The 144,179-nt window shown below is 39.4% G+C and overlaps 7 protein-coding genes and 1 long non-coding RNA gene across 19 annotated transcripts in view; 4 read left to right on the forward strand and 4 right to left on the reverse strand.

Annotated features, from left to right (window-relative positions):
* SDC4 (syndecan 4) overlaps positions 1-2,117 on the reverse strand; it is a 23,386-nt gene extending 21,269 nt beyond the window's left edge. Inside the window, exon 1 of the mRNA XM_039351322.1 lies at positions 1,964-2,117. Coding sequence (XP_039207256.1) covers positions 1,964-2,032 — 69 coding nt within the window. The 5' untranslated portion in view covers positions 2,033-2,117. The remainder of the gene's footprint in view (positions 1-1,963) is intronic.
* A 15,251-nt stretch (positions 2,118-17,368) lies between these two features.
* On the reverse strand, positions 17,369-34,662 carry LOC120311628. Its single transcript, XR_005557680.1, has 3 exons — positions 34,039-34,662; positions 33,071-33,269; positions 17,369-17,639 (listed from the first exon to the last, which is right to left on the reverse strand). It is a non-coding gene; the product is annotated as an uncharacterized LOC120311628 (long non-coding RNA).
* Positions 34,663-35,145: 483 nt separating this feature from the next.
* Positions 35,146-68,120, forward strand: SYS1 (SYS1 golgi trafficking protein). 7 transcript variants are annotated; one of them, XR_005557679.1, is made up of 6 exons: positions 35,146-35,427; positions 37,392-37,667; positions 38,000-38,067; positions 39,266-39,358; positions 65,786-65,884; positions 68,015-68,120. XR_005557679.1 is itself a non-coding variant. In XM_039351331.1 (4 exons), coding segments are annotated over exons 2-4 (231 nt in total). In that variant the 5' UTR covers positions 35,146-35,427; positions 37,392-37,505; the 3' UTR covers positions 39,267-39,372. The 7 variants fall into 7 exon arrangements, 5 of the variants coding, with proteins under 5 accessions (XP_039207265.1, XP_039207263.1, XP_039207261.1 ...); XR_005557678.1 differs by lacking the exon at positions 68,015-68,120 and having other exon boundaries at positions 65,786-66,861; XM_039351331.1 differs by lacking the exons at positions 65,786-65,884; positions 68,015-68,120 and having other exon boundaries at positions 39,266-39,372.
* LOC120311627 (neuritin-like) lies at positions 48,160-56,918 on the reverse strand. Its single transcript, XM_039351332.1, has 3 exons — positions 56,116-56,918; positions 55,068-55,233; positions 48,160-48,919 (listed from the first exon to the last, which is right to left on the reverse strand). The coding sequence occupies exons 1-3, from the start codon at positions 56,156-56,158 to the stop codon at positions 48,694-48,696; spliced, it is 435 nt and encodes a 144-aa protein (XP_039207266.1). The 5' UTR covers positions 56,159-56,918; the 3' UTR covers positions 48,160-48,693.
* TP53TG5 (TP53 target 5) lies at positions 57,028-68,120 on the reverse strand. 2 transcript variants are annotated; one of them, XM_039351326.1, is made up of 5 exons: positions 67,986-68,120; positions 65,014-65,082; positions 63,214-63,350; positions 62,161-62,482; positions 57,028-61,020 (listed from the first exon to the last, which is right to left on the reverse strand). In XM_039351326.1, exons 1-5 carry the CDS (start codon positions 68,019-68,021, stop codon positions 61,009-61,011), a joined length of 576 nt encoding a protein of 191 aa, XP_039207260.1. In that variant the 5' UTR covers positions 68,022-68,120; the 3' UTR covers positions 57,028-61,008. The 2 variants fall into 2 exon arrangements, with proteins under 2 accessions (XP_039207260.1, XP_039207259.1); XM_039351325.1 differs by lacking the exon at positions 57,028-61,020 and having other exon boundaries at positions 61,584-62,482.
* An 8,378-nt stretch (positions 68,121-76,498) lies between these two features.
* On the forward strand, positions 76,499-114,450 carry DBNDD2 (dysbindin domain containing 2). Its single transcript, XM_039351334.1, has 4 exons — positions 76,499-76,784; positions 96,015-96,170; positions 96,763-96,909; positions 110,124-114,450. The coding sequence occupies exons 1-4, from the start codon at positions 76,739-76,741 to the stop codon at positions 110,324-110,326; spliced, it is 552 nt and encodes a 183-aa protein (XP_039207268.1). The 5' UTR covers positions 76,499-76,738; the 3' UTR covers positions 110,327-114,450.
* Positions 114,451-125,381: 10,931 nt separating this feature from the next.
* On the forward strand, positions 125,382-138,124 carry PIGT (phosphatidylinositol glycan anchor biosynthesis class T). Of its 5 annotated transcripts, none has more exons than XR_005557681.1 (13): positions 125,382-125,602; positions 126,460-126,637; positions 128,287-128,414; positions 129,273-129,373; positions 129,623-129,709; positions 129,926-130,013; positions 130,095-130,192; positions 131,349-131,514; positions 132,022-132,222; positions 133,769-133,934; positions 134,054-134,137; positions 135,588-135,709; positions 136,660-136,791. XR_005557681.1 is itself a non-coding variant. In XM_039351336.1 (13 exons), exons 1-13 carry the CDS (start codon positions 125,540-125,542, stop codon positions 136,910-136,912), a joined length of 1,608 nt encoding a protein of 535 aa, XP_039207270.1. In that variant the 5' UTR covers positions 125,407-125,539; the 3' UTR covers positions 136,913-138,124. The 5 variants fall into 5 exon arrangements, 4 of the variants coding, with proteins under 4 accessions (XP_039207269.1, XP_039207272.1, XP_039207270.1 ...); XM_039351336.1 differs by lacking the exon at positions 135,588-135,709 and adding an exon at positions 126,036-126,116 and having other exon boundaries at positions 125,407-125,602; positions 126,546-126,637; positions 136,660-138,124; XM_039351335.1 differs by lacking the exon at positions 135,588-135,709 and having other exon boundaries at positions 136,660-138,124.
* A 2,476-nt stretch (positions 138,125-140,600) lies between these two features.
* Positions 140,601-144,179, forward strand: part of LOC120311631 (BLCAP apoptosis inducing factor) — a 6,807-nt gene continuing 3,228 nt past the window's right edge. The window contains exons 1-2 of the mRNA XM_039351339.1: positions 140,601-140,908; positions 143,244-143,327. The gene's annotated coding sequence lies outside the window, so the exon portion shown is untranslated. The remainder of the gene's footprint in view (positions 140,909-143,243; positions 143,328-144,179) is intronic.

Consider the following 144,179-nt stretch of genomic DNA (forward strand, 5'->3'; position numbering starts at 1 on the left):
TAAAGCCTGAAGAAAACATCAACAGAACCTTTGACTGAGAAATTGCAGGAATGTTTAAAAGAAGTGATTAATTTCAGAAATGCTTTGTTATCTTGAAATTCTCTCAGACTCACTTATCCCTTTTGAGTCCGAGACTTTTTGCATTTTTAAGCTAAATGAATATTGCCTCTGATAATAAGTCCATAAATTACTACTGCTTATAAATAAAATAAGCTATGCAGATCCATTACTAAGAAATAGAAGTTTATGTTCCACTAACTAAATGCAGAATTTTTAGGAACAATCAGGCAAAGGATAGTAAGCAGCAAGTACAAGAGGGTTAAAATATTTACGCCTTTGAAGTCTATAGATTACTGCAATCCATACCCAAATCCAGCAAAAAACAAAACCATTTGCATGAGAAGATCACAGAACATCGTACAATTACAGGCAAAGGCTCAAATGACAGACAAGAAAGCAGGACAAAAACTAAACTGGGAAAGGAGTAATACAGCTAGATCTGAAATAAGATAAAGGGGAGAGAACCCTAACCCTAACCCTCACTCAATTTGCTAAAAACATAAGCAACATTTCCTAAGTATAGGCTTTGGAGAGGTAATTTAGCCTGAATTATTTCTCTATGCTGCTGTTCAAGTGGTCTGATCTTCTCCCAGCATAACCATATAAAGCAAGTTGCAACTAATCTCCCACCATAGCCTCTGAGGAGACACAAAGCTTTAATGAATTTTATTAATTTTATTAGATTTTTATCCCACCTTTATTACTTTATAGTAACTCAAGAGGAATGATACTTAATATTTTCCCCACAACTCCGTGAGGTGGGTTGGGCTGAGGGAGGGTGACTGCCCCAGTCATCCAGCTGCCTTTCTTGGCTAAGGTGTTAATAGAACTCAATCTCCTGATTTCTAGACCAGTAACTTAACCACTCCACCAAACTGAGATCAGCAACAGGCAGACCAGTGTCTGGCAAGGTCAAAGGTTGACGTGTGTTTGCAAGAGGATAAGAGTCTGGCCAAATAACTGAAGAGAGAAGCAAAATAGAGGCTTTCTTTTCTGAAAAAGCAGAAGGTGGTGAATGCACCAGGAGCAAAGCAATCACATTCAGATTTACAGGAAAACCCCAGATCTGTAATGTGTCAGAGTCCTGGGAATTTCACTTAATGGGTTCTGTGTGACGATGGAGAATTGCAACAGAGCCAGGCTTTGGGTCAGCGGTTACTCATTCCACAGCTATGAGCTGGAGGAAGTGCTAAATAAGGCAACAACACGGCATGCTGTTTGCCAAACTGCGCTGGTACTTCGGAGACTCTGAGAACATTTGGGGCGGGGAAAAGGGACCAGGAATCCACCAGGCAGTCAATGAGATGATGAAAATCATCCCGCTGGTCGTAAAGGACGGAGGAGGAGATTGCCAGCGGGGGGGGGGCCAAGCTTCTCCCCCTTCCCCAATTGCAGTATGTTCAAAAAGACCGAAAAGATAGATGCGGGTTAAGCAAACGCTGCGCTGAAAGTAATACAAGATCGAGTAAGAATAAACTACTAAGCGGTGCCAAAGGGATTGCACGCGTCTCTCTCTCTCTCCTAACTTCCTGTGGAAAAGGAAGGACGACTCGCTCCGGCTTTAGCCCAGCGTTCCTCTCTAGTCGGGCGTTTGGAGAGAGAGTTACTTGAGAAAGGGATGAGTTTCTCTTCAGAAGAGGGGGACGGGGATCCGTCTCTCCGGCGTGGCACCGGGAGTATAGGGCAATCTCCTTTTTCCCTTTACTTGACCCGCAAAGCCATCAAGGGCGAAGAAGACCGAATCCCGGTACCCAACTTCGTCCTAACTCCGCCAGCGAGAATGGCTTACGAATCAACGCCGGGCAATTTCCCTCCCCCCCCATCCCCAAACCCACCGCCAGTCCTTTGCTGTTCCCCCCCCTCCTCTTCCTTCTCCACGCAAATCCCCGACAACGCCACTCACCGACTCCGCAGCCACGCTGACCGCGAGCAGGAGAGCGGCGCACAGGCCGGCGAGGCAAGCGAGCTGCATGGCGTTCTGCTGGAGACGAAGAGCACAGAGCGAAATCAGCCGCGATGCGTCCTATGTAACCCCCCCTCGCGTCGGCGCTCAGCTGTCTTATAGGCGGCCCGTGACGGCCCGCCTCTTTTGAGGAGGAGCCGAAGAAGGGGCCTCTTTCTGCAAGGACGGACGGCGGGAAGTTTCCCTGCTTTCGCGATTTCTTTCGTACCGCTCGCGCCTCCCTTTTCGCTCCCTTTAGGCATGCACCGTATACTGCGTGTTGTTCCCCGGCCCTTCACAACAGCCGGTTTGGGTCGTCCGCCTATTTCAGTCTGACATGGAGACTGGCCGCCAGCGGCCGATACTGAAATGTGTTGCTTCCACACTATGAAGTAATGGAAGATGCTTGATTTTTACTTGCCCCGCTCTTGGACATTTAAGTAGTCATCGACTTATGACCATAATGGAACCCAACTTTTCTGTTGTTAAGTGAGACATTGTTAAGTGACTTTGTTTTGCGCCATTTTACGATCTTTCTTGCCACAGTTGTTAAGTGAATCACTGCAATTGTTAAATTAGTAAAAGTTGTTAAGTGAATCTGGCTTTCCCATTGATGTGCTTGTCAGAAGGTTGCCAAAGGTGGTCACATGACTCCAAGACACAGCAATGGCCATAAATATGAGTCAGTTGCCAAGAGTCTGAATTTTGGTTGCATGCCCATGGGGATGCTGCAATGGCCATAAGTGTGAAAAACGGTCATAAGTCACTTTTTTCATTGCAGTTGTAATATCAAATGGTCACTAAACAAACTGTTGTAAGTCGAAGATTACCTGTACTCTGTGTAAAATCAGTTAGAAAACGAGGGGCAACTCAGTCAAAGCCTTGTAGTTTACACAATGAACTACTGTTTTCAAGTTGTCTGGGAGAATAGGGGGAGTAATTAGGTATGGACTTCTTTCAAAACACTTGGGAAATAAGGGGCAATGCCAAAGCCTGGTCTCCCTCTTAATCAGGGGTTCCTAAACTTTTTGCCATCACATCTCCCTTTAATGTAACTCTAATGTATATACCTCCCATAAAAATAAAAACACCAACATGAACACAAGTGAATAGAATAGAATAGAATAGAATAGAATAGAATAGAATAGAATAGAAGGGACATTGGAGGTCTTCTAGTCCAACCTCCTGCTCAAGTGACTGTCTAGTCTTTTCTTAAAAATCTCCAGTGATGGAGTGCCCACGATTGAGGCAAGCTGTTCCACTGGTTAATTGTCCTCACTGTCAGGAAGTTTCTCCTTAATTCCAGATTGCTTCTCTCTTTGGTCAGTTTCCAATCATTGTTTCTCATCCTTCCCTCTGGTGCTTTGGTGGCAGCCCCTCAAATACTGGAATACTGCTATCATGTTTCCCCTATTTCTTCTTTTCTTTAGACTTTAAACCCAGGTCCTGCAGCCGTTCTTCGTATATTTTAGTCTCCAGGCCTTTGATCATCTTAGTTGCTCTTCTCTGATTTTTTTCCAAACATGCTTTTTCTAACATCTTTCTTGTGATATGGTGAATGAAAACAATACAATGAAACTTCAGGAAAAGTAGATTTATTGTAGCAATATAAGCTCTTCTCCAGAATCTTTCTGCACTCCCCAAAGGTGGTACACCTTTCCAGTTTAGGAAATCCTGCTCTAGATGCATTGCAGATGCTGCTCCCTGAGTACCCAGCTAACCTACTTTTTGGCATCTTGGCTGGAAACATCCATTCTAACTCATCTAAAAAATGCCAGGTTGTGGGAGTTATTGTAATTGGACTTGGAAGATGCTTTTGTCGAGATTGCTTTCAAAGATTCAAACTAGGCCTGGAGGAGGGAATGGGGGATTTCCATGGGGCCATATGAAGAAGCAGTGGCAGAAATAGAAAATATTTCTATACTGTAGTCTGAAAGCCAGTCCAGCATCTTAGAGATAGGGAATATGGTTTGTTGGATCATTCTGAACTATAGTTTCAGGCATTCCTCACATCTGGAAGTTATAAATCACTATGATCTGGAGGGTGAACGGTTTCACATACTTAACATCACTTGCCTCTTCATCTTCCACATTACTTGCAACAAATAGTTTTACAAAGCTGATCATCCAATGCTATTTCTCTAGCCACAGAGAACTGAAACTTATCTTATTCCTGGCTATTTGTTTAACTATCTCTGCTGTATGTGAGTCAACATGGTATAATCTCTCTCTCTGTGTAAATAGGGAACGTGTGAAATGTGGGTGCTTACGGATGCAGACTAACAAATAGTCCTCAACTTAGAACTATTTGTTTAGTGAGCGTTCAAGTTACAACAGCACTTAAAAAAAAATAACGACCAGTCCTCATGCTCACAACAATTTCATCATCCTCACAGTTATGTTATCAAAATTCAAGTGCTTGACAAGCAGCATGTATTTACAACCCTTGCAGGGTCCTGGGGTCATGTGATCATCATTGTGATCTACCCAGTTGGCTACCAACAAGGAAATAAAGAAAGTTCATTAGCTTAATGACTGCATGATTCACTTAACTGCAATGATTAGCCTAATGACCATGGCAAAAAAGGTCATAAAATCAGGCACAACTTACTTAACAACCACCTTGCTTAGCAATGGAAAAGCTGGCCCCAAACGTGGTTGTAAGATGAGGACCACCTGTAGTGTACTGGTACCCCATTCCAATTGGGTATAGAAGGGACAAAAATTAAATGTAGTCTTGTAAAGCCATGTGGCTTTTTTCAAAAGGATGCCTTGCCTTGTTGAAGGCTTGAGCAAAACTATCCTACAAAGTAAAACTTCAGAGCAATATGACCTGCTTTTAAACTGTGGAGGACTGCATTGCTTTATTGGCTAATGGCTGCTCTGTATGTGCGACACATCTACATAGGGTCAAAGCAGAATGCCTTGACAAGACAAACTGGCCATGCCTTGATTTCTGTTTGGACACAACGAATGTTTCTACAGGACCTGTACTTCATCAAGGCAAATCTGGCTAGTCTGCCTGTAGTTAATATAATTCTTCTTTAGGCTGTGTCTAATGGCCCACTAATGTGCTTTCCTCACATTCTTGAGTTGGAATTTTAGTACAAGAGGTCCTCAACTTATGATCATTTGTTTAAATAACTGTTCAAAGTTATGATAGCACTGGAAAAAGTGATTTACCACCAGTCCTCTCACTTACCACTGTTGCCACATCCCAGAGCTACATGATCATCATTTGTGACCTTTCCAGGGGCTTCCAACAAGCAATGTGGGAAGCTGGACTTGCTTAGCAATCACATGATTCACTTAACAACTGAAAAGAAAAAAGGTAGTAAAATTGGGCATAACTCACTTAAGAACCGTGATGGAAGTTGCAGTCCAATTATGGTTGTAAGTTGAGAACTATCTGTATAACTATATAAATTATCTTGCCCCCGCAGGATTTCCTTCCAATGTCTTAGCAACTAGCTTAGGCAGTATTGCTATCCTGGCATATATAATACATTGCGATGCAGTTTTGGGCAGCAGTTAGTGGCTTCCCTACAGTTCTTTCTCCTCCACACAGCATCATCTGCCAGCAGGAAAACCAGCTAAATTCTGCCAGCGTCTCTTTCTCTGCCCACAGAGACCTGGCCTTTCTAGCAAGAGGCCTTGCTTTATCCTGGCCCAAAAAGCTGCACTATAAGCAACTCTAGCAAGAAAAGGAAGAGAAGAGCAAAACTTTAAGGGAGCTTGGAAAAATGTTTAGATTCGGAATGCCTTTTTTATTCACACATACATGTGTGCTGGGGTCCCTCGTGAAAGAAATGTGCCAAGAGCAACTTTTACAAGTAGAGTGGGGGAAAGAAGCAAAAACTCTGGGCAAGGACCCAGCTCTGTTTCTGGATGTGAAATGAGTTGGCAAAAGTGCTGGATTTTATTGCAGATATGTGAAGAAAAGCAAAGTAAGGTTGGTCTTTGGCACAGAAGAAAGTGTCTTCCCTGCTGTTTCATCACAAATACTTCCACAGCTAGGAGTTCTTGAGGGCCAAATTTCTCTCAAAGAGGTTGGAAATCATCTTTTGATCAAAAGCAAGCTTCGATTGCCAATTAAATAGTCCTGAATTGCATTGAAATCTGTGCATTGCCACTGATCATGGATTTACAGTAGCTGAAGAAACGCTGATCCACCTTTCTGCCAAATGCAGTGTCTTCCAATTGCTCCCAAGGAGCCTCACTTTTCCCAGCTATCTTGCTCCTTCCAAAGCTCTTAAGGGCCACATGTCTCAACAGAAATACAGTAAATAGTTATTGCACAGAATATTGGAGAAATGTCATAGCCTTCATTCTTACTTTTCCTCTTTATTTCTGTGAGCCATCCTTTTTTTTTTATTGCTTCTAACCCAGTAAATTGTAGGAAGAAATTAGGTAAAGATGCTTGAGACTTTATCTTTGGGGAGGATAACTTTCTGAAACTTGAACAAAATTTGGTGTAGTAGAAGAAACCAGACAAAGAAACTTTAAGTTCAAAAATGGTCTGAATCTGGTAGAAGGCTGGGGAGAAAAATAGTCCAGGAAAAAAACCACCCAATGCATCCCTATGGGACTGACAATTGGGTACTTTGTGGGAATGCTATCAGTTGTTCCATGCTTAGCCTTTGCCTTCTGATTAGGCGACTCAAACTGGAGCTGTTACAGGTTGTCCTCAACTTAACAACCACAATGGAGTCCAAAATGTCTGTTGCTCAGCAGGATGGTTGTTAAATGAATTTTGTCCCATTTTACGACTCTTCTTGCCAAAGTTGTTAAGTGAATCACTGCAGTTATTAAGTGCAACATAATTGTTAAGTGAATCTGGCTTTCCCATTGACTTTGCTTGTCAGAAGGTGGCAAAAAGTGATCACATGACCCCAAGATACTGCAACGGTCATAAATGTGAGTCAATTGCCAAGCATCTGAATTTTGATCAAATGACCAACAGTAGTAAGGCTGAATAATGGTCATAAGTCACTTTTTTCAGTGCCATTGTAACTTTGAAAGGTCACTAAATAAAATGTTGATTATTTGTATTAAAACTGTAAAATATTAATTCAGAAGTCATGCTCTCCGTGGTTTTTCTTATCTTGTTATTCTTTCCAACTCAATGGAATGTTGAAAAGAAATTGTCAAAGAGATTCAGGACTGTCCTTTTATCTGTCTCATCAGCAGAATAACTTCAAAACTGAGCAGAAGAGAACCAAATGCAGTGTGCGTGGAGAGCCCAGCAAAAGAAAGATCACGTTCAAAAATGGACTGGATCTGATTGGAAGTTGCAGTGTAGATAAATCCAGGGGGAAAAAATCCCTAAGGTATTTTTGTAGAAGAGACATTTGGGCAGCAACTAGTAATGTTATCAGAGCCTTCATTCTAAGAAGCCACTCTGTGGATATTTTCTGTAACTTATTGTCTTCCTCCATTCTGTGAACGTTTCCATTTAGGACACAGACACACACTTTAATCATTTGTCTCCGAAACAATCTATTTGAATGTTTTGCTTTACACCTGGAAAAGCCAGTCTGACATTCTGGATTAGTTACATTTCAAGAACCAGAGATAGTTGCAAATAGAGGACTGGACTATGTATGAGTCATCCCATTTCTAATTCCAACTATACATTTCTGGAAAGGCAAAGCCACCTCAGAACGTCAGTATCATTCCAATTTTAATATATGTGCTGCCGAAGAGAGCACAAAGAACTTCAAATCTACTATAGGGAAATGGGGTGGGATGTTGCAGAAACCACCATTTTGTTTTTCACAAAACTTTTCCTTGATGTTCCTCAAGCTCCTACTCTAAATTTTTAAAGAGTATTTTTTTATTTAGAAAAATGAATGAAAAGCTGGCATGGCACCAGCCTAAAGTGTACTTTGTATCTTGTGCACTGTTTTTGGACCCCACATAGATTTCAGGTTTGATTTTTACATTTTTTTTAAAAAAAAAGCATAATTAGGATGGCTGCAAATGCTTTGTTTGCCTTCTAGAACATTGCTTCTCAGCTTTAGTAACTTTAAGATGTGTAGATTTCAACTCCCAGCCAGCATCTATGCCCCTGCATCCCAGCATCCATTCTGGGAGTTGAAGTCCACATATCATAAAGTTGCCAAGATTGAGAAACACTGTTCTAGATTATGAATGCTTTTTATGATTGGTGGTGTCTACAATCACAACTTTGTGACTGTCTCCATCCTATGCTCTTAAAAGTCCAGTGTTTCCACTGGGCCAAAAATATTAGGGATACTTGTAGCTCAACAACTTCCAATAAATTATTGGAGCTAATGTTGATCATTGATAATGAGAAAAAATCATGTCAAATAAGGAATACAAGATATTAAACACAAAAATGATGGTGTAGCTGTTTCAAAAACCAGTGTTTTATCTAACTTCAATTTTATGTTTTTCTCCTGTGGTTCTGTTTTTTTTAAGCCATTTGACTGTTTTAATTATTCATATCACTTGTAATCTGCCGAACAAACTTCAGTGTGGGCTTACTGAATAAATAATATATCAATTATGCATAGTCCCACTTTTGAGGCACAACTTAATGCTCATTTTGTTTCTTGTATTAGGTCAGATGATTTTAAAATTCTAAAGAGATGATGATGATGATGATGATGATGATGATGATAGAAGAAGAAGAAGAAGAAGAAGAAGAAGAAGAAGAAGAAGAAGAAGAAGAAGAAGAAGAAGAAGAAGAAGAAGAGGAGGAGGAGGAGGAGGAGGAGGAGGAGGAAGGAGGAGGAGAAGGAGAAGGAGAAGAAGAAGAAGAAGAAGAAGAAGAAGAAGAAGAAGAAGAAGAAGAAGAAGAAGAAGAAGAAGAAGGAGAAGAAGAAGAAGAAGAAGAAGAAGAAGAAGAAAAAGAAAAAGATGATGATGATGATGATGGAAAGGACCTTAGAGGTCATTGAATCCAACCCCCTGCTCAGGCAAGAAACCCTATACCATTTCAAACAAATGGTGGTCCAGTCTCTTCTTAAAAACTTCCAGTGTTGGAGCATTCACTGCTTCTGGAGGCAGGTTGTTCCACTGATTAATTGTTCTAATTGTCAGGAAATTTCTCCTTAGTTCTAGGTTGCTTCTCTCTTTGGTTAGTTTCCATCCGTTGTTTCTTGTCCTGCCTTCAGGTTCAGATTATGTGAGAGGCTCATTTCCAGTGCATAAGAACAAAATCATTTTTAAGCCTCAACGGAAAATACTTTTTTTTTCTTTTGTAGAAAAAGCAGATTCAGAATACCATCCTGTATTTAAAAGTAACTGCCACTGAAATCCAGAATAAAAATTACTCTCAAGAAGATTTGTATGGGATAAATTAAAACTCATTTGAAAAATGAGTACAAATTTATGCCCATTTATTGGAATTAAATATAGTAAGAATTACTCGTAGATAAGCACACTTAGGATTAAGTTATAAAAAGTTTCTTACTGAGCACCTTGTATCCTTATGTCCTTCATGTTTCAAAAATAATTAATTCCATTAAATTATTTTCTGTTAGTTGTTTTAAGTATGCAATATATACAGTTGCTTTTGATAAAAGTTCAAAGATGAATTGCAAATTAGTTAATGCTAACAAGTTTAGTAAAAAGTGCAAATTTTCTCAGGACAGAATCAAAACACTATTATAACAGATATTAACTTCTGACTTGTTTGTATGGGAAAGAATGTTTTCAAAGACATATGTTGCTTACTTCTAAAGTACACTGCAATGGCACAAAGATTTTATTTATTAACGATACAACCTTTGTCAGTGTACTATTCTGGTTCTGAAAAATTCCTGAAGATGTTAACTACTCTGATTTTTGCATCTAAATTGCTATAAGCTGAACCCTGAGGAAATGTGTCTTAAAGCCTGTTAAAGGAGCAGTTGATCGCTTTTATGCCAAAGAAAGCATACAGATAGTGGGCAGTGATGATTTATCTTGATTTCCTTCACATGGAAGGACAAGCCACTCATGTGGGTGGCTTGTCATTTGAATAGCTTGTGCCGGAACTGTATAGGAGTTCTAGGGAATTCATGAAGCTACAGGATTTCAGAGACAAAGCCAAACTATCTGGGCTGCCAAAATCCTGACAGTCATTAAATAGCAACAAAGTTATTTTATGTATGTGTTTTGTAATTGTCCTAATTATGTGGAAGCCTTTCTTTTAAATAACTAAAACCTGGGCAAAAGCTCATAGTTCCACATATGTGTGCAATAAACAACATTATCAGGATGACAGTGTGCACCAATGACATCATAACACAAGCAGTGGTATTTGTGTTGTGATTCACATTCTATTGCGTTCATATCACATTCCTTTCCTAAAGAAACCTATGAATGCAGCAACATGTCTGCTAAAAAATGGAGTCTACACATGTACATTGGTTTCTTTACCTGACCGCTACACAAGCATGCACCAAAATGATATGCCTGGAATACAGTGGAATGGAATGGAATAGAATAGGAGTTGGAAGGGACCTTGGAGGTCTTCTAGTCCAACCCCCTGCTCAGGAAGGAAACTCTATACCATTTCAGACAAATGGTTGTCCAATCTCTTCTTAAAATCTTCCAGTGTTAAGAGAATTCACAACTTCTGGAGGCAAGTTTTTCCACTGATTAATTGTTCTACTGTCAAGAAATTTATCCTTAGCTCCAGGTTGCTTCTCTCCTTGATTAGTTTCCATCCATTGCTTCTTGTTCTGCCTTCAGGCACTTTGGAGAATAGCTTGACTCCCTCTTCTTTGTGGCAACACTTGAGATATTGGAACACTGCTATCATGTCACCCCTAGTCCTTCTTTTAATTAAACTAAACATACCCAATTCCAGCAACTGTTCTATATTTTAGCCTCCAATCCCCTAATTAACATAATGATGATAATAATAATAATAATAATAATAATAATAATAATAATAATAATAATAATAATAAGTTGGAAGGGACCTTGGAGTTCATCTAGTCCAACCCCCTGCTCAGGCAGGAAACCCTATATCAGGGGTAGGCAACCTCGGCTCTTTTATGGCTTGTGGACTTCAACTCCCAGAATTCCTGAATCAGGAATTCTGGGAGTTGAAGTCCACGAGTCATAAAAGAGCCGAGGTTGCCTACCCCTGCCCTATACCATTTCAGACTTTGTTGCTCTTCTCCGCACACTTTCTAGAATCTTAATATTTTTGGTGGCCAAAAGCAGATGTGGTCTTACCAGGGCATTATAAAGTGGTATTAACACTTCACGTGATCTTGATTCTATCCCTCTGTTAATGCCGCCTAGAACTATCTTGGCTTTTTTGGCAACTGTAACACAGTGCTGGCTTATATTTAAGTGATTGTCCATTAGGACTCCAAGATCCCTCTCACAGTTACTACTATTGAGCTAGATATCACCTATACTATACCTGTGCATTTGGTTTTTCTCGCCTAAATCTAGAACCTTACTTTTTTTTACCATTGAATTTCATTTTGTTAGATAGCACCCAATGTTCAGGTCTGACAAGATCCTTTTATATCTTAAACCTATCTTCTGGAATGTTGGCTATATAGAGAGTGTAACTTTTATATTTAGAATTTATTTTTAGTAAAATACTAACTATATAAATCCCTGCTATTAGTAGTGATTAACTTTTCAGTTAATGGCTTTTGTGAAAAAAATTCCTAAGCTTTTCTACCAGTAAGAATCAAGGGAGAAACTTTAAATTTATTCCACTCCATTGCCAAATTTTCATCTATATTTTCTTTACAGATAAAAAATGTATATATTTTATTTACCAAAGATACTGAACAAACGTTTGTATGATATGAAGGGACATTTTCCACAATAAAAACATTTTCATTTTGAGATATAGTTTTGTAGTAAATGGATAATGCTTCCTTTCCTTTGTAAATCGATTTAAATCTAAATTTTTGGTAGCTTATCTCTGGGGAATTTATTTTCAACAATATGAAGTAATCCCTATGAGTTAAGAGATTTGTTAATTAAAATAATGCTTTTGTATTTACAGGCTACTGAAAGTTACTGTAAGTCCTCTTGAGGGAAACAGTTATTTGAGAATAAACTGATGGACATAACAGAGTCTTAGCAATCAGAATTACAGTTCAGTAGTGTTTACAGTATACTTAGCATATTTGTTGCAAGGACACCAACTGCCAAGAGAGCCTGCTACAAAAACATCATGCAAATTAGAAGTACAAAGATCACTCAAATAACATGCTTCAGTTTAGAGAAGTGAAAAGAAAAAGAAAAAAGTGGAATAACCATAAAACACAGGTTCTTAACCCTTTTGTGCCATGGACCCTCTGAGAGTCTAATAAAACCTACAAAGCCCTTCTCAGAAAATTGTAAGTGCCTAAAATAAAGTTCATAGGTCTAGACTGTATCACAAGATATGCTTAAATATAGTGACAAAATACTTTAAACATAACAAATATATAGCAATATGATTTTTTTATTTTTATTAATGCAGTAATAAAAAACAAGAAAAGCTAAATTTCATTTAGGGATTAGTGACAATATCAGTAGTCCTTGTTTAACATCCACTTGTTCTAAGTTATGATGACACCAAATGAGGGCATTTATGATGGGTCCTCATAGTTGCAACCATCACAGTATCCCCAGAATCACATAATCACGATTTGGGTGCTCAACATCCAGCCTGCAATTACATCACAGTATCCTACCACCTTCACTGCTGGCTTCCAACAAGCAAAATCAATGGGGAAACTGGCAGGAAGTTGAAAATGGCAATTATGTGATTGTGGGATGTTGCAATCACTTGGGATTTGCCTAATGATAAAAACTGGGACTGCCAGAATTGTGGGTGTATGGTGGTACAGTCATGTGACATTGTGCCTTTACAACTGCATTGTTTAGCAATAGAATTCAAGGTCTTAATTATCATATATATGTTTTCTGAGGTTTTCGCGGGTATTTGTATGTAGATCTTTGGTTGTTCGGGTTTTCTCCCGCGTAAAATTGGAAGTGTCTTGGCGACGTTTCGACGAAGTCCCATTCGTCATCTTCAGGCTGGTGTTTTCAGCTTCGTGCTTTGAGCAGCAAGACCACACATTGCTGCTCAAACAAGAAGCTGAAACCACCAGCCTGAAATGACGAATGGGACTTTCGTCTAACGTCGCCAAGACACTCCAATTTTACGCGGGGAAACCCGACCAACCAAAGATCTACATAGATATATATATATATATGTATATTAGCTATATATATATATAATTCGTATTTCTGAGGTTTTCGCGGGTATTGTATTTAGGTCTTTGTGTTCGGGTTTTCTCCACGGTAAAATTGGGAAGTGTCTTGGCGGAAAAAAAAACCTTCGACGAAGTCGAATTGATTAGAAAATCAATGAGTTATATGGAAATCCCATGCACCACTTGTCCACCACATACATTGGACAAACCAACAGAAGAATAAGTGCACGCATTGAAGAACATAAGAACTCAGTCAAAAAAGAGGAACCAACATCTTCCCTGGTCCAACACCTCAAAGCCACAGGACATGAACTTGACTTTAAAAATACCAGAACCATTGCCAAAAGTGAACATTTTAATAACAGAATAATCAGAGAAGCCATCGAGATAGAAAAACGCCCACACAGCATGAACAAGCGAGATGATACCTCCCGCCTACCAGCCATTTGGAACCCGCCCTTATTGACAAACGACTCCCTAACACAAAAAATGATACCAGACCCACACTCACCAAAACCAGACAGGATGTCACCACCACACATCCACGCAAAAAACAACCCAAAGCCACCCGATGATGAGGCAACGACCACAAACCAGAAGCCAGACCACAGTTGCATCATTAGCACTTTAAACCCCTCCAATCCATACATGAAGCAAACTGACACCCTCCATGAAGAGGAGACACGACCACGAACGCGAAGCCAGAAAATAGCAAGGCAGCCCAAAATCTTAAACCCCTCTGCAACTCAGACTAACCTGAGCACAACCAAACAGAACACTCCCCCAGCCAATCAGAGCACAGCCAAGCCCCTAACAATTCAGAACACACCTCCACCCAATCAGAACACAGCCAAGCTCCCACCCAATCAGTTCATACCCCCACTGGCAGTTAAAAGGAAGAAACAGCTAAGACCACACATTGCTGCTCAAAGCAAGAAGCTAAAAACACCAGCCTGAAGATGACGAATGTGACTTCGTCGAAACGTCGCCAAGACACTTCCAATTTTACGCGGGAGAAAACCCGAACAACCAAAGACCTATATATATATATATATATATATATATATATATATATATATATATATATATCCGATTTGTAATGTTTCGCAGTTGCGACTTGAGCCTGCTTAATGCCCCTAGTTGGGGGCTGCAAGGCAAAAGAGATTGTAAAAAAAAAAAAAGTAAAACTGCAGTATAGCAGTTAAAAAATGTCAAGGTGTAATCAATTAGACATCTGTCTAAAAAACTTCCTGCATATATATAAAAATACCCTAAAATTGGAAGTATCTTGGCAACGTTTCGACAAAGTCCCATTCGTCATCTTCAGGCTGGTGTTTTCAGCTTCGTGCTTTGAGCAGCAATGTGACAAGATATATATATATATATATATATATATATATATATATATATATATATATATATATATATATATATCTTTCACATTTGCAGACTCAATGGGTACCCAGCCAGGTTTATCAAGTGACATGGTATACTCTATAGACCCCCTCATGGTCAACAGATGGGGGCATCAGCATCCCCGATGACACGTGTTACTCTCCCATATGTCAGCAGTGTCTCAGAGGCTACAGCCAGAATGCTGGCACCCCATAACGTGAAGGTGGCACATAAACCTGGCCGCACGCTACATTCATGTATTATGAGGCCAAAAGACCCACTCCCCATGGCAGAGAAATCAGGGGTTGTTTACAAAATCAGCTGTAAGGACTGCACCTTTAACTACGTGGGTGAAACCTCTAAGAGCATAAAAACAAGGGTCCAGGAGCACAAGTTGGCCGTAAGAAGAGGAGAACAGTATTCCCAGATCCTCACGCATATAATGGACTTTGGGCCTAAATTCGATTTTGAGGGTGTGACTGTGGTTTGAGCGATGTTACAAAGAGCGGCAGGTTGCTCAAAGAAGCGTGGCTTTCACAAGAGGAGTCGATTAATCGGCATATAGACTTGCGCCCCGCACACCTAACATTAAGAGCGTGGGAAGCCCGCACCCATTCACTCCATCATCGGCAGCTCAGTAAAGACAACTTCACTCTGTTGCCTAAAAGGATTGGTATCCAGTCAAACAACAGCCGACACCCTGAGACCCCCCAGAGCACCGCAACAGGAATACGATCACCACGCCAAGAAACACCTGCCAGGGCCAAGGATTTAATTCCCGACACATTAGGCATCCCCTCCACCTCCTCAGAAACCCCCGTGATGACTAACCCGTATATCGGCGGATTGGAGAGGCAACGAGAGCTTGGATTGACGGTTTGACCACACCTCCTACAGACACACAAGGAGAGGGCTGCCGTAAACCCCCTGCCGAGGGGATAATCATGCGATCTCAGAGGGCAGCATTGCTAGCCGAGGTGAATGGTAGCGTGTGTATTCCACCAGGATCCGCATCGCGCTTTACATCACACCCCTTCCGGGGGAGAAGCGAGGACAGCCGACCCGCCGGAGTTTGCAAGCAACCACCTTTGGGGATTTTGATGGCCTCGATGATCGATCCACATGATTTGCAGTCCAACCCCCACAATGGATTCACAGTTGTTCGAAAAAAGGGGAGAACAACTGTTATGGAACTTAGCGAGGCTGGGAAAGCTGGGAAAATGGGGCGTGGGGGAGAACCATGTAGTGAGGGCACAAGTACATCACCCAGAGTGAGGCTTTGTTGTAAAAAACATCAGGATGTTAAGGGCAGACGTCGGAATGGTGGAGAAGGGGAGGGCCCTAAACTCACGGAGAGTTCAAAGGAAGAGAGACGAGGGAGACGACTTGGTGGTGAGGATGACGCCTTGAGTTGGAGTAGGATCGAGGATCCTCCTAAACCACGGATACGGATGAGTATTTATTTATTTATTTATTTTCAGTATTTGTATGCCGCCCAATCCCAAAGGACTCAGGGCGGCGTACAAAGTTAAAACAATGATAAAACAATAAAATAAAGCAGTCATACCGCGAGTATGACTGAGAATCGGAGGCTTGTTTAAACTCTGATGAGGGACGCGTGATACAAGTAGATGAGTCACTCAATCATACAGCAATTGCAACGAATGCTATGATTGGCCGACCTGGACCTATTACACTATCCAGGAGTCGAGCGCAGGCGTTAACTTACATATAAATGTTTACTCCCATTGATTTGGGTACGCCCTGATGAAGTTGGCAGTAGTCAACGAAAGCTAGGTTGCTAATTTTTTTAAAACTTTTAATGTTTTTATTTAAAACTTCTGTTTTATATTAAAACTTTTAATGTTTTAACTTTTCCTGGTGATCATATTTTATTCTCACCATGTATGTATGTATGTATGTATGTGTGTATGTATTTGTTTTCATAGATTTTCACGGGTGTAGGTATGCAGGTCTTGGTGTATTCGGATCTTTTCCCGTGCAAGGTTGAGAGTATATTGGCGACGTTTCGATGAGGTCCCACTCATCATCTTCAGGCTGGGGTCTTCGGCTTCGTGCTTGTGCGAGCAAAGTGTGATCGGAGCTGCCATCTCTCTATATATATTGGTGGGGGTGTGTGGAGTGCTGGCTTAGTTGCTGTAGGTGGATTGGTTGGCTGTGTTGGAGTTATTATTTGTGGATTGTTTGGCTGTTTCATAACATCCTGAGTAGTTGAGATGCTGGCTGTGTGCCCATTAGTCTTTTGTGTTGTAACGACCTGGGTAATGGGTTGTGTGATGACATCCTGAGATCTAGTGTGGTGATATCCTGAGTTCTGTGTTGCACCATCCTGGGTGGTTGGCTATGTTGTAACATCTTGAGCTTTAGCGTTGTAGCCTCCTGAGTTCTGTGATGTGATGTCCAGGGCTGAAGGCTGTGAAGTAACATACTGGGCTTTGGTTTGGCTCCGAGTTTGCGGTCTAGCTCTGTGTTCAAACAATCCACAAACAATAACTCCAACTCAGCCAACCAATCCACCTACAGCATCTAAGCCTGCACTCCACACACCCCCACCAATATATAAGATGACGAGTGGGACCTCGTCGAAACGTCGCCAAGATACTCTCAATCTTACACAGGAAAAGACCCGAATACACCAAGACCTGCATATATATATATATATATATATATATATATATATATATATATATATATATATATATATATATGGTCAAAAGTCTTTTCCCACTCCTGAATGGAAGTGTTCTCTATTCATCCTTGATTCAGAAAAACTAGACCAGCACAAAATTGCTGTTCCCATTGCTATCTTGCCATTGCCTTGATTTCAAGTCCCTGCCATTCACCTGGCTTCCCTCCAAGATAAGGATGACCAAGTCCACCAGATTTTGTACACTTGAGCCTGTCCTTGGACAGTGTCAAAATAAGAAGAAAAGAACAAAAATGTGGGTTAGACAGCATCATCACCAGATGGATTCATAACTGGCTGACCAACTGCATCCAATGTGTAGTCCTCAATGGAACTGCATCTATATGGAGAGAAAATATAGAACTGTGTACCACTTTAAAGAAGGAACATGGGATATAAATGCAGTGAATAACTAACATCAATACATCAGGAGAAAAGATATTTTGATTACTTAAGAAACTGAGGAACACATTCTTCAAAAACATTAGTATGTATTTTTATACAGCTTTGAGACTCAGAGCACTACACAACATTAAATCTAATTCAGATCTATGAATTCAAATAGCAACAAGTGCCATATTTCACAATAAGAAAAGTAGGTAATATGAATTCCATCATTCCAAGAGTCATTTCTTCCTGTGGCAGGATATAAATGTAATAAATTATCACAAAAAAGAGAGTAACAGTTGTTGACATGAGACATTGTTATTGAAAAAAAAAATAGATACCAGGAACCAAAATAGCTAAGATGACAGCCACAATTAATGCAATAGAAATTTCATCCATTTTGACATCATGGTGCATGTAAGAAATGGTGAGGCTTCAGTTACTCACTTGTGGGGGCCATTTTGATTTTTTTCAATGCACCTTCCCTCACCCAGATGCCCTGCGTGGACATTAATATTTATTTTATTTTCAAAAGTCGTGACCTTCCTTTGCCAAAGGGTAAAACCACAAGACAGTTACGCTCTTCACAGAAACCAAATTATTCAAAGTATCTCTTTTACAAGAATTGTTTACAGAAAAAAAATCCCCTTTGAATTATCTCAAAACAGATGCAGCTTATTTTCATTTCATTATACTGATTATTTAAATCCCATTCCTTTATTAAAATAATAATTAAATCAACATTAAAAATACATAATTGAGAAAAAAAACAAAAGCAGATATAAATAAAAATGGCAGTAAAATATCAAGAGGACAGCAATATTAAATATTCTAATAGAGCAGATTAATGTTTAAAAGCTATTTTAAATACAAAGTCATTATCAAATAAACATTATATTATCTTTTCATACTTTCTATATTCTCTATGTTTGTATCACTTCAATTCATGTTTATATTTCACCTTGAACATGTATCAGTACTGGATAATTTACAATGCTTTAGTGGCATATTTTTGTGTAACACGTAGTATTTCTAGTAAATTTGCATTTTTTTCTGGACCAAGAAAAATATCTCAGCAGCCACATTCCAAAACAAAATGAGACAATGTAAAAAGAATTTAGAGATGACCTTAGGATGGTATGAAAAAGCTACTAAGGAGGGACCTGAAGAAGTGGTTAGAGTCCCAGGGGTAGTCAACCTTGGCTCTTTTATGACTCTTGGACTTCAACTCCCAGAATTCCTGAGCCAGCTAAGCCAGCTAAGCTGGCTCAGGATTTCTGGGAATTGAAGTCCACGAGTCATAAAAGAGCCAAGGTTGACTACCTCTGGGTTAGACGTAGGGAGACTGATAGAAACAGGAGAAAAGTGCTCACTGTCACCAGCCCCCAGCTTGTTTTTATTTAGTATGAGATGGGACAGAGAAAAGTTTAGACTTTCATATTCTATTATAATACCCAGAATAATAAAGTACTATTCCTCAAATCCCTGTGGGTCTATCCTTGATTTGGCTGACCTTGGACAACTGACAATAAGACTAGTACAAAACCTAAATTTGATATACAGGTAATCCTTGACTTACAATCACAATTGGGACCACAATTTCCATTGCTAAACAAGGCAGTTATTAAATGATTTGCACGCGATTTTACAACCTTTTTGTCACAGTTGTTAAGCAAATTGCTGCAATTGTTAAGTAAATCACAGGTATGTTAAGTGAATCCAGCTTCCTCCATTGACTTTGCTTGTCAGAAGGTTTAGAATTGTCAGAATTGGGAAGGTTACAAATGACAATCACATGATCCTGGGATATTGCCACCATGGGGATGCCATGGCAGTCCTTAGTGCAAGGACCGGTTATAAATCACTTTTTTTCAATGCCATTGTAACTTTGAATGAGGACTACCTGAAATTTATATTTAATTAACATTAAATATTACACTCAATCCTCATTGTGTATGGGAATTATGTTCTTGAAAACCTAGTCTATAGAAACAGAAACTATGGTTATTGAAGCATTCATCCTAGTGAGAACATGTGGTCTGTATCAGTACTGACATGGAGACTTGTTAACAAAAATGGTGAGAACAAGACAAGAATGTGGTTTTCTGTGTGTAGCTCATGTTGATACTATGCAGTAAGGTTCTCAGACATTTTCCCTACTCTGCATGGCTGCATAGAACCATGTTGACACTGTGTTTCATAATAAATGGATTATACTTTTATAGACACATATAAGCAAATCTGCAGAAGCAGAATGCGCACAGATAATGAGGATTGCTATCTTTAGTCATCTGTTGAATAATTTTCTCTCCCCAGCACATTAAACATTGTAATATAATAATAGTTTTCGGAGATCTATTGGGAATATATCCAAGGATCTTGGAGACTGCCTTAATACAGTATATTTAAGCCAAAAGAATTTCTGGCTGAAATCTTGAAGAGCTGATGCTAGGCAGCATAGACAAGACAAAATCCCATGGTCAACTCTTTGCCTTCATTCAGATGCCATAATAAGAACATATTTATCCTTAGTATTAGCTTTCCCTCCACCCCAAGAAATTGCAACTTACTGCATCATCTAAACTGACAACCATAGTTAATTTTATTAACCATAGTTTATTCTAACCAAGTATCATTACATTTCATTCCAAGCTTGGCTGTTAATCAAATGGAGAAGCAAATGTTCCCAGCCTCTTCTTTGTGAAGAGTAGGGAAGAGAAAGTAAGAGTCCACAGGAGCCTAGATTTGTTCTCATAAGAACAAACCGTCCATTATTTTTATCATATCTGAATACTCTCAGTTTAATTAATCTTAATACATGGTTATTTTCCTCTTGAGATGACCTGGAGTTTTATGAAGATAATGTCAGTGGCTACATACTTGGAAAAAAAGTATAGGTAGTCCTCAAGTTATGACCACAAATGTGCCCAAAATTTCCATTGCCAAGCAAGACTGTTTTTAAGTGAGCTTTGTCCCACTTTATGACCTTTCTTGCCACACTTGTTAAGTGAATCACTGAAGTTCCTAGGTTAGTAACATGATTGTTGAGTGAATCTGATTTTCCCATTGACTTTTATCAGAGGTTCACAAAAGGTGATCATGTGATCCCAGGACACTGCAACAATCAAAAAGACATGCCAGTCTCCAAGTGTCCAAATTTTGATCCCATGACCATGGGGATGCTGCGACAGTCATAAGTGTGGAAAAAAGACCATAAGTCACTTTTTTCCATTGCCGTTGTAAGTTTGAACAGTCACTAAATGAATGGTTGTAAGCTGAGAACTATCTGTAGTAAAAAAATAGGATAGTCTCATATAGTTCATATATGACAATGAAGAAGTCCATAAACTTAGAAGATTGTTTTTACTATCTTTGCTGGACTTTCTCTGTACTGTTGGATTGCAGGAGCTTAATTGCTATTTATTATCAGTCATAGCCAGGGCATTTTGAATTTTGGTACTTACTTTGAAATTTCAGATTGAAAAATGTAAAGATTTTGGTTTCTCACATCTAAGCAAAGTGATAAAAAAATGAAAAAGATCACTGACTTGAGGCCAATGAGTAATACATGAAGTGGGAAATCAACTTAAGTGCTAATGTGTTTTCCAGCCTTAAGAGATTTGCATCAATTCAGTAACATTTCCTGAACAAACACTGAAAGTTTTCTTCTTCATTTTTAAGTTGAAACTTTTAAGTTTACACTGATTCTTGTCATGTGGCATATGGTTTTCAAATTAAGAATATGAATATCATTTTCCAATCAGACAAAAACAATCCTTCAAAATATTAATAACTTTGATTTTCCATACAATATTGACGTAACTTTGGCTATATCTATAAGCATAGTCAAGGTCTGTTAGGTATTGTTGCTGTAAATAGCATGCAGTTAGGAGTGTGAAAACTGTTTTTTTCAAGGCTATCTGCTGTTAAATCACATTTAAAAACCACCGTTCATACCTGGGATTCCATTAGAGCAATATATAATAGGAATTCTTCTGTTCAAACCACCTATAATTAATATTTGAAAGGTAAAACAAAGGAAAATAACTTTGGTTCACCTGCCTTTTTTCAAAACAAGTATTAGGAGTTAAGAACTTACGTAAATTCTGCCAAACTTGTTACAATAAACATTTTAAAGTGTGTTTAACTTGCCCAACTTACTACAGTTTTGAAGAACGGACCCTATATATTTTTTCTTGCATATGTCGACCCCAACTACTCCAATTTCTGCTGAACATTCCGTTCTTAATTACTGATACCTAAGAAACCATGAAGAGATTGTTAATAGTAAAGTACACATACATGGACAAATGGCAGTCCAAAGGAGAAAGTGTGAGCCTACAATTTGGATTGGGAGTAAATTTTGGATCAGAACCCAAGGCTACTTCTTCTTCAAAACAGTAGCATATGCTTTTTAATAAGTATTTCCCCCAACATATAGTTTTAACCTTTGGCACCATTCAAATACAGTTGCACATTCACCATTGAAAAATTTGCCCTCCCCAGAAAGACAATGACCTTCACCTATCTATCCTGTAAGAGCTTTGCTGGAGTAAGTCAAAAACCAACCTAACACAATGTTTGGTTCCTCTAAAAGTCAAGTGCTATTATTTGCAAAACACCGGTGTTAGACAAAAAAATCTTCAATACTTTGGATTTAAAATATGTGAATGAGCATCAAGTGTTATCTTTTATTATTTCCAAAACAACAGTATGTTAAAAAGAATCTATGCAAAGGGGCTCAGAATGCTATCCAACTAACTAGCAGTGAGATGACTCTCCCCAAATGGAAAAAAATGAGATTATGGGGTAAATGTGGAATGATGAGAAAACCTGGCAAAAGAAATATGGGTTATAAGTGCTTTGAGATTGTGGGAAAAACATTCCAGAAAAAGAATCCTAAATTCCTATTAGGAAAGGCTGCCAAATGCCCCACCATAAGCCTTCTTCCTGGTCATGTGATCCAGAGCAAAGCACATCCAGCTTGCTCTATGCTTCCCAGTGCACACATAATACCCAAGCACAGAGAGATGTAGCACAAGGGGAAAACAAAAATGCAGACACAATACACTACTTCATTGCACGGTGAAAAAAGGTCTGTTATGACAACTGCTGGTAAAGGGATTGGAAAGAATTTAAAAACCGGTGCTCTTCATTTTCTTTAACATTTTTTTAATAAAAATAATAATAAACCCACAGGAATTACAAAAGGATCTGGCCTTCTGTTCAGAAGATGGAAATAAAAAAATATCCACTGCTTTGTCCAACAAAAATCAAAACACATGACAATGAGCAATAGGTTTCTGCAGTTCAACTACATGCTAGGAGTATGCAGTATCTTCATCCCATAGAACTGTTGGCATCATGTAATCAATTCCCCAAATCTGAGAGATGAAAATGTAGATTTGGAGTGGAGGATCAGATACCAGGGTAAGGAAACAGAACCAGTTCTTGATCTCACCAGCCTTAGGAAGTGGCATTTCTGTACCACTACAAAGCTACAAATTGAAATAATATCTTATATTGAATTCTCCCATTCCTATTGCAAAGAGGAAAGGTGAAATCCATTGCTTATATATCAGGAATAAATCATATTTCCTGGCCATCAATCAAAAATCATTTTGGGGAAGAGGATTAGGCACAGGCCTAATGGGAATGGAGCACACAAGGATTAAGTGGAGAGATGATGCAAAGGAAATGGATTGCACAGAAAAGATTCCGGGGGTAAGTGGAGAATATGGGAAAAGAGTTTCTTGCTTGTGAAAACATATTAAAACTGTTCTGTTTTAGCACAAAGTGGGGATTGTTGTCAACCTAACAATGAATAACTGCACAATTAATGTTTGGCAACTGTGCAACTGAAATCTGGGTGCTCAAATCAGAGGTAGGTCTAGAAATTGTACAACTGGATTTAAATGACTCCACATAGCTTTGGAGCCCTGCATTACCCATTTCTTGTACATCATCGGATGCCATCATGTGAACATCCACTTGTCTAAAGGCAGATGCACTCCAGAGACAGATTCTCAGAATTTCAGCTCTCTGATAAAGTGCTCAGAAATAGCTAGAAAATGGAAACTAATTGCTTAAAAATTGTGCTATAAGGGGAAATTCTGTGGTTTTGTGGTTCTTTGCAGAACAGGCTGAACAGCTAAGCTGGGACTTTCCCAAACATAATGGTTCATTACATCACAATCAAATTATCTGAAAAGGCCTCTGCCAGGCCTTGTTGCCTGGAAAAGCCAGCAGCCACACAGGTGGGATTTTCCTTCTTTCTAGCTAAAGAACTTATATTTAGAAAGCTGCCCACAGATATCACAGTTCACAGTTGTGTCATATTCAAACTGACAAAAGGGAAAGGGAAGTTGTAGTATGTGACATAAGCCAAGTGGAAAAATTCCTAATATAACAAATTAATCTTGCAAACAATGGTATCAAGTTCTTCTTACGCACAGAGAACCAGGATTTTTTTTTTATTATTCACTTTCCTGAAAGCTGGGAAATTGCTGAAAAAGCATTATTGCTGGACTTTCCTTTTCCCTTCCACAGAGGAATACTACTCAATTTCCTTTTCCCACATTGCCTTGGAGATATTCCTGTTCATAAAGCTTGGCATCAGAATTATTTTCCCAAATAATTAAATAATAAATAAAATCATAAAGATTTGAAACAGAAACTTAAATAACCCACAGTTAGTACATGTGCACCAATTCAATCCGCCCCATGTCTTATACACAGTATGTGTTCTATATAATAAAGAAATAAAAGAAATACAACTAATGTAAGGAAGGCTTCCCCAACCTGATGCCCTCCAGATGTTTCCAAAGAAAAGTAATGTCCTCTATATAGTGTATGTTAGGCACAGTCACTAGTCCACTTTTCATTCCCTCAAATACTCTTTGAAAACAACTCACAGTCTACTTCACTGATGATGGACCTTTCAGTAACAAGAACCCAAAAACTTTGCTCATCCTGTGTTGTTGCAGGTGTTCTTCTGCAGCAACATCTTGCAGAACAAATGGGTGAAACTGAAAATATTATTAATTTCATTTCTGTTCCAAAAATCACTACTAGAAGTTCTAGGAGGAAGATGTGAAGCTGTCAAAATAGCCTTCCTTTAGAGCAGAGCTGGGGAACGATGGCCCTTTTATGACTTGTGGACTTCAACTCCCAGAATTCCCGAGCCAGCCATGGTGACTCAGGAATTCTGGGAATTGAAGTCCAAAGGTCATAAAAGGGCCATCGTTCCCCACCTCTGGTTTAGAGCTAGGTGGCCAAAGTTTTAGGACATGGGGACCAAATTTAGCTTTCTCACTTTCCAGAGAACTGCAGGAAGCCATCAGTGGCATCACTGGAAGACACGAGTCTGAACTATTTTTGCACAGTTCCTCATTTTTGTGGGAATAGAAATACGAGGACTCTGAGCTAAATAATTTCCATTCCCTCCCCCCTTAATTGTTCCAACCCACTGAAAAATTACATAACATGGCTGCACTTGGGGAGAGTTGTGAGATGGGAATTGTTTCCTTTTCAGAATCTTCTTGCTCCTTTCCCAACTTTGAAACTCTCAGAGAATATGAAAAACTGGCTGAAATCAAGATCTTGAAAAAAACTTTGGATGATTTTCTGGTGTACCGAAGAATGGGGATGGAAGAGAGACAGATCTCCCATTCCCAAACCCACCTTTAATTCATAAAACAATAACAACAAAGCAACACTGCAATTTCAGCAACTTGCTGTCACAGAGCTGAAAGGTCATGGCCACCTGTGTCTTGTAGGAAATTACTTGCCTCTAAACTACAGTGTGACAACATTTCCATGTGAAACCCAGCTTCAGAGGTAGAAGTAAACCAGTTCATCTGCTAAGGCATGGTTTAAGAGCAGGGGTCTTCAAACGTGGCCCTTTTATGACTTGTGGGCTTCAACTCCCAGAATTCCTCAGCCAGGCAAACTGGGAGTAGAAGTCCACAAATCATAAAAGGGCCAAGTTTGAAGACCCCTGTTTAAGAGCAGTGCAAAGCCAATTCAGGGGGAACATAAGCATCTGGTATGGAATTGTCCTTAGATGACATTCCTCATCACTTCCGTCCCTAAAGGTAACTGAATAGAGAAATCTGACATAAATAGGAAATTTAAGGCATGTGGACATTTAAAGGAATATTCAGTCCCAGTAAGCCAGAAGAGTGACATGAATTACATTAATCTCCCTCATACATTGAAAAGACTGCTTTTTCAAAATATTATAATACAGGTATTCCTAGACTTACAAGTTTGGTGACCATTTGAAGTTGCAACCGCTTATGGCCATTTTTTACTCTAACAACCATTTCAGCGTCCCCATGGTCACATGATAAAAATTTGGACACTTGGCAACTGACTCATATTTATGACGGTTGCAGTATCTTGGGGGTCATGTGATCCCCTTTTGTGATCTTCTTTTAAGCAAAATCAATGGGGAAGCCAGATTCACTTAACAATCATGTTACTAAGAACTGCAGTGATTCACTTAACAACTGTGGCAAGAAGGGTTCTAAAATGGGGCAAAATTCACTTAACAAATCTTTCACTTAGCAATCGAAATTTTGGGCTCAGTTGTAATCGTATATTGAGGACTAGCTGTAGTTTATCTAATAGACCACATTGACTGATAGATCACATAATAATTGTTTCCATCCACATGGAATAGCCATGTTGAAGTCTTGCTCAGGAAGGACTAATACAGGAATGGATACTCTTCAAGCTACCTCAGACATAAGCACTATCAACAGTCTTTACCAATCTGATGCTGTGCTAATTTGGAAGCGATGAATGTTGTAATCCAATTCAATCTGGGAAGCATGAGGTTGGGAAAGAAAAGGAGCAAACCTATTTAAAATGTATGCTGAAATAAATGAATTTCACCCTACCGGTATGTACAAGTTGACATATATATAAGTTGTGTTCCATCTTCATGGAAGCCACCATAGCTACAGTTTCACTATTCCCACTCAGTTATTCTAATAACTAGACAGGCATTCTAGTAAGTTTCTAGAGGCTGCCTTAGAGCTCCTCATGTCAGGATCACTTATGTGAAATACACAGGTTTTGTTCTACTTAAGTGAAACCAAGCCATTGGAAGAATCACATCTTGTTTCGATTATGCACAGCTGAAGTTGTTGTTCTAGCTTTCATGCTGCCAGATGGCATTCTCCTTATGTACTTGTAAGGACCATATTAAAGCCTATTGTATTAAAGGGAATTAGCCTAGCATGTAGACCAGGGGTGTCAAACTTGCAATGTCACGTGACATGTCGTGATATATTGTCTTTTCCATTGCCGGCAATGGGGTGGGTGCAGTTTCACCATGACGCATCCAGCCCATGGGCTGGCAGTTTGACACCCCTGATGTAGAATGAGCCAGCTTTTTCCTGCTTAGGGACACAATGCTTCTAGAGAAAAGTGAAGCAAGCACTGAGTGTTCTCTGATTCCTTCCTTTTTTTCCTCTCTTATCACCCTTTTCTCTCTCTTCCAAGTCAAGTTTAGCATACCTCTGATTAGATCTTCTGCAGAGGGTCTCTGAGCTTATATCAAGAGCCACAAAGGATTGCATTATTGAGTCTATTAGACTTGATTAATTTTCTTTTCTATAAATCATTTGCCAAAGAAAATGAACAAAAGTGGTTGCTTGTTGGGCAAATAAGTCATATTTGGCATGGCTTGTTGCAAATGAGAAGTCTTTCATTTACACAATCAGGTAAAATTAACCAGAAATGGATATTCGTTATATTTGAACCTGATTTGGCTGTCTCATGTAGTAGCGAAGAAACAGGATTCCATGTTCAGACATCACAATAAGTTACCTTTTCCTAGTTTATTTGCTTGCATTTCACTGTATACATTAAGAATTCTGGTTATATATGATTATGCACATATCTAAGGTTGTTTAATGTATTAGAACCATGGTGGCGAACCTGTGGCACACGTACCACAGGTGGCATGCAAAGCCTTCTCTGTGGGCACGCGCGCCATCGCCCCAGTCCTAGGCCTTCAGCTGGGTTTTATAAAACCTTTTCGCTTTAGGCCTCTGCCACCGTGTGCAAAAAAAAAAAAGGTTCAATGAATCAGCCAATTTCAACTTCTTGCGAGGAAAAAAAGTTGGAATTGATTGATTGAGCTTTTTAGTCCCACCCAGTCTGCCATTACCACCACAGCCACGCCCACCCAATTGGTCACACCCACCCAATGGGCCACACTCACCCAATGAGCCATGCCCACCCGGCACCCGACGATACATAAGTGGGTTTTGGGTTGCAGTTTAGGCACTCAGTCTCAAAAAGTTCACCATCACTGTATTGGAATCATCTCAGGAAGAAAGAATGTCGAAAGCAATTATGGGCTTTATTTAATGATCTTCCGAGGTTTAGACAACCTGGTACCCAGTACTTATTTTAAGCCCCATCATCCCGTCACTATAGATATTGGGAAATGATTGTTGGGATTGCCTCAAATACCTAGAAAATATCAGATTATTTGCTAGATCAAACCAGGCAACTTGGAAATGTTTGATATGTTCAAAGAGTAGTTCCCCATATGAAATAACAATGGGCTTTTGCAAATAAGAGGAATTTCAAAAGTAATTTGTGAAAATTCAGCCAAAATTTCACAAACCCATATAAGGTTAGCATCATTAGAGCACTAATGTTATAAAACATTGGGATAGCATGATGATTATTACCTCAAACAAAACAGAGGATAAAATGAAAAAAAGAATGTATTAATCTGAAAAAAGTAGGGCACAAACCTATAGAGAAGTAACCTAGACAAAAGTCCTTTCGTCATATTAATCAGCCCCACCTGCCCAGGGATTTCCAGTCTCTTTGACTGGGGAAAGCACCTTGCTGTGTGTAATAGATCTGCATATTATTTCTGCTTTGAATATGATAATGAGAGAAGTAGGTGGGGCTCAACAGGTTTTTTAATACAAAATGGCATTCAAAGGTTAAAAGTATATGAAAAGGATCACATTTATAGTACACATTTCAAGAAGTGAAACTATTTCACAGTTATATAATACTTATTTTCCTCTTAGCTTTGTTTTCACGTGCCTTATTAAGCTTATTGTGGTATGCACTATTATTTTTTACTTTGTTAATTTGTATTTCATGTACTTGGGCTATGCTTAATATTTTAGTTTTACTCTAGATCATTTTCCTCTTCTACATTTTGCATCATCTTCCAGAATTCCACCCTATATTTTCTTATTTCATTCCTTCAGGATTTGATTTATTTATACATAGTCTTCACTATTTCACACTGATTAATGTATAGTTCACATATGTGTTATTTGTACTTATTCCACCAATGACTAAACTGAGATGATGCTGGGAGTTAAAATAAACAATATGTGGAATGCCACAGGCTGTCCATTCCTCTGCTAAGTCATTTCTAAAGAAATCTCATTGTAAATAACATTACCCATGTAATTCTTCTGAATTTGTTTGGCTTATCTAGGCTTCAAGACAATTGGAAATGCAGACAGAAGATTCTGCAATGTAGACAAGAAGTAGGTGGGGACAAGTAAGTTGTGCCAAACCGTCACAATGATCTAGTTGTTAACTCTTTGTACCCCCATCCTGTTGTCAGCTTTTCCTCATAAATGTAAGTGATACCATAGTACATGGCACATTGCCATGGCAGTCTCAGCAAGGCTCTAAAATGGATCATCCAGAAGACCTGATTCAGTCAACCAGAAAAATGAAATAATCTGTTCAGGAGTTAGAAGAGTCATATTTTCTCCCCCCTTCATCAATAGCATGAGAACAAATTATTTCCTCATTTTTAAGAATCAAGATCACGTGAAGTATTAATACCACTTTACAATGCTTGGTAAGGCCACACTTGGAATACTGCATCCAGTTTTGGTCACCACAATGTAAAAAAGATATTGAGACTCTAGAAAGAATACAGAGAAGAGCAACAAAGATGATTAGGGGACTGGAGGCTAAAGCATATAACAAAAGGCTTCTGGAATTGGGTATGTCTAGTTTAATGAAGAGAAGGACGAGGGGGGACATGATAGCAATATTCCAATATCTCAAGGGCTGCCACAAAGAAGAGGGAGTCAAGCTATTTTCCAAGGCGCCTGAAGGCAGCACAAGAAGCAACGGATGGAAACTAATCAAGGAGAGAAGCAACTTAGAACTAAGGAGAAACTTCCTGACAGAACAATTAACCAGTGGAACAACTTGCCTCCAGAAGTGGTGGGTGCGCCAACACTGGAAGTTTTTAAGAAGAGACTGGATAGCCATTTGTCTGAAATGGTATAGGGTTTCCTGCCTGAGCAGGGGGTTGGACTAGATAACCTTCCAACTATTATTATTATTATTATTATTATTATTATTATTATTATTATTATTATTATCATCATCATCATCATCATCATCATCATCATCATCATCACCAATGATAGGCATATTACTACAAGCTGTTGAAAGCAGCTATACAAAATAAAACACCCCTGAAAATAAGATGTCCCAAATAATTAAAGAGAATTCTGAGACAAATTAGATTTGATTAATATTAGTTATGCAATTCTTAAAAATAATTGTTCCAACCAAATTTAGATTATTTACTGTATTAAGAGAATTTGCCACCTAGTGACAGCAAAGCAACATGACACCAAGATAATTACAAATATTTCAGGGCAGGATTTGCCCATCATAGAGATCATGAGTGTATCTAAACAACTGTGGTTTTAATGTGCTTTCATATACTTTTTGAGATGGTAAGTTTGCTGGCACAATGTTCCACCTACATTGTCGGTCTCTTCTCTGCTCAATAACAACGCCAGCAAGTCCTGCTCAAGAGCTTTCTCTAGCAATTATTGTTCTAGCAGACAGACTAGGATCTTTCTAAAACAACCTGGTTGTCAGGCCCATGTAGCAAGAGAGTCTCTAATAGGCAACAAGATTGCTAGAGAAAGTGAAAATCTAAGACATCTCTGAAGTGATCTGATAAGTGTCAATCCAGCATCACCAACCATAATGCTCAAGAAGGAAAACTGGCAATAACTGAAGAGGGAAACGGTTGCAGAAACCAACAGGAACTAATTGAACTTGTTTTGGAAGAGAAAATGGGTAACACTGTTTCCATATCAGAATACCCTGATGTTAACTAGACTTGAGTGTAGATTGTGGATGAGAAAGAAGATTGTCATGCAGTCATGTCCCTAAAGAAGCTTAGTGAGGCATTTTCAAGTTGAAGGTAGAAGAATGTGGATGTGCCATTTGATACCTTAAAGTTGGTTGAAGAGAAGGATGGAAAAAGACAGAGCTAGTGTATGATGGAGAGTGTTTCCAACCAAGAAATTTGTCCTTGTTCCCTTCCAAGCTCACAAAGATTCCAGAATTCCTTGCAAAATATTTTTTAGGATGATACTTATTTATATTCTCCACTTATGAGTTCGGAGTGGCACTGAAATTAGTTTCACAATCCTTATTTTAAGATCACAACAATCCTGTAAAATAATCATGCCTGGGAAACAATGACTTCTTTTAAATTTCCTTCTTGTAAGTTTCAATGCATAAACATAAAGCACAGAGTGGTGAGAAAATAAAAGAGTAAAGGCTGTTCTGCAATCAAAATAAAAAAGCAATTCACAGCAGCAAATGCAATATATGACTTCATTATTTCCTTTAAACTCAGACATAACCATTCTCAGACAAGACTTTGCATATATCAATCAGCCTTCCTTATGGATGTCCCCTATTTACTTATATCATTTTTGTTTCTCAATAGAATTTGAGCTTCATTCAGTAAGACTGACCACGGTTTAATCCCAGAATCTATGATTACTCCATGGGTTTAGTCTTGACTTTGTGCCTTGACCAGAAAAAAATGAGGTCCTCCTAACTTGCCATCTCCAGTGCAAGAGGGTTACTTTGCTTTTATCTCTTTACTAAAATTGCCCATGAAAGAGTTGCCTTGGCTCATGCAAGAACTACTGAATGCCACTGACTGTACTATAGAATGTCCTCAACGGGTTACTTCCATTAAAGCTTTGATAAACATGCTTTTTCAAAAGGTTTGCATAGCCATCACCTCTATTCAAAAAAAAATATGGATCTAAAAATTATTGCCCCATGGCACTTTTTTCTGGCTAAGCCTTCAGAACAAGGCTGGCAGCGTCTCTGTCCTCCAATAAGGATAGTGATTGCTGCTGCTGCTGCTGACATGGGTAGCAAGAATTGCTCTAAACAGGTTGTAGCCAGGCTGTAAACATCTCTTAAAGGTAGAGACTGCCGGCCCTTGCTGCTACAGATACCAGAAAGAAAGGGAAGTAAATAGTGTGGGATCTGTCCCACCAGTGAAGACTTGTCAGTATGTAGGGGCAGACACTGTAGCTCATTGATAGCTGGTCCAAGAAAGTTGACAGAGTAGACTATGGGCAGCAGTTCCAGAGTCTCAGGTGAATGCAAGTCCCATCATGTATGTACAGCTGAACTGGGAGAGCCATTGCCAGTGCAGCCCCTCCCTGCAGGAGCTACTGATGTGAGTTTACAAGCTCAGACAGCTGCTGATGTGGGCCAGAACCTCATATTTGTTCTGCTTTTGTGCAGAAATGGGAATATTGTCTTTTGTGAAGTTAACATTTCCCTGACACATATATTGAAAACTAATTAGCCTTGTGACTCAGAATGTTCATATAAGAGGTTTTCTTCCATTTTCCAATCTGAACAACCTTGATCTAGTTTTAGTTCACCTCAGCAGCCAGCTGGCTCCAAGATGGAAGTCTTGATGTTAGGACACATCATAAACAGTAATTGAAGGCAAGGTAAAGAGGTATATGAATGGGCCCAGTGTCCAGATAAACTACCTGTTTGTTTAGCCTTAGGGTTTATTTTACTTATTCAATTCACTTTATGTCCCATTTTCATGAGCTGAGAGCATGTAGGAAAGTCTTAACTGTTGAAGGACAACTTCAAAGCTTTCCTTTCTTGTAGCTCTTTATTTTTAAATCAGACAGCACTTTAAGTAGAGGATATTTTCAAACAAAGAAGTGTCCTTCATAAAGGAGGGCATATTTCACAAGACCACAGTAACAACTGTTTACTTTTCTTAAGAATTTTCAAAGAAAGATTAGAAAAACCACCAATCTGGCAGCCCAGTTTCTCGTATTTTCATAGATAAATGCCACTGTTGCTTCCAAGAAAACACACCCAGGTTTGCAGATTCAGAAATTGTCTTTTTAGTTAATTCTTTGGAAGGAACTGAACCCATTTCATGATGCTCAGCAAAAACAAGCTTGTTTTCTGATAACACATTTCATCAGTCAGCGCACATGGTTGTTTTTGGTCTGTCTCATGGAGGTTGATTCATCTGTCTTATGATTGAGATAATTTTACCTTAATAAGATTTCTAGTATTCTTGATTTTGAAACTTCTTCCTCCTTCCTTCTTTTCTTCATTTCCTTTGTTTCATCATAGAGCCTGGCTAGGAATGGGTGAGCGTAGACCTTTTTAAACTCACAATGTTTTCCAAAACTTCCTTGCTTCTCTTAATAATGGAAAAATGACATGAGGTTAACTGGAATGGGGAAACAACCTAGGAAACAAACATATGAAGAACTAATGAAAAGGAAAGGGGTGTTGTTTTCATATTTGTTTTCACAAATATAATGAGGGTAGCATAGGCTAGCCTTTTCCAATCGGATTTCTTCCAGATATATTCCTGCCTCCAGGCGGCTGGAGGATAGCAAGCAAGGGAAAGCAGCCATAGATATTTAGAAGTACTATAGTTCTGTGTTCCAGTCAACATGTTATTTTTTATCTCTGCACAGCACAACACTTGTTGTAAAATATTGGGGGTGGTACTCTAGACAATCCTAAAAGAAGAATCAAAGAATTTGTATAGATTCTTGTAGCTGAATAAATGCCCGATTATTTTCTGAACAGTGTCATTTGATTAGCAATACAAGCCCATGTATTCCTGCATTAAAACAGCTCTTTTTTAAAGCAGACTGATAAGTAAGAATATGGTGTTATTTCTCGTGACGGTACATACAGATCTTCATTGTTTATTTGCAACAACTAAGTTATTTGGCACTGCTTTTATTCTGGGAAGTTTTTTGGGATATCCCATTTTAGGTACAACTCAAGATTTCCTGATATTCACCCATCCAACGACCCAAAAAATCCTATCCTGCTTAGATTTTCTAGATTAGCATATTTCTAAAGTGCTATACTTGGCATTACTGTACGCTACAGCTCAGTGATGGCGAACCTTTTAGAGACAGTGCCCCAAAACTGGCCCTGCCCCCCCCCGCTCCACCCCCTGCCCCGCCCCCACCCTACCTGCCTGCAGGGCCACTTACCACCTCCAGGGCCTGCAGCAGATCGCCCAGGCAGTCCAGCAGCCCCATGGCAGCCACGCCTTCTTCCCGCGCCCTGCAGCATCAACTATGCACGATGGGGCATGAGGGCAGAGTCTTGTCTAAGCTGCTTGGCTGCCATGTCCTTGGCTGCGCTGCTCCTTGTCCTTAGTCATTTTGAATTTCACAGCAGCTCATGGGAGTGAGGTTAGGTATTCTAATACAAAATTTAAGAGAGGTTACATTAATTGAACTCTCCTATCGAGTATGAAGAAGAGGTTTAAGTTTTCTCTCTTTACATCTTTGGCTTGGAAAACGACGGTTCAAAGAAATAAGTAATTTATTGCACGATGCGAACGTGAAGGACGGACGAAACGAGTAAGGCTGATTCAGCGCTGGGTAATCCCGACCACTTCAGATTTCCCTAGGAAGTGATGCTTCCGGAGTTAAGATTCAGGCAACGCCTTAGACATGTTTGAAATGAAGAGTGAAACACTGCCTGTACTTTTGGAAAAACATTTAAACGTTTTATTAGCGCCTCTCAGCACTGTTTCGATGAACTCACTAGAAATTAAATCCAGTCCACTTTTCTTTTTAATGAGCATCTCTTTCTCTTTTTGAAAAATATCAAAGGCTGTTTTATAGAAAGTTAAGGTTTCAGCATATTATGAAAGTTAGTAAATATTCAGCCATATTAAATGAATTAGATCAGGGGTTCCCAACCGCGGGTGCTCACACCCCCTGGGGGTGCAAGACGATATTCCAAGGGATGCGAAAACTTGGATTTAGACGTTTCAAAACTATAGTGTATATGCATAACCAGGTACTAATTTTGTAAAGGGTGCGAGAATATATCAGAAGCCCTCTAGGGCTGCGGGGCATAGAAAAGGTTGGGAACCGCTGAATTAGAGCAAAGTGTGTTCCTTTCGTTCTAAAAGCATTTCTAGAAAATATACAATGATTTAGATTTTTTTTTTAAGTATTCTCTAACTTTTATCTCTACAGCTCAGGGATAACATAGACGCCACAGGCCGCGCGTTTCCTGTGTTTAATGTCACTTCCTTTTACTGGCTACCTTTCTAGGCGCGCGGGGTTGTTTCCATGGCTCCTTAGAGGGACGAGGTTGTCTCAATGTTCCTTCTAGGCGATTGGAGGCCGCGTGACTCGGTGGTTCGACGAAAGGAGTCAGCTGCGGAGACAGGCCTGGCGGTGGACGAGAGGGGCCTGTATTGTCGTGGCTTCTCGGTCTGGTAGAAGAGACCGAGTGAGTTAGCGGGGGACCGGCGAGGAAATGCGAAGGGTAAATCGGAAGGATTTGGGGGAATTACGGATTTGCCTCTCGATTGGGAGCAGTGATCGTGAGAAAGGGGTCGGATGGTCCTCTTTAGGATGGTGCGTCTTTCTTTCGTTTCCTTCCCTTGACAGAAAACCAGCAGGGATGCTTTCTCCCGTCATGATCTACAACAGTGGAGTATTTTTCTTTTTTCTTTTGTAAAGACACCGGAAACTACTGGCTTGTGTGTGTGTGTGTATGTGTGTGTGTTTTAAAGGTCTACTTTAAACCCACGAACCCTCAATGCGATTTGTTGTGTGTGAACTCAGCCAATTATGGTTTAGGGTGACTTGTGAGTCCAGTCATTTGTGGTTTGTTGCATAAACAATGGGTAAATCATTCATGACTTACAATTATACATCGAGCCAATTCATGGAGCAAGCCCTTCACCTAGCATCTATCAAGCTTAGTATATGTTGATGGTGAAAAGGTTGCCATGACTGTAGAATTGAAGTTTATCAGTCTTTTGATTCTCTCCTTAACATATATAATGGTGACTGGTTTCTACATCAGTTAGTTAGACTATTATGTGATTGTTTTGGGCTTTAAATAATGTAGGAATCCAGTCACTGTGATTAGCAGTCTATATTTTTTGCCTTATGAACTCATTATTGTAACTTGTACTAATCCAAATACCTAAATGTATTTTTCACTTAAAATAATATGTGAGATACCACCAACTGATGCAGCATTCAAAGTGCATGTTCAGTCTCAAAATTTGGACCTAACAAATGCTGATCTCTGAAAGGGTATATAATGTTATTTGGTTTAATTCACTAGTGGAGCAGCTTGCCTTCAGAAGTTGTAGGTGCTTCATCATTGGTAGAGACTGGACAGTCACTTATCTGAAATGGTACTACAGGATATCCCGCTTGAGCAGTGGGCTGGACTAGAAGATCTCCAAGATCCCCTCCAGCTCTATTCTGATTGATTGGTTTTCTGACAAAAATGCAAATTGCAATCATGTGACCAAAGGGTTTTGCAAACAATCTGTAAATGCAGGCCAAGCACCTGAAGTGTAGTCACATGACTGGGGGGGGGCATAAATAGCTTTTCCAGGTCTGTTGTAACTTGGAATGGTCACCAAGTGACCTGTTGTAAGGTGGCAACTAGCTTTGTAACAGTGAGACCTTCTTCATAGGAAATCTATGATAGTTGGGAGAATGAGCATGGCGAAGTCAGTTAAACACTTCACAAAGGATGTACTTTTGAGTACATAGAAAAATGTTTGCAATGTAATGCACTTATCTACACGTCTCATTAAGTGCATCTGAACTTATTTCTGAATAAATATTCAGTTATTTTACAAAATTAAATAGCCCAATAGCAGAAGGATGCAATGAAGTCCTTTACCAGTCAATGCAGAAATGGAAATAAACCTACTTACATTGCACTGGGTTGCAAATTAAATCCTAAATTATGATGTTTTTAGGATGTTTGTTTCATATATATAAATTTCTGAGGAGGAATAAGACTATTAACTGATATTAGTCGTGAAGGAGCCATGACTAATATGCGCTCAGTCTTTGATTTTTTGCAGTGGAATGTCAGTAATAGAAGCAGAATGTTGTATTTGCTGGATCTTTTTCATGGTCAAGAAAGCCAATTTTTCCATTATTTGAAGAACAGCATTCATTTGAAATCATTTTTCTTCTGAATTTTCTATTGATGTTTTATTCATGTTGAATATATTTCATCTCAAATCTTAGAGTTAGATTGAATAATATATACAAATATAATTCTGCAGTGCTTCCTCTGAAAGAATCAGAGTGCATACTATTTCCATTTTATTTATCACCTTTAACCAGATCTGAGAAATTTCATTTATTGCAACCTGTCTAATAACTTTCCTGTGCCATGCTTGGGTCAGTGACCTCACTTTAGGAAGCTGTTAGTAACACTGGTAGTTTTGTAATTGGAAAAAAAATGCAATACAATTCTTGGATTTTGGAGAAGAGGTACATTAGAAGGCCTTCTTTTTGTAGAATTTAGTTGGAATGACACAAATCATTTTTTCTTTCAGGTACTGATGGAATCACTCTGCATTCTCTAGACAGTGACCTGAGGAATTTATGTTTTAAGACATCCGTGGATTATTTATATATGCCTATGCAGCCTCTGGGCTGTTGCTTCAGGAATGGCTCCCCAGTTCCGCAGTTATGTTTGGGATCCTGCTCTTATCATTTCTCAGATCATGCTCATGCAAGCAATTTATTACAGCAGTCTGGGGCTTTGGTTGGCTCTCGTAGACAGTCTGGTACAGAGCAACCCTTCACTGGACCAGATTTTCAGTTATGAGGTAGGTAATTATGTTTTCAGTATGTCAGAAACAAATTTTGACAAATCAAAGAAGGCAGTAGAAGATTTTTAGGAGGAATACTGAAAGCTAATATTTAACTTCATGGATTACCTCTCATATAATTTACATTTAAATTTAATGTACAGTATGTCAAAAGTTAATTTGCACTGTTTCAAATTACTGCCTTTATTATATCAGTATTAAAATGAGTTTGATTAGTTGTCCAGATGTTGCCTCTTGAACTATAGAGCTGATGTAACATCACTGAAGCCAATAGATCTTAGCTGATTTACAGTTTATTGCAATGGCTATGTTTCTTTGTACCTGTACAGGTTTTGGGATTTGCCACCTCTCCAGGGAGACTTTCCACAATGGCATTTATCCTGAATGCACTCACCTGGTAAGTCAGATTGTTATTCTTCTGACACCCTCAAACCAAGCACCTTTAGAGTGGCGAGCTGCCTCTTGATAAAAACAGAAGCGTTCTGATTATCAGTGCTATAAAACTGAAGGCCAAACTAAAGAAGGCTGGGACTAGGCATTTAATATGATTAGCTAAGTAGCCCAAAATATCTGACTGCCAGGTGACAGAATGAGTTACTGAAGGAATGGCTGAAAGACCAGGCTGGGAACACAGTGTCCAGGAGAAAATTACCTATGTAATTCCTAATAATGGACACTGAGTTGATAATACGTAATGAAATCAGGTTGGTTGAACTGCTCAAATCCTATGGAGAGATCATGAAGAGGAGTCTAGAGAAAAAGTATTGAAGTAGAGCCATTCAGAAAGATGAAGCTGAAGCTGATAAATTATAAGCCAAATAATGGTGATATCTAATGCAAAAAAAAAAAAAATGAAACTAGAATTGTTTAACATGCAATGAAGAAAAGGAAAGAATTTCAAGAGGGAGAATATCCAAGAAAAATGTGCTTAAAAGTTACAATTTTAGAAAGGAAAAACACATAGTTTTAATTACCCAAATTTTCCTTGACTTACAATCATCTCATTTAGTGACATTTGAAATTACAATGCCAATGAAAAAAAGTGACTTAGGACCATTTTTCACATAACCACTGCAGCAACCCCGTGGTCAGCTGATCAGAATTTGGGCACTTGGCAACTGACATATATTTATGATAGTTGCATTGTTCCATTGTCATAGGATCACTATTTGTAACTTTCCCAACTGACTTCTCATAAACAAAGTCAAGGGGGTGAAGCCAGATTTGTTTAATGATAGCATGATTCACTTAAAACTGCAATGATTTGCTTAACAACTGTGGCAAAAAAGATCATAAAATGGGGGGGGAACTCACTTAACAACTGCCTTGCTTAGCAATGGAAATGTTCGGCTTAGTTGTGGTTGTAAGTCAAGGACTACCAGTATATAATTACCCTTCTAGACTTTGGAGGCTGATTAAAAAAAAAGCATACGTATAAAATAGAACAGTTAGGAATTTTTTATATATGAAAATTTCACTTTATTTTGAGCGAACAATTTTTTAAAGGGCCAAAAATTGCTGAAATATAAAAAGAATATAAAATGTTTATCTTTGGAGTCTAAAGTTTCCTTTAATTTCTTTGCTTTCTCACATAGATTGGATAAAGATTTAAATGAAAAGTGCTTCCACGAGATATGTCTTACATAGCTTATATGGAAAATAGAATGATGAAGATGGTGTATCTTAAGGTTTGACATAATTCTTTTCTTTTCTTCTGCAGTGCCATTGGTTTATTGTATTTCATTCGACGAGGAAAGCAATGCTTGGATTTCACAGCCACTGTTCATTTTTTTCACCTGTTGGGCTGCTGGATTTACAATGGATACTTTCCGACAGCTTTGACCTGGTGGCTTGTACATACTGTGTGCACAGCACTCATGGCTGTGATTGGGGAATACCTCTGTATGAGGACAGAACTGAAAGAAATCCCATTAAATTCAGCCCCCAAATCCAGTGTATAGGCCATCAGAGGCACTGTGTTTCTCCATCAGTATCAGCATCTTGGTGCTAGTTTGTGAAATGTGGAAATGCAACTGAAGAAATCCAGAGGGCCTTAAATATATTAGCTGGGAGACTGACATACTTTGATAGGCCAAGATGAATATAGTTTTTACATAACTCATTTTTATTACTATGCAGACATGCCCAATTTGCCAAAGTGACATAGATCAGACTCGAGTGATGGATAAAATGCATAAAAGACATAGGAAGTGGACTAAATTTGAGAAGCAAGCAGTAAGTTGTGATGATTACAGTTTCCCTTCTCTATAGTGTGAACATCAGCTGACTAGTGAACTCCAACAATTGCACAATAGACACTTTGTTCCCTTTTATCCCTCATATATCTGATACTTGTTTTACTTCCACTTTTTGAATTAAAAGATCAAAGAGATCAAACAATGCAGAAAGGCACAGTTCTATTATTCCCTTGGCTGCTCAGATTCCAGAAAGCGTATTAACAGCAAAAGGTGACTGTATTTATTTGACTGAAGAAATTACTATTTTATTTAATAAAGACTTCAACTTTCCATTGAAGCTTTACAGTGTATTGATCAGGCTAGTTTATATTACTAATATGGCAGTAGAAATGAAAACGTTATCAGTCTGGAATACAATTCAGGAAACTGTGGCTTAGACACTTTTAAACTATTGGCTTCAAAAAGGTGAACAAGGATTTAAGCCACTTTTATTTACAATGTGTGGCATAGAGAGGTAACTGCCCCTGATCACATACTCTCAAGACTGGAGATGGTTCAAATGAGCCCTTTTTTTTACTACAATGAATGTTTTATCTTGAAGATTCACTGTTCATAATCAAGGAAACTTGCAAGGTGTTGTGCAGGGCACTACTACTGTCAAGATATGCTTATTTTGCATATAATTTTAATTGTCTTCTTAGAATGGAACTTGAATAAACTCTGTCCTCCAGAGCAAATATTGACTTCCTGTGAAAAGAAAGTGTGTGAAGGGAAGGTTCATTTATAATGCACCAAAAGGTAGCTGTAGTTTTTATTATTTTTTAAAAAATAATAATTACTTTTTTGGATATATCCCAGAGTTTTCCCTTTGTACGTAAATATTTTGGAATGCTAATAATTTGTATCAGTTACAGTTGGGAAGCTAATGTTTGTAATGATTAAGGTGAATAATTTTGGAAAATGAACTTTATAAACCTTCTTTCAAAGCGCTCTTATGGGACCCATTGATAACATATAAAGAAACCCAAAGGTTCTGCCAAAATAGCATGCTCTGTTCCAGATACTTAAGTATAGATTTGGGCAGAGGGAATATCTTTCCTTGCACGATTGTTGTAGTTGGAAAATATAAGTGAATCACCCCGTCTTCATCCAATGTTAACATATTGTACTATATAGTATGCATTGTTGAATTATAGTTGCATTAACATCACTTCTTGCAGAAGGTGGCACTGCAGTGAAAGCCACTGCAATTCCTGTTGCAAACTGTGTATTATGCAATCTTCTCTGCAGTACTTATTTGTATGTTCACATGTGCACTCAAGGCATTTGTTTTCCTTTGGGAGTATCATAATAGCACACCTAATGCAGCAAAGGAGATTTGAAGCCGTTTCAATGAATCTCTGTAGACTTAACAGTGACTAAAGACTGGAATCTAATTAGGCACACAGTGGCAATCTGAGTACTGAGAGTTTTTCTGTTCCCATTATTTGAGATCTATTTAGCAGATGTTAACAGGGATTAGGGTGCGCATTTATTTATGATCAAAGCCTGTGTGTGAAATTAAGGGCTATGTTTAAGGCAAAGCGAAAAAGTAGTTTGGAACTTATTTGACCTTGCCTACTTTTCCATAAATTGACAGCAGTCATAAGCATAATATGGTGCTTGTGATTGGAGATTGGAATGCCAGAGTTGGAAATAATGAGACTGAATTGAATCATAAGGCCAAGGAAACCTAGAAAATTAAGCAAAATGGTGACTTTCTGCTAATAATGATGATAATTAGTTTCTGCTAATCAAATTATTTCTTGATTGCTAACACAAGTCTTCAGATCACCAAAATAATGCCTATGTGTATGGACATCGCCTGATGGACTAAGCAGAAATCAAATCAGTTGTATTATTAATGCAAGGAGGTAGAAGTCTTAGTTATATCAAGAAAGAATGAAGTCAGAGACTGATTGAAGACCACGGACTGCTCATGTACAAGATGTAAGTCAATTTCCATGTGATCTTGAGCATGTATCCATCATTTTCAAGAAGAATATCAAGCATTTCTTCACAATCCTGGCCCTTATTGACAGGCAACCAGAGGAACAATAGAACAAAGTCAAAGAGGCTATTAAAGATGTGAAAAGTTCTTGAACTCAGAAGGAAATTCCATCCTTAAATTACTATAGCAAGGGACACTAATGTACAGATAGCAAAAGTTGTCCTCAAGTTACAACCCTAACTGGAACTGGAGTGTGGTTGTAAATTGTGGTTATAAATTGAGGCATCGACATGACAGGACCCAATTTTTTAATGGTTTTTAAGGTGGTCATTAAATAGATCATGTGTTCATAAGTCTGAATCATGCAGTTATTAAGCAAATCCATTCTCCTGAATGAATGGGTTTGGGGTTGTTTTTTGCTGGAAACTGGCAAAAAAAAATGCCAGAAACAAGTAAAAAAAGTTGCAAATTGTGGTCACATGACTGGGATGCTACAGCTGGTTACAAATGCAAGCTGGTTGCCAAGCACCTAAAACATGGTCATGTGACCATGGGATTTGCAACGTTTTAAGATAGACAGACACCCTTTCTGAAGCCACAGTGACTTTGAACAGTCATTAAACAATTGGTCATAAATCAAAGACTACCTGTAATGATTCAAAGAAGATCAAACAAAAATGGAAGGAGTATATTGAAATTCTGAACAGTATGAATGTTAATATCCAAAATACCTTAGAAGATTTCACCTATTTACATGAATGTCAAATACTAGAAAATCAAGTTAGATCAACACACCAGTAACTATCAAGTCAGAAGGCTACAAGAATTGATGAAATAGCTATGGAAATATAGCAAGCAACAGAAGGAGGATCGGTAGAAGTTCTAATCAACCACGTCATCAAAAAATCTGGAGAACAGCACAGTGACCAATAGATTGGAAGAAATCAGTCTAAATGCCAATACTAAACAAAGCAACTTAACATTAATTGTGACAATCTAAGGTTGCTTTGTATATTCAGTACAAATTAGAAAAGTGGAATTGGAAAGAGAGAGATTATGAGAATATGTTAAAAATAGCTGCAACACATGGCATATCCTACTTCATGTACAGAGTAGAGTTATACAAGAATTCATATGGATTTTAGAAGGTAAGGAATGTACAAGAATGTACTTCAAAAGTTGAATTGAAGTTCCCACGAGCCTCAACCAGAATAGGCAGTTACAAGGAATAGTCAGAGAAGCAATGAACAAGAAGTTCCATTTCTCCACTGCTATTTTACAGCAATAGCCATACTTCATTCAAGTGATCCCCTGAACATCCACCCATCCTGCAATACAGAGATTTTCCTTAGAAAATTGCAAGGATTTTTACTTGTAACTAAATATTTCTTTCCATCTCAGAAATATTTACATGTATACTATACATGCATTTTGCAAATTTCATTGGAAAATCAGGGAGGAGGAAAAATTAGTCAGGAAGGGAGAAAAAGAGGTATCACAGCATTATTCCTTGCATGGGTTTCAGATGTTCTGTCTTAAACTACCTCAGGATTTTGGTCTTTCTTTAGTTCTGAAGTCATATACCAACATAATGTAAATCTCTTGCATAACTAATCATTCTTTCAAATACCTCTATAACAAGTCAATCATCAATCTGTAATCTTGCTTTGGACATTTTGGGGAGCTCATTTCAGGTAGGTAATGAAACCAGCATGTTCTACTGAGAGAATACAGTTATTTTAAAACTTCATGCTACCCTCTTGAGTTCCCCAACATTTTCTTTCATAAAACTGCAAATATAATAATAATAATAATAATAATAATAATAATAAAAAGAATTGAAACAAAGAATAACTGAGCATCTAGAACAGCACAAAAACAACAGAATAAGGCTGCCTGCATTGAAGCTTGTTTCAAAGAAACAGCTAGCACAAGCATTAAAAGATGCAAATACTGCAATAGCAAGTATAAGCACCAATTCACTGCAAGAAACAAACCAACTAATGTACAGCACAGCTGCAGTTATAACTGAATACCTGGGATGCAAAATCAACAAAGAAGAAAAACAAACAAACAGTGCACCACAAAAATGGAAGGTTAGACTAGAAAATAAGATCAGCAAGTTAAGATCACATGCAAGCAAGCTAGAACAGATGAAAGAAAAGAAGCTGAAGAACAAGAAGACCAAAGAATACCTAATCAAGAAATACCACTTAGAAACAAGGAAGATCAAGGAAGCATTGGAAATAATAAAGCAACAAATAACAGCTATAGCCAGGAAAATCAGTAGATATGAAGCTCGAATTGCAAACTATAGGCAAAACCTCCAATTTCAATCCAATCAGAAACGTTTCTACCAATCCATCAATGGAGAAACTGCAAGGAATCAGTCAGTACCTGACAAGGAAGAAACAGTGCAATTCTGGAAGCAGATATGGGATAACCCAAAGAAATACAACAAGGATGCGCTTGGTTAAAAGAGGTGGATGCAAATAAAACAGAAGTTGAAATGAAAGAACTAGTAATAACAACAAAAATGGTAGAAAAAAGAGCAAGAAAAATCAAAAATTGGTCAGCACCAGGTGAAGATGAACTGCATGGGTTTTGGTTGAAACATCTAACTGTTATACACCCACTCATTGCCAAGCAGTTCAACAATATACTACAAGGAGGAGAAATTGAAAAGTGGCTAACAACTGGGAAAACCTACCTAATAATGAAAAACCCAGCAAAAGGGGCAACACCAGGTAACTACAGGCCAATTACCTGCTTACCAACAACTTTCAAATTACTAACTGGTGTGGTAGCTGATGCAGTACAACAGCATCTAGTTGAAAACAATCTCTTTCCACCTGAGCAGAAAGGAAACCGCCCCAATAGCAGAGGAACAAAAGATCAACTCCTAATAGACAAAATGATCTTGGAAAACTGCAAGAGAAGGAAGACCAACCTGAATGTGGCATGGATTGACTACAAAAAGGCATTTGACTCTCTGCCACATGATTGGATAATAAAGTGCCTAGAAATAACAGGAGTCAGTAGAAACATCAGAAAATTTGTGCAAAGATCGATGGCACAATGGAAGACACAGTTGCAGATCAATGGTGAGAAGCTGGGAGAGGTTAATATCAAGAGAGGGATATTTCAAGGAGATTCATTATCACCATTACTATTTGTTATTGCACTGTTTCCTCTGTCAACAATACTGAATAACTCAGGACATGGCTATCAAACATCAAAAACATCTGCTAGACTATCCCACCTCCTCTACATGGATGATCTGAAGCTGTATGGAAAAACATCATCTGAAATAGAATCGCTGCTCAACACTGTCCGTATATATAGCCAAGATATTGTAATGGAGTTTGGCTTGGACAAATGTGCCACACTTACTATCAAACAAGGAAAAATAGTGAAAACTGAAGGAATCAAGATGCCCCACGAAAATAACATTAAGAGTCTGGATGAGGAAGAGTACTACAAATACTTGGGTATCCTTCAAGCTGACAACATCAATCACACTGAAGTCAAGAAAAAGATTAGAGGTGAATACATCAAGAGAGTGAAGAAGATCTTAAAGTCCAAACTCAATGGAGGAAATACCATAAGGGCAATCAACACCTGGGCAATCCCAGTCATTAGGTACACAGCTGGAATAGTGGACTGGACTCAAGCAGAACTAAAAGCAATGGATAGGCAGACCAGAAAAATAATGACAATGAATCATGCCCTTCATCCACGCAGTGACATTGATAGACTTTATCTACCAAGGCAAATAGGTGGGCGTGGAATGCTACAAGTACATCAGATGGTTGAAGAAGAAAAAATGGCTTTGGAAGAATATCTGAAGAACAATGATGAAGATGCACTGAAATTAGTATATCAGGAAGGCTTACTAACTACTGGAGAGACCAAACTGGCCTACAAGAAAGACCAAATGAAGAACAGAATAGAGGCATGGGAAGACAAAGCACTACATGGCCAATACATGAAAAAAATAGCTGGGAAAGCAGATAATAATAAAACCTGGCAATGGCTAAGAGCAGGAAAATTGAAGAAAGAGACCGAGGGACTAATTCTGGCTGCACAAGACCAAGCCTTAAGGACAAATGCATACAAGTCAAAATTGAGAAGACAGCAACAGACAGTAAGTGCCGCCTATGCAAAGAAGCTGAAGAAACAGTGGACCACTGGTAAGCTGTTGCAAGAAGATTGCACAGACTGATACAAGCAGCGGCATGACAAAGTAGCAACAATGGTGCATTGGAAGATCTGCAAAAAATATCATTTGCCTGTAAGCAAAAACTGGTGGGATCATAAAATAGAGAAAGTCATAGAAAATGATAAAATTAAACTGCTCTGGGACTTCAGAATTCAAACAGACAAGCACCTGCAACATAACACCCCAGACTTAACAATTGTCGATAAGAAAGACAAAAAGTCTGGATAGTGGACGTGGCAGTGCCTGGAGATAGCAGAATAGAAGAGAAAGAACTGGAGAAGATAACAAAATACAAAGACCTACAAATAGAAATAGAAAGACTGTGGCAAAAGCAAGCAAGGGTAGTACCAATAGTCAATAGGCTCCTTGGGTGCAATCCCAAAACAACTGGAGCACCACTTGAACACCATTGGCATAGACAAATTCGCTATTAGTCAATTGCAAAAGGCGGCCTTACTAGGAACTGCTTCCATCTTGCGACGATATCTGTAATACCATCAAACATCCACATCTGCCTATCCCAGGTCCTGGGTAAGGACTCGATAGGTAGACAAAATGCCAAATCCAGTCTGAACATCTGGCTGACTGTGCGATGATCCATAATAATAAAAATTTGGAAGGGACCTTGGAGGTCATCGAGTCCAACCCTCTGTTCAGGCAGGAACCCTACACCATTTCAGACAAATGGCTGTCCAGTCTCTTCTTTAAAACTTCCAGTGTTGGAGCATTCACTGTTTCTGGAGGCAGGTTGTTCCATTGGTTAATTGTTCTCACTGTCAGGAAATTTCTCCTTAGTTTTAAGTTGCTTCTTTCCTTGATTAGTTTCCATCCGTTGCTTCTCGTCCTGCCTTCAGGCGCCTTGGAGAATAGCTTGACTCCCTCTTCTTTGTGGCAGCCCCTGAGATATTGGAACACTGCTATCATGTCCCCCCTCGTCCTTCTCTTCGTTAAACTAGACAGACCCAATTCTAGCAACCATTCCTTATAGGTTTTAGCCTCCAGTCCCCTAATCATCTTTGTTGCTCTTCTCTGTATTCTATCTAGAGTCTCAGCATCTTTTTTACATTGCAGTGACCAAAACTGGATGCAGTATTCCAAGTGTGGCCTTACTAAGGCATTGTAAAGTGGTATTAATACTTCACGTGATCTTGATTCTATCCCTCTGTTAATGCAGCCCAGCACTGTGTTGGCTTTTTTGGCAGCTGCAGAACACTGCTGGCTTATATTTAAGTGATTGTCTACTAGGACTCCGAGATCCCTCTCACAGTTACTACTATTGAGCAAGGTACCCCCTATACTATACCTGTACATTTGTTTTTTCTTGCCTAAATGTAGAACCTTAGTTTTTTCACCATTGAATTTCATTTTGTTAGATAGCGCCCAGTGTTCAAGTCTGTCCAGGTCCTCCTGTATCTTAAACCTGTCCTCTGGAGTGTTGGCTATTCCTGCCAGCTTGGTGTCGTCCGCAAATTTGATGAGTTCTCTATCTATCTATCCCCTCGTCCAAATCATTGATGAAGATGTTGAAGAGCACTGGGCCTAGAACAGAGCCCTGGGGCACCCCACTATACACTTCCCTTCATGTAGATGCAGTTCCATTGAGTACCACATGCTGAGTACAGCCGGTCAGCCAGCTATGAATCCATCTGGTGGTGATGTTGTCTAACCCACATTTTTCTATCTTATCGAGTAGTAGGTTGTGATCTACTTTATCAAATGCCTTACTGAAGTCCAAGTAAATTATATCCACAGTATTCCTCTGATCCACTAATTTTGTCACTTTGTCAAAGAATGCAATAAGATTTGTCTGGCATGATCTGTTTTTGACAAACCCATGTTGGCTTTTAGTAATGATTTTGTTTGCCTCTAGGTGTTCGCTGATTTGTTGTTTGATTATCTTTTCCAGGATCTTCCCAGGTATTGAGGTCAGGCTAATAGGTCTGTAGCTTCCTAGATCTATTTTTTTTTCCTTTTTTGAAGATGGGAACTACATCAGTTCTTTTCCAGTCCTCTGGTAGTTCCCCAGTGCTCCAAGATCTTTAAAAAATATAGTTCAGTGGTTCTGAGATCACATCTGCCAGTTCCTTGAGAACCTTGCAGTGTAATCCATCTGGTCCTGGTGATTTGAACTCATCTAGGCTGGACAGGTGTTCATTTATCATTTTCTTGCCTATCTTAACTTGTGTTTCTGTACTGGTTTTTATTAATTACTGTAGTTAAGCCTATATACAAAAAGAAAGTTGCTAAAAAGTTCTTTAGATATAGAAATCAGAACAACAGTTGGAATGAAAGGCTTACCAAAGCAAATCTTGATTAGCAGTCCAAGATACAAAATCTAGTGACACCATTCCATTCGTGCCACAGTTTCATATGCAAGCTGTATTTTAGTAATTTAATTTTGAGATCCTTAAGGCATGCACAACTTTTGATAGTCAAAATTCAGTTGGAACACTTGCCACATTTACAATTGATTTCACTGGAAAAATTAAATATTAGGAAATTCTGTTATCACAATCAAAAATTCACTAAAAAAGAAAAAAAACCAAAATATTTTCTAAATATTAAGGGAAAGAAGCATATGTTCATTTGTACAAAATCACAGAGCTGTTGCCTTCATAAATTGAGCCAAATGAGCATCAGAGCGATGCCTACTAAACAAAGGGTTGGGATCTGGAATGAGTGTAAGTTCTGGTAATTACTGGAGATGCAGAGGTCAAAAAGATTGCCTTCAAATTTGAGTTTTCTAGATTCCTTTTTCAACTTTTGCCAGACAGTCACCATCTCCTTCTGGCACACCCGAAGTGTAGCCATCGCACAATTATGAAATTCATTCCAATATCTGCAAAAGGAAGAGTAAACCATAAATTATTTGCCATCAACAGAAGAGAATATTGTAGCTCGGGGTTGAACTGTGGGGTCCTTGGTGTTCTCTGAGATCCCACGAAGTGGAGAGAGCACTGAGGACTCCGCAGTTCTTTGCCACAAAAGTCACAGATAGACATGGGCCATCTATGAAGAACATAACCTGTCTATCCATCTGCCCATTCACCATCCATCATAATATCTAGTTAATTGGTCCATGCAATTGTGATCTACTTTAGTTCTTTTTTTTAATTAAATGATCTGCTTTAATTCTATCCATTCTGGAAAGCCAACTCTGGGAAGCAAAGAAACCTCATATAATGACTATAATTAATATATACTTCCTCTGTACAGAATCTTTTCCAGTACACAGGAGGATACTGTTCCAAGTATGCAGCAGGATCTCTACAATAATCCTAATGGAGTGAAATGTTAGTGCCTGCCATACAAGACCATACACTCCAGAAAGGTTTATCTAGTCAAGAATGGGAAATTTTCTGATGGGTGGGGGCATTACAGGGAAGTCAAAACAGGCAACTAAATAAATAGAATCCCACAGGTTGATGAAATTGCTATTTTCTGAGGGTTTTTCATTTTTTTAGGTTGAGCATGTTTCCATACCTGTTCAACTAAAGCCTATTTTAGGGCTTCAGTAACTTCAGTAAGATGAAGAGGTAACCCTTCATCTAGGTGTTTTTTAACTTTGGGTGAGTCGACTTAAACTCCCAATCCATCCATCTTAAAGTTGCCAAGTTTAAAAAACTCTGATCTATGTGGATGCAGACCTTCAAAGCCTATTTCTTTTCTCCTCTTGTTTATTTACCAAGATTAGAACTCATGGTCTCCTGGTTTCTAGCCTAGTGCCTTAACCACTACACCAAACTGATATATTTACAATTGTATATTGTGCTTTCATATATTGTGCTTTTATAATGTGCTAAAGCAGCCTTAGTGAAACTGGTATTTTCCAAAAGTATTGTTAAAACTTGCGCACTGAGAGCAAGAAATCGTGTTGGTACCACTTTAAACCACGAATATGGATATTTTTAGACTTTAAGAGAAATTTTTATTTAAACAACCCATCACTATACATTCTTACTATATTCTACATCAATGTAATAGTTTTCTCCATTTATTTTTATTTTATACATTGAAATCCATAATAATAAACCATTATAAAATTGACAAGATAGCTTTTGCCAACTTGCATGAAAAATATTAAGCCATTGAATGATTTCAAATATTAAATTATCCTTTGGAGGGAGCCTCCACCATGTGGTGGTGCCCAGGGCAATTTCTTTTCCCTTAAAAAGTCTCTGTAATCACTCTAAAGAGCCTCTAATTGACTGCCAACTGTCAAGAACTCATTAAATAGAAGAAATGTGGTAGAAGAAATCTTCTGAGACAATAATGAGAGAGATTGGTATAAAACAAGGTAAACTCTGTTTTGATTTTCTATGGTTGTTTCCTCCAAATCCTGCAGCAATGTAGTAGGGGTGGGTAGAGTAAGGGAGAAGCAATCCAGTATGAAAGCAGTTGGATGTTACTTGGTTCCATATTAAAAAAACAAAAAGGAAGGAGGAGTAACTAGTAAGGACTGAAGTGGCAATTTGTCAGAGGACACCAATTCAGAATTCTCTCTTTTCATTCTTTCCCTTTCAACTGGATAATTTCAATTTCCCAATGCCTGGTTTTACAGACTTTATTTGTTTGGAAATCAAACTATGTCACATGTCCTGTCAGTTCTAGATTTTGGGGGTTGTTGCACAATTTAACCCCCCAAAGGCAAATAAACCAAAACAAAACAACCCTAATTTCATTATACATCATTTTACAAAAAAAAATAATTCTAATCATATCTGTCACTTTTTCTTCTTGTAGACAGAGAAATACAGAAGCTTCCTCAGAAAAGGTGCTAGTTTTAGTTGCACAGCAGTACTGTAGAAGGAAGACTAAGATTTTTGTCTTTGTCTGATTCAAGCCTTGTATTATAATAATAGGGATTTCGCTTATCTTGTGCTAAAACCCTTCAGGAACCCTAATTGTTCCTGATGCAGAGGTACTAGGAAGACTTAGAGGTTCAAACAACAGAGTGTTTTTTTCATAAAGAGGAAAAAGAGTTAGAAAAATATAATACGGGAGCAGGAAAATGCCAAAAAGTCTCCCTACCAACCAGCAAATGTGCTGTCTGCTAGGAATCTATGGGACCAGTATAACATGGGTATGGAGGGACAAATTTTTCAGTAAAGTATCCATATATTATTTAATGATTTGCTTATTTCTTTGCCTTAAACCCCATCCTCTAATACTGGCAAATACTCAAAGTGGCTAACCAAATTTATGAAAAACAAGCACAGAACATAAAAAAGTTTTAAACAAATTAAAATTATCCAGGTCATTAATTGTTCATCATTGAACAATTAAGAACCTCGCAAAAAGATCAACATTTTTTTTCTAAATATTGAGAGGTTGGGGCAAATATAACTCCTGAGCAACAGCATCCTATCCACTGGGAGCTACACAAGAGCAGGACTTTTCAGTCAAGAACCAGAAAAATAACCCAATAGGGCATTTTCAAAAGGACTTTTCCTGCACACCAGGTTTCGATAATTGTACCCTAAGTTATATAGGGCTTTAAAAGCCAAGACCAACATCTTAAATCGTGCTTGGCACGTAGTTGGCAATACTGCAGATCTTTCAAACTGGGAACTATGATTCCTCTATCTTGCATCAGCCTAACTATACATTTTACATCAAGCTGTACTCCGCAATAGCTCCATTCTTTTTTTCCGCCTGTGGGAAAAAAAAATATTACATTCCTCATCTTTGCTTTTTCTCAAGGTTGCACATTGTCATATTGTTCATTGTTCATGAGTGTAAATGTGTTCCTTCAGCACTGAATCAAGAACCTCTTTCATTTTCCAATGGTTCTTTAGACAAACTTCATTATCAGTCTATTGGTTTATTTCCTGTTATATTCTGTACCATTGTTTTGCATTTCTTTACATCTTGAATATGCAAACAGGCCTTATATGCCAGCACATATTTAAGTTTGAAGGTTCTTCTGGTAACTGATTTTTCTTTCTTTTCAAAAAAATTGAACTGAAATTTAGAAAACCTTGCTCTATTCTGTGATAGATGAGGGGAAAAACCAAAATCCAAATAGCTTTGGCATTTTTTTTTTTTTTTTTGAATCTGTCAGCCCCTAAAGGTAGAGCAAATTAAGAAATGTATATACATCCGGTCTATTTTTATTTTAAAACTTTAATACTGTAATAGAATCTTGCAAGTCTGAATGTACTTCCCCCTCCCTCACTTTATCTTTGTGTGAGGAGGGGCTTTTCTGAGACATTTTTCTCAAGTTAGTGGCTCTTCCTCCTGTCCTTCTCTATTCCCAATACACAATCTGAAGTAAGTGTATCTAGCTTTCAACATCCCACTTTAGCTGCAGTGGTGGACTCATAAGCATCTTCACTGCCATTGTCTTGTATAAATGACTTTGTATAAATCTCTCCCTATTGTCCTTAACTCCACCTTCCCTATTGAAAAAAAGTACTGGGGATAATAATATTGAATGATGTGGCAGGATTGTTGGGAGAAATAAAATAATACTTTGAAAGTGCTTGTAATATTTGAAAGCACTGTGCAATCTTAACTTCTGTTCCTCTTGGTCACAGAGTCGGCTTCTTTTGCATTATGCTAGCTTAGTTCACACGGCAAAGCTAGCAACGCATGATGCTACAAGAGGTTTTGTTTCCCTGCCAGCTTGTTGCAAAGCCTAATACTGAGTAGGGCTGAGAGGGAGTGACTGGCCCCTGGTCACTCAGCTGGCTTCCACGTCTAAGAAAGGACATGAATCTCTCCAGTCCTAATCCAACATCTTAACCATTACATCAGGCTGGCTCTCTTGAAAGCACTATACGGATAGTCCTCAACTTACAACAGTTCATTTAGTGACCACTTGAAGTTAAAATGGCTTTTAAAAAAGTGACTTATGGTCATTTTTCACACTTTTAACATTTGCAGCATCCCTATGGTCACGTGATCCGAATTGGGATCCTTGGCAACTGATTCGTATTTATGAGGCTTGCAGAGTCCTGGGGTCATGTGATTAGCTTTGGCAACCTTCTGACAAGCAAAGTCAATGGGGAACTCAGATTCACTTAACAACCTTGTTACTAATTTAACAACCGCAGTGATTCCCTTAACAACCGTGGCAAGAAAAGTCATAAAATGGGACAAAATTCACTTAACAAATGTCTCACTTAGCAACAGAAATGTTGGGTTCAAGTCGAGGACAACCTTGCACAGTAATCTGTACCATCATCATCACCACTATCTAGTAGTAGGATTCTTTACATCAGATTCCCTTCTTCTGTCCTCTACCAAATGCTTATTTTTCCTTTATTAATCCCTTCACTTTATTACATGAAAAATGTCTTTGCCTCTTCTATCTGGTCGTTTTGTCAGCTTCTAATCTAGTTTATTGTGGCTTCTGCATTCCCCATCTCAATAGTTCTTCTCACACAGTTTTGGCAGGATGATGCTTCTCCAGAACTTCTGCCTCTTTCCTTGATTGTTTTGTACACTTCCTGGTTTGTCTATAGGTTTGCTCAGTCCAGCGTTTCACCCTTGGAACTTTCAATGATCTGCATCTATCTCTACAATTCCTTTCTTCCTTCCCATTCCCTTGTCTGCTTACAATCAGTTCTCTACTCAGACTTGCTGCGAGCTAAATTTCAAACATCTTGATGCTTTTGCTATTTTACTGCCTTCTTCTTGCACTTGATTAGATTAAAGATAAACAAACAGCTGTGTCTGTATTCTCCTCATTCCTCTGGCTGTGAAGCTGCCCAAGGTGACAAACCAAGCCTGGCAAAGAACAGTGGGCATAACAAAAGACTACCATTATGGTTAATATTGGTAGTTAGAAAGTGCGTAGTTTAGAGTCAAAGAGGATTGCAGACCCAGGAAATACAAGAAGCATCACAAAACAAATGATAAAGCTATATTAATTGAAACTTTGAAGGTTATGGTATTAAAGTGAGTGGAGAAATTATGCAAGCTAAAGAATGAATTCCATCCTAGGACTATAGCCCTAACTCCATACCATTCTCTCCTCATAGTTGTCTTAAATCAAAGAAATGGATACCGGAAAATCTAATCATGTTATATCCAGGATTGAAGGGCACTGATAGGCTGAAAGCTACCACATGAGTTGGTAGCCAATCAAAACTGCTCAGGCTCAAATTGTGTTCATAGAAGCAGGTTTCTTAAAATTCTAGTATGGTACCCCATTCTTTCCTTGAAAGCAAATGCATGTTTCATAGGAGGCAGCAGAACTGGCTTTGACTTTGCTATCTACAAAATGACATTTCAAATTGTGATTAGAATCTAGTTTTGTAACATGTCAGTAACGGACAGCAAGCCCTTCTCAACAGTGAAGGATTCGTTCTCTTGTATTGGTACTAACTTCAAGTAGTCTTTTGCTTTCAATTGATGGTTGTCTTTGATGAAGTGCTTATGATAGCACTTCCTATGATAAAACATGGTAGATCCAAGCCAGTTTCAAAAGAAAGTTCCCTTCCATTTTTGTGGTTCCTATGGCTAAGCAGAAAGATGGAACCATTTTCTGTGGGTAATACAATTTGCTAGCCAACTGATAGACATGAGACCAACAACAGTGCTATGCGAGTGGAAACCTTCACTTTTTCTACTAGTATTTGGAGAATATTCAATGGAAACATTCACAGAGGAGAAAGGGGAAGGGGATATCAGTCAGGTAGGCAGGACAAGAAGCAATGGATGGAAGCTAATCAGTGACAGAACCAATCTTGAATTAAGGAGAAATTTCCTGACAGTTAGAACAATTAATCAGTGGAACAGCCTGCCTCCAGACATTGTGGGTCCTCCAACAATGGAAGTTTTTAAGAAGAGATGGGGTAGCCATTTGTCTGAAATTGTATAGGGTTTCCTGCTTGAGCAGGGGGTTGGACTAGAAGACCTCCAAGGTCCCTTCCAATTTTGTTATTCATTATTCTAAATGGACTAAAGAGACAATTGTATTCAAGATACACATCACGATAGCATATTCCCACAGTACATTTCAGAGGTTTACTGCTCACCCACAAACAACCTGCAATCCTTGCAGCAGACTCTGGTTCACTTCATCTTCTTCAGCTTCTTCTTCATATTTAGCCATGTTTTCTCCTAATTTTAAGATACATCCAGAGAAATCTTGATAAATATTTTCACACTGAGTTTCTGCTGTCAGTAACTTGAGCAAGTATCCTGCAAATGGAAAGGGGATTAGTGTAACATCTAATAGCACACATGTTTTTCCAGGCACATCATCTAAAGACCAAAAGCAATTTCCCTTAAATAAGAAACATAAAATAGATGTGTGCAACACACACACACACACACACACACACAATGGTCATCATATACAAGAGGCAGAACCAAAATTAAGTACTAGATAGAATTCTGCTTCAAACATTTCATTAAGCCATAATGTCATTATCATATCATTTGAAAGTCACAGTGTATGGTTTATTCAAACAAACTATAGCATGGCATAGTAAGAGACAATTTGGTTGACAAGATCAGTGTTAAGGATTTTGACCTGGAATATATGATTTCCAAAGGAGGGACTAAACAATGAGCTGAGCCAGTATTATCTCTTGTAAACTGCCCTTGTTTTTACAAGGCTATTTAAAACGTAAAATGGGGGGGGGGAGATGAGTTTGGTATTTAAAAAAAAAAAACCAGCCATAAAGAATAGGATGAATCAGTACATGAACTGAAAAGTAAACTTGCTTCATTTTGAATTTGGTGCCCCCGCTTTTGAAAAGTCTCACCAATTTACCTGAATTCTTAAAGTGTTCCTTGGAAAGTTTTCCTTGGAAATGAGGCAATGAATTTAAACAAGTTTGCAGTTAGAAGTTGTCCATCACTAACACTATCCTGGGCTCTTCTATCATCTTATCAATTTCGGGAAGTTAGCAGAGGAACGTTTCCCGTAATCTTCTAGCGATGCAGAGAAAGATGAATAACCTCAATTCTTGCTAGAAAAAAAGTTCCCTTTATCCTTTCGCCCCAACCATGCCCCCACCCAGAGGATGCCGTTCCCGCTGGACCGGCGTCCGCGATCGGGACAAGATTTGGGCTTACCCAGCGTGATGAGTAGCAGCGCCGTGCCCGGTCGGAGTGCCATTATCGCCGCTGTGGCTGCCTTGTTTAGGGGCTCCGAGTAAAGTGGGTCGCCGCCACCGGCAGCCCGCCCATTCCTCTTCCCCGGGGAGGAGACGAGGGGCTTCTCGACCTCCCGACGAGAAAGACAAGGCGGGAATTGACCCTGGCCAAGCTCCGCCGGCGCTTCCACCCCGCGGGGAAAGATACCGCGATTCCCCCCTCGGTGCGCGCTTGCTCTGCTTCTGCTCTCGCTCCGGAGGGCCGGGCTCTCTGGCGCTGAGGGCAGGGCAGACCTTGCCCAGGTGCTTTGCGGAACGGCCAGGCGAGAGAGGCACGGAGGAGGAGGAGGAGGAGGTCGCTGGACGAGGGAGGCAGGGAGGCAAGAAGAGGGACAGGGCAGCACAAGCCCCCTTCCGAGCAAATGGAACCGAATCCATTCCGATCAGCTCCAGCCATGTGATCTTAGCCCCAAGTCCCGGCGCAGGTTCCAAAAAAAGGATTGGGATCTGGAGTAGTCACATCAACTACTGCGACATCCATTAGATCCAGCCGATCCTCAGGGGTGATGGGAATTGCAGGCAGTCTTCCACTTAGGACCACAAGCGAGCCCAACATTTCTCTTGCTAAGTGAAACGTTTGTTAAGTGAATTTTGCCCCATTTTTCAACCATCTTTTGCCAACGTTGTTAAGTTGAATCACTGCAGTCGTTTAAGTTAGTATCATGATCGTTAAGTGAATCTGACTCTCCCACTGACTTTGCCTATCGATCGCATGATCACGAGACACTGCAACCGTCATAAATAGGAACCACTTGGCAGGCATCTGAATTTTGATCATGTGATCATGGAGATGCTGCAACAGTTGTAAGTGTGAAAAACGGCCATAAGTCACTTTTTTCAGTGCTGTTGTATCCTTGAACAGTCACTAAATGAACTGTTGAAGACTACCTGTACAATCCCAAACACCCAAAGAATACCATTTTAGACTTAATTCTACATGGTATGCTTATCAGATACTTTATCAGTTTTGAAAACCACCACTCAGCTTTCCCTACTGCTGTTTTTCTGGAGGATATCAAATTGGAGAAGGTTACTGTACAAGTGGCCATAGTCACTGTAGTGAGGATCTCTGGTTCCTTCCCAGTGTACTCCATCTTCTCTTATTAACCTGGTTCTATTGAAATGGGTAAGCCATTGTGCAGAGTTTCTGAGTTGCCTTGTGTTACCTTTGGAACTGAATTCAACCCCAATAGTCCACAAATTAGTAGCTTCCCTGAATTAATATTAGCAATATTGTAACACTTTTTTTTCCTCTCTATTTTTCTTTTATTCAAAAGAGAATAAAGAGAAGAGGAGTTATTATCTTTGAAATGCATTTATCAGCATTCAACCAAGGGGGACAATTTAGGTATATGTTGGTTTTGTTTTGTCAATGGACGTTTTTGTAGTATTGTTTAGTTTGTTTTATTTTTGTATTGTTTTTTATATTTTAATAATACTATAACATTTTTGACTAGCATTCCAAGCCATAATTCTAAATTTCCTAATTCTGTTTAACTAGTTCATCCTAAAGTTCAATAGCTTGGCAAAGAAGTCAGAGGCAGTTGCACATGTTCAGGATGTACCCGATCAGAATCTACCCATTCAGAATATGTGAAATTAATTTTGAGTAGGTTTATGAATCAGAATAGATAATATAGAAGATATGCCTCTAGCCAAATTGTAGGAACATCTCTAATTACTAAAATGTCTTAACTCAGTCTTAACTCCTATTAATCCTCCTTTTGAAGTCCTCAGTAGCCCTATTTCAGATGCTGGTGCAGTTAAAGCAAAAGATTAAGGCTGATTTTAGTCTTCTGCTTCTGATCCTCACGAAACATGTTGGTATTGATTGAACTGGCTCTCCTACAGAGCATCCTTTGCATGCATCCTGTTGAGCTGTAAGATGGCCCACAGCTCTGGGAGAGATTTGCTGGCTCTGGTACCTGCCTCTAATAGCAGCTCAATTTGTAGGAGGTGGTGACAAGATGCCAACTAACTTGCAGCCTTCTCAATTCTTTTAAACTGCTATTAAAAAGACAGGCACTCTTAGATCATTGGCTGGAAGAGCACAATATCCTAGATCAGTGGTTCTCATCCTTTTTTTCCGTGGACCACTGATTGAGAACCACTGTCCTAGATATTTCTAGCATTAGTGACCTGGGGAGCCAGTGTGCCTGCAGACAATTTCTTTAGTTTCCTGCTTTATCTGACTTTTTTTTAAAATTTTTGAAATAATTTTTGAAATAAGGTTCCCAACTGCCAATCTTCAGCATCAAGTTTCTTTGTAAGAGGTTTCTAGATGTATGGCTCCAGTTGAATCCTTTGGCTAGAAATGTATACACTTGTCTAGGAAAACAGCAAAGGTAAACAGGTGGGAAGCATGGATGGGGGGAGTCAAAATTTAGACAGAAGTCTAGTAAATCAGTGTTTTGTAGGTGCTTATGTTTCTCATGGCCAGCATGTTATGCATAGAAGTTCTTAAATTATCATTTCCAAATGTGCCATTATATATTCTGTTGGATCTATGTCTTCAAGTCAATGTTGATTCCTGGCAAGATTAGTCCTTGTAGTTTTCTTGGCAAGATTTCAGAAGCGTTTTGCCAGTGCCTACTTCCTAGGGCTGAGAGAGGGTGGTTGACCCAAAGTCACGCAGCTAGCTTTAATGCCTAAGACAGGACTGGAATTCACAGTCTCCAGGTTTCCAGCCTTTAACCACAATACCAAACTTGTCCTCATAATTAATCCTATAAAAGCTTAGAGATTCCTGCACAATGGTAAAATATGATTGGCTCACTGTGTTGCACAAATAGAGGCAATTGGGATTAATCAATAAATCCCAATCCAGTTAAGGCTGCTGTATTAGAGTAATGCTCTTTCCTGGCTAAGTGACAACCCTGTTCTGGGCATATTTTTTGAGGGAGGTGCTGCTGTAAAAGCTCACTTTAGCCTCTCCAGTATAATTTCTGTTACATGTAAATGATGCTGATGCAAGAGAGAAGTCATTTCCACATTCCAGCTGGTGCCCATGATTACATTGCACAAGGCAGCCATACAAAAACACTAAATATCCTAAATATTTAGGATATCCTGTAAATATCCTAAAATGTTGGCCCATTGAGGAACCTGAGGTCATTTATTGATGAGAAAACCCTAGAGAGCAGACAGTTTTATTCTGCATACACACCGATGAGTACTAAGTTTATTTAATAAGCAAACCATATCACTTTTTCAGATCAAGGAAGTTATCTTGCAAAATCAGAATACTAAGAGAAATGTGTTTTCATAGAATTAGAGAGTTGGAAGAGACCTTAGAATCTAGCCCATCCCTCTGTTAAGTGCGGGAGCCATGCGGGCAGATGACTATTCAACCTTAATTTGAAGGAGAGATCACCCCCTCTCTTGAAGGCATTCCACTGGGTAATAGTCAGAATTTCTTCCTTACATATAGTTTTCCTTGTGTTTTAATCCAATGGTTCTGGACCTTGCCCTCTTGGGCATTAAGGAATCACTTCCTTCTGTGTCACAGTCCATCAAGTATTTGAACATTATCATGTGCTTCTCTTCAGTCATCTCTTCTGTAGACCAAATATATAAGAGCCGTGGTGGCGGAGTTAGAATGCAGTATTTCAAGCTAACTTTGCCCACTGCCAGGAGTTCAATCCTGACCGATTCAAGGTTGATTCACCCTTCCATCCATCTGAGGTCGGTAAAATGAGGACCCAGATTGTTGCGGCAAAATGCTGACTGTAAACCACCTAGAGAAGGCTGTAAAGAACTATGAAGAGGTATATAAGTCTAAGTGCTATTGCTATATCATAATTTTTTAACTGTCACACATAGAGCTTAGTTTTCAGACATCTTATCTTCTAAGTAGCCCTTCTCCTAACTTACTCCAATTTGTCACTGTCTCTTTTAAATTGTGGTGTCCAGGACTGACCGTTTTTTAAATGGGGCTGCAGCTTTGCCCCACCAGCTGACATACTTTTTCTCCATATTTCCTACATAAATTATGTTGCTTAATATGGTCATGAAACATTTGTAATCCTAATACCGAGTTCAGACAATACATAGCCATATACTGCAATCTGTTCTTCAGAAAGAACAGGAACATTTATAACAATTTGGACACTGGGAGAAAGTATAGTTAAATCAGTCCTGAGCAAGGACTTGGCTCCCACACTTTTAATCTTCCAAAAGGCACTCAAGACCCAACCTCTATTTTGAGGAGCCCTGGTGGGGCAGTGGTTAGAGCGCAGTATTTCAGGCAAACGCTGCCCACAACCTGGAGTTCAATCCTGACGGGGCTCAAGGTTGATTCAGCTTTCCATCCTTCTGAGGTTGGTAAAATGAGGACCCAGTTTGTTGGGGCAATATCTAAATAATGCTGAGATTGTAAACCACCCAGAGAGTGCTGTAAAGTGCTATGGGGCAGTGTATAAATGCTATTGCTATTTTCCCCCATATGCTGGGATAGAGGCTGGGGAGATGAAGTTGTTGTGGACTGAATGGAAAAGTTTAGCTGTGGTGCCAGGTCTCTTTTAGTTATGGTGCGATAGAAAGGGTATCAACAGTATTATTGGTCAAGATAGGCAAAACCTAAGGAACCCCCCCAGACTACAAATCCCATAATCGTTGACCTTATTCCCATTCCTTGGCCTGAATAAGCATGCACAGTTTATTGCAAACTGCAGACAAGTTTTGTATTTGAAGGATGATCAATAACCCGTTTATTGCAGGAATATGAGTTAATAGGGCACTTAATAGATCTATCTCTTCAGGGTTCTTCTTACTACAGTATCTTCAGAGCATCTGAAATGAGCTGTCAGTCCGGTCAATCCAGTTTCTTAAAAGAGAAAATGTGGCAGGGGAATGCTCACATGTAAGACTTCCAAACCAAGGTTCCAAAATTCTACCACTGCTATTATTTATTGTTAACGTTAAAGTTTAATCCCTCCTGTTTCTTTCTTTTGCCTGTGGCAAACACATTTTTCATCTACTTAGACTTATCAAAATCACTTAATGATCATCCCAAAGATATTCATCAAAGCCTTTCTTTTAAATCTGGGGGGGAACCACCTGATTTTATTTACTTTTTAAAAAAATGTTTTTAACTTTAAAAATGTAGAAAATTACCATCATGCAGAGTAAAGCTTCGGCCTACAATATCACATAGGTCTAAGAGATGTTTCTAAGAAATAAAAATGGAGGGTGACTTATAGCACATCCTTCAGTTTTGTTTGGGTGTGAATCAATTTGGTAAAAGAAAAAGACAGAGTTATCTGGAGATCAATAGCAACCGTCTTGAGAAAGAACTACAGAAGTCAGTGAGAAGCAGCCCACCACTCTGCTTTCTGCTAAATGTTGTGGGGGGGGGGGGAAACACAGGGAGGGAGGAATTGCCTTAACCTCATGGTAATTCTTTTTGGGAGAGTGCCTACAAGATGTTCTCAAAATTAAACTGTGACCACCAGTCCTAACGGAATAGCCTGTCTCCGTTTTAATTCCTTGCAAAAAGTCTTGCAAGAAATAAAAGTAAACTCTTAATTGTAAACGTGCTTCCTCAATCTGAGAAGGCAAAGATATTCCCCTTTTTGGTTGCCAGTTGGTTCAGCAACTCTGTTCTTTGTGTTTTCATTTCTAATAGACCCTAAGTTATTGATATGGCTATTCATTACTTTAATGAATCTAACTCCTCTTGATGAATGAGATCAGGTGAGGACTTTGAAGCTTGCTGTTTATACAATTTCTGAGACTCTGTCCTTGTTCACTTCAAGAGTAAGCAGGATGGGAATAACCACAGAGACATTGTAGTAACTGGGGAATATTCCCAGAGTGCTTCAGAGTAAAGTGCTGCAGCTACTGACAAGATTCCTAATGAGACTCAAGCCTGACTTTTAGGCAAAACCTGGCTTCTGTGGCAGGCATGAGTTTCTTTAAGAGACTCTCTACCCTACACAACAATAATTGAAGTTTGGTTGCTCACAGAATATGACTTCTGACATTCTGAATAATTGATGGTGGTGATATGTTCCAGGGTCTCATTACATGATCTGGTGCAGCAGGGCTTGGTCCACCTCAGAGCTGAAGGTCTACAGAGCACTCTGGGTGCTGGCATATGGAACCGTTGAGGCAAGCCTTTCAAGGAGAGTGCCTCATAATGTTCTGAGGTCGAAGCCTTTAAGGACGTCTCAGGAAAACAACCATCTTCCACTTCTTTGTCAATAGACCGCTTAGCAACATCCATGGCAGGCTCAATGACCACATTAGCATTAGGACTCAGATTATCTTCAGAGGTGATGCTCATCCTGCCATATAAGCAGAATGGAAGCATTATTATGGAGCTGCATTCTGGTTTGCTCTATCTTCCTACCATGGAATATAGAAAGATTGTTGGCTTATTCTTTGGAACCACCCATTGAATTGATATTTGGCTTTACTAATAATGTAATCCCACAGACTGGTATCCTCTGGAAGTACTAAGACTGCAGCTCTAAGCCAATTTGGCCAACGAAGAGCTGTAATTCCAGTATACTTGCACTTACCAGATTGGCTGGTTTAAATTTTGACAGGTATCAAGTTAATTAAAATGGTATAATTTCACTAATACATTTGAAATCTATGCCATAGCCTTTCTGACTGAACTGGGAAGATCTTTTGTACTATTGCTTTCTATGGAGAGGGCCATATGAAGTTCTATTGCAATTCTTGAATTGATCATGTTTCTTTCCCATCCTTCCCTGATATCCAGTGGCCACTGTGAGGTCAAATAATAAATTGGCCTCTGAACAACTACTTTCACAACAATGAAATAACAGGGATATCTCAGGTCTATAGGAAGTTAAAAAAAAAACATTCCCAGAATAAGAGAGTGTACATCATTTTCATATTATTGCCAAGAAAACTATTATCAGCTCAACTCAAGAGAACCTTTACTTCTCTTGGTAGTGATTTTTAAAAACATCTCACTTTAATGATCCGACTTTGTCCCATTTGTGCAAAATGCACACACAAAAAAATATCAATTATTCTCACTTACCCAGAAATGGAAGTTGAGCTCCTCAATGGCTTCTCAAGCACTAGCATTTTCAGGTATTTGTGGGCTAATTCACAAAGCCACTTAATTCTGCGGTTCTGGCTCTTGAACATTTTCAGTAGAACCAATTTCTTCATTATCTACCGGAGTTTGCAGAGAAACAAGGTAAGTTTGCAAATGCATTCTACTGTTTTCTGCTCTGGACCACATTCCATGTTGTAATGGTTAAAAGTGTAGGAGTGAAATGTCTTTCTGATGACTGTGAGAGAGATGAGACCATAAGGGATGTTGGGAGATGCCTTCCTAGTCCCACGCGCCCAACACCACCTTTCTATCAGGTGCACAGATTTGCTCCTAACTATGCTGTTGCAAATTCCCGTTTCTAGTGTTTTGTATTCAGCTAAAAGAAATAAAAAATCTTCTGAGGAAATTGTACATTGTGGACAGGTTTATGAGAAGTCTCCTCCGAAGATGAAAAACTTTGATATCAGGTTGTCCTGTGATTCTCATAGTGAAACTCACAGGATGAACAAGGAATGTCAAGATTTGACAACTGCTGGAGATGCTATACCAGTGATGGCGAACCTTTTAGAGACCGAGTGCCCCAAAACCGGCCCGATCCCTGGCCCGACCCTGATCTGCCCCCCGCTCCACCCGCCCACCGGGCCACTTATCACAGATTCCCAGGCAGTCTTACAGCACCATGGCGGCCATGCCCTCCACCTGCACCCCACAGCAACATCTGCACATGATGGGGCGCAAGGGCAGAGTCTTGCCCCTGCTGCCCAGCTGCCATGTGTTTGGTTGCACTGTTCTGCATGGGCTATGTCTGGGGGAGCCTCTCCTCCAGGCAGGCTGCTGGTGAGGAGGGGGTTGCAGGGGGAGGCGGGGTTGGGGCAACAGCATGTGTGCCCACAGAGAGAGCTCCAAGTACCACCTCTGGCACGCGTGCCATATGTTCACCACCACTGTGCTACACAGTGTTATCATGAGATGAGAGCACATTGTAGAACCTATGCTCATTCTTTTCAGATTATGAAGGTGGAAGAGATTGGCAAATTATGTGGATTTGCTGTCAAACAGTTCCAGGATTCTAAAATTAAGTTGCCACTGCCACAAAGAATGATGTGCCATCAGTATGCTTCATTACCAAGAGACCAAATTCATTCTTCTAAATGTAGGCTTGATTATTATGCTCCAGATATCAATACAGTTCTTTCTGAACATTTTGAATGATTTTCCTCCAGAATCATTTTAGGTGCTCCAACACTGGAAGGTTTTAAGAAGATATTGGACAACCATTTGTCTGAAATGGTATAGGGTTTCCTGCCTGAGCAGGGGGTTGGACTAGAAGATCTCCAAGGTCCCTTCCAACTCTGTTATACTGTTATTTACAAAAACAAAAAATCCTGGATGAGGTCTAGAGAGTTTGCCGTTAGCCAGATATTCACTAGGTGGCCTTGGGCCACTCACAGTCTTTCAGTCCAATCTATCTCACCAGAAGACAGTGTGATGTGAGTATCCTATAAAAGCCTGAAGAAATGAGGTATTTGGGGTTTTTTGTTTTGTAATCTAACAAATAATGTTGCTTCTTCCCAAACCATTCTACGCCTAATTTAGGATTTGACTCATAATTTGACCAAGAGAAGATCACAGCTTATATGTAGTCCCTGAAAGTCCTTTTGGTGGATGGTTTTCTCCCTTCCTTCATTCATGCTCTCCCCTCTATTTTGATTCTTAGCTATTATAAAGCTGTCTAACCTAACTTAAATTTGAGGGAGAAAGGAAGAAATGCCATCTTACCCTTTTGAGTTGGTTTATTACTTGCACTAAATTGCTTATCTGTGGTACTTCATTTATCACATCAATTATCTGGGAAACGGAAAAGGAGAAGGAGAGGGAGAGAGGGGAAGGAAGGAAGTTATGGGAATAAGAGAAAAAGACATATGATTAATAGCAATAAAGTATTAGAACAGCCTCATCCAATAAATTAGGCTAATTCTATAATATCGAATGACCCCTCCCAACTATATACCCTTCCCAAAAATAACTTAAAAGAGTTCAAAATATCCAAGCTTAGTATTTGGTGCAAATGTAGCCCCTAGATCTTTAATTTAACTTGCCATAAAATTGCTTTAAAATGTTCTGAAACAAATATATAGAATGGCTTTCCCCAACAAGGTGGGGAAATTTTGTTGAAAATACAAACACCAGATCTCTGAACCCGCATGGCCTTGGCAATCCTGAGCACATTTGAAGGATGCCAGGATGGAGAAAGCTGCAGGAGGCAAGTTGTAAGTAGAAATACGCATGACATAACAAAGAAAGACGGCTCAGCTTTGTGATCAAAGGCCAAAGGCCATGCTGGCTAGGGAATTCTGGGAGCTGTAGTCTACACTCTTAAAGCTTTTGTCCCTTTCACCCTCAGCAACAGTTCCATGCTGCCACACCATCATCCCAATTGCTGTATTCATAGAGTTGGCCAGCACTTCCTCCAATAAGAAGGACTCCACCCCCAAAGCAGCTAATGTGCACTTGAATCCAAGCATGCCTAACAACATTTGCTTTTTTTCAGCTAAGAAAAAGAGATTGGAAAAGCTAAGTGGAAGAAAGACAGACCCAAGGGACTTGTGTTGGATGCAAGAGAGAATGGGGAAGTCACAGGATCCAGGAGGTGGGATATGGTTGGAGTTTGAGTAGAAAATGGACTGCTTCAAAGAAAATGCTGCAAATCAGCCTTTCCAATGTATTCTCTAAAGCAGGAGCTGCTAATCTCACACACACATTTTCCATGGCAACATGGGGACAAAAGCAAAGAGTTACTGATAATTGATCAGTGCGATCCTTGCATGTGGGAGAAATTATAGACAGGACTAACTTATTGGAAATATTAAGACACTGAATTCAAAATACTTTTGTTAAGCATTATTATATCAGGAAAAGACTTAAGAAAAATATCAGGCAGTAGCTGCTCATTTCAGCTCATTTCAGCAAATCTTTGACCAAAACACAGCTAAATTAGGATCCAACCTGATGAAAATAAGATGAGACAAAAACAAAAATAGCATAAACTTGAGAAATACAATTAGCTAACATGTCTTAAAGACTAATGGCATCGATTGCTTCTTTGAGCATCTCATGTTTTCACAGAGCATCTGAAAATCGTTGAAATGAGTTGCCTTGGAGGAAGAGTTCCATCAATAAGTTGTGTTACCTTGGCAGAAGATGGAAGTGCCATCTATAACTGATTGCCAACAGAAAATTTGAAAGTTAGGTTTATTTTATTTATTTATGTGTGGTCCATCTTACAATATCTATAGATTTATATGAGGATTAAAATCTATCTTCAATATGAGATACTGACCACTCATTCTTATGATTGGCAGGGTGTATATAGGTGGTCCTCGACTTACAGCAGTTCATTTAGTGACTGTTCAAAGTTATGGAACTGAAAAAAGTGACTGATGACTATTTTTCACACTTATGACCGTTGCAGCATCCCCATGGTTATTTGATTTATAGTCGGATGCTTGATAAGGTGGTTCATATTTATGATGGTTGCAATGTTTTAAGAGTCATGTGATCCCCTTTTGTGACTTTCTGACAAGCAAAGTCAATGGGGAAGCCAGATTCACTTAACAACATTGTTATTAATTTAACAACTATAGTAATTCACTTAACAAATATGGCAAGAAAAATCGTAAAATGGGACAAAATTCACTTTAAAAATTCCTCACTTAGTAGCATAAATTCTGGGCTCAGTTGTGGTCATAAGTCAAGGGCTACCTATATCAGTAAAGTGTTTATTCTGGACCAATGAAATGACCAGTCAAATCTTTAATCAGCTGGAAGCATCTCTCTCTTCTAACAGATATTAGACCTGAATTGGCAGACCTACAAATTGTCGATATCACATAATCACTTATTTACTTTTATGAAGCTTAATTTCATTCAGTTTTGAGGCATGGGATGGTAGAGACAGAATGGCCTGTAATCTTGACATATGATATATACGACCCACTATCTACTCTGTCTGTCTCCTCTATCCTTGAAGTCTCCATATAACTTTTACTATTGATTGATAATCCAGTTTAGATAATCAAGCTCCTTGAATAAGGCCCATGATTTTGAAAATTTGGAATACACAGTATTGCTGCAATATCATTTGTTAGATTGACAAATATCATTTGTTAGTTCCACAAATCACTAAAGTCAATATATAACACTGATTACAAGGGAAAGAAGCCTTTATCAGTTTTGCTTCTATAGAATTTAATTCAATGTTTCTGCCCTAAAATGACATTTTAGCAATTTAGTTTACATACTATGATTCATTAGCTTTCTTCCCCAAGAACAAAGTTATTTCTTTCCTTTTATTAGTTAATAACTTGGGATTTAATCCTATGTACCAGGATGGGCAACATGAGATTTTCCAAATGTTGCTAATTGAAACTCCAACCAACCCCAGGCAATATGGCCAATGGTGGGGAATCACAGGATATGTGGTTAAGCAACATTTGGAAGGTCATCTCTTCATCACATTGACATTATGGCTTGTTGATATTAATTAGTCTTACTTCTGAAAAGAACAATGTAATACATCAAAATTAATGCACAAAACCATAATGCAATAAAATATTTCAAATAGAACTCAGTATTTACAAAGTTACAAATAATTCCATAATTGGAGATTGTTAGAGCCACTATTAAAATGATAATAAACTTTCAAATGAAACTTAGGTCCATAATATTCAAAATGCCTCAAGAGGGAATACATTAAGACATTCTTTCTTCTTCTTCACAGCCTTCATCTTCCTTCAGATGGTTCAGTGAGAACTTCACAGGAGGGCCTATAGCTCATAAGCAAGGTAGCTGAGAGAAAAAGGTGACTGCTCCCTCTGGCTCTGAGAAGCTACTGGTCCTATTGAGTTTGGGGAGCCATGAGTGGTACTCAAACTACACAGATGCTGTGACATCATTTCTTTGTGACATCAGAAATCATGACAGTAATGGCAGAGAAATTATAGTGATGGAGCTTGGGAGGAGAAAAGGATGGGAGGAGCAGGATTATGGAAAGCAACTGGAAATATTGTTGGAGGTGTTTTTTTTCTGAGAGGCTGACACAGACTCCAATAAGAAAATCCTAAGACTGGCTTTAGGCTAAGGCTAAGTAGGCAGTGGCCAGGGAGGCCAAAGCTTAGGAGGTGCCACCACCCCCCTCCTTCCAAATCATTCTACAAGTGCAAATCTTTGTCTTGATGGTAGACAAAGTAGGCAATGTGGCTTATAGGCATTGGAGAGCACCAGCAGCTTGCAATGGAAAGAGTAGCCCTAACTGCTTCATGTTACATTAGGAGATTGAGGTCTAATGAAGTCTTTCTGTATGTTAGACTTCAAAAGACCTTCTAAATCACTTGTCTCAGCTCTAATCTTTTTCGGAACACAGAGGTATTGTTTAAAAGCACTTGCATGGCTATTCTATTGTCAAGAACTTGCTGTAAATGTGAAAGATGTTTTCTTGGGCAGATTGTTCTAAGAGAAAAGCTAGGAAATATCTGATGGAGTGAAAATTTTATTTATTAATTTATTCTCACCCATCTTTTAAATTATTGTAATAAATAACTCAAGATGGTGAACACATACAATATTCTTTCTTGCCACTATTTTCTGTACAACAACAAGAAACCTGTGAGGTGAATTGGGTTGAGGTGAATGACTGGTCCAAGATCACCTTTCATGCCTAAAATGGGACTACACCCTCTGACTAGTTGCCAGATGTTTATCCTGAGGATGACATTTAACTGTTAACTTTCAGGACTCAGTTCTGATATTGAAAATGGCTTTTACAGTGTAGTCAGTTTTGGTATTGGTATTATGGGAAAAAAATGACAAACAGAATTATCATCCTATCAAGAGTTCAAAAATATAGCAAAGTAATCATTGCACAAGATGTTCAATAATAAATGGCAATTCCATAACCCTCAGTTGTTCACATGCAGTTATACCTACATGCTAAAGTCAATACCAAGCACTAATCATTAGCCTTGTATCCATGAAAAAATAATAGCTAGAGATCCTAAAGAAAGAAGTTTTGCCCTGGAGAATGGAGTTTAAAATCTTTGTCTTGTTTATTTTATCTGAATTTATTTGAGAACATTTTTATGTCTCCTATTCCCAGAGTTCTAGGCAGCTTATAATAACACAATAAAGCATTTATAAAATATTCATAAAACCAAATATTAAAACCAATAAAATTAATTCAAACTACTGTTATTCTCAAGCAGGTTTGAGCATGGTACTAAGAGGATTGTTTTTACTATTCAAACTCTTGTTGTTGTCTTATTACTTTCGACAAAAAAACTGCCTCTATTTCACTGTATGGCCATATTAGGGCAAAAGGAAATGTGAATAAAGTTGCAGGCATAACTCATAGTTTTTTGGGAGCAAGGAAGATGGTCGGTATGCAAAAGCATAAGAAGACCTCTTTTGGACCATCTATTCAATCATTCTGTGTTACGCATTGGTTAAAAGGAAATTTTAAAAAAGCACAGATAACACGACGGACCATATGCTTGTAATTGTTCCCCAGTAACTTGTATTTAGCTTCTTGTGACTCAGAAGGTACTAGATTGTGTTCTATTTACATTCCCTCCCCCGCCCCCCAAAAATTCTTTATTTAATCTTTCTGAAGAAGCTCCTGCTTTGTTTAAGAGGAGAGGAAGACAAATAAATAGGGAGACAGATGGAACCGAAAATCAAAATTATTTTTTTCAGATTGTAGTTGACTTTCATAATTAGACCAGAATGAGCTAACCACTTATCAGTTATTCATAAACCTAGGCATGTAGGGTGTTTTTTTTTAAAGGCATCTTACAGATTTGAGAGCAATGCCTCCCATGCGCCATTGAATCCTGACATCCCATCCTTCATTTTAGACACTGCACCTTATTTAGAAGCCCAGAAAGAAATTGTTCTCAGATGTAATGAATGAGGAGATAGAAAGGAATGAGATTATCAAGCAAGCTGGACTTGATAGCAGGTCTAAATATATTAACTAGACTATGAAATGCAGGATGCATTGATATTTAATCAGCAGGGGGCAATGTTGCTCAGGTTAAAATCACCATGGAAACTATACAGTAAAGCAGGATAGATAAGCAAGGAAGATTGCATCCTTATTTTTAATACAACTGTCAAGTAATAAAAATGATTAGTCCATCCGCTATCTGGCATTTAACATCTTGATTCATGAACCTGTTAAAATAAACACTGAAGTGTCTCACAAACAGTTGGCACTGTTCTTGAAAGACATTTATACTAAATTTCTACAACAGGGACCTTGGGCAAAGGGTCATACAGCTGCTTTAAGATCAAAGGCAATCAACAGCTTTATGATGTGGGACTTCAACACCCAGAATTCCCCAGACAGCAAGCAAGCTGGGTAGAGAATTCTATGAGTTGAAGTCCACACTCCTTGAAGCTGCCAAGACCGAAAAACACTCTTTTAAATGAAACAAAATTAGTATTGTTAACTGGTTAGGATAGGGTAGTAGGCTGCCAGAATATACCACTGCAGTAGGCTAAATTAAGAAATCTAAAACTCATCCAGGAAGAAAATGATGGCAAACTCCTTCCATTTTATGCCAAGAAAGCTATGTAAAAATGTCCATAAAATTAATAGGAGAAAAGTTTGACTCAGAGGTGACTGTACCTACTTTGGAGGATGGAAACTAGAATGTTAGGGTCACAAAAATGGACTTCATGGACACATACTTAAACAAAAAATGTGGATTATGTTCAGCAAATTATTCCAAGAGCATTTCCTGAATTTAAAAAGTTTGAATAACTTGGCAATGTGGTACTTTTTGTAAAGGACAGCGTTAAATAAAATCCAATTTTAATTCCACCTTCTAAACTGGCAGTGAGTCAATTCACTGCTGATGAATGTTGCTTTGACTCTAAAAAATATCTTTCATTAGCAACCAGATTCCATAGATAGCTCCCTTGCATGTAAATAGAATTGCAAAAACAGTGCATGAAAAATCAATAAAATCCAGATCTGCCCCAAATTCCTCTAACTGGGAAATCTTCTCCCATCCTTATATAGCTCCAATCTTATGGTTCTAGCACTGGGGAGGGGATCTATGGCCCTCCTCATGCTGATGAATTACATATAGGTTACATTGGCCATGTGGACATTTGGAATTCCATAGCATCTTTCCTCATTCCTCTAATATGGGTGCAAGCATGAGTTCTTGAAACTGTCACTTTTCATCTCTACAATACAATCAATAGCTGGTATGGAAAAGAACAAAAACAAGTGGTCCCAAATGAAAAGACAAAAAGTTTGGTCTAAAATCAGAGGGCAGCCTGAAGTAAAAGAGAAATGCATGAAAAGACAAGGCAAGCAAGCCAGTTAAGATAGCCTATAGCACAACAACATGCTGACACAATGCTAAACAGCCTCCTTGAATTTAATATCCCCCAGATGGGAATTGTATGCATTCCAAGCCTCCAATCTTGGGGGAAGGGGGAGAAAAGGTTGAAAGTGGGACAACAGGCCCATATTTTCACTATAATCCCTAAGACCTTCCACAGTGGCTCGGTGATCATGGATGTTAACACACTCCTGTTGAAGCCCACTTAATGGAGGAAGCCAAGGTTGTGTTCAATTATGACTTGGATGAAGGAGACTTTAGGGCACTCTCTTGCCCTGGAGGTGACAAATCCTCCCTAAATTGGAACAACTAGCCTGATTTGATCAATGGCATAGACTGAGGAAAAGATCTGGTTATTACCACATCCCTCTCTCCCATGGTCAGCCATGAGTCAAAGCAGACAATAAAGACTCAAAGTCAACCTTCTGGAAGAAGACACCTGAATGAACAAATGGTAAAACTAGAAATGCTACTATACAACCAGAGTTGGAGTGCTTTGGCTGCATAGCTAGCAGAATTATACTCTGCTAGCTATGTGCAGTTCTCATCCCTTGATTTATTTGCATGGCAGCATCGGGAATCAAGAACCAATACCTAAGTGTTACAAATATAGGAGTGAAATGCATCTGTCAGTCATTCAAAGTGGTCCCAAAAATGGCAAAGGAGGGGGAGGTGGACAAATGTGGTCAATAAAGGGCTGTGATGGATCCACCCCCTAGATATTGGAGATTATAATTATATATTTTGTTCAAGTATCATATTGTTGCACTTCAATTTTAAAGCATCGGTGAGTCAGGGTTTAGAACACATATACACGAAAAAGACCATTACATCTTATCTTCAATGCCCATGAAGGCTGGTTAATATTTGCCTAATTAAGAACTGCAGGGTGCACCATAAATGAGTACTAAATCCTGAATATATCAGGCATTTCAGTTGCTTGAAGTGGAATTCAGTACTTTGGGTGACATTTTATCCATCAGCACAGAAATACAGTTTCTGACAGGATTGTCCCCCACAGATATCTGTCCCACATAGGGCGATTCTATTAACCTTCCTGGTTAATAACCATTCATAGCATCATCCTTTAATTTATCTGAGCTAGCAGCAGTAACTGCATCTCAAGTAGCATACTGAATCCCATCAATTAATTGTGCTCAATGTGCAGGAGTACTTCAAACTGATTAATAATAGATCAAAACAGATCAAATCATTTCACAGGAACAAGATATCTAGGAGAGAAAATCTGTGTGCCAGAGAGACATTAGATACCACCAGTGGATTAAGTAACATTGTACTCACAGAATTATTATTTTTGTAAGCAGCTTTTTTTTGTAATATTGATCTTTATACCTCACACATTTTTCTGAATCCTTAAGTATTCATCACTAATATCATCAGACAAGAGAAACTGTGGGAAGAGAGCCATGTTAGTCTATGGTGGCAAAAGATCCGATAAAGTGATAGAAAAGAACAGAACAAAACAGAACAGAATAACAGAATTGGAAGGGACCTTGGAGGTCTTCTAGCCCAACCCTCTGCTCAGGCAGGAAACCCTATACCATTTCAGACAAATGGTTGTCCAATCTCTTCTTAAAAACCTCCACAACTTCTGGGAGCAAGTTGTTCCACTGATTAATTATTCTAACTGTCAGAAAATGTCTCCTTAGTTTCTAGGTTGCTTCTCTCTTTGATTATTTCCATCCATTGCTTCTTGTCCTGCCTTCAGGTGCTTTGGAGAATAGCTTTACTCCCTCTTCTTTGTGGCAACCCCTGAGATATTGGAACACTGCTATCATATTCCCCTGGTCCTTCTCTTCACTAGACATACCAATTCCAGCAACTGTTCTTTATATATTTTAGCCTTCAATTCCCTAATCATTTTTGTTGCTCCTCTGCACTCTTTCTAGAGTCTCAATATCTTTGCCGACCGATGCTGGATGCAGTATTCCAAGTATGGTCTTACCAAGGCCTTACAAAGTGGTATTAATACTTCATGTGATCTTGATTGTATCATTCTGTTAATGCAGCCTAGAACTGTATTGGCTTTTTTGGTGGCTGCAGCACACAGCTGGCTCATATTTAAGTGATTATCCACTAGGACTCCAAGATCCCCATCACAGTTGCTACTATTGAGCCAGGTACCACCTATATTATACCTGTGCATTTTGTTTCTCTTACCTAAATGTAGAACCTTACTTTTTTCACCATTGAATTTCATTTTGTTAGATAGTACCCAGAATTCACATCTATCAAGATCCTTCTGTATCTTAAGCCTATCTTCTGGAGTGTTGGCTATTCCTGCCAGCTTGGTGTCATTTGCAAATTCGATGAGTTTCCCATCTAGCCCCTCATTCAAATCATTGATGAAGGTGTTGAAGAGTATTGGGCCTAAAGCAGAGCCTTGGGATACCCCACTGCATACTTCCCTCCATGCAGATGCAGTTCCATTGAATGCGGTTGGTCAGTCAGTTATGAATCCACCTAGTAGTGATGCTGTCTAACCCACATTTTTCTATCTTATCCAGTAGTAGATTGTGATCTACTTTATCAAATGCCTTACTGAAGCCCAAGTAAATTATATCCACAGTATTCCTCTGGTCCACTAATTTTGTCACTTGGTCAAAGAATGCAATAAGATTTGTCTGGCATGATCTGTTTTTGACAAACCCACGTTGGCTTTTGGTAATGACTTTGTTTGCCTCTAGATGGTTACTGATTCGTTGCTTGATTATCTTTTCCAGAATCTTCCCAGGTATTGAGGTCAGGTTGATAGGTCTGTAGCTTCCTAGATCTATTTTTTTTCCTTTTTTGAAGATGGGAACTGCATCAGTTCTTTTCCAATCCTCTGGTAATTCCCCGGTGTTCCAGGATCTTTGAAAGGATATAGTTCAATGGTTCTGAGATCATGTTGGCCAGTTCTGTCAGAACCTTGGGGTGTAATCCATCTGGTCCTGGTAATTTGAACTCATCTACAGTGGACAGGTGCTCCCTTACCATTTTCTTGCCTATTTTAATTTGTATTCCTAATATGTTTATGGTACTGTTGATAGGTTGTATTGTTTTTTTTTCTTTTGTGTGAAGAGGGATGCAAAAAACGAGTTAGGCAGTTCTGCTTTCTCCCTGTTGTTTGACTCCTTCTTGCCACTTTCTCCCATTAATGGACGAATAATTCCTTGACTTTTTTCTTTTTTTTTACATGTTGAAAGAAGTTTTTTTTATTTTTGACTTTTATCACAAGCCTTAGTTCATTTTGATCCTTAGCTTTCCTCACTTTATCTTAGCAGGTTCAGGCTATTTACTGATATTCTGCCTTAGTTATGTACCCCTCTTTTCACTTTCTATACTTGTGCTTTTTGTCTTTCAATTTGTCAGAGAATTCTTTATTCAGCCATGTTGGTTTCTTTTCAGAACTGTTATTTTTCTTCTTCATTGGTATTGTGCTAGACTGGGCTTTTATAATCTCACTTTCCCAAGCTTCTTGGGCTGTTTTCCCCTTGAAGATTCTCATCCATGGAATCCTTCCCAAGCTCTCTCTAAGTTTATTGAAATTAGCTCTCTTAAAATCCAAGACTCTAATTTGACTTTGTTCTATTGCTTGTGCCTGCATAATGTTGAATTCCAATATTGCATGATCACTCCCCCCCCAAGGTTCCTATAGCTTCAACACCTTCTATCATTTCCTCTCTGTTAGTGAGAATTAAGTCCAATATGGCTGATCCCTTAGTTCCCTTCTTTACTTTTGGGGAGACAAAATTGTCTGCTATGTTTGTCGGGAATCTATTTGATCTTCCCTTGGTGCAGAGTTTGTCTCCCAGTTTTGCTTAGGCCTTTTAATAAAAAATTGTTTGTTGGAAAAGGCACTTTCAGACAAGGAAGGAATTTAGTTTATCACAACTCCCGCACTTGCCTGCCGTCCTTGCCTGGGTTCCCTCTGCAGCCACAAGGAAATGGAAGCACCTGTCTTACCTCCCTGCATAAATGGAAAATAGTTCAAAACACAGGGACTTCCCATTTAGTATGCATGCATCTTAAATTTTCAGTTCTTTGTTCCATACTGAAGCCAGGAGAGACTCAGTCAAAACGAAATTGTCTATATCAGTGTTTCACAACCTTGGCAGTTTTAAGATGGGTGGACTTCAACTCTCAGAATTCCCTGGCCAACCAACCAACTAGGGAATTGTGGGAGTTGAAATCCATCCATCTTAAAGATGCCAAGTTTGAGAAACACTGCTCTCCCTGCATTCCCTTTTGTATGAAAGAAATAGCCTGCTGGCTTTCAAGCATCTGAAGGTACATTTAGGTGTCTGAAGGCACATTTGAGGCTACATCAGCTGTAATATTATCATTTTCATCATATTTCCACATGTTTTTAGAAGCTCCATGTTCCTACGTAAGACACAGTTCCTCCTTCATTCCCTTCCACAACAACAACCCTGCAAAGTAAAGTGAGCTGAATGAAGATCGCTTAAGACGATAAGCTTCTGCTTGTTTCACTGATCAGCCCCGGAGTCCCGCCTGACTGCCCATCTTTGCAGCCTTAAGCCTTTTCTTCTCCGGCTGCTGCCGCCAGAGTCTTTTTTCCTTTAATTCCCGTCCGTTTTCCACGTCTACAGTGGTCCTAGGAAAAGCAGTCTTTAAAAAAAAAAAAAAAAGAGCCACGGGAGAGTCTGTGAGGGCTCGAACGTGCTGGGGAATGTCTGCGCCACTCCAGCCTCCTCATCTCGTCCTCCGCTTCCGACCTCGCCAAACGAGGCGGACGGAAAATCAGCGCGAAGAGCAACTCTCTCCACACACACACACAAGCACACACGCCGCCCCGCGATCTGCGGCTCCACCCCCTTGGTATCTCAGCCACTTGGTACATTCTGCAGCCGAAGTCCCAGTCAGCTCTGCCGGAGCCAGACAGCCGGAGTTACGCTCGTGGCCGGTGGAGTCCCCGAGCTGGACCACTCCCTGGGAAGATGAGAAGGCGCTTGGGAGCGGCGGGAGTATTCACGGCCGATCTGCTGTGAGAGAGAGAGAGAGCCCTTCTGGCCGGGAAGGCCGTAGAGACTATCCAGGCGACCCAACGCGTAGTTGCCCAAGCGATGTCAGGACCCGAACCCCATCACGGTCACAGCCGGAGACTGCCTTGTAAGTCCGTCCTTTGCCTGGGGAAAGCCAGGGTGGGCGCTCCCCTTCCCTCGTTTTTCGAACCGAAACTTTTATTAGGCATGTCTGAGAAACTGAAGTGCCAAGGCAGACCGGTATGGCCGAAAGCGCTTGGCAGATGAAATATGGAGGGGAGAAAAAGGGCTTCCTTTCAGCCTTCTAGGATCCAACTCCCATCCAGACTTCGCGCGCTACAACTCCCGCCTTGCCCAGGCAGCAGGTGTTAAGGGGGCTGTGTCGACTGGCCTGGAGTAATGAGGGCCAGCCAGGCTGAAGAGAAGCCCATCTTTCCCTAATGCCCCCAGACCCCAGAATCCTGGCTCCCAACTGGAATGCAGGGCCAGCTTCTCTCCATATACACTCAGAGAAAAAGAGCTTTCATTTGAGAGCAGGATTCTCCCCCCACCCCCACCCCATTCCTTTCCTGCCCTGGGTTATTGTGGAAAAATAGCTTGACTAGGCATCATTTCAGGAGCAGGGGAATTGCTTGGGCACAAATCCACACCTCTTGATTAAGGTCAGGAAACCCCATCCATTACCATTGCCTTCTAATTGCAGTTCATCTCTTAGTATTTTGTCACTTCAATAACAACCCACAGCATTTCTTTCTCAAGACAATCTGACTCATAGGCTTGCATTTTTTTTCCTGTCTCAATTTAATTTATATGACTACATCATTTATATGCTGTTGAGAATTTTTTCTCTCTCATCTTAAGAAATTACAACTCATATCAACCCCAGTCAGCATTGGAATGATCCAAAGTCTCTGGAAAGCCCCATGTTTATTAGTCCTGCCTACAAATACTCACCTGCTAACCTTGGACTTTGTGCCTCTTCCAGTCTCTTCCTGATCTGCACTGAGGAAATACCTATAGGCAAATCTAAACAATGGCTCCCCACTTCCCACCCTTCTATGAAAGTCTATATAAGGTGTTTAATTTACATCTGACAGGTGTTTATGGTCAAAAATAAATGTGTTCACATTTTGGCTAAGAAAAATACATTCAGTGCACCAACTGTCTTTTTCTCTTCCCCTGTGATCAGCACAAATTGTAAAGTTATTTTTTTTCCTGGCAAAGAGAAAGTATTGTTCTCATAGGCAAATTCAGTGGGAGTTTATGTGTAGTTTCACAAGGTGCAAGTGGTGGATAATTACTATCAGACAGCAGGATAAGAATAAAAGCAACAAACCCAGTGCTCACTTCCTCCCCCTCATTTTAGTCAAAGTATACCCTCCTCCCTCCCCCATAGCTTTCTAAAAAAAAATCCCTTACAGTTAAGATATTAGACTTTTGGGTGGATCATCCCTGCAATTTCAACTTTGCTCTTTATATTATATTCCCTTGCTTTGATTTAAGGAGACCTTTTAACTCTAGTGGGTGATGGCGCCTGAGATGTTGTGATAGTGATGTCATGTCAAGATACTTGCCACCCTCATAAAAAGCTATGCATGAACTCTTATTCCTGAGAAATGCACGCTCTCTTCAGAATGTACTCTCAGTATCAATTCTGATGAATTCACATGATTCTTACGTCGATGCCATTTTTACATTGGCAACTTTTCTGATGCAAAAGAGAAAAGCTAGATCTATCTTTGCATACACAAATGTGCCACATTCCCTTTTCTAGATATTCCTCCACTTACAATCAATCTTTGATATTAACAATTTTAATTCCTTTTAAATTATAAGTGTATTTTTAATGCAAAGGTGCATTTAATGTGATGTCCAGTTTTATCTTTTCTTTTTTTTCTTTTTTTTTGCTGGTAGGGTGAAGAACTTTTATTTTTAGATGAGGTTGCTAAAACAAGTCTCTTTTGATCTCCATTTAAAGTCTTTTTTCCCTAGGCTCTGAAGAGAAATTGAGTAACATTGGCTTTTGTGAGATCTATTAGCCTATGGCAGATACTGGAAATAGTTGAAAGATCAGTGGTAGATTTCCTTTATAGAAAAAGAAAATAAAACCCTTCTATTCCGTAGGAGATAATGGATAAGCATGTCTTAGGAATAACATGTATGGAAAGATGAACTGGCCTGAAACTGGAGATTTAAAATCCATCAACAATTTCCATTTGAATGCTCCTCTCTGCCTTCCTTTGGGATGTGATACTGCAGTAAAAGCATAACTCAAACTGCTGGGAGATGAAATGCAAGAAAAAGAGGGAAGGTGGGAGGAAAGACCGAAAAGCTGGTGACTTGAGAGAAACAGGGTGAGGTGAAGAATTATGCTGTGACCCTTCCCCTCTGTTTCAAATTCATAATGAAAGCTAGACTAGCCTATCCTTAAATCCCTTGAGTCTTGGAGCTAAAAATATTTTCACAGGCCACGGCTCTCTCTCCCCAGCAGAGACAACATCATAAGACCTGGCTATTTACAGGGCCACGAGTTGCTTTATATAGAATGATGAGCAGGATAAAACCAGGAGCACATAAGAGAGGTTGATGGGAGGACAAGAGATGTTCAAAACCCCAAGGACAACAAAAGGAGGCAGCTTCCTTGTTGTGCTTGGTCCAAACTGTAAGGTCAGCAGCCTTGCCTGGTTCAATCTGGGAGCTGTCTTAATTCTCTAGATCAGTGATTCTTAACCTGTGGGTCGGGACCCCATTTGGGGTCGAACGACCATTTCATGGGGGTCGCCAAACAAGGCTGTCCGCCATTTTTCCCCCTTTTGTTTGGCCACGCCCCTGGCACCCGGTGATGTATAAGTGGTTGGGGGTCACCACAACATGGGGAACTATATTATGGGGTCGCGGCATTAGAAAGGTTGAGAACCACTGCTCTAGATGATTGAAGTATGCTCTATATTAAAAGAATTTTCCTGAATCTATTCCTCAACTTTGGCTGCTCTCTTGAAGATTTTGTTTTGGTTGCAGGAACAGTAGTGGTGTGGATTAAATCAGGAGCCTAAAGGGAGTGTATAGAAAAGAAGGGTGGATGGATGGGAAAGAATGGTGTCAGATCAGATTTGGATGGAAATCACATCCTGTGCTGAAGAAAATTTATCCCTTAATCCTTAAAATACCTGCAACTGCATGTAGCACAATTAAAGCATTCTGTACCTATATAAGAGCTATCTGTAGGTACCATGCAAATGCAGAAAGAAACAATCCATTTATATTCATGCAATAAATCTAGAATCAATCCTAGAAAACAGCTGTGTTGAATGGGCTGAATAACCTTAATAGTAGCAGTGTGGGATTTACCTCCAGATGACAAATAATTTATGGCTCCTATAGATCAGCATTCCTAATCTGAAGACCTCCAAAATGTGTTGAGTTTGCAGTACAGAATTACCAGCTAGTCAGAGAATGCTTTCTCCTATATCCCAAAAGAACAGACATGAGGATCTATGGTTGTTTTTCAGTGCTATGATTTTGCATTCATCCTTGGGAAATAAATGAGAGCCTAGTTGGTCTAATGGTTAAAATGCTGGACTAGGAGAGAAAAACCCGAGTTATAGTTCAGCCAAGGGTTCATCACACCTTCTCAGCCTTAGGAAGAAGTCAATAGCAAACCACTTCCAAAAATGATGCTTAGAAATCTGTAGGGATTTGTTCATGCAGACACCAGGAATCAAGTCTTTTTGTCTCATTTTATGACCTTTCTTGCCACTGTTATTAAGTGAATCATTGTAGTTGTTACGTTAGCAACCCAATTGTTAAATGAATCTGGCTTCCCCATTGACTTTGCGTTCAGAAGGTCACAAAATTTGATCACATGACCCTGGGACACCGCAACCATCATAAATGTTAACCAATTGCAAAACATCTGTATTTTGATCACATGACCCTGGGGATGATGCAATAGATATAAGTGTGAAAAATGGTGATGTCACTTTTTTCAGTGCTGTTCTAACTTTGAATAGTCACTAAACAAACTGTTATAAGTCGAGGACTACCTGTATTGTCAACTTCCCATTTTTCAGCCATGACAGTTTAAAAATGTCTGGGAGTTTGGGGGAACCAAATTCTGTGTGCACATTAATAGTAAACATAAATAATAATGTTTTATCATGGCTTAGCAATAACAGGCTTGAAAAACTCCTTTTCATACAAGTGCAAGCCCTTCATTTTATATATGGTGGCTGAGTGGGCAAACCATGAGCCATTAGCATTAGCAATTCTAATTTAACCTAACTTAGCATTCACATCTGGCCTGGAAAGAATTTCAGGTGTTATGTACTGATTAAAAGTAAAGAAGCAACTCTTCCAAGCAGGATGCTTTACTCTTAAGGAGCTGCATTTCAAAACTCAAGGATTTTAAAGAGCTTCTTAAAGAAGAAAAGCCATCTCCCACAATCTTCTCTTGGAAGTATGCCTACAGTTAACAACATCCTCCATCTCCTTTCATTCATGCTGCCTGCCTCACAATAGGCATTTTGTAATCAGGATCTAATTGGACAAGAAAGAATGACTAAAGCTGCCACTCCCAGCAGAAATCCAGCCCAACAGTTCTGACAAGACTGGTCCAAAACAAGACTTTACTTCCTGGTCTCAAGACAACTCAGAAAAATCTAAGCCTGCCCTAGAACTCTTAGGTTAAATATATCCTCTGTTCCTGACACTTATGCAGTTTTTAATTGCCAGATTTGGCAGGTTTTCTTGCAAGTTTATTTCTGCTGAAGATTAAAAAAAAAGTTTTATTATAAGATAGCCTTGCTAGACCAAGGAGCCACCAGATGTGTGGCGATTTCAATTCCCCAGCTATTGTGGCCATGAGCTTAGAAGGCACCAGACTACAAAGGCTATTCTATGCTGTCCTCATTTGGTGTCTTGATTTAGTTAAGACTGCTAAACATTATTTATACTGAAAAAGATACAAGCTAAGGCTATAAAGATGATCAGATGAATGTCTTGTGCCCTACCAGGAATGGTTGAAGGATCTAGGCCAGTGTTTCTCAACCTTGACAATTTTAAGGCATGTGGACCTCAACTCCCAGAATTCCACAGCCAGCAATGCTGGCTGTGGAATTCTGGAAGTTGACGTCCACATGCCTTAAAATTGTCAAGGTTGAGAAACACTGATCTAGGCTTACTCTTAGGAAAAGACAGGTGAAAGGAAGATCATAGTACTTTTCAAGAATCAGAAAGTGTCAAAATAAATAAAAAATCCCTCAGAATGCAGGTCCAAAACAATGTTTAAATTTTAGAAAAACTGATGTTTCCATTTGATATCATGAAAATGTTTCCCAATAGCAAGAATAATTTGATGATAAAAACCAGTTAGTGAAGGGATGTTGTGAGCTTTACTTAATTCATGTTTGCAACCAGATGTTAGATAAACAGTTGCTGAAGGTATTTAATTTGAATGCATGTGTTGAATAGGACAGGGCTTTTCAACCAGTGGTACAGGTATCACTTATGGTACATTGGCACCTGGCAAGTGGTACGCAACCATCCTAGAAAAGTGGTAGGGGGGGAGAGGGGAATGAGCTGAACCGGTGGCAGCACTGCACAAGCTTGAGCGAGAGATGGCTGGAGCTGCAGGGCTGTCAGGGCTCAGTGTAAGCGCCAAGATCAGTGTTGCTTTCCAGCTGATCGGCGCTTCTTCAGGGCTGTCAGGGCTCAGTGGAAGCACTAGGATCAGTGCCTGGCTCCGGCTGGAGCCCAGCGCTGATCCTGGTGCTTCTGCTGAGCCCAGAAGAAGCGCCGATCAGCTGGAATGTTGCACCATCCAGGGTCTTGTGATTTACATTCAGATGCTTGGCAATTGATTCATATTTATGATGGTCACAGTGTCCCAGGGTCATGTGAAGTGACCAAAACCTGCTGCAACCACCCAACAAACACCCCCCCACCCCACCCCCTCTGCCAATCCTCAACAGAAATGCTCACAACAATGAAAACCTCGGACAGGAGGAAGAGCACTGGGCGGGCAGGCAGGTGTCTTGCTCGGCTGTGCCTGGGGGCACTTTTTTCAGTGCCATTGTAACTTTGAACAGTCACTAAGGGAACTGTTGCAAGTCGAGGACTACCTGTACTTTATCACTTTTTTCCTTTTTTTTTTTTTGGTCATCAAGTTTTTGACACCTTGCTAGGCGACTGGTGGTACTCAGATATTGCCATATCCTAAAAGTGATACAATGGGTGAAAAGGTTGAAAAGCCCTGGAATAGGAGACTTCCTCAATGGCTTTTTCAAGCTTTATTATTCTCTGAAAAGCAATAACTCATTAATTATCTGTTATCTGAAACAACAGCATAAGTGAATATTGCTGCCCTTTCTCCTCTTGGATTTATTGATTTATCATGTCAAGGAACAAAATGGTGGATTAAAAGAACTGACAGACAGGCTTACTGTGGAATTATGGAAGTTGAAGTCCACAAGTTTTAAAATTGCCAAAGTTGGACACCTTTTATATAAATAGTAATAGTATTTAGAATTAACAATTAATGAATTTGAAGTGTCTTACATGTGTGACCTCAGCAACTCTGGAATTTTGTTCATGGTCATAGTCTTTATATTACACTTCCTCATAACTATGTATAGTAGCTCATTGTTCATATTTTACAGTCAATCAAATGTAAAATAGCCATGAGATTAGTAACTTGTATCATATCCCCTGGTGATCTCATATCTGAAATGGGATTTGAATCGTCATATTAACCACCTTCAGTTTTTAAGCTGGGTCTCATAGGCTGACCACGTTAACTCAAAATAGTGAGTGATTTTATTTATCAGTACATTTCCAACTATGAAGTAGACCAAGCAGTGTAAGAGAGAGGAACATTTAGGATGTTTTAGCTGATCTGACTGATCTCAAAAAGCTAAGGAAGGTCAGATCGGGTTAACATTTGGGACAGGAATGTGCTAGGATAAACCAGAGCTGCAAGCTAGATGGAAAAATTAATAATAAAAAAGAACTAGAAAAAGGCAATGACAAACCATTTGCATACAGCTGGTTGTCAATGTATAACCATTCGTTTAATAACAATTAAAAGTTATGACAGGAATTCAGGTGCTTGGCAGCCAGCTTGCATTTATGATGATTGCAGCATCTTGCAGTCAAATTATCATGATTTGTGACCTTCCCAGCCAGCTTCCAACAAACAAAGGAAATGGAATTTACCTAATAGCCACATGATTCATTTAACAACATGGTAAAAGAGTTGTTAAATTGGGTCTGTTCGTGTGATGACTTGCTTAATAATTATATCTCTTAGTGACTGAAATTCTGGTCCCAGTAGTGATGGTAAATCAAGGATTACCTGTATTGTTTCTAACAAAACTACATAAACGTATTCATTTGAATCAAAAGAGGCTTTCACTTTTATAGTACAGTCTGTGATGAAATGTGGTCCAGATTCCCAAGATGGATGGATCACATTCCAGAGGAGCAAAAGGCAGCAAAGCTTAGATAGTTAGGTGAGGACAGGGGTGTCAAACTGCCGGCCCACAGGCCGGATGCATCATAGCGAAACTGCGCCCACCATTGCCGGCAATGGCAAATAAGTCACGATACGTCACAACACGTCACGTGAGGTTGCAAGTTTGACACTCCTGGGTTAGGAGAAAATAGAGTTAAGACAGCACATTCCTAGGAGTTCTTAGAGTATATGTTTAATGGTGAAAACAGTCTGCTAAGTAAGGAACAATAAGGGAAACTCCTTAGAAGTACCTCTTGGTTTCGGAGCTTGATACAGACAAACATTCAGGGTTTTTATGGGAGCTGCAGTATGAATTATTAACAAAGTTGCTGAGATGAACTTTTCATGCCCTTCTTGTTGTGGAACTTAGGCGCCTAAGACTTGAAAAAAAAGAAGATTCAGAGAAGCCACAGTATTGTGGTTAGATAATTTTATACTCTGGACATAAGGATTTTCTGGTCCCACACAATATGACCATTTGTATTATTTTAGTTGCAGAAACATCAAGAAAATTTGGGAATAAACAGCTGTTAAGAAATATAGTGAGTGCAAATAATCATGTACAAATCCAGCTACAGTAGCTTGCCCCTGGCAAACAAATGTTTGTAAAAAGAAGGAAAAATCGTTTTCATCTACTATGGACTCTAACCTGTCCATATAAATCCAGACTGCCATGACAACCTACTTCTTAATCAGATTTCAGTAACTAATTTAGGAGTGGTTAATGCAACAGATTAAAATCTCAGAAAGTCAGGTTGAACTTCAAAATTCCATTGTTCTATCCAAAAAGTGCATTTGTATAGATAGAGGTAATCTATGAGGAATTAGTTGGCTAATATAAATTTTAAAAAAGAACAAATGTGAGTAAAACTTTTTTTTAATTAAATGACATTTAATGTTCTGTTAAATGGGCAGCCCACATAATTTGCCACTTTTCAATATGATTAAGTACAAAAGATACTCTTAGTTTCCTGGTATTTTGCTATTGTAAATTTGCAGCTAATAATGAAAATTGAATTTCTTCTGTTGGACCATTTTATACATATCCTAAGAAAAATGGATTATAAAGCTACACTAGTATCAATTTCTGGACTGTTATCTAATCTCTTGAAAATTTTCAGCTTAAAAAAGTACTATTAAAGATGGTAATACAGTGCTTTCACTGTATATTGTATATGATAGAAGAGTTTAATGTGTTGATTTTAAGTGATGTTAACATTCTTGATTTATATGCTAAAAGTACCTCCAGAAGACATTAATTCATTTGATTCATTTCAAACCAAATTAAAACTTGAGTGACTCATTCTTATGCAGAATATATTCAGTAGAAACCTGTTACCCATCAACAATAAAATTTCTAAACACATAAACCCTTTTGGAGGCTTTATATGCTTTTTCCTTTGGATAAAAGTACAGCACCTGATGCTAAAGTTAATCCAGCTGCTGGGAAGCCTCTCTTCGTTCGAAAACCCTTTCATGTAGGTAATGAAAAAATGAACGAGAAGCAAATCTACAGGTTTCATTCCCAGATTCATTCCTTTCTTACAGTCCTCACTTTCACATTCAGCCCCAGACTTCAGTGCATAATGAGTGTGCAGTAAGAACCGGAAGGATTAGTAGGCAATAGGAAAGCTGGTGCTTTTGGAACCCAAGTAGCGGACGCGTTGGGGGGGGGCAGCATTTCAAGAGAAGGCACTGTGGCACAGTCCACCCCACCCCCCCAGTTGTGAATGAGTGCAGGCCCCAATTGGTTGAATGCCCTGGGAAAGAAAAGGCAGCAGCAGGTATTTTTCTCCCCTTAAACACAGAATGCAGCACACGAGAGGAAGCATTGTGAATGAATTCATAACAGTTGTGGGGTACATGCCATCCTAGTGAGGCAATCTTAGTACCCAGCAGTGTGAGAGAGCCCATCAGTCATAAAGAGAAGGAAAGGCATCTGCTCTGTTCCTTGCTAAAGAAAAGCGAAAGAGAAGGCTGTAAAAAAGCTTGAATCTAAAACCTGTTTCCTTCTTGTCTGCCCAAGATATGTAAGGTGGAATAAAGAAGATGGCACCATTTCTGACCCTCAATTGCTGTCCTTGTACAGTACAGTCTGCCACCAGCTGCTCAAGAAAGCAGCTGACTATCAGCAAGAATTATATAATGGAAGCTGCCCAGCTGGCTAATGAAATTTCATCAGGAATGTATCAGCAGGTTTGTTAATTTATCTAGGAAATAAATCCAACACATCTTTTTGATTCAAGCTCTAACATAAAGCATTTTGTCCAAGCCATGGCATGTTGCCTCACAGTACCAATCCGTTCCATCTCTCTTTGTCTTGATGCTTAGAATCACTTTCTTCGGTTTCACAGTGTATTTGCTCAAACAGTAGAACCGTTCTACCAGGAGAAGAGGAGACCCAGCATAGTGACCAGTATTGAATTAGACCACCATGGAATGAGAACTGCAATTAATTTTAGAAAGCTTTCTTTCTGAGCTGAAACTAAACCTTGCATTCTCAAGCAGTAGGAATAAGGGTTGGCTGTGGATATTTAATTGAAAAGAAAGGAGTGCTATTTTTTTTAAAAAAACCACACAATTCAGCCAAGTTTCAATTCTATGTGAACTGAATTCATGACTGAGACCTAATAATATTTATCAGAGCACTGTGGGTAGATTAGCAAGTTACAGATCACCAACAAAACCAGGAAATGAATCAACAAAACAGAGAACAATAAAAACAAAAGAACAAGTTTACATAAAATTGCATGTAGCAATTTAGTTGTATGTAATCAGAGCTGGGACAGGCAATCTTTAACCTTTCAGATATTGTTGAACTATAACTTCTACCAACCTCAGTCAATAAATAGTATATTAACATCTAGGAAGCTATAGTTGCCCCACTCAAAATAAAATATAACCTTACATTAGCCATGATCACTGGTGAATTTTAGAACTTAAAGTCTGGATATTTGGAGGTTGCCAAGGTTGATGAGGGCTATTTAAAGAGAGGACTTCATCTTCTAAAGCAGACCTGTCAAACACAAGGCCCGGGGGCCGGATGTGGCCCGCGAAGTGGTTTCATGTGGCCCGTGAAGCCATCTTGGAAACAGTGAGGGAACAGCCCCCGCTGCCCTGGCCCTGGCCTAGGCCGGCCACGAGCCAATGTACAATTTTGTGGTGGCCATCTATGCTAAAACACATTCAGTCTTAGCTCCATAACCCCCCCCCCACATGGCCTGAGTGGAATAGTGAGGTTCCTCCAGTTGACCATGCCTCGGCACTTGCCCTGGTCCCACCCCCTTCAGACCCTCAGATCTGTCCCACTCCTGCCCAGGCCCCCACAGGCATCCTTGACGCGAACGATGTAGAGCTGGCCACACCCACCAGTAGGCCACACCCACTCCATCCACACCCACCCAGTAGGCCATACCCACCCTGGCCACACCTACCCGGCCCCCTGAGGGCAACCACAGTGTTGATGTGGCCCTCAATGAAATTGAGTTTGACACTCCTGTTCTAAAGGAAGAACACAAGAGCATATGAATAGCTGTGCTCATTCAGGCTAAGGTTCATCCTTGTCTTGTGTTTTGTTTTTTATTATAGCCAACTGTATAATTCTGGGATACTTAAAAACAACCGATGACAATACACCCCTTTCCCACCATATTTCTCTTGTAATTAAGATTTGGAGGCATGAGTCTTCAAGATTAATGCCCTTGATAAACATTCATTAATTTACCAATCCCCTTTTAAAGCCATTAACTTTGGTGGTACATGTAAAGCAGTATTTCTGTTCTAATTAGGATATGTTAGGTAGCTGGGAGGAATATCAGATGAGGAAGATAAGAACATAACCAGAGCATTGCTGGATTGGACTTCTGACCCATTTAGACTACCAGTCTGTTCTCAAGTGGCCAGCCAACTGCACTAGGAAGCCTACTAGTCTCCCAGCAGATGGCCTTCAGAGGCAGTCCCACTACCATCAAGGCTAATAGTAATTGATCCCATGACTTCCATGAATTGCTCCAACCAACTGATAAGCAGCACTAGTGAATTCTAACATTTAATTATGTATTGTGTAAAAAAATTGTTTCCTTTCGTCCATTCCAATTTTTCCAATCAATTCTATTGGATGTCCTCTGGTTCTAGCATTTTGGGAAGGGAAATAGCTTCTCCTTGCCCACTTTATCTACACCATACATAATTTTATATATCACAATTATGTCCCTTCTCATTCACCTACTTTCTAGACTAAAAGGCTCAAAGGTCACAACCTGTCCTCATAGGAAAGCTTCTCTAGTCCCTTGGGCAGGGGTCTTCAAACCTGGCCCTTTTATGACTTGTGGACTTCAACTCCCAGAATTCTCAGCCAGTCCACAAGTCATAAAAGGGCCAAGTTTGAAGACCCCTGCCCTTGGGCAACTTAGTTAGGTTTATGTTTTTTGTGTTTAATGCTATTAATGGAGAAATTAATAGATAAATATTGAACAAATAATGAAAAAATATTTTCTTGACATGTCTTATAAAGACGTATGAATTCAAACAATATTATATTGTATACTTCATAGAATTTAAAGATGTACTATTTGTACAGGTAGTCCTTGAGTTATGGCCATAATGGAGCCTGCCCATCATGGCTGTAATTTATGACAGTTGCAAAGTGGGTCAGTCATGTGATTGACCCAATTTTACATTCCTTTTTTGTGGTGGCTGTTAAATGAATGCAGTGTTCACAAAATAGCCACTGCAGCCCTTAAGCAAATGCCGTGGCCATTAAGCAAACCAATGGTTCTGTATGGGCTCAGTTTTGCCAAAAAAACAGAAGTAAATGCCAGTTTTCTGCAAAACTGTTGTAAATTGTGGGTTACTTGACCATGGGATGCTGCAAGCAGCCCTAAATGTGGTCTGACTGCCGAACACCCATCGTTCAGCCATGTGACCATAGGAAGAGGGCAATCATCAATCATCAAAACTTTGAATTTGAGTCATGAGTATACCCAGGTAAAAGTTCCACCCGAACTTTGAACGGTTGCTAAATAACCAGTCTTAAGTCAAGGACTACCTGTATTCATTCCATTTGTTTCTAGCATTAGTTGGCTCATAGGCACTACATATGGTACTTTCCCTTGTTCTTTGCACATTATCCCTGCAATAATTTAGTGAAGTAGGTTACTTCCAAACTGAGGGAATACCTTCAGTAAGCTTTAGCAATCAAAATACCAGTTAATTGTCTTTCTTCTTTAAAGACATTTTTCCCCTTAGGAAAAATATGTGTATTAGAAAGTGTATAAATGCAAGACAATGATTTCTAAACCCATGGAAACATTATGCAAATAAGATGTGGAGCTTCCACTTTGAAAATCTCGACTGCAGATGTTTTAAGTAATGGGGGGGTGATCTGAGCACTTTTTCACAGGCCAGTTTATATTTGCACCCTAGCTCTAAACACAGTATCACACTGTTGTGTATGTAGCTTTCTTTGTCACACCCTTGAAGATAGAAAAATGTATAAGTATTGGCTGTGTCAGTGTCCAAAAATATTTTTCTGCTGATGTTGTCAGCCAAATTCTAAAATCCTCTTTCTCTGCAATAAACCCTGAAGCTCAAGCCCAGATTCTGAAATATTTATTATATTAATGTGAATATATTAGGAATACCTTGGAATGATTAGAATTGGTCATGGGCTCCCTTATGCAGTGTTGATTTCAGCATTTATCTCTGATTTTAGAGAGATCAAATATGTGGCTCTCGCATATGCACTATTATTATCAGTGCCTATTTTGATGGTATGTGCTTTTGCAATTGATGAAGAACAGAATGAGCTCTCCAAGCATTGGGGTTTTTTCCTTTTCCTTTCATGTTTTGTTGAAGTAAGTCTCCAGGTATAACGTTAACAAACTGTGGCCTTCCTGATGTTTCTGAACTGCATCTCCCAGCATTCTTCACTATACGCCATAGTGGCTGAGGCTGGTGGGAGCTGAGATTCTGCAACATCTGAAGTATCCGTATGATGGGCTTCAGAGTGTAAAGGGTATTGAGAGTAAGGCATTGTACTTAAATTGCTTTTCAACTCTTGAAAAACAGACACCAAGGTGATCATGCAAAACTAAGACAATTTACACATTGCAGAGTTTTTACTGTCTTACTGAGGGTGCCATTTTGAAAATAAAGCCTCAGATTATGCCACTGCTTATAATGCAAAAGCTTTGGGAAATTGAACAAGCACACCTCCAGTGTTCAGAAATAATTGCCTCAGCAATCAAATCTAATTCTTGTTCATCAAAAAATTGCTCTTGCTTTAATTGCTGGCTACTTTCTATAGGAAAATTCAGCTAAGCAGCTGGTTATTCTTGTCCGTTAGTAAAGGGTTCCAGAAGAACATCTAGATTTCATTGGAATAAAGAGGAACCACTGTGGCTGAAGAGATATTTAGTAGTCACAGTTAAGTATGTTGAGACTGCAGACCCTTGAACATGACACAAAAGCTATCATGTGCATGGGTCAGTATTATCTGCCCTGGACCTTCCTCTATTTTGCTGACATCTATATTGGTCCTTTTATGGATCATTCTTTTGTAGTTGTGAAGGGCTTGCACCTCTTACTGAACTATATCAGTGGGAATGTACATTCCCAGCAGTGTCACATTTGACAGCCAGATCATTCGTAAGAGTTTAGACTAAATTTGATCCATTGGAGAAGTATCATGCCAAGAAACAAAATGTATATTCAAAAGTGGAACAATGTCAACATAATAACAGAAAACAAGCCCCCACTTTGGAAGGTCAGAAAGTATCCAAAACACTGTGCGAAAGTAGGAGATGATCAGTTAGGAGTAGCACTAGTGGTTAGGGATGTGGCTGGATTAAATCTGAAAATATATTCACATGTTGACATGCCTATTGATAAAAGGGTGATTTAATGATGATAAGATGTCCTTCCTTCCTTCCTTCCTTCCATCCATCCATCCATCCATCCATCCATCCATCCATCAAATGTCAGAACCGTGAATCAAGGATAAACTTTATATTCTCAAAATATAAATATATATAAATATCAAAGACAGGGAAGCAGCAAAACTGAAATGGACTGGAATGTCCATCAGAGCATCAAATATTCTACAGCAGGAAAAATATATAGAGAGAATAAATGGAGTAGCCATATTTATCAGCAAAAAGTCAAAGTTAATACTATGCTCAAATACAAATCCAAATGACAGAATGATCCCAATATGAGTCCAAGGTAATCCAATCGATATTACACTGTGGAAGCAGAAGCTATGATGACTTGCAACACCTTATTGACCTAAGTGACACAATTCCAAAAAGGCATTGTACTAATTATAGAAGAGTGGAATGCTGAAACTGCAAATAAAATACTCTCTGAAAAATGGGAAAACTCGTCCTTTTTGTGTGAAATGATGAAATGACATAGCAATCAGACAAACAGAATTGTCAGGAAAAATTCACAGGTCCATCTTGTGTGCCAGTTGTGCAGTTTCTGGACTAGCAACCCTTGCCTACAGTCACTCACATCCTAGTCACCTACAGATTGGACTACTGCAATGACCTCTACATGGGGCTGTCCTTGAAAAGTACCTGGAAGCTTCAACTGGTATAGAATGCAGGCAGTTATGTATACTCCTAGAACAGCATATGTTCCACCTACTTTCGTGAGCTGCACTGGTTTCCAGTTTGTTTCTGGCTCCAATTCAAGATAGTAGTTTTAACCTTTAAATTTCTTCAGGACATGAGACCAGATTATCTGAGGGACCATTTTTCACTGCTCAATCAGCCCTTCCATCAGATCTGGCAAACATACTTGGGTACCTTCAGCTAGAGATTTACATTTGGTGATTCTAGGAGAGTTGTCTTCTCTGCTGTGGTGCCCAGCCTATGGAATATTCTTCCTCCCACAATTAGATTGGCCCCCTCCATTTTAATATTCCAAAAGGTCCTTAAGACTTGGTTATTTAACCAGGCCTGGAGTTCCTGTGGAACTAGAGATTTATCTAGATGGCTCCATTGTTGAGGCCATTCATCTATGTATTTTTGGTTTCACTATATTTATTATTATGGTCTTTTATATTTGTATTTACTGTTTTTATACCTTCACTTTTTATTGTGCACTATCCAAAGTCGCCTTGGGTGAGATGGGCAGCTATATGAATTTGATAATAAATAAATACTCAATGTTTATAGCAAATTCCTTTATCCAAGTGCCTAAAAGATTACTCTTTTTGGTAATCAGAAGGTAGGAATTATTTTTATTGTGTAATACTAATGTGTTCATCTGGGATACTGGCACAGAAAGGGCAAAAATAGAGAAATCTATATGTCCCTGTAGAAATTACAGTACAATATTATATGTATTTGTTATTCTTTCTTTTGAACCAGCCACTCAAACTTATTTAAAGTATATATGATTATGCAGTAAAAATAAAAATAAATTAAATAGATTAGATTTGATAAATAGAGTTGCCTAAAAAACTCTGAATGAAATTTATGTCTTCATTAAAGGCGATGCCAACAAAAATACCCAGTTTTTAACAATACATGGGAAGCACAGTAAGAAAAGCTTATTCAGAATTAGATCAAGTGAAAACAGATTACTCTCTGAAAGCAGTAATAAGGAATCTTAGATATTTTGTATCTATAATGAAAGGGAGGAGGGATCTTTGGAAAAGATCTTGATGCTTGGACAAATTGAAGGTAAATGAATCACTTAGCTTTTAACATGCTGATTGGCAGTTATGGTTCAACACATCTGGTTGGACTACTCTGTTCTGAGTGCAAGCCTTCAGGACAGGAGAGACATTATTTTCATCATCTGCTACTGGAACCCTTTTAATTGAAGCTTGTGCTAGCTGGAAATTCTGGAATTTGAAATCTCAGCATATCTGAAGGTTGGCATGTGGCATGTAAATTTGCTTTTGAGTAATTGCTCAGGTAGAAAAACACTGTTGGCTGATGGACATGTATTAAAATAATACATGAGCCAAATCTGTATCTAATGGTTAAACATTGTATTTGCTAGCTGCATAGGTTCTTGAATTACCGGTACTTCTTGAAACATAAAAGGCTGCCGTTGCCAGGAAAAATAGTTTCAAATCAAACATTGGGTGATGCCTTTCTTAGGACTAGCCAAATGATAGAAGTTTAGCTTCCTAGTTCTCTTAAATTCAGTGACTTGTTTGATGAAAAGTTCTGCAGAACTCTAAATTGCATATTTGTTATGTCATTTTGATTGGTACAATGGATTTAGTCCCCCCCCCCCCAAATCTGGAGCTGAATTCATAGGCCACACCATAGAGACACTGCCTCATCTCTCTTCTTTCTTTTTCCCCTCTCATAACAGGAAGTTTAACAGTTGTTGCTGTTGAGCTGAAATTTCCCCTGAAGCGATTGAAAAGGCTTGTTCTACTTGAGACAATTACAATTTTCACTATTTGTTTGGTTTCCTTGGTTATGGCACTGCCCAGCTTAGTAAGCACATTTTCCTTATGTCAGTCTAGCCAGTCCCTACATCATCAGTTGTTGAATAGAGGAGCTAAAATGTCTTTAATTTTTTTTAATTTGCTATGGAAAATCTCCTAGATAAGGTCAAGGGGCCATTCTTATTTCAGCTGTTACTTTGTTCCTTGATTATGTGGGTTTTTCCCAGAAAAAAAGATTTCTCAATGTTCAGCCTTTTCATAATGGGCTATGATTACTTGATTGAATCTGGTTCCTTTTTGTTTCTTTGTGAATTGCATCATTGAAATAATTTTGATTTGATTAAAAATTGATTTTTTAAAAAAAACCAAGCAAAGACTTGCTTATCTTTATCCATGTTCAAGGTCTAATTGTTGTATATGCTGGAGAAAAATTATGAAGGCATTATAGGATCCAAAAAAGAAAACATGGGTAGATTTCATTCATATTAATCATACTGAAGATTTTCAATTTTTCTTTTTGAAGAAGATACCCCAAAAGGTTGGTTTACTTTCCCTCTGAAATGGCCTTCATTATTTCAATTTATTTTGATGAGTTATCTCACTCAGAAAATCAAAAAATTGTCCAGTGACTGGTCAGAGTGATGCATTTTGAAATAAACCATGTATTAGGTGAATCCACTAAAATTATAAGACAATCTCTTTGCATAGCTCAAATAGTTTCTTGCAACTTCATAAGCTAGCAGAACCTACACTAAGAATGTAATGACTTTAAACACTAATTAAGACTAGCTTTGCTAAATCCAAACTGACAACAGAAGATATGCTAATGTTCTTGGCAAAGATTTAACAAATGTTTAGCATCAAAATATTGGTAGACTGTCTATTTATGTTCTCACTTTACTTCTGTGAACTCCATTCATCATTTAAAATAGAATAACATAGAATTCTTTATTGGCCAAGTGTGATTGGACACAGAAGGAATTTATCTCCTGTGCATAAGCTCTCAATGTACATACAAACAACAAAGTGATAGGTCATAGACCATAAAACATAGTTATCATAAATCATATTTGTGGCCCACAATGATTTTTATTAATTTATCAATATGTCCCTTTTCTTTTGATGAGTTATACAGGCTCCCCTATTCTGAAATAATACATTTAAATGAATTATATTTTTCTTGTGCTATCTATTTCTTATATTTGTCTGTCTGCTATCTACCTGCCTGCCTGCCTGCCTATCCTATCTATCATTTATATAACTGACCATCTCACAAAGCAAGTGCCTCTGGGCAGCTTACAGCACATTAAAACAATAAATATCTAAAAATCATAATTATTAACAGAAAATATAAAAATGTTTATTTATTTATTTATATAGATTAGATGTAAGTGAAACTAAATTATTTTTCTGTAGGAAGATAGACAAAGCTCAAAGGGGAAGTGATATTAAATGTGAAATAAGGAAGATTGTTCCCACCATATCAAAATGCTTTCATATTGGATAATGATTAAATTTGCCCTCAAAAACATCCTCTTTAAAGGTAGTATTTATCAGATCCTTTCAAAGTATTTTTTTAATCTTTTATTTGGTTAAGTTAATCAAAAGGAATCAATCAATTTGATGTTTTGAAGGTAACCTTTCTTGCTGATTCCTGTAGCCTAGGTAATTTAATAACACTTTACCATGTCATTTTGTGGTTTGTGTGTATTTCGCAGAACTAATCTGCTTTGTAATGAATAGGGAAAACTTTTAATGTTTTTTCTCATCATCACAAATAGGAAGTTCATTGCATTTCTACACCACCTTGCATCCAAGAGCAAAAGGCTGTGTACACAGTACTTTTTTTCCTCAAAGCAATTCTGTGCTGTAAACTATGCTGCAGTATGAACGCATTCTAGAAAGGATTATAAATTATTTGAGACTTTGGAAAGAGAAGAGGATTAGCTGGTCAGAATATAAGCTTTGGTTTGCATCATCTTGCATCATGTTATACTTCTGCAGAAAATAGTCCAGCTGATTTGGCAGGATAGAAATGGTTCGGTCTGCTTTCTTCATATAACTCAAGGTAACTTGAAAAGATAAAACAATACTAGTTACAAAGTGTTAAGTCTTCTGATTTTCACCACTGCTAAACATGCTTTACTGGGGTTTGTTCCTACTTGGCAGGAAGTGACAATAAAGCAAAACTATGAATCATGCATGAAAGTATGTAAAAATGGAAAAGAATCCTGGAGATAATTTTAGTCCAGCTTCCTCTCCTGTGCAAAACCCCACAAAAGTGAAACTTTTTTCAAACTGTTAACATTTCTCTTTAAAGAAATGTGTTTCTATCCTGCACCTTGTCAAGGACAATTTTTGGTTCTGGAAGGAACAGGAGAGAATACTGATTTCTACATTTCAACTTTTCATTCTGATTTTATTTTCAGCTGACATTGAAAACGGACAGCGGGGGCTGGACCCTGAGCAGAAGCAACAACAGCAACTTAAACTTTGGGAAAGGCAGAGATTCTTTGAAGAAGTTTTCCAGCATGATGTTGATTTCTTCTTCCCAGTATCACACCTGCAGATAGAACATAGGAGACGTAAGTTCATGTGTCAAGTTCATAGACCATACAAGAGCAACTGGTATCATCAAGTACCAGTGTTCTACTCCAGATCTCTTTTTGTCACACTTTACAGTAATTGTACCACTGCTTTTCTGCAGGAAGACAGCTTTTCCCCATCTTGAGCCCCCCAAAACCTATAAAAATAACAGCATGTGTCCTCATATAGGCTCAATGCTGTTAAATAACAAAACAACATCACATACAAATCCCCAAAAAGTAAGAAGAAGAAAAAATAGGAAAAAAAACCTGGTCCTGTCCATGCAATGATGCAACCTTCTCTACATCATTGTGCAGCTCAGTTTAGTCCCCAGATTCCTGGAAAGGCTGCTTATCCTGTTTATAAAAAATGAAAGGGAATATAGGAAATCTATGTATTATTTGTGTGAGAACAGTCAATAAGTTTGCAATTTACTTGTGATTAATTTGGGCAGCAAGCTATGAAATAGAGATCTATTTCTTCCATAATAGGTGTACATATAAGCAATTATCAAGCTATGTGTAGGTCTTGCCCTGTGTTATGAGAATTCTTCATGCAGTATGATCTCTGATAATTTATACATCTTTCCAGCTCCCCTAGGTAGCATTTCTTCCATGGAGGTCAATGTGGACATGCTGGAACAGATGGACATGTTGGATCTCTCTGACCAAGACACTGTTGATGTATTTCTTAGCTGTGGGACAGAGGACAACAACAATGTAGCTACCCTATTGCCAGGTATGTACAACTTTGATAACTTTCCATATCAATTGTTGGCCCATGTGTTCCATCTGGGATGTGTTATGGTAAACTCTTTATTCAAGGAAAAGGTTGGAAATTTAACCAAGTTAAATGTAGGCATATGCAGTTCATCAACACAGGTCCAATATGGGCATTAAAGGTAGAAATTAGTGTGAATGCAGATGCACTGGGCAATAAGAATAATCTTGAGAAACAGTAAAACAATGGTCATAGACAAAAGAAATTTCAGTCTGAGGCAGAAATGTAATTTGAGAAAGCATCTCAGTCTTGACCCTCCCTATTTCTAATGAAGATAAAGGGAGAGGGGAGGAGGTGCATTCATTTGAAAAAAAATATGTTACTGTAATATTACAATAAAAATAGTTTTGGCATTCTTGACTTTGATTTCCTAGTCTGGTCTATGTCAAAGAGCTGACAGCAGAAAAGAGATGGACTGCTAGGGAAACACTTAAAATCTTGATCATTAGAAATACCACCTTAAACAATCTTCTAAGCCTAGTGCATAACTTTCATTGGTACCTTTTCTGCAACTATGAAAAATACTGTAGAAACTTAAAAATAATACTGTTTCCTTTTCTGTCGTATTCTCTTGCTCTGTTTGCTAAAATTAAAGTCAGGTGGGATAGAAATCAGGGAAGAAAAATATTCATAAGTGGGATGGTATACAGTGGAACCACACTGAAAAATTGTGGTACCAAACAGAGTCAGTCAAAGCATGTTTCTTTCAGGGGAGATTGTTACTGCTTCTTAGATTTGGGAGATGGTCATAACCCAAAACAAATTTCCAAATGGCCACTGGACAATGTTTGAGCCTTTTGTTTTATAAGTTCCCAACTGTAGCTGAAAAACACAAATACACATTAAAAAATTTAAACCCAGAAGACATCATATACCTTTGTGTTAATCCAGAAACCTCACAGCCCTGTCTAATGTTCTCCTATTACTACACAGAAACTCAACTTTTCTTTTTTCTTTCCTACAAAAAATTATACATCTCCAGACCATTTTTTATTTGCTCCAAACTTTCAAGTATTTCCTATTACTCAAATGTATTCTTTACTCCTTTTCATAAATGTATAACTTCCATGTTGTCATGTCTGGCCCTTTCTGTTTTAATTTGAATTGAACAAAATTGAAATAAACAATGAAATAAGAATCACGGATATGCTGTGGGCCATGGATAATTCTGGCATTTTGTAAAACTTGAAGCATCACAAAATTTATATAGATTAAAGTCTAAGGAAACAATTGACTTTCTTACTCCCAATGTCAAGATTTGGATATGTATTTATCCACGCCTAACCTTAGCAATAGGAATCTTGGTTTAAGCCAGGAGTGGCCAAGTCATGATGGACCTCTGACAAGTGCCCTAGCCCTATTTTGATCCCTAGAGCATCTCCAGCACACACTGCTGAGAGTGGCAAAATCATTGCCACCATCGTTAGGGGTTTGAAACAAAATAAAGGGCAAAACAGGAGCAAGCTTCCTTTAGATTTAATACAATATACTTATTTCATTCCATAAACTGAACCCCTAAATTAGATTAAACATTTTTGCCCTAACTAGCCCCATGCTCAGTAAGCACTTGAAACCCTTTCAGAATTGGCTTCGGTTGGAATAATTTATAAGCCTTGTAAATAAATAAATTAAATAAACACACAATTATTTAATGTTAACAAAAGAGCAGTAAAGTTTCTAGCCATATATGGTATCAACTTGGAAAAATTCCTTCTTGGCATTCCAGGACAAGACACACACACACACACACACACACACACACACACACACACACACACACACCCCAAGAAGTGAACCTGAGGAGTTTCCTGTGCCAGGTATATTGCATTGCTGTTTTGCTAGTCTTTTGGGATAAAATAAAGTAGCCAGCCTTAAGAAGGGGTGTTATGTCCTGAGCCTGTAAAGGCAGGCTTGGGGCATTGCAACGGTCCCGGGCAGGTGCAAGCTGCCCAGGACCAGACTGGCTGTCGCCAGCACTCACGCGCATGCGCAAAGTGCAGGCACACCAAATGTTACAGTTTGGCCCGGGGATCGCTTATAAAAGGGGCAGGGAGACTTGGGCGTTGTTGGCATCTTGTAACCAGTATGTTGAACAGAAATAAAGAGGTTCCTGAGAACTACAACTGCTTCTCGCGTCATTGCCATTTCGCTGAGGACTTAACACTGGCGACGAAGGTGGGATGCCTTACAACGACTGCAGACAAGTTGTAAGCTCACCCTAGAGTCCTGAGCAGTAGGAAACAGCGTTAAACTCAGCAGCTGCCCGCCAGTTCAGTGAACATCGGGGGTAAGCTGGCTGATAGACCCTTCCTATACTACAAAAATGGCAAAAGTTGGAAGACTTTCAGAATTTGACGTCTCGCATCCGGAAAGATGGGAGTCCTACGTAGCCAGGGTAGAAAACTATCTTAAAGTCAATCAAGTAAGAGAAGATAGTTTAAAAGCCGCCACCCTGCTGTGCGTTTGCGGTCAAGACGCATTCGAGATCGCTGAAAACATAGCGGCACCTGCACCTCTAGAATCTGTTAACTACACAGATCTCAAAAAACTACTAAAGGAACACTTCCAGCCTAAGTTGTCCGTCATCGCTTGGCGCCACACCTTCGAACAGAGGGATCAGCGGCCCAGAGAATCAGCCAAAGAGTACATTGCTGCGCTGAGAAAAGCCGCTAAACACTGCGAGTTCAAAGATCTAGAAGAACGGCTGAGAGACAGATTTGTATGCGGACTGAGACATAGAGAATTGCAGCAGAGACTTTTTGCTAAAGAAGACTTATCATTCCAAGATGCCTTGAGAGAGGTTACTGCAGAAGAGGCAGTAGGTGGCGCCATCAAGAACATGAGGCCGATCAGAAGTACTCCAGAAGCTGTGTCCATGCACCAGGAAGGAGTCCAAAGGAACGCAGAGGAGGATCCTGACGATGAAGTAGACCGTCTCTACCCCACAAAAGAAGGGAAGCAGAAGGAAAGCTCTTCAGCTGTCCCCAAGTGCCTCGGTTGTGGAGGTCGTCACAAGAGGACCGACTGCAGATTTTGCTCCGCTATTTGTAGAGCATGCAGAAAACAGGGCCACATTGCAGCTGTGTGTCTGGGCCGTCAGAAGGTACAACCTCGAAAAGAATTGCACCTGAAAGGTACCAGGGTCCCCAGCTAAAACAGGGTGGGTTTATGTGCTTCGCGAAGAAGCGTTTATAGGACAGGCACACACAAGCCCATTAAGAAAAAGCTGTCACTTAAAGTGAAGTTACAAGGGGTTCCATTGGCTATGGAACTGGATACGGGGTCTGCACTTTCAATCATTTCCATGCATACGTTCAGGAAGATTTGTTCTGGCAGTGGATTTCAGGCCAAACTGAGGCCTTCCGACATTGTGTTAACAGACTTTCAAAACTCTAGAGTGTGTGTTAAGGGGGAGGCCACCCTTAACGTGCAATACAAGGATTTTGAAGGTCCATTAGATGTAATAGTAATAGGGGGTGAGCGAACGAGTCTCATAGGACTCGATTGGTTTGAGGCCTTGGGAATACACGTCACAGGGCTCAATAGTTTGCAAACAGTAGACCTACAGGAAGTCTGCAAAGAATTTGCAGATGTTTTCAGCCCACAGCTGGGCACGTACAAAGGACCCCCTGTGTCATTAAAACTAGACCCCACTGTCACCCCTATTAGAATTAAAGCAAGAAGGGTTCCTTTTGCTTTGAAAGGTAAAATTGACACCGAATTGAACAAATTGATTCAGCAAGAAGTCTTAGAACCTGTCGACTCCAGTCCTTGGGAGACCCCCATTGTCACGCCTCTTAAGGCAAATGGGGACATTCGCATCTGTGCAGATTACAAATGCACTCTGAATAAGGCATTGCAGCAACATGCCTATCCTATCCCCGTGGTCAGTCATATTCTGGCCTCCCTCAAGGGGGGGCATCTTTTTGCAAAGCTTGACCTAGCTCAGGCGTATCAACAGTTGCCTGTTGATGATGATGCTGCTGTAGCTCAAATCATTATGACCCACAGGGGGGCATTCAAGGTAAAGAGGTTACAATTTGGAGTAAATGTCGCTCCTGGAATTTTCCAAAGCATAATGGAAAACACACTACAGGGTATACCAGGGGTTGGCCCCTATTTTGATGATGTCTTAATTGCTGGAGACTCCACACACAACTTAGCTGAGAGATTAAGGGCTGTCCTGCTGAGGTTCAGGGAAACGGGCCTCAAACTCAAGAAGGACAAATGTAAAATTGGGGTGCCTTCTACAGATTTTCTGGGATTCAAAATTGATGCTACTGGGATTCACCCTGCTGAGTCCAAATTAAAAGCTATTATGCATGCTCCTAGACCAAAGTCCAAGGCCGAACTACAGGCCTTCCTGGGCCTTTTGAACTTTTACAACTCCTTCCTTCCAAACAAGGCTAGTGTAGCTGAACCTCTCCATAGGCTCCTGGACAAACAGGCAGTGTGGCAGTGGTCACAAAAACATGAAGCAAGTTTCAATGAGGTTAAGGCCTTACTCACTTCTAACAGTGTGCTTGCACATTTCAATGAATCCCTTCCTGTGTGCATCGCTTGTGATGCTTCTCCTTATGGGGTGGGAGCCGTACTAAGCCACCTCAGACCAGATGGAACTCAGGTTCCTGTTGCATATTACTCCAGGACCTTGTTTTCTGCAGAGCGAAATTATGCTCAAATTGACAGGGAGGCTTTAGCTGTTGTTGCTGGAATCAAAAAGTTTCATGATTTTCTATATGGCAGGCATTTCACGGTCTTCACTGACCATAAGCCTTTGTTGGGGCTGTTTACCACACATAAACAAACCCCCCAAATCATCTCCCCCAGAATGATGACATGGTCTATCTTTCTGTCTGCCTATGATTTTTCTTTACTTCACAAACCTGGGAAAGAAATGGGCCATGCTGATGGCCTCAGTAGATTACCCCTGCCAGTAGTAGAGGCTGACCCTGCACCAACAATCAATATCTTCTCAATTCAAGCCTTGCCTGAGTCCCCTTTAGATGCCAGGGATATGGCTGCTGAATCAGCCATAGATCTCACACTTTCTCGTGTCCTATCTTGGGTTTTATCTGGATGGCCAGAGAGCTGTCCAGGCACTGAGTTTCAGAGTTTCTGGTCCAAAAGGAACGAGTTATCCACTTTCCAGGGTTGTCTGCTTTGGGGGAGCAGAGTTGTCATTCCTACCTCAATGAGGACTAGGGTCTTAGGTTCCCTCCACGAGGGTCATCCTCGCATTGTACGTATTAAGGCGCTTGCGCGCAGCCATTTGTGGTGGCCTGGGTTAGACAGAGACATTGAAGCTAAGCTGCATGCATGCCACCTTTGTCAACGCTCACGCCCTGAAATGCCCCAAGCTCCTGTACATAGATGGGAGGAAACACAGTCTCCATGGTCTAGGGTGCACATTGACTACACTGGGCCCTTTCAGGGTCAATTCTTCTTGGTCTTGGTTGATAGCCATTCAAAATGGTTTGAGGTTGTACCTGTCTCTTCCACCACCACTGCAAAGACTATTCAAGTACTGAGGGGGATTTTTGCTGCACACGGGCTTCCTGATGTCCTCGTATCTGACAATGGCCGTCAATTCACTTCTTCCGAATTCCAAGCTTTCTTACAGGCCAACATGATTCGTCATGCCACCTCTGCGCCCTTCCACCCGTTCACCAACGGTATGGCTGAACGCATGGTTCGCATCACCAAGGATGCTTTGAAGATACTAATCTATGGAGACTGGCATCACAGGTTGGCTGACTTCCTCCTTTCTTATCGCACTACACCTTCCACTTCTACCGGGAAGAGCCCAGCTGAACTTCGTTGGGGGCGCAAACTGACTACCAAGCTTGACCGGTTGCACCCGGACAGACTACCTTCTACAATCACACACCCCAGGGCACCTAGACAACTGCTAGTGGGTACCCCGGTTTGGACTCGTAACTACGGGCCTGGTCATTTATGGGTCCCTGCCACTGTGTCCTTTGTCCTACGAGGTTTCCCTGGACGACGGTCGTGTCCTGCAACGACACATCGATCAGCTACGCACAAGACGGGACCTTCCCACTGAGACTCCTGGTTCTTTTCCAGGGGGGAGGGGGACCCCTGTGGGCAAAGGGAAGGGTGTGGGCTGCAGCCTATCATTAACGAGGGAACCACAGACAGCTCATTCCAAAATTCCACGAGTGCTCCAAACAGGAATTCATGGAGTCCAACTAGAACTCAGGCACCAGTGCCTACTCCAGCCCGGGAGTCACCCCGGGGGCATAATCACTACACACCAGCATCATTCAGTACTCCAGTCAGGGAGGATATCCGGGAGCATCCAAACAACCCACACCCTGCAAGAGAGCTGGCACACATTCCGTCTAGTTGGCCCAACACTGCCACTGCTCCTAGAAGGGGGCAAGCACATAGGGAGGTGGTCGAGGAACCGAATCCCGACTACAGCAACTCTGGCATCACTCAGGGGACAACTGAGTTTTGGGACAGTACTGAAACCCTAGTAAGCCCGGTTACAGAACGGGAACATGAGGGAAGACAGCCTCTTGATAGGTCTAGGAGAGACCTGGGAGGTTCTACAGAATTGCCCAACAGTGGCAGTCACTTAGGAGGGCCAGAGAGCCTGCAACCAGGCAGGACAACCAGGTCAAACAGAGAAAGAAGCCCTGGCCTGACGAGCCCAGTGGGCAAGCAAGCAGGCCAGGCATTGGAGCACAGTCCTTGGGAATCACCAGGGCCAAGCAAGGGGAACAAGCATACAGCACCCCCCAGTCAAGGGGTATTTGGAAGGTACCCAGAAATCAGGAGGTCACAGAGAGCTAAAAGATCTCCTAAGTATTTAGAAGATTTTGTAACCCTACTGGCAAAACAGAGTTAACAGAGAGTATTCCTGTACATGTAGAAAAAAATGGAACACTGGGAACAATAGAAGCAAAAGAGATAACTGGTACGGAAGCTAGTATGGGTATCACACTCGTATTGGGTTGCATGTTATTATTTGTATGATTATAGTCTTAGCCGGGGGGGGAAGGGGTGTTATGTCCTGAGCCTGTGAAGGCAGGCTCGGGGCATTGCAACGGTCCCGGGCAGGTGCAAGCTGCCCGGGACCAAACTGGCTGTCGCCGGTACTTGCGCGCATGCGCAAAGTGCAGGCGCGCCAAATGTTACAGTTTGGCCCAGGGATCGCCTATAAAAGGGGCAGGGAGACTTGGGCGTTGTCGGCGTCTTGTAACCAGTATGTTGAACAGAAATAAAGAGGTTCCTGAGAACTACAACTGGTTCTCGCATCATTGCCATTTCGCTGAGGACTTAACAAGGGGGATAGCAAAGGCAGCCAGGGTGTCCCCAAATGTATATTTACCCACTTTGTGCCAAGAGGGCAGATTGTCTCCAGTGCAGGTCTGAGCCTGTTTTGTGTCCTGTGATAGCAGGCTGCACAGAGAGGTGTGCAAAATATTTCAGAGCAGAATTTTTTCAAACTCAGCCTGGAGAAGAAACCTGCTGTTTTAAAGCTCAAAGCTCATTTTTCTGATTTTACTGGAATTGTTTCAAGTTAGAAACTGCTCTGTTTGGATGGGGGTTTGGAGCCATTTGGATCTGGTGTCCAAAATTTAAACAGAAAAACAACCCGTCTGATGATAGTAGTGTCTCGCGTGTCTGCATTGTCTGCTGTCTGCACATTGTGAACTGTTTTTATAGCACCTTGTCGTCTTCTTCCCTCTGGCTTTCTACTCATCACATTTTCTCCCGTGCATTTTTTTTTTTTTTTGTAAACTTAACAGTGATGTTTATTCTGAGGAGTGGGGAATGGAAAGTGCAGGGAAGCTGTTGCTTAACAACCACATTCTTGTTGCTAAGCAACAGTGCTTTTCTTATTCCCCTCTTTCTACGTTTGCCTAAATAATAATGTCTGAAATTTATGAAAAGAAATAACTGTTCCAAGGACACAGCCAAGTTCCCCTTGATGAATCTCAAAATGCTAGATTCTAACAGAAGTGCCTACATTGATGGAAATAGCAGTTTTTGACTCAAGAATTCTGGATATCTTGAACCAAGCTTATTTTACAGTGAGTGACCATTTTCTATTACAGCTTTCATTCCATCACTCTGTGGCCTTGATTAATCTCATTCCATGAAATAGAATAATAGCAATATGACGAGGGAGTTGGAATAAAGCAGGCTGACTATATTTCCTGGCCTATATTAAATACTTCTAAAGTTAAATACCCTTTGCCACCATCACTTTCAGGACAATTTCTGTGATGTTCCAGATGTTGGAACTACAACTTACAGCAGCTCCAGCCAGTGGTGAGGTATATTTGAAGCTGTAGTTAAGCAACATCTCAAATTGTCTCACATCATAGATGGGGATAGAGACATCATGCTCCACAGAATATTATCATGCCAGTTATGCACCAAATGGTATTTGCATCATAGCATAATGTGTTGTGATGCATGTGATGTCATTGTGCTTCTATCAAATGCTTTTATTGAATGCATGTATAGTGAATGAAAACTTTACAATTATGTAAAAAATAAAATTATAAAAATCCAACAAAGCATCTAGTCAGTTTGTTAAGTCCCCGGATAGTCAGCACTGCTAACATCTCCAAAATACTTTTGCATTTGTATAGATCAAAAGCTTTTTTAAATGCTGGGACTGAATGCTGACACATCTTCCTTCTAATGCCAGGAGACTTTAGATTGTGTGCTAGAGGGAACAGAGCTCAGTTATACCACAATGATTCACTCTGAGAGTGATTCAGACATTTCACAGCATAGCCTTTCACATTCCAGTTAAGTAGACTCACTGATTAAATCTCCAGGCTGTGAGATTTACAAACCAGGCACCAAAGCTCCTGTGGCCAAAGATGGAGAAGGAATGTATAGCATATGCATTTCATAAAGAGCAGCTCAAAGATTCATTCATAGATAGGATCTAGCCGAAACAGTAGCCCAGATTGGGTAGAAGGTTACAGGGTCACTGGCTTCATCCGTCCCTGAATCCAATAGGTCAGTGGATCACATATTCATTAGCATGTTTCATAATGTTTCATTAGCCAGTTAGATCCTAACAACAACAACAACAACAACAACAATAATAATAATAATAGTAACTGCTTCCATCCTGCGACGATATCTGTAATACCATCAAACATCCACATCTGCCTATCCCAGGTCCTGGGTAAGGACTCGATAGGTAGACAAAATGCCAAATCCAGTCTGAACATCTGGCTGACTGTGCGATGATCGATAGTAATAATAATAAAAAGTTGGAAGGGACCTTGGAGGTCATCTAGTCCAACTCCCTGCTCAGGCAGTAAACGCTATATCATTTCAGACAAATGGTTGTCCAATCTCGTCTTAAAAACTTCCAGTGTTGGAGCATTCACCACTTCTGGAGGCAGGTTGTTCCACTGGTTAATTGTTCTAACTGTCAGGAAGTTTCTCCTTAGTTTTAGGTTGCTTCTCTCCTTGATTAGTTTCCATCCATTGCTTCTTGTCCTGCCTTCATGCACTTTGGAAAATAGCTTGACTCCCTCTTCTTTGTGGCAGTCCCTGAGATATTGGAACACTGCTATCATGTCCCCCCTCGTCCTTCTCTTCATTTAACTAGACATACCCAATTCCAGCAGCCGTTCCTTATATACTTTAGCCCCCAGTCCCCTAATCATCTTTGTTGCTCTTCTCTGTACTCTTTCTAGAGTCTCAACATCTTTTATACATCGTGGTGACCAAAACCGGATGCAGTATCCCAAGTGTGGCCTTACTAAGGCATTGTAAAGTAGTATTAATACCTCACGTGATCTTGATTCTATCCCTCTGTTAATGCAGCCTAGCACTGTGTTGGCCTTTTTGGCAGCTGCAGCACACTGCTGGCTGATATTTAAGTGATTGTCCATTAGGATTCCCTAGTGAGGTCCCTCTCACAGCTACTACTATTGAACAGGGTACCCCTATACTATACCTGTACATTTGGTTTTTCTTGCCTAAATGTAGAACCTTACTATTATTGCGGGGGACTCGTACTGGGTGGTTCGTATGGCAACTTATGGCAACTTGGGGACCATGTTTCCTATTATGATTACATCACCAGGAAATATGGGGAGAGATTAATAAAATTCCATATCTTCTATTGAATAAATAATTTTGAAATGTAAATTTGTATGTAGAGAGAGGCAGAATGTGGACAGTGTAAAAAAGGAGATGAATGACGCATAATAATCACAGGTGTAGTAGAGCAAGCAGCTGCAGAAACTATTGGCACTCTGGAATGTTTACTCAGGTACTTCCCACATATTTGCAAATTTTCTTCCAGGAGCAAAGGAATCAGAAATATGTTGTAAGGAATTTAGGTCTGCCCTTGAGAAGGAGGTGGAGAGAGAAAACGATTGCTTAGTCCTGGGAAAGTGAGAAGTATGAGAAAGAGAGTCAGCCCAGCCACACCTTGACTTTATTGACCTTCAAACAGGACAGCGAGGATTTTGGACAGGCTTTCAAGAGTATGTAAATACCCCTGCAACAGTAAAGGGGCTTTCCTGGAATTCCTACAGTGTGTGATTCTTTCATTTTAAGGCATGGGTGTCAAACTTGGCCATCACACGACATGTCGTGACATATCACAACTTTTTTTGCATTGCCAGAGTTGGGGTGGGTGTGGCCTCCGTATGATGCAACTGGCCTGCTGGCCGGCAGTCTGATACCCCTGTTTTAAGGCAAGATCTACAGAGCTTTTTTTTATATAACAAATAGGAGGTGAAGTATTGATGCTGCAGTCTTACAAGACCATTTTTATTAAAGTCACATCTCTTTCTCTAGCTGGCATCTCTACTACGGCATTTTGTGAACTTAGGCCAGTGGTTCTCAACCTGTGGGTCGGGACCCCATTTGGGGTCGAACGACCATTTCACGGGGGTCGCCAAACAACGCAGTCCGCCATTTTTTTCCCCTTTTTCCTTAGCTGTGCTACTCCCTTTTATTCTATTGGCTTTTGAAAGCCAATAGAATAGACTCTCTCGAATAGAGTCCAATTCTATTAGCTTTCAAAAGCCAATAGGAATTGTCCACGCTGTCTCTGCCCTGCTGAGCCCGTCAAAAGTCCCATTCTGCAAACCGATTGAGTAGTCCTCGACTTACGACCGGTTGGGGGTCGCAGCATTTAAAAGGTTGAGAACCACTGACTTAGGCTGACTGAAGCCATAATAAACATAATAAGATAATAATGTGTCATTGTGATTCAAACCATACACTCAATCTGTTAAGCAAGAGATCGTCACACCTTTCATCAAGTGGAATACATGGTCACCATGTTTTGGACGACCACAGAATGTTTAATGTTAAGCATTAAGTGAAGCGTCTCATTGTTGTTCCTCTCAGATTACATTTTGTGATTTGTATTCTAAACTGAGCAGAATATATCCAAAGATGTAAATGTTTATAACATTTTTAAATTAGGTCAGGCATGCCAAAATGCCTGAAAAGGCTGCTTATGATGGATTCTTTTGGCATGGTGAAGGATCAGTGCTTTTTTTATCATAGAATGCACCAGAACAGCGTTCTGACACCTTTTTTTGACAGATTTTCCAAGTTTTAAAAGTAACTTTTGAAAATTTGATGTTTGGACTTGAATCACCCTGTCGAGCATAGCAGGTCGGCAGCAAAATCATTAAAACGGTGCAAGCGGGCTGCTTGTGTGTCGAGTCTGATGCATGCGTACTTCGTCCGCGCTAGTTGTGATGGCACTGCTCAGCTTATGATTGGTCGTGTGGTCGCACGCTGAGTGCTTACTGCGGGTGGCGACTGTTATGTTTCATTACACAACTGATGTGTGTGAGTGTATGTACAGTGATTGACTACATGCAAAAGGTAAATAATTTCTTTATTTTAAAAAATTGTTGGTGAATTAAAAATCTTTTTTTAAGTTTTAGTGTAAAAGTGTGACCCCAAATTTAAAAAAAAAAAATACTAATTACTTCTCAACCACTGGTCCTGCTAAGAACTGAATATATATTTTTTTAAAATAAAAAATTAACAAGATGTGAGTTCCGGCACCTTTTTTCTTACAAAAAAAAGCACTGTGAAGGATTATGCAGAACTAGAAGAAAGGGATCCTCATCCACTACTCATTATCTGCAGGATGACTGCAAGAAAAGATCAGTTCTGTTTGTGGAACTGGATAGCTTATCTGCACATATGCATCTAGTGCAATGAACAGTCATAATATTCTCTACCGTGTGTAATTATCAGGGGGCATTGAATTCTTGGCAATCTGTAACGTTTTGTTTGTTTGTTTGGAGAAGGATTGATCATTGAATAAATGCTTCCCAGCACAAATGAAATTTAAACTCCTCTGACCTAAAATAGCATTTTTCTTGTCTGTACTTTATCTTTGAAAGTGATTTACATGCGACTTATTTAAGTCCGGAACAATAGTAGTACGTATTACTTTATATGACTCCAGTGATGCAATGATAAAATCCAGTGCATTTTGCATTTCTATTAATAGCCTGGTGTGCATATGTCTGTTAACTGATTTCAATAAGCACTGCATATCTTCGAAAACCTGCAGCAATACTTAGAATTTCCTACTGTATTTTCTGCAAAATGAAGTGGTAGAATATTTTAGAATGGGATAGCATTTGAACAAGAACTTAAGTTAATTTTGTATTTTCATGAATGCATGCATTTTCAAAAATGGAAAAGTATAATTTAGGTTTCAGTGCAGACTTACATAATCTTGCATTTTAAAGTAGTACAAAAAATGTTTGTTATTCAAAACATGCACTTTTCTAAATTTTACCACAAAGTTTATCAACAAATTTGTCAGTAAGTTGCAAAGGGAAAGGTCTGCACAAAGATGTAGGTGTTCATGAAAAGAATGAATAAAATACACTAGGATATTATTAGCTGGTAATGTATGCAATAGGTTAATATGACAAAAGAAATATGTATGTTGACAGAAATGTGCACCAACGTTCATGAAATTTTAATGCAGAGTTTTCTACTTTGGCCCATCAACTGCAATATACAGTAGCTGTAAAATAAAAACTAAATCGGATATAGTAGGTTCACTTATCCCCGAGGGCTGATACCAGGATATTATGGGACAGGGTAAAGCAGATGCCAATCACTAATTTCTTCCTTCTTTCCTTTTTGTCCATCTCCTTTGCCAGATTCTAACCCCTTCCAGGAAGATATTTCTCTGCAAGTGCCCAATACAGTTGAAATCAAATCACGAATTTCGTCCACATCGTCTGCCTCTACAGACCTGAATAGCCTGGACACCAGTGAAGAAGGTGCTGAGACTCCTGTGGTGCAGTCAGATGAGGAAGAATTGGAGCAAGATGGGTCTGAAGAACTAGAGAGCAAGAGCTAGCTGCTATACGGACCCTGCCAGCATGAAATTATGAACATGACTGGATCGTTCCGATTCCCACTGTGTAAAACCCACAGAAACTCCCTGTCCAATTGTTGTACTTGGGGAAGATTCAAGATAATCCTTCCTCCTGCAGGATAGTCAATGCATGGATAAGGCAACAGAAGAGGGAGAATAGGGTGAGGCACGGGTGCCACAGAATTAAAATAGAATTTAACTCTCCATCTTTTTATGCATACAGTAATGCTTCTGCTTCTCTCACACGAGGACTCAGTTTGCTACAAGGCTACAAAGATTTAAAGCGAGACCTCTGTGCAAACTGATAGGCTCCCTAATCCTAACACATATACACACAAACATGAATGCAGCATGTCTTTAATTGTAACATAATAGAAAATTACATTCCTTTCAAACAATCAGCTGGGATGACGTGTGTTATTGGGAAAGGAACAATGAGGCTACCTGGATAGGAAAGATGGAAAAGGAATGGCTGAAAGACGGTGCAACTAAAATGATTTGAAAGGTTCTTGGAATGAATCAGATTTTTATTAACTTCTTCATTCATCTGATTTTTACATCCTTATGTTGCAAATGAACAGCAGGTACCATAAAGCCCAGGAAGAGCTCAGGAGGAGGACAATGGGTCTTAAAGAAAAGCTACACAGTCAGGACAGTCCTTAGAAAAACTTTCTTTGAACCTCCATATTGAATACCTCAGTAGCAAAGTAAACTTTAATTGCTCTCTCATAAGTTTTAAAGTAGTCCAATTATTTCTATGATGAAAACATCTTCTCCATTTCCCCCAATCATTCTTATTTTGTTTGATGGGAGAGAAATGGCTTTCAGAACTTTTTCCAAGGCAGAAGAACATTTTGTAGATTTCTCATGGCTGTGGTGCTGCATCTTTATATTTACCTTAGTTGTAAAGTGCCTAAAAGGTACTTATGTGTGCTCTACCTTTCATTCCACAGTCATGTCTCCCAGTCTCTGGCATCTCAGTCTTCAGTTATATTGGTCAAAGTCAAATCAGACAAAAGATTGCCAAAGAAAACTCCTTCCATGGAGCTTTCAGATTAAGAAGAAGGAGTAGCCAAAGAGGCTGTGGAATGATGCAGATACAGATAATAGGAGACAAAAAGAATTACTGACTGCCTCTTTATAAAATTAATTACACTGATAGAATATTTGTAGTTTAAGATTGAATTGTGGTCCTTGGTGTTCTCTGAGCTTTGTGGTTTTCCAGCAGACATTTCAATACCAAACTAAGTAACATCATCAGTGTTAAAATATTTACACTAAAAATGGTCTCAAAAAAAATATCCCTGGCTTGAGGCAGATAGAATGAGGCAGAACAACAGAAGACTCTTTCTCTGGGAGAAGGAAGCTTTGTGGAAATTGGAGGACATTTTGGCATTTAAACTTTGCTTTCTTTTTGATATATTATAGAGAACCTGTCCCCTTCATTTAATAGATATATAATTTTTATTAGCACTTTTCACATTATTAAAAGATAAATATAAGAATAATACAATGAGAGATCAACAAAAAAGAAAAGATAAAAGTGTGAAAGATAGTACAGATAAAAAAAAGAAAATATATATAAAGAATCTCCTTTAGAGCAATTACAAACTTATTGTCTCTTTCCTCTTTAAAATTATCTTATACAATTCTCTTCCTGTATTTTTTTTATTTATTTTTATTCCACCTTTATATTATTTTTATAAATATTCAACACTTTTTATTCAGCAAATCCAAAAATCATTTTTTTTTCATTTTCAGCATAAAGTCCCTATTCCAGTCTTATACATACATACATACATACATACGTACGTACGTACGTACATACATATTAAAAAAACTTGTTTTATCCCTTATCAAAAAACTTAGTTTTGTCATTACCACCAATTCTGCCATTTTCCCAATCCATTTCTCCATTATAGGTATTTCAGTATTTTTCCAATTTGGGGAATTTAATTGTTTAGCTGCAGTTATCATATATCAAATCTATAAATCTTTTCTAATTGGTTATCCATAAGTGCTAGTTTTATTTGAATATTAGGCTTTAAAATTCTTTATATCATTATATGTATTTGTATACTTTTTTTTGTTTTTGCTTTTTCACAAGTCTGCTATGCATGGCAAAATGGCCCTTCATGTTTTTCACATTCCAGCATGAGTTAGAGGTACCTTTATACAGGAGCATCTGTTCCTTAAAATATTGCTGAATCACTGTTTTGTAGCTAATGAGAAGAGTTGCTGGAAATTTCATTTTGGCAAAGCTGGAGGCCAAGAGGTTCCCTACCACTGATGTGTAATAGCCACCTGTGAAGGATGCACGAGATGAGTTTCAGAAAGTTCCTAGTAAAATCTCACCACCAATATGAACCAGAGAGTTAGCTGCTGCATCACTACACCTCTTTTCCAAAACCTTCCTACTTCCTTACTATGGGAACAATAATACTGAAAAATATATTGGTTGCAGTATCGAATTCTATAGTTTTAAGAAATTGGTACAGCATCTCTTCTTTTTGTATTATGTTTTTTAATGTAATTGCTTTCATCCAATATAGGTTTTAGAGGTGGCCCACCTCAGTGGGAAGTTTCGGGAAAAAGATCCGAGAAGATATATGTACATAAAGTGCTTTGAATATTAAATGCTAAATAGTTTCACTATCATTTTTTATTTTATTTTAGTGATTAGGGTCAACTCAGAATTATGGATATGTTTAGTAGATAAGTTAGTAGTTTGGGAAAGGATAATGCTCTTCATAAAACATGCTGGAGATCATAACAATATGCTAGATTAGGCTAAAGTGAATAATTTATGGTTCACTATTCATGGGAACCATGCCACTTTCTTAGCAAGTTATGTGGATCAGGCTACACTTCACCCCTTCAGCTGAAGGGAATTCAGGCAGCAGGACAAATCAGAACTTATGACTCTACTGTCAATGGAGACAGTTTGTAGGGGTTTCCTCCACTGTGCTGTAGGACTGAAGATACAGATAGTCTTCAACCATAATTGAGCCCAGAATTATGGTCATAAATCCTTGCAATCATTAAGCAGGACACCATGTGACAAGACCAAATTTTACAACATTTTTGTGCAGGCGTTACATGAACCCAGTGGTTGTTAAGTGAATGCTGCAGTCATTAATATGCCGCCCTGAGTCCCTTGGGATTGGGCGGCATATAAATTTTAGAAATAAATAAATATTTTTTTTAGAAATAAATAAATTAAACAAATCCATTATATCCAATGGATGGTGTTTGCTAAAAACAAAGTAAATGCCAGAAACCAGCAAAAACATCAAAAATTGCAGTCATGTAACCACAGGATGTGCAAACAGCCACAAAGGTGAGCCAGTTGCTAAGGAGACAAAATGTGATTTTGACTTGGGGGGGGCAGCTATTGTAAGTTCAAAATTGGGTGGTTAGTACTTTTGGGGGGAGGTTCCATTGCAACTTTGAACAGTCACTTAAGCGAACAGTCATAAGTCAAGGACTACCTGTGATGTAAAAATAAACCTTGCCTGAAAACGTTACAAGTTCAGTGACATGTCAAACTTTTAATATCCTACATGCTGAAACATTTAAGAGTAAATTAGTAGCAGATTTAGTAGCAAAACCACTGTGAGAGATGGAACTATAGTATTCATCTGAATGAGAACATTTGCAGTTTGGGGCATATTGTTAAATTCCCATTTCCATTAGCCCCAGCCAGCATAGAGAATGGACAGCCTTAGGAGTCTCTGTGGGGGAAGAAGTTTAAGAAAACATCAAGGTGGGGGCTGCATGACCAGAGCTCCGCTCCATTTTTATATGTGCAAAAGAGGTGAGGCTTCAAATCTTGTGGTTGTGGTTGCCATCTCGACTACTTTTATTCCCCTTGTGTAAATGCCTCTGAACAATAACAATAGCCATTGTAGTCTATAAGGATTTGGCAGTCCCACAGGACAGACTGATTATGGAATGTTTCAATATTCCTGATACTTAATTCATCTGTTTTTATTTGTTGACAACCTCACTCTGTGAAATTGCTGACTTTGTGGACAGAGTCCTGCCTGTAGCTCTTAGTCAATTGGTTGGATTAATCCATTAAAACATGATGACTGATTGAAAAATGTCTCCAAGTCAAATCTCTGCCAAATCAAGTGATAATTGAGAAGTAACAGTTGGGCCATTTATAGCCAGATCAAAAGCAACCTGATTTGTACGTATTTGCTTGATTTGATGTATATGGCATCAAGTGAGGAATACTTGAGTTTTAAACACAATAACATATTGATCCATGGGCAGCACATTGGAAATGGGGATGGGGAGAGAGAAAAGTGCAGAGTACAGTCCTGTAACAAAATGTATACAACTCTGTAAACAGCATATAAAACTGTCTTATTTGTTCTCAAGCCAGTTTTATGACTTCTAATAATGTTAGTTTATGGACTGGTAACCAAGGCTGAAGAGCAAAATTTTGTAGGCAAATTTAAAGTTGTTTTAACACTGAAGTCTATGTCAGGCACTGCAGATTTACTCCTCCAAAGATAAATCACAAAACAATTTAAAGGATAGGGCCAAGGAGAGGAGGGGACCAACCTTGACTGTTTTATAGAATCAGTTGGTTTAAAGTTAATACAATATATAATTTTAAAGCAATGGATCCACATGGAAGTGGGGAAGGAGGAATCGGGCTGCTATAATGAATAGTAGAGTGATGCTGTGCTTGAGTTCTGAAGCATTTATTTCAAATAATTTTTGAAGTGTACATAGTGCTACTAGGGAAGGGACTCCTCTCACTACCGGTGGCAATTTGTAAGGGCATTAATGTAATTAATTAATGTAAGGATATTTTTCCCCAATAACAATCTGGTACGTTAAATGTTATTTGCACTGAAAGAAAACGAGTCTTCTTTTTCTGTGTGACATCCATTCACATCCTTGAAAAGTCCTATCTCCCAAAATCTCTGCTTTATTCCTAGTTCCTTCCCTCCTCTTCTATGGTTTATTAGAACTAGAAACCCGAGGCTGCAAAAATCCAGACAACTGCTAGATGGCAGCAAAGACATACAGACAGTTCCAATTCTTTGCTGCCATCTAGTGGTCATCTGGATGTTTTGGTAGCCTTGGATTTACACAGTGAACCTCACCTTATCATAATCTGTTCAATGAATCCACTTTTCTGAGTCTGCATGACATACTGAACTATTAACTGATTGCATGTGCACATTCACATAACCCATTAGTCCAAACTGATAGGTGGCTAGATTGGGTGGCTCACAGATCTTAGAAAACTGACATAGGAAATCAATGTCCTCAAAAGAATATTCAGGGTTGTCCATAAACTGCAAGTTGCTTTAAACCAGAACGGTAATACCTAGTAAAATGAGAATATAAAACTATCCTTGAAAGAACAGAATAAGCTCAAGAGGAAAACAAAGTGCAATGTATAAATAACCTTGGGCTGGCTCAGTTCCTGGGGCTCTCTATAGTTGCTTGGCATCTGTACTGAGTCAACACATCAGCCAGCCTTTTGTGACCCTGGTTGCAGCTTTTAGCACTAAAACTTCCGTCCAGGTGCAAATGACTCATAGATTCTCTCTCCCCCACTTCCCCTTGCAAGTGCAGCTCTAGTCATTGTTTTTGAGAGAAAGGTTGAATAGAGACTGAAGAGGGAGAGACTGAAAGGAGGAAGACTTTGGGAGGAACAGGTGCGTGGGGAGAAAGTCCAGAAAAAGAGATCTGGCAGCCACAAACCTCCCCCCTTGCCAATAAGGGAAAAAACCAGTGAAATAATGCAAGTGTTTTGAAAGGTCAACTGCTGAACTGCACTCAGAAAATAATTCTTAATAGCTTTGCAGGAGAAAATGTCCTTAACATTAATCATATCTGATCACGTCCTAGACAAGCTTTTCACAGAAAAGCAATGAAAATTGTGTGGGAGGGGAATTTAAACAAGTAAAATGCATTAAAGTACGCAAGATACAATTTGTGACAATTCCATTAAGTAACTGGCCAGTTTGGTTAAAGGTCAGCTAAGGCTTAACATTAAGTTAGGGGCCGAATGCATGGAGAAAGAAGCTCCTTCCTCTTGAACAGACATGTGAAGAGCCTTATAAAACTAGACTTTTTCCACTTCCCTCTGTACAATAATTAATAAATTAAAATGCCTATCTTCTTTTGCAGTTAGCAGTTCTATAGAGGAGATGGGAGGTCTAGAAGCAGGAAATATAAATAAATAAATCATATAGCTGAGTTCACACACTAAGTTAAGGCATAGTTTGATTATCCATGCTATACTATATAAGGTACAGCTGACACAAGGTGTTTACACCAGATGCTAAGCCATAAATCATGGTTTTCAAACTACATTGCATGGGCTCATACAGCACACAAGGCCACAATCAAACAATCATGTTCCACTAAACTGTCCTTATGCACATTTAATAGACACAAAATTCAGAAGAGGCCCACCAAGAGACTCACTGCAGCAGGGTGAAGGAGTTATTTTATCTGCTATGGTCATGAGAAAAAAAAAGTCTACTTCTGACATGTTTGCATAAAATGTACCACAAGGTGTCAATGACAGCATATGTCTTGTTTTCCGAAGGTAGTGACAGAAAGGAATCTGGTGGATTCCTTATTACGTGCCATGTAAATATTAAAACATTTTAAATATTTTCAGATAATTACTCAAAGTACACAGTTTAAAGGGGTGACCTGATTCTTCCTTTCTTTCTGCAATAAATCATGTTTTATCAACTTTGCTTTCTAAACGTCCCATGTACAGTTCAAATGAAGTTGAGAAAATTAGCCAGTGCTTTATGTGGGTGACTGACAACATCATTGTATTATCACTTTTTCTTGTTTTAATTACTGTATTATCACATCTAACAAGATGCAGTTCAGTGGTAAGAAAAGTAAGGCCCTGCACTTAGGCAGGAAAAACCAACACATGGGTATAGAAAAGGAGATACAGGCCAAACAGTAGTAACTGTGAGAAGAATCTAGGTGTCCTGCTGGATCACCACTTAAGTACGATCAAGCAGTGTGCTGCAGCTGCCAAAAATGCCAACACAGTTCTAGGCTACATCAACAGAGGGATAGCCTCAAGATCATGGGAGGTGATAGTACTATACTGCTTTATACTGCACTGGTGAGACCACATTTGGAATACTGCATCCAGTTCTGATCTCCGGGTCCCAAAAAAGATGCTGAGGCCCTAGAAAGAGTGCAGAGAAGAGCAACAAAGGTGATAAGCTAAAGATGGTAACTAAATGATATAATGCATGGCTAAGGGAACTGGGTATGTTTAGCCTAATGAAAAGAAGTCTTTCAATACCTGAAGGGCTGTCACAGGGAAAAGGATGTCGGCTTATTCTCCATAGCACCTGAGGGCAGGGCAAGAAGCAATGGGGGTAAGCTTATCATAGGGAGATTCAACCTGGAAATAAGGAGGAATTTCCTGACATTAATCAATGGAACTGCTTGCCTCCCTAAGTTGTGGATGATCCTTTACCAGGACAACCGTTTCTCTAGGATGGAATAAGAATTCCTGCCCTGAGCAGGGTGATGGACTAGAAGACCTCCAAGGTCCCTTTCAGCCCTATAATTCTATGATTTTTATCACTGTATTATTATTATTATGACACAGATATGCAATTGCTGGGCTAATTCATATGCAAAAATGCACATAAAGGAGATAATTTCTAAAGTTTAAAAGAATATGATACCAATCGTCCTTGACTTACAATCACAATTGAGCCCAAAATTTCTGTTATGAAGCGGGACGTTTGTTAAGTGAATTTTGTTCCATTTTATGACCTTTCTTGCCGCAGTAGTTAAGTAAATCACTGCAATTGAAAAGTTAATCATCTGGTTGTTAAGTGAATCTGGCTTGCCCATTGACTTTGATTGTCAGAAAGTTGCAAAAGATAATTGCATGACCCCGGGACATTGCAAACATTAAAAAATATGAGTCAGTTGCCAAGCGTCTGAATTTTGACTATGTGACCATGGGGATGCTGAAATGGCCATAAGTGTGAAAAATGATCATGTCACTTCAGTGTCATTGTAATTTTAAACGGTCACTAAATGAACTGTTGTAAATCGAGGACTAGTGTATCCTGAAAAAGGAGACACCGATTCATAGTTACTAGGCTAATTCACATGCAAAAATAGCACATGAAGAAGATAATTTCTAAAGTGTAAAAAGAGTACAATACATTTATCATGGTAGAGTAGTGTTTTTCAATTTTGGCAACTTATAGATGTGTGGACTTCATGTCTCATAATTTCCTAGCCAGCATGGCTGGCTTATGAATTCTGGGAACTGAAGTCCACACATCTTAAAGTTGCCAAGGTTGAGAAACATTGGGCTGTAGGAAAGGGGACAACTGTGGGCAGCTGCAGCATTAAATCTAATTGATCCACCGAGTTTCGCATTGAATGCTTATCGTTGTACAATACCCTGGCAGGTTCCTGTAGCAGCTGTGAGATTTTGACAAGCGCAGACTGGCCAATTCCAAGCAGCTGGCCTGAGGTGGGTTGCATGTGGCAACTGCACAGTCAAAAGAATGGATGTCAATAGAAGAAATATCTGCCTTGACTTCCCTCCAACTTCTGTGGTCTCCATGCAGCACAAAGATGGCATGCCTGCTTATTTTATACTGTATATTTTTATTTGGTTAACATTCGGAGTCTTTGGGGATCAGGTGGCGTATCAATCAATCATTTCCTATCTGAAACTCTAGTAATCAATGTACATCAATATTTAACCTAGTATCATCAAATGCTTTCTCCCTAAACCTCAAAATGCTATTCTGAATAGGGATGAAAGAGAAACTTCAATAACATAACAAGCTCAATAATCATTCCTCCTGAAACTCTTGTAAGCCAAAATCAATTTTATAAGAAATGTGCCTCTGAAGCACAAAACATGTCATTCTCCCACCATAACCCAATGTTGGCAAACTGCAATGTTCACATGACTAGCTAAACCAAAGGTCCCCAATCTTTTGGGCACCAGGGACCAGTTCCATGGAGAGAGGTTTTTCTGTGGACCAGAGGGTGCGTGGTTTTGTGTGCTACCTGTATCCCACGGATGGGGCTTTGCTTGTTTGGGCGGACTAGTTGCTGGCATGCCGCAGCCCAGTACTAGTCCACGGACCCGGGGGTTGGGGACCCCTGAGCTAAATCACAATGTGCCATCCCGGTGATTCAAGCAAAGTCTACGAAGATCCAAGTGACCACTAGATGGCAACAGATTTGGACGCGCTATTGTATTCAAGCTTAAAAAGATTAAAAAGAGCACAACTACTTTGCCAGAGGGATCTCTGTAAAAAATGGGCTGCAGTCTAAAAGGATTGTGATTGCCCTCTGCTGGAAAATTTTTCTCTCTTAAAATCTGAAATACTTTAACATAACTTTAACTTCTGCAAACAATACAACTGTAGTTTAATGTCCATGCAATCATTAGTAGAACTAGAAAGAAAAATGGGGAAAAGGAAGATTTACAAATAACTTTATAGATTTAATTTTATGACCTTGTTAACCATAAGCTTAAATATAATCTTTTCAGCTTTTAGTGCAATATTTCATTAATATACATAACAATTTGTTTAAGATTCATTGCCCTTTTCTGCCAGCAACTAACAATTACCATATTTTTTTTTGTAGAAATATCACTTCAAATAGCACAGATTCGAATAATGTGACCATTCCCATTCCATGAAATTCATTAATTTCATTAATCTAGACCAGACATGTCAAACACAAGGCCCACGGGCTGGATGCGGCCTGTGAAGTGGTTTCATGTGGCCCACAAAGCCATCCTGGAAACAGTGAGGGAACGGTCCCCGCTGCCTTGGCCCTGGCCCAAGCCAGCCGGGAGCCAATGTACAATTTTGTGGTGGCCATCTATGCTGAAATGCATTCAGTCTTAGCTCCACAAGGCCATCTGGAAACAGCGAGGAACCAGCCCCTGTCACGTCGGCCCCGCCCCCTGGGTGCATGCCAGGGAGGTTCACCCTTTGTGAGGACTGAAGAAATGCACCATCGCCTGGAAGTGGCCAGCAAATGGCCCTCGCCTACTTCACATATCTGGCTTGATGGGCTCCAGGGGAGAGGTTTCGTCAGGCAGCGGGATGCTCCCCTCACAGCGCTGAGAGGGTGGTGCGAATCCAAAAAGAAGCGCGAGGCCACCCAGCTCCCAGCCTGCATGGTTTCGGCAGGCAGCGGGGCGCTCTCCTCACAGCACCAAGAGCTGAGCCGGGTTGCGCGAATCTGATGAGAAGTACAATGCTGCCTAGCTCCCAGCCTGCCCAGTTTCAACAGACAGCAAGGTGCAAAAGTGGCAAGCTTAGCACCGCCTGGCTCAACCTCTCGGCGTTGTGAGGAGAGCACCCTGCTGCCTGCCGAAATCATACCCACCCCACTCCATCCATGCCCACCCAGTAGGCTGCACCCACTCTGGCTACACCCCCCGCTCCCCCTCCAAGGGAAACCATAATGCTGATGTGACCCTCAATGAAATTGAGTTTGACATCCCTAATCTAGACTCACTGTATGGTTTCAATATGATTGTTGTCTGGTGCTAATCCCTGCTTAACTGAGTGTTGATTGCTGGATAGAATGTGTTCTGACCTTTTGGTTTCCTTCCTAGGCTACATAAATTCTTCAGCCTGAGCAATTATTCTGTTTTACTGGTACATTTTCAAGTTCTTTTGCTATAATCAACTGGTCCTAATGCACTCCAATCAGCTTAGCATACTTTGGGTTCTTCTGAGTTCATTTCTTTCTTTTTTTTAATTGAAAAGTTTTATAAAAGTTACAATATACACCCCAAAACCCACCCACCCTAAACCCCCCCTCCCTCCCCCACTTCCCAGAGCTGAGTACAGGGTAACAAATATAATAATCATACTCTAACTAACATTAACCAACTATGTAAATAACCAAGTCCATAATGCGCTTTAACTCCCCTTTAACATAAAAATAAACAAATTAAAAATAAACATAATAATATAAACAAGTTAATATCCTAATTCTTGAACAATACAATATCCAAACTGTTAAACAATATTAATACTAAAAATAATAATAAAATTAATAAAAATTCCACTATAGTAAACTATTAATAATAAAAATACTCTAAAATTTATTCATAAAGTAAATGGAACTTTTTAGTCCCATATTTATTCTGAATATAATCTATCTATCTTCTCCAAACCGAAATGTATCTTTCGTGAATGATCCTTCAAATAAGCAGAAATCTTAGCCATTTCTGCTAAATTTGAGACTTTAAGCGTCCATTCTTCTATAGTAGGCAAACAATCCTTCTTCCAATATTGCCCTACCAATAACCTTGCAGCTGTTATCAAGTTCAACATCAAATTAGTTTCTTTAGCATCACAATCTACAATAACACCCAATAAAAATAATTGTGGAGTAAACTTTATCTTTCTCCTAAAAATCTTTTGAATGTTCCACCAAATCTTAATCCAAAAAGCTTTTATATTTCTGCAAGTCCACCAGATATGAAAATAAGTAGCATCCAAACTACAACATCTCCAACATTTGGGCTGTAAATTAGGATACATACAAGACAACGTTTTAGGATCCAGATGCCATCTATAAAACATTTTATAAAAATTTTCTCTTAAATTTTGGGCCTGGGTAAATTTTACATTTCTAACCCAAATTACCTCCCATATATCCAATGGAATCGGTTCTTGAATATTTTGGGCCCATTTTACCATACAAAGTTCATTTCTTCTATTTTTGTCCAGCAGATAACATTCCATGTTATCTTCAACTTCCTAAGTTGCAGACTGACTTTCTTGGATATAGCCCATCTCGCCTCCACCCATTTTCACAATTGTGCGTGCCTACACTTGAACTGGTTGGCAAGTCAAGGCAAGTATTACCTTTCCAGCCTCTTACTTCTCTGAAAGCAGTTTGGCCAAGCCCAACTTCTTACCTATTAATTCTTGTTAGCATTGAAATGAATGAATAAAGAAGCGTTTTCATCCCCAAGCAATAATTGTGCAATACAAAGGGGAGCCATAAAAAGCTCTTTGTAACCATATTTCTTCAACAGAGCCAGTGCGAAATAGCTGCATGGATATTGTTTTCCTCAGTGCTTTTTTTGTTTAAAAAAAAAAAAAGGTGCCGGAACTCACACACGTCATATAACCTGCCTTGCCTACCCTACAAGTTTCCATCCAAAAAAGGTGACAGAACTCCATTTTGGGTGTTCTATGACAAAAAAAGCCCTGGTTTTCCTGATCCTATTCTCTCAAGCTGCAGTGTTTAGAGAGCTATGTTTTCATATGCCCATGCTATACAGGAATTTGTGGCTATAAATTGCTATATTCACCTGTGCTTAGTAGGATTTTAACCACAGAAATGTTTAAAATCTATTATTGTATTTAAAAAGTTGAGATGAAATGTGTTTTTGCTATTGTGTTTTATATCTTTGTGTACACATTCATGCTTTCGCTTGTACAGAATGTCATCACAATATTCAAACTCTCCCTGGATTTCATCTCAACTTGTGGTGGCTTTACCAACAACAATAATAGTAAAGTTGGAAGGGACCTTGGAGGTCATCTAATCCAACCCCCTGCTCAGGTAGCAAACCCTATACCATTTCGGACAAATGGCTGTCCAGTCTCTTCTTAAAAACTTCCAGTGTTGAAGCATTCACCACTTCTGGAGGCAGGTTGTTCCACTGGTTAATTGTTCTAACTGTCAGGAAGTTTCTCCTTAGTTCTAGGTTGCTTCTCTCCTTGATTAGTTTCCATCCCTTGCTTCTTGTCCTTCCTTCAGGTACTTTGGAGAATAGCTTGACTCCCTCTTCTTTGTGGCAGCCCCTGAGATATTGGAACACTGCTATCATGTCCCCCCTCGTCCTTCTCTTCATTAAATTAGACATACCCAATTCTAGCAGCCGTTCCTTATATGCTTTAGCCTCCAGTTCCCTAATCATCTTTGTTGCTCTTCTCTGTACTCTTTCTAGAGTCTCAACATCTTTTTTACATCGCGGTGACCAAAACTGGATGCAGTATTCCAAGTGTGGCCTTACCAGGCATTATAAAGTGGTATTAACACTTCACGTGATCTTGATTCTATCCCTCTGTTAATGCAGCCCAGCACTGTGTTGGCCTTTTTGGCAGCTGCAGCACACTGCTGGCTCATATTTAAGTGATTGTCCACTAGGACTCCGAGGTCCCTCTCACAGTTACTACTATTGAGCAAGGTACCCCCTATACTATACCTGTACATTTGGTTTTTCTTGCCTAAATATAGAACCTTGCTTTTTTCACCATTGAATTTCATGTTGTTTGTCCATGTCGTTTGCTCAGCAGCAAGATGGAAGTGGTTTAACTACTTAGTCCAGCACAAAAGTATGGGATTTCCTCTAAATCTCCCAACCCAAAGATTAACCAGGCTCCTTCCTGCCTAGATGCTTCATGGTAAACATGAAGATGACTTATATCATGCTTGTACAATATGCATGTCTGGCTAGGAGGTACTCCTACCTGCTATGACTAAAATTTGGAGCAGCAGTTCTCCAACATTCTCAAGACCCTTTTGCATTCTTAAAAATGTTTGAGGACCAGACAGAGGTTTACTCTAATTGGACCTAATCCATCCCTCAGCAAAGTCATCATTAAGCAAAATATCATGTGACTGCCACGCTTAGTGACAGCAGCTCTGCCAATTCTACTGATGTCATTAAGCAACTCATCTGCAAACTTTAAAAGACACATAATGGGACCATGATGTATGATCTCTTGCCAGCTTCCCCATTCCCCTTACTTGCTGAAAGGGGCTGGGACAGTTGCAAATGGCAATCACGTTACTGCAGGATGCTGCAATGATAGTAAAACAAGCGATAATTGCCAAGTGCCTGAAATGTGATCACATGACTGTGGGGATACTGCAATGGTTGTAAGTGCAAGGGTTGGCCATATGTCACTGTTTTTCAGTACCATCATTAGTTCAAACAATCATTAAATAAATAAATAAATGATGATGATGATGATGATGATGATAACAACAATAACAATAACAACAACAATAATAATAATACTGTTGGAAGATACCTTGGAGGTCATCTAGTCCAACCCCCTGCTCAGGCACGAAACCCTATACCATTTCGGACAAATGGCTGTCCAGTCTCTTCTTAAAAACTTCCAGTGTTGGAGCATTCATCGCTTCTGGAGGCAGGTTGTTCCACTGGTTAATTGTTCTAACTGTCAGGAAGTTTCTCCTTAGTTCTAGGTTGCTTCTCTCCTTGATTAGTTTCCATCCGTTGCTTCTTGTCCTGCCTTCAGGCGCTTTGGAAAATAGCTTGACTCCCTCTTCTTTGTGGCAATGGTCATTGAGTGAGAACTACTTGTATGTGGGTTATAGCTGTCGATATTTACTGTATCAGAAATTAAAACAAAAACATTTTAAAATATTTTTTATTTCACTTCTTTGACCCCGAAAGGATCTTGAAAACCTCCAGGACACACTTGAGAACTGATGATTTACAGCAAAGTTTTCCCCAAGGCCCTTGCAATGGTTCACAAAATCAAAATTATTTGCTATATATTGAAAATATTTGCAAAAAAAATTAAAAGAATGTCACTCTCGTTATTGTTGTTAAAAACACAGGGTTCTGTAAAAAATATTTTGCTTATGATAATATCCAACAGATTTAATACTATTATTTTTAAATAATTTGATAAATAAATATTCTATGAGTGCAATCATTTTTATTTTATAATATGGTAAATATTGATAAATATAACTCACACAAACAAAAGCTCTTTTGGGGTCCTCCCTAAGTTTTAAAAAGTGGGAAGTTAAGAAACATGGATTTTAGAGCATTTTAGAGTTGTCTTCTCCTTTGTGGACTCGGAATATTCCTATGTAAGAAAAAAGGAGACATATCATTTTATTTTCTTGTCTCTACGTTATCGCAAAAAGAGTTCTTATTGGCTCTATGGAGAAGGAGGGCGGTGTTGCCAAGGCTCGCCGGCTTGCCGGCGACCAACTAGAGCCTGGGAGGGGCGAGGCTTCGTCTTCCTGGCCCGGCGAGAATGGAGGTGGCCGTCTCGCTGCTGGGCCTCTTGCTTTGGGCCTCGGGGTCGGCGGAGAGCGCCGCCGGCCCTCCCCGGGACTCCTTGCGAGAAGAGTTGGTGCTCAGTCCGCTGCCTTCCGGCGATGTGGCCGCCACGTTCCAATTCCGCACCCGCTGGGACTCGGACCTGCAGCGTGGCGGCGGCGGTAAGAGCAGACCTGGCGCGGGGACCCGGGGTAGCCCAGCCGTCGGGTCTTGACAGGGACTGGGCTGTGCACGCCCGTATTTTTATGTGCATTCTGGGCACCCGATCTGTGGATTCCCTGCACTTAGGAGTCACTATTTGTAGGAAAAGGGAGCAGCTCGCCTGTCGGTTTCTAAAAGGAGCTTGAGAAAAGCACCGATTCTCTACCCTCCAAATCCTCTCCAAAATATTGGGGGAGCCTTTCTACAGCCTGGCTGAACTCTCCCCGATTTGCCGCTTGGGACTATGGTTTTTATTGATCCCAGTAATGATTGTAATGTTTGAAATAGCGGAGAGCTTCCTCTTTCCCCATAGCGGGCTGCCTTCCTGTTGTAACTGCTCGCTTCTACCTAAAAATGCCTTCTTCTCCAACTGAGCACCTTTCCACCCTCTAGGTTTGGGATAGGATTTCTGGAGTGTGTGGTTGCATTTGGAGGATGCCAGATCACAGGATGCCAGATCACAGAAGGCTTGGGGTAAATCTATTTAATAGTCTGAATAATAGCAGCCGTTGCTTTAACTGGAGGATAAGTTGCAGAAGGATACCCCAAAGGTGCTTTTTCAAAAGCCAACTGGACTTCCTTTGTTTTTCCTGGAAGACGTTTTGCAGTTGTTGGATGAAAAGTGAAACTTTTTCAAGATAAAACAAAGTCCAGTTGCCTTTTGAAAAAGTACCTGTGGGACAACCATGAACCTGGGTGACTGAGAATCTCCATAGATGCTTGCAGAGGAATAGATAAAAAGTGGGGCAGATAGGAGTGGTAGAGAAGGGATGCTCTTCTCACTTTGCTTTCCCGTTCCATCTCCATTTTCTCCCAGTCTCCCATTACCGGCTGTTCCCTAAGGCTCTGGGCCAGCTTATTTCAAAGTATTCAGTGCGCGAGTTACACCTCTCCCTCACTCAGGGATTCTGGCGAACGCGGAGCTGGGGACAGCCCTACTTGCAAGCTCCTGCAGGTGCAGAACTTTGGGTCTGGTTCCAGGACACTGTCTCAGAGTAAGTAGGTTCATAGTCTCCATTAGTTTATGTATTTATTTGATTTACTTATATCCCGGGTAAGACTTCTCCAACTGATTTTTTTTCTCAATAGAAAGCCTGTGAAGTAGGCTGAGCTGAAAGAAAGCTTCAGTAAATCTAGTGAGTTCCTGAACTTGGGTTTCATGGATCCTAATCTAAAGCCTTAGCCACTTACCCTACATGGGTTGTGACAATTAAGAACAAATATATAAAAGTGATCTCAGCCTTCCTTTTTTGCTTGCTTACTTGCATTTGGTTACTTTTGTATACCATATGTATAAAGGATGGTGGAAAATATAATGCAATACATTCCAGAAAGCTGGGAAAGGCTTGATCTGATCATCCATTATTCATGCCCATCATATGTGGACATAAATTGCACATATATTAAACCATAATCTGAGTTTGGGGTTCTTTTGGCTTCTAGTGTTGTATGAATCCATCATGGGGAGGTGTTCAGGTTTATAAATGATAGTTGATAGTTTAGCAGTGGTATCACATGCTGATATCTTTTCTAGTTTTTTCACTAATGCTGTCTCCAATCTACTTGTGCATATGGGTGAAAAAAAAATCAGTTATTGTAGTTGGCTGCTGAGGGCATGACAACCCTGTAGAAGGCCTCAGGTGACTGCAGTCCCAGGGACAGCTCTTTTCTGCAGATGCAGTGAGGGAGGAGGAAAAAAGAAACTCATTTACCACCCCCCAAAATAAGGCAAACATAATGCAATATGTTCTAAGCTGAAACTAGTCATACTTGCTTTTGGATTTCCACTACTTATACTCCACTCTTTCTCCTTCATTACTTTCAACTCCTCAGTAGACCAAGCAGACCTAAATAAGGTCTTGGTAAATAAGTATAGGTCACACAGGAGTGAAACGGCCTATGAGTTGGGATAGTGTAACATTCCAGTCCACCATCAAAGCCTCAATCAGAAGTTTTAATGACAAAGCAAGCTGACCTGTAACCAAATTCTGTGGGATCCAGAAGCTGCCATGGGTGGGTTTCATAATCAGCCCTGTACCCCTCAGTGAATAAATTTTAACCAAATAGTGATTATCCCTAAAAAAGAAGTCATCTATGGCTCTTCCATCCACAGACTATTCCCCTCAGAACAGAAATCAAATCTAGGGTAAAACTTGGTATTTGGAGAAAGATATCATTTGTAACAGCCCATGGAAGTCAGTGTGGAGCTGATCTTGAATGACTAGCCTTAGCACGTATATTGACATCTCTACGCACCAACAGATTGAGTACTTGTAATACATTCTGAAAGTTTCAGGTATGCTCAAAACAGTTAAAAAAACCCTTTGCCCTCTGGCTTAGGGTGAATCCATCAGAAATTGTGAGCATGGCTTTCTTTCAATAGTATATTACTATTGTTGACTGTTAATGCTTGCTTTGTTTCTAGGCAACAAGGTCCAAGCTTCTGATGTATATTTTTCAAATTTTAGATACTGAGATTCTCTGCCATCAAAATAGCATTAAAATGATGTGTAAATTTACAAACACATCTTTAAAAATTTAAAGATGAAATTGCTTTGAATGTTTTAGCAAATATATCTTTTAAATTTCAGATAACTTCTTCACAGACATATTACAATGCTTACTATATGTTTTCCTTTTATAGTGTCGACAAAGCTTGGAATGATCTTAGTAACATCCTCTCAGGAATATTCTGTGCTTCTTTAAACTTCATTGATTCCACCAACACAATCATCCCAACTGCATCCTTCAAACCGCTGGGGCTGGTGAATGGTGAGTTTATATTTGTTTATTCATCATATTTATTACTTATAAATGTAAAGAGTCTTATAAAATGAATTCTGTATTCATCATATTTATTACTTATAGATGTAAAGAGTCTTATAAAACGAATTCTATAATTATAATTCTATAATTTATGAATAACAAAAATAGTTTAATGAAAAGTGCTATTTAAAAAATCTGGATACTTGGATAATTGGAAAAAAGTCATTAAAGATACTGTGATTGTGGCAATTTTCAATATAGAACACTGACATTCTTTAATTTAAAATGGCCTGCAGCAAAAAAAAAAAAAAAATGGAGGTAATAATTGTTAGAAAACCACAAGGAACAAAAAGGGTTTTAACGGCTTTTGCAGACCTCAGTGAAAGTACTATTCAGCCTCCCTAGGAAAGAGTTCTCAGTTGAGTTACCGTAGTTGAGGCATTTTCATTTTTCTTCAAACATTTTATAAACAATATTGCTTGTTCAACAGTAGTTTCTCTTTTTCTCTCTCTGCATCTCAATCCCCCAGGACTGTTCTGAGACATACAAGAAGTACAAGAAATCCAGTAGCAACATCATAACCCATATACCATATGCTACTATACGTAGGATAATATTATTTACAGAAATAATAAAAAAGGAAGAAGCTAAATGTTGACTAGGTTTCAATAATAATCAAGGCCCAGATTTCTTCAGTATATCTTTGGAATCATGGACATTTACAGGGGATATGCATATGTCTATAAACTGTCTCACCCAGGCGTTCCCTGCTTGGGGCTTCTGAATGTGCTGAACTTTTAATTCCCATGATCCCTAGCAAAATCCAGGTTGGGGAAGGTTCTAATCTTTGGCTCCTTCATTCAGTAACAGATCATCGTTTCCTACGATATGCTGTCTTGCCCCGTGAAGTTGTATGCACTGAAAATCTCACACCTTGGAAGAAGCTGTTGCCTTGCAGCTCAAAGGTGAGATGTATGTTAGCTGCAGTAGTGGAGCCTTGAAGCAGCAGCATGTCCTTTGACCCCTGGACTTCTTTCATTCTTGTAAATATTAGTTGGATATCTGCAAGATGATTGCTTTAGGGGTTTTGCCTCTTCTTTGGTGGGTATGTGTAACTTGGAATTAAATTGGAGTATCATATGTACTTGCAGTAGTTGCATAATTCCTAAACTTCTTTTGGATTGCCCGGAAAAAGGCTTCTTTTTATTTTCCAGGCTGGCCTGGCTGTTCTGCTGAAGGCTGAGCGACTGTTCCACAGCAGTTACCACTCCCAGGCTGTGCACATCCGTCCCATTTGCAGGGTGGGTTTTTGGATGTTTGGTTCATCTATCAGCTGGAAGAGTTGAGGGCAGAATGCCCAAGACTGATAATGCTGTATCTATAATCTTGGTTCCTTAATTAAGTGGAAGATGCTCCTCTTAAAAATTAAATGTAAAATGTTGTAATTACTATAGTTTTTAACATGTTAACTTTTTAAAATGTGGATGTTTTTTTCTTCCTTTGCCTTTTTGTTTCAGGACAAATCTTGTCTACGTTTATCTTGGGAACTCAGGCAGATCCTCACTGTTGTCTTTGATAGTTTTGCCAGTGCCCAGGGAAAGAAAGGTATCTCAGGCTATTCTCTCTGTATTGTTACTGCTGGTCCGGATTCATCTCTTAGCTGATCTTGTGTCGTTCTCTCTTCAGATTGGTCATTCTTAAAAATGTTCTCTCGTACCCTCACTGAAGCCTGTCCTCTGGCGTCTCAAAGCAAGGTTTATGTTGATATTTCCAGCAAAACCCAGGTAGATTTTTTTTTATCAACCATGTTTGAATATAGATGCAATGTTAATAAACCAAGCACTGTTTTTTTTTTTTAATCTGAATAAGTCTAAACAAAAAAACAGGAATTGGGAGAGATCAGGATGATGCCACTGGAGGGACCAAGACTTTTTGTTTTTTAAGGCTTGGTAGACTTTTGAGTGGTTCTTTTAGGTAAACTGTTTTAAGCCAGGGGGGAGGGGAAGGAGTGCTCAATGTAATTCTAAAATACACCCAACCAAATTCGGTAATGTGATCTGCAGTATCTGCAACAAAATAATAACAGCTGGGGCGGGGACACAAAAGGTTGCCCTCTCCAGCACAAGATTTATCTATATTTCCATAGTGTAACCGTCTCCTGAAATGGGCTTTAGACTAAGCTCTAGGTGGGTGAAAAAATCCTGATGGAAGCTCCCCATGTAAATGGACCAATTGGTTATCAGGTGTGTTCTGGAATTTAGCTGTTTGCAGTTGAAATGCTTGATAGCTTCAATAATAAAATCTGGTTGTTAGTGAAGGCATAATTTTTTTTATAGTAATGCCATTTTTAGTTTTTGTAGATTTCTTTTTGTAGTTTTGGTAGTGGGTAGGAAGTATCCTACTTGGTGTAGGTATCTTACTTGGTTTTGCTGCTTTAGTGGATCTAAATTTGTAGTTTTTTTAATTAGTTGATCATGCTTCTGTATTTTTATATGTAAAGATTTATAATTACAGGTTCCATTACATATTCAGATGTTTTAATTGACTTTTGAAATGGTTATTACATGCTCTATTGAAGAATTATTCTCATGGATATTTGAGGATGGAGAAATGTTCAAGAGATTGCCTACATGTGCACACATTCAGCGCATAGAAAGAGTACTCATGACTTGCTGTGTGTGCTTTTCAGCTGTCATATTTCCATGTGCTGCTTAAAAAGAATGTTTCATTGGTAGAATTTCCAATGAATTGGAGAACTTGGGCAGTTGTGATTCTGAATACACAGAGACTGCCTCAACAAATTGTGTCTAGTTACCTTTATAAACATAAGTTGCTCCAGAACACACAAGGAAGGATGTATTGAACATATTTTAGCTAGCTGTGGTATAATGAGAATGTGATATGTTGGCACAAGGCAAATGAGTTTGCTTCTATTCTCAGGAGCAAGAGTTCCTGGATGTTTCTCCAGCTCCTTTATCTGTCTATGAAGCGTCAGTCCAGGGAGACAGAAGAACCTACGCAGTTTATGACCTTCTGAATCCAACACTCTTCAACACATCTCGCAACCTCAATGTGCTATTGAAATGGAAACGGCCTCAGGATAATTGTGAGTGATCAGTGATTTCCTGGCTTCCCCATGCTATTTAGTGGTAATAAAGGATGCCATTGCACTATGCCATTTGAGTCTATTAACCAGGACTAATAATTAATTACTCCTCACACACTCCTATGGCCTAATACTTTAGAGCTGAATTTCATCCATGGATATTTCAAAATATTGTTTACTTTGAAGTGGGACACCAGTACAAGATCTAATGGTATTCCCAACTATCCAGGATTTTTTTTTTAAAAGAGACAGTATGAAAACTCTAGAAATTCAGAGAAGTGTTTATTATCCTCTCATACAAAAGTGTCCAAATCATCGAGCAGTGATTTGGTCACATATTATAAAAAGTAGGAAACAATAGTCCTTGCTTCCAATAGGCAAACAATGGGGAAATCCTTTGTAAGTAAGGAAATGGGAGATTTTCTTTTGAGGTTTTGCTTTAGATGTATTTCATTTGATACAGATGCTAAAGCTGAGTTTCTAACTCGTCTAATTTGTTTTCTTCAGTGGGCCTGACAGTACCGGTGCTCCATGCTCAGCGCTATGTGAGTGGTTATGGTCTCCAAACAGGAGAAATCAGCACTCTTGTGTATAACACACATCCGTATCGAGCTTTCCCTGTACTTCTGCTAGAGACTGTGCCCTGGTACCTACGGCTCTACATTCATACCTTGACCATTATTACTAAAGGAAAGGAAAATAAACCAAGTAAGATAGAAATTCTCCCTAATATATGCTTCTTCTAATCCTTTTCTTTTTAGAAAAAGAAATCCTTTGGAGCAGAACAGCGGAAATGCAAAATTGTTGCTCAGTTTTTCCTTTGCTCCACAACCAATTTGTACCCATTGATACTTAAATCTAGAGGATTATCCAAGATTACCATCCACCTTTAGGACTGATTGTTATAATTTTCAGAATGTTGGAAATCTTATACAGCTGATCTTGAGTCCTGGACTTCAAATCCCCACTTGTTTAAATCACAGTTCTATATTGTTTCAAAGAGAATCTCTGGCACAATTATTCTGATTCACATAAACAAAAGCTGTCAGTTGAGCAGAGAGAGACCAATATACAGGGCCAATATTTGGGTTTTACTTTCTAAGCCCTAGTTTAGCGATCTGCGCGTGTAACTATTCATAATATTTATTTGCATTTAGCCATAAGTTTCTGATTTATAAGCCCAGAACAAAGAAGTAGGATGTGTATATTTATTTATTCCAATTGTATCAAAACTGCTGAACAGGATGCTGAACAGGATGCCTCATAGCAAGATTAGAGGCAAAATTATTTACAATATTTATAGCCTACCTCAGTCAAGAGATGGGATGATGTACAACAAAGTTACATATAGAAAAAGAAAAAAAATACAATGTGCAATTATTAAAAACCTCAATATATAACTAAACCGTATAAATGTCCAATCATTTAACTGCCATCATACTCAAATATTGTTGTTCTGACAGGATTATTTTATTAAGAGTCTGGCCAACACATTTTGTTCCAGATATAACTTGTACTAGATAAAGGTAACTGTCCTGGTAAGGTTGAAAGTGATGCATAAGATGAAGGGCTTTTGTGATTGCAACTTTCACTGTTTAAACAAGAAGTCCCCAACTCATAAGTAGCAAGCAGCCCACATTGGCATTAATAAGAGCTTGAGAGCTGCCACCCATGACTACTGACTGGATTGAGCTGGGCTTGGAAATTGTTGTAATGCTGTGCCCACAACTCCGATTACTCCCGATGACCCAGAAGGATACTATACCATGGTTAATGGAATTTTTAAAAAATCTAAAAATAATACATGGATGAAATAATTCATGGCTAGTAGTACAGTAGAGGATATCCATTTTGGCAAGTACAGCAATTTGCTACATAACATGCTTGCTTTGGGTTTGAGCTGTATTGATTTCATCAGTATCTTTATACATTTTCTTAGGACAATTAGCACAACATTTTTTAAAGAATTAAAAATAAAAATAAATTGCCTGTTGCTTTGGAAGTAAGTTCCACTTTATTCTGTTTGGCTTTTTAATGAGCCAGTATAGTCCTATACTGGATATGTTTTTTCACAGATTAAAATGTTATCCCGAAGATTCTGATAGCATTCCAAAGGGTTAAAGTGGAGCAGTGTGATCTGCTCTGCAGGGGTGCTACGCAGATCATCTGGGCCTAAACAAGGTTCAATATATGAACCTCAAGGAAAGATTTTGTTTATTTCTCTGAAATGCTGATTGTATTTCTTTGGTATTAGGTTATATCCATTATCAGCCAGCACAGGACCGAAAGCGTCCCCATCTCCTGGAAATGTTGATTCAGTTGCCAGCAAACTCAGTCACAAAGATCAACATCCAGTTTGAGAGAGCCTTGCTCAAGTGGACTGAATACACACCTGATCCCAACCATGGCTTTTATGTGAGGTAAGCAGGGACAGTCCTCAGCCGAAGAGTTGTCTGTGCTCCATCCCTTTGAATCCTTGATTGCTTGTCTTCTTGAAGGGGCTTATAACCTTAATTTTCTTTCTTTCTCTGGTTTTTAGCCCATCTGTCTTAAGTGCCCTAGTGCCAAGCACCATTGCCATAAAAGAGGAAGATGAAGATATAAAACCACTTTTTGCTTCACTGTGAGTCCCTAAACTTTGGCAAATGAAGGAGGGTGGAAAGTGGGCAATCTGTACGGTTGACACTACTTTATGTACTGCTATTGAACATTGGAAGCTGCTTATATCAGCTTGCATTGTTTAGTCATTTAGTCATTATCTGTTTCACTCTCCCCAAGATGTTTCTTGCATATTCTTGTGTATTCCTATCAACTTCATTAGGTAGACCAGACTAGGTAGTCAGCTCCCCAGGAAGGCTATTTTTATTGAGATTGGCTATAATAACAAAACCTTGACAATCTGGTTGTGCTGTTACCTCCACTCTTATGCTCTGTTGAATGAGAGATGCATCTGCCTTGAGCTGTGCCCAAATGCCACCTTATTGCTCTGAACTTAAAAATATTTCAGCCCGTTTTGCTTAAATTCCTGCATATTTCTGTCAAGGTCACCTTTCTTTCTTACTCTCTACAATCCACCTTGCCACAACTAGTATTCACAACTAGTAATCAAGTCTCTTGATTATGATCTGGGTACTTGGCAACAGGTTTGTACTTAAAACCAGTTGCCAAGCATTCCACAATGATTTGATTGCCATTTGTAACCTTCCCTGATGGCTTCCTCAGAAGGTCAGCGGAGAAGCTGGCAGAGAAGGTCACAGGTTGCAGGGATAGCTCACACCCATCCATACATCCATCCAACTCCTCTGTGTTCACACTACAATGGCATTTGTGCACCTGATGCACCATCTCCAACCCACACCATACCCTGTGTACCCTCCAGCTGGGCAGGACCCCTGTGTACCCTCCCCAATCCCTGCAGCACCTCTCCTGCACTTTCCCCAACTCATGCCCCATCCTTCCTGACCCACATTGCCCTGTCCAGACCTTTCTGAGCTTGCACCACACCCTTTTTCACTCACATGGCACCTCTCATGAACCCCCTCACACTCTTTCCAACCCACAGGGTGCATTTCTTCCCCCACACTGTAGCAGTCACTTACCTGCCTGCTGACCTAAGACATCACCAGAGGGATAGCATCAGGATCATGAGAATTGAATGGTACCACTCTACGCTGTAGTAGTAAGGCCACACTTGGAATATTATGCCCAGTTTTGGTCATCACTTCGTAAAAAAGATGCTGAGGCCCTGGAAAGAGTGCAGAGAAAAGCAACAAAGATGATAAGAGAACACCAACAAAGATCACAAGGAATGGCTGAAAGAACTAGGAATGTCTAACCCAGGGGTCTTCAAATTTGGCCCTTTTATGACTTGTGGACTTCAACTCCCAGAATTCCTCAGCCAGGCACGCTGGTTGAGGAATTCTGGGAGTTGAAGTCCACAATTCATAAAAGGGCCAAGTTTGAAGACCCCTGGTCTAACCTAACAAACAGAAGGCTTACAGTTAAAGGCTTAGAGCCATTTTCCAGTATTTGAAGGCCATCATAGAGAAGAGGCTTCCATTTGTTCTCCATAGCACCTGAAGGCAGGACAAGAAGCATTGGATGGAACCTCATCAGAGGAATGTCCAACCTGGAACTAAGGAGAAGTTTCCTGACAGTGGGAACAATTAATCAGTGGAACAGCCTGCCTCCTGAGGTTGTGGGTAATCTATTGCTGAAGATTTTCAAGAAAAGATTGAACAACCATTTATTCAGGCTGGAATAAGGATTCCTGCACTAGGCAGAGGATTGGATTAGAAGACTTCCAAGATCCCCTTCAGCCTTATGATTCTATGACTTACAGAGATAATAACTAGAACAACAAGATTGCCATTGCTAAGCAGTGTGATTATGCTTTACAACTGCATTGCTTAGCAATGGAAATTCCAGTTCCACTTGTCATTGAAAGTCGAGCAGTATCTTTATGGAGGATTTCAGATTGGGTAAGGCTGACAGCAAGTTTGCAGTTTCTTAAACACTAATTTTTTTTTCTCTTAATTGCTTAGTATTCTAACTGGGAACACCAGCACTTGAATTTGGAAGGCTTCTGCATGCAACAGTGCATGTGCTCTGTCACTTGAGTATTTCTTTGCTGATGAAGCAAGATCATACTTGCAGGAGTCATTATTTTGATATAAATGGGAATGTTGTGCCCAAACTATGTTGTATTCTTATGTGTAATCCCATTTGAATGCTAATATCATATGAAGTAAATGTCCAATTCCTTAACGAAGCCTAAATGAAGCTTATGGTAGTTTATGCAAGCTAAAGCACTGGACACAGCTAAAAAAACCCAAGGTCTTTTGCCAGAAAAAAAGTTATATATCCTTAATCTTCCTCAGCCAGTGGCACTGTCTACCTCACCATAGCAGATCTCAGAAGCTATGGGATCACCTGTTTAGGACCTGGCTGGAGGACCACCTGTGAATTTCAGGACTACTGGATTCCAGGATAGCAAAGCTGAAATTCATCTTGGAGGAAGGCAATGGTTTATCAGTTCTGTAATCTGCCAAGAAAATTGCATTGGTCACCAGAAGTTGGGCTTGACTCGAAAATACCTTTATCTTCACCTCTGATTTTAAGCTTCTGCTGATTTTTCTTTCTCAGATTTCCTTCCTTTGATGGCTCCAGTTACTTTGTACGTCTCTACACTGAACCCCTCCTGGTGAATCTACCAACACCAGATTTTAGCATGCCATATAATGTGATCTGCCTGACTTGCACTGTGGTAGCTGTGTGTTATGGCTCCTTTTATAATCTTCTGACCAGAACATTCCATGTAGAAGAACCTAAGAAGGGAGGCCTAGCCAAGCGACTGGCAAACATAATTCGTAAAATAAGAGGTGTACCACCTCTCTGAGGACTGCTAGTGCATGTACTTCTGAAAGCTTTAGGAACTCTCCAGCCAAGAATTGAAGGGCCAACTTGTGAGAAGGTAGATGGTTGAAGCAGGGTACCTTTTGCAAGATTTAATTTATTTTTTTATTATGAATTGTTTTTCATGGTTGTTGGATAGCTTCCTTCATTGCTGATCTCAGGACTGTAAATAAAAATGCCCAGGGGATAAGCTTACTCTTTTGAAGATGTTTACATTATCTGAAAAGACAACTTCAAATAAGCCAGAATTGCTCTTGAATTTTTATCTCCTTGGTTTTGATAAAATAGAACCACTCTTATCTCATTAGCTAACTTACTTCAGTTGCCCTATACACGTACTGAGCTTGCACCTTTTAATTGCCACGTGCAACTTAACTGAAAGCAGAATTTTTTTGAGAGCAACGCATCAACACTGTTGGTGGATGTAAGAGAGAACAAACACATAAAATATTAAATAATAAAGATTTGTGCTTGAGGGTATTTTGCATACCTATTTAATTTTGGCAAATTGCTATTTTAGAGGAAAAAACAATTTGAAGTACACTGATACACAGGAGAATACAGCTTCTAGAAATCTCCATAACAGTTTGTGATTTAAGAGCATCAGCAACCTGAACAAAAAAGTACTCTTAAAACAGAAAAACCATGGTGCTGGACTAGTGATACCCACAGGATTTAGATTAAGATGATAATCTAAATTGGGGAATAAATGCTGTTTGTATGCAAACAAAAATCGTTTAAAAAGATTTCAATATATAGTTGACAAGTGGTATTAAGGTCTTCATAAAGATCATTATTTTAATCAGTCTTCCATGTACCATACTGCCTGATAGCAAAGCAAAAATTTCACCTGAGTGAACCCATAGAAATCCGTGCAAGGTATGGAAATTGGTCAAGGGATAGATTAGAAAACTTACCAGTTTTTACCCCATGTCCACCAATCCAATCTGAAAGATTTTGTTATTTTGTTGATGGTGAAAAGCTAAGGAGAATCAGACTTGGATAGTATTTGGATGAGAGACTGCCAGGGAAAACCTAGTCTGTAAATTAGACTGAGATGTTGAAAAGGCATTCTGGAAAAAGGCAGTGGAAAGCACTTTTGCAGTGTTGTCAAGAAAGCTACAAGTATGTACAGTGGTGATAAAGTTTGTGAATAGCTAAAAAGATTCTGATTAAAGATACAACACCCAAAACAGTGCACTGTCTCATCTTTATTGAATTCTGAATTAAATATTGCTCATTGTTGATGTCCAGAAGCTGAGGGGGTCTGTAGAGAGGAAGAAGCTCACACTAAATCTGAGTATTATGTGTTTTAAGGCCTCCCAGATCTGGGAGACTTTCTCATATGATCCAACACAGTGGGCATGCTCCAGGTCCCTTCTATTAAACATTATCATTTGATGGGACCAAGAGACACATCTCTGTCATGGTGCCTTCCCTGTGGAACAGCATACACCTGTGATCCAGATGGCCCAAGCCTTGCTAGCATTTTGTGAAGCACTGAAGACCTGTTTCCACTTGGGTATTGGACAAGGATATTAAGTCTTTAAACTGCAGGGGTTCTCAACCTTGGCAACTTTAAGACTTGTGGACTTCAACTCCCAGAAGCTGGCTGAGGAATTCTGAGAGTTGAAGTCCACAAGTCTTAAAGTTGCCAAGGTTGAGAAACCCTGCTTAAAGGATGATTAGGCAGATATATGAGTAGCCTCAGGGGCAATGTGCTTTTAGGGTACTTTGATACTGTTTGGTGTTTTGATCAGATATTAGTGGCTTAGAGCCGCAATTCTGGTTGGATTGAATCTACAATCAATCTACAAATAAATATTGTAAAGTCCAACTATGACCTTTGGTCCAGAAAAAAAAAACTGTTCAAAACCGTGTTTGGATTTGCATTCAGGTTTTTTTTATTCTTTCCAAAATAACTTATGCTATACTTGAAAGGTATGTAAAGTGGAGAGAGTTGCTATTACCTTGTTACAAAGGTAATTCACCAGAACATTCATTTATTCTATTTGCTGATCCTAACACATTTGGGGCTGCAGATTATTGAATTCATGACTTCAGATGGTTCTCTAGCAAGAGTCAAAAACATTTGAAAACTATTAAGATAACTATCTACGAACAGGATTCAGTCTTCCATCAATCTGAGGTCGGTAAAATGAGGACCCAGATTATTGGGGGCAATATGCTTACTCTGTAAACTGCTTAGGGCTGTAAAGCCCTATGAAGCAGTGTATAAGTCTAAGTATTATTGCTATTATCTAAATAATGAACAAGCTATACAATTTGCAAATCACAATGCTGAGTCTCCTAACTGGTATGCAAATCATATAAGGGCTTCGTTTTAGAGCTACAGAAATTTGTTGAGTTTCAGTATGCCACAATGAGATCACAGATTTTCTTATTGGCAGTTCCCATCTTCCACAAATGCTTTCACCAGATTCTCAAGCTTAAATAAAACACTACTAGTCACTCTCCCATTTCGGTTGGTGGTGAGAGGGAGGAAGTATGAAAAAATGTGTTAATACAAATTGGGGTCTGGTTTACTTCTTTCATGAACTCTAAACAATTTTCTTTATAATTTTCACCCCTTCTGGTGTCAGACCTTATTTTAATGAGCATGTGTGATATTATGGGATACAACTAGGTAATATGTTTGACTACATGTAACTGATTTCATATGCAAAGGGGAGTTTACTTTTATCCTGCCCAATCAACTTTCCTCTTGCATTTTCTTTTTGTTAATTATAAAAAATATAAAATAGGTCCTTTTCATAGTGAGATCCCACTTTATCAGGGTATCCTAATAAACTGCTTTTAAATGATCTTCTGACTCGGTTGCTTATTGGGAAGGTAAACCAAGGCAGAACGTAGAGCTAGATTTGGCTATCCATACCGGTACAAAGGCAGGCTAAAACTCTTATATGCACACATACACATTTATTTGATAAGTAAATACAAAAAGCTACCTCAGCCTAACATTCTCATTAAAAGCCATTCCCTGTACAAAACAGAAAGGGGTCCCAAAATTCCATTCCGATAAAAATTTACCAAAAAACTAAAAAAAAAAAACCCAAAAGAAAGGTAGTCCAACAGCACCATTAACGTCCGTTTAAACAAAGCGATTCGTATTGCTTTCTCTACTACAGCAAGGTGTCAAAGTTCGTAGATTCCCGTAGCAATTTCAGATACCTAGTTAAATGTGGCAAAGATATTTTCGATATCTCTGTAAAAAGTCAAACCCTTTTGCAAATAAAAATATTTTTGGAAGACCATAAATAAGAGCAGAGCCTTTTCTCCTGATCTGCTATCTTTCCGCATGCAAGTAATTCATACGAAGTGAAGTATTCCAAAGTGGTCTTCTCTCCACTTAGATTCCGGTTGCTCCGTTTCCGCCGCAGCCCCAGATAGCATGGAGCTTCTCAACTTTCCAGAGAAATGACTCCCGTTACCGTATGGCGGACGAGAGCATTTCTGTCGCCGCTACTGAGTGAGGTAGGAGGAAGAGTGGGGAACCGGCTTCACTTTCGTCATCACAGTAGCGCAGCCCTTCGCCTTCAAAGTCCGTATCTGTCGCATTCCACTACGTACGGTACCTCCCATCCAGCTCACTCTGTTCCGTGCCTACTGCACGTTATTTATAATGCATCTTCTGCTTCCAGCCTAACGCAAGGACCTTCCGCCTCGTCAAGAGCGGGACGGTGGGGCTATCTATAGCAATGCCTGTTCAGAACACCACTTGATTCTTGGGAACAGGTCGGTTATTTCTGTAGCAGGAGAGCAAACGTGGAAGAAAAGGCTCGTGGGGAAAGCCAAAGGCTATCCAGACTTCCAGGAGAAGTCGAATTGCGAGCGCTGTAAAAAAAGGCGCTGGGGTGGACGACCCAAGAGAGACAGTTGAAGGTCCTACGTGAAGCAAGAGACCTGCGAACGAATTAGTGTGGCGAGGAGCGACGGGGCGCTATGGCGTGGAGGGCAGGTAATACAGCTGCCGGTGGGGGGGGGGCGGTTGGGAGCTGCCGAAGGTGTTAAGGCAACTCTCGCCGGGAAGGCATAAGCCCGGTGGGTTCGCTTCTGTCCCTCGACGGCAACCCTGAACGCATATGTCGTAGCCCTGAGTGCGGGGAAGGGTGTGTCGTTTACTCAGGAGCAGGGCTTTGGCGGCGGGGGGGGGAGACGGAGTGGGCGCCTCCATTTGGGCGGATTCTGTATTTCATCTGGGCTGAGGGGATCTCTCCTGGACTGCGGTCTCCGTGGCGGCTGATCGGCTGGACCGAATGATCGCTTCTTCTCCCACCTCCCTCACCCGCAACAGATCCGTTCCCAGGGCAGGACTCGAGGATCAACCTGGGAAGTTCGATTCTGCAAACGTAAAACGGATCGGCGGAACCGCCCCCGCCACCCGCACGGCCGGATCCCGAAATTTTGCTTATGGAATTCCCTGCAAGAGGGTGATATTGGCTGCTTTTGGGTTCAACCCTAGTCCTAAAGCAGCTCAGGCAGAGGGGGAAAAAAATAGGGTAGCCAGAAGTTATAAAGTTATTGGGCAGTGCCGGATCTTTCGAGAGACGTCCGGCACAACTAGCTTAGCTGGTTGCTCCAAAGGGATAGAAACGTTTGTGGGAAATGGATCCATGAATGGCTGTTACACAAGCGGCAGCGTGATAGACCCAGGGTTTGACAAGAGCAATTTTCGTAGGGGCGTTGCTACTTGTGAGCTCCGTAGAGGCGTATGAAAGAAAGGCTGCTGTTGAATCCGAATGATGAATTAAAGGGGTCATATCTCAACCTGTCATACTTATTAAATATTAACTTATCTTACAGAGGTCATCATTATAACTCTGTAAATTAATCACTATTCATGGGAGGCCTTTTCTTATCGACTCTCAGTCTTTTCCATTATACCTAAGGTGCTTTGGGCATGAAGAATAAACAATATGATGATAGTAAATTGGTTTGTACAAGTGGCAGACTAGTAAAATCTGTCACGTTTTTGTAAAATGGGAGTTTCTAACAAGGTATTTCAGCATAGGGATTTAGTAATCAGTTTTAATTGTTCAGTAAGAGATCCACTAATACACCAACATGTTCACACAGATTAGAAGATATATGGACACTAGGGAACTGAATAAACATTACTGGGCAAGTCTATATTTTCTGTTACAACATAGCACTAAAGAGCGTGAAAGAGGTTTTTTTTTCCTTGCTGGAAAACTATGGAAATACTACAGCTACTACAGCTTTTGATAGAAAGTATAATGTATATTTTAGATAACTTTAGTTTTGTGTGTGTGGAAAAAATGTTTCAGAAAAGAGGCAAATTATTCCTGCTGATATATTTATGATTATTCTTTCTGTTTCCATATCTGAAGTATCTCCTTTAATTTTTTGAAACCAATTGATGGAGTAGATAGACAACTATATTGAAGTGCAAGTAAGAAATGCATTTGTAAATCAGATTTGTGTCCAGTATATTATAGAGAGATAGAATAAAATGGTATGAGACTACCAAGATAGTTTGATACCATAATTTTGGGATTGTGCACCAAAAATTGTAGTCCAGGTGTGAATGGGCAAATCAGAGATGGTAACGATCTTAAATAATATTTTGTTATAATGAAAGGCCCTCTCCTGCTTTTATGTGAATTTTACTATTTACCTTTTTGAATTTAAGAGGAAGTTTTCTGTTCTACATTGACAGTTCCAGGGAATTTTGATAATTTATCTGTTTCAATTCCATATATTCTTTCTTCCAGCTATTTTTCAATCGCCTGATTAACTGTGTTTCATACAAAGAATATGTACATGAATGTACTTCTTTAAACATTACTCCACACTTGACAGTAATAATTTTTATCTCCTGGTACCATTTTGGCTCCAATATACATGAATGTCTTGATTTTTAAAAAAAAAGCTTTTTAATTTTCTGATGGAAAACCAGTCTGATGCAGTGGTTAAGGCATCTGGCTATAAACCAGGAGACAATCAGTTCTAATCCCACTTTATACATGAAGCCAGCTGGGGCCAGTCACTTTCTCTCTCCCTAAGAAAAAGGAAGGCAGTGGCAAACTTCTTTAAAAATATTACCAAGAATCTATGGGGACTAATCCAGATAATGTCCAGAAGACAGAACTGATTTGAAGGTACCCCCCCCATTTTTTGTTAGTTATATTGAAGTAATTCTTAGAGGTGAATATACTTCACCTGCCTTGCTTTTGTGACCAGGATAGTTTGCAGTGTATTGTTTCTGATACACAGATAAATTTCAACCAATTGCTAAGGCCCTTGACAAGAAACTCTTTCATTTTCTTAAGGGAAGAAAGTCTATCTAGCTACACTGAACACCAAAGCTACAAAAAAGGGAAAAGATTTCTCTCAATGAAATTGCATGTACTAGGGTAAGAGATTTATCTTATTTTCATTCATTCTTACCAAAAATAAAATACTGCTGCATTATTTGATTTTCATTAGCTCCTGTAAAAATGGGAAATATTTTATTGATATATGGTGGAATAAAAAGGCACTGAAGCCTGTTTCAAGATGAAAATCCTGATTCATAGTATTTCTCCGTTTATCTGAAGATTTGATTTTATTGAAGAATAACTAGTCTCTTTGCCAAACAGGGAGAAATGCCTTCTTTTCTTTTTATACGTTTCACAAATGGAAGATCTAAGATGAATCAAGTATTTTATTTAGTATTTTTTTGTTATTTCTGTATATTCTGTTATCTCTCATACAATGAAAGTCTGTAGCTTCTACTCATGTGGTTTGCATTTCTGAAAATTCAGATTATTCAACAAGATTCTTCTGGTTTTACCTTTTTCAGATCTTTTTGATAGCTCATGTTCTTCTGATTAGACTTTGATTGGGGGCTGCTGCCCTGGGATTTCCTACCAAGACTGTGGGAGAATATTGGATAAAAGCTTTACATGGTTACTTGTCCCCAGATATTTAGAACAAATAAATGTAAAATGTAGGCCTCTTTTGATCAGTGTTCATGAAAACTTTGTAGGATGTGGCAAGTATAAAGAAGAACTAGTCATGGTCTATTTCATGCCACTCCCAGATGATCTCATGATGTTGGCATATAAATGTTTCCAAGTGGCAAGGGAAATAGGAATTAAGTTTGTAATGGATGATGTATACTAAAGAATGTGGAGGGGAAAGTGAACAGGCATGAACTGTAAAGTTACTGTTTTCATATTTCTTGTATTTTGAAGTTAATGCAATTTTGATAAATTGAATGCTCC

Source organism: Crotalus tigris, unplaced genomic scaffold, assembly GCF_016545835.1.
Source record: "Crotalus tigris isolate CLP2741 ecotype Arizona unplaced genomic scaffold, ASM1654583v1 scf7180000018371.15429387391:27106975, whole genome shotgun sequence".
Taxonomy (NCBI): Eukaryota; Metazoa; Chordata; class Lepidosauria; order Squamata; family Viperidae; genus Crotalus; species Crotalus tigris.

Bases quoted from the DNA above. Each gene is read 5' to 3' on its own strand.
- SYS1 (XM_039351329.1), top strand. From the start codon at position 37,506: ATGGCTCCCCAGTTCCGCAGTTATGTTTGGGATCCTGCTCTTATCATT. The intron at 37,668-37,999 runs GTAGGTAATTAT...GTACCTGTACAG, and splicing joins ACCAGATTTTCAGTTATGAG to GTTTTGGGATTTGCCACCTC. The intron at 38,068-39,390 runs GTAAGTCAGATT...TTTCTTCTGCAG, and splicing joins ATCCTGAATGCACTCACCTG to TGCCATTGGTTTATTGTATT.
- LOC120311627 (XM_039351332.1), bottom strand. From the start codon at position 56,158: ATGGCACTCCGACCGGGCACGGCGCTGCTACTCATCACGCTGG. The intron at 55,234-56,115 runs GTAAGCCCAAAT...TTCCATTTGCAG, and splicing joins GCTGCTACTCATCACGCTGG to GATACTTGCTCAAGTTACTG. The intron at 48,920-55,067 runs GTGAGCAGTAAA...TTCCTTTTGCAG, and splicing joins GGATTGCAGGTTGTTTGTGG to ATATTGGAATGAATTTCATA.
- TP53TG5 (XM_039351325.1), bottom strand. From the start codon at position 68,021: ATGAAGGCTGTGAAGAAGAAGAAAGAATGTCTTAAT. The intron at 63,351-65,013 runs GTAAGATGGCAT...AAACTCCGGTAG, and splicing joins TAATAAACCAACTCAAAAGG to ATAATGAAGAAATTGGTTCT. The intron at 62,483-63,213 runs GTAAGTGAGAAT...CTTATATGGCAG, and splicing joins AGCTCAACTTCCATTTCTGG to GATGAGCATCACCTCTGAAG.
- DBNDD2 (XM_039351334.1), top strand. From the start codon at position 76,739: ATGTCAGGACCCGAACCCCATCACGGTCACAGCCGGAGACTGCCTT. The intron at 96,171-96,762 runs GTAAGTTCATGT...ACATCTTTCCAG, and splicing joins GCAGATAGAACATAGGAGAC to CTCCCCTAGGTAGCATTTCT. The intron at 96,910-110,123 runs GTATGTACAACT...CTCCTTTGCCAG, and splicing joins TGTAGCTACCCTATTGCCAG to ATTCTAACCCCTTCCAGGAA.
- PIGT (XM_039351335.1), top strand. From the start codon at position 125,416: ATGGAGGTGGCCGTCTCGCTGCTGGGCCTCTTGCTTTGGGCCTCGGGG. The intron at 129,374-129,622 runs GTGAGATGTATG...TTTATTTTCCAG, and splicing joins TGTTGCCTTGCAGCTCAAAG to GCTGGCCTGGCTGTTCTGCT. The intron at 134,138-136,659 runs GTGAGTCCCTAA...TTTCTTTCTCAG, and splicing joins AAACCACTTTTTGCTTCACT to ATTTCCTTCCTTTGATGGCT.